The 144,179-nt window shown below is 43.3% G+C and overlaps 2 protein-coding genes and 1 long non-coding RNA gene across 50 annotated transcripts in view; 1 reads left to right on the top strand and 2 right to left on the bottom strand.

The window, feature by feature from the left end:
• Nucleotides 1-7,833: 7,833 nt before the first annotated feature.
• LOC149984499 (uncharacterized) lies at nucleotides 7,834-72,193 on the bottom strand. Its single transcript, XR_016493521.1, has 4 exons — nucleotides 71,810-72,193; nucleotides 38,429-38,559; nucleotides 10,914-11,004; nucleotides 7,834-10,421 (listed from the first exon to the last, which is right to left on the bottom strand). It is a non-coding gene; the product is annotated as an uncharacterized LOC149984499 (long non-coding RNA).
• dpys (dihydropyrimidinase) lies at nucleotides 59,276-109,269 on the top strand. Of its 2 annotated transcripts, none has more exons than XM_036971061.2 (9): nucleotides 59,276-60,014; nucleotides 65,303-65,461; nucleotides 66,407-66,586; nucleotides 89,594-89,783; nucleotides 89,941-90,097; nucleotides 90,517-90,658; nucleotides 91,379-91,521; nucleotides 105,340-105,547; nucleotides 105,745-109,269. In XM_036971061.2, the coding sequence occupies exons 1-9, from the start codon at nucleotides 59,763-59,765 to the stop codon at nucleotides 105,802-105,804; spliced, it is 1,491 nt and encodes a 496-aa protein (XP_036826956.2). In that variant the 5' UTR covers nucleotides 59,276-59,762; the 3' UTR covers nucleotides 105,805-109,269. The 2 variants fall into 2 exon arrangements, with proteins under 2 accessions (XP_036826956.2, XP_090083753.1); XM_090227627.1 differs by having other exon boundaries at nucleotides 59,408-60,014; nucleotides 66,407-66,740.
• Nucleotides 109,270-116,782: 7,513 nt separating this feature from the next.
• The window catches only part of rims2a (regulating synaptic membrane exocytosis 2a), a 247,315-nt gene continuing 219,918 nt past the window's right edge, over nucleotides 116,783-144,179 (bottom strand). For 27 of the 47 annotated variants that reach the window (XM_090227695.1, XM_090227790.1, XM_090227688.1 and 24 more), the window contains 5 exons: nucleotides 120,415-120,556; nucleotides 120,026-120,138; nucleotides 119,793-119,894; nucleotides 119,406-119,545; nucleotides 116,783-119,312 (listed from right to left, as the gene is read on the bottom strand). In XM_090227695.1, the coding sequence (XP_090083821.1) occupies nucleotides 119,115-119,312; nucleotides 119,406-119,545; nucleotides 119,793-119,894; nucleotides 120,026-120,138; nucleotides 120,415-120,556 (695 nt within the window). In that variant the 3' untranslated portion in view covers nucleotides 116,783-119,114. The remainder of the gene's footprint in view (nucleotides 119,313-119,405; nucleotides 119,546-119,792; nucleotides 119,895-120,025; nucleotides 120,139-120,414; nucleotides 120,557-144,179) is intronic. The other 20 variants (XM_090227805.1, XM_090227752.1, XM_090227800.1 and 17 more) reach the window with 2 other exon arrangements.

A 144,179-nucleotide genomic window follows, 5' to 3' on the forward strand; every position in this document is an offset into this window, starting at 1 on the left:
ACTATTTTGGTGAAAATATTTGGTACGGTACCAATGTTCAGGAGGGTGTAGATGTTTTAAATTAATGTTTTTTCACTAATCCAAATGCCCTCTGAAATAAGAGCTTATCTACGTGGCCAGTTGTGGTACCAACATTTTCTTCATCTTGTCATAGGGCATATATCTTGGACACTGCATTCTGCTCTCAACAACAAGCACTGTTGTCATGTAAAACCACACAATGAGGTATATGCCCTATCAATATGTCAATTTCTGCAAAAGTCCATTTTCAACCGAAGGTAGGGTAGGTGATGGTGGTGGTTGTTGTGCCGGTTGAGTGCTCCCCCCAGCCAGCAGTCCCAGCAGCAGTGTGCAAACAGATGTCTGAGAGTGTGCCCACTCCACTGTCCCCACTGCCAACAGCACCTCGGGCCCTGGAGAAGTACACAACACAGCAGCCAGATCTGTCTCTCTCTCCCCAGAGATGCACCACTTCTTCCTTCCTCTGCTCTGCACCCACATCCAGATACTGTCTGTTTACTAGGGAAGACACTCAATGACGGGGTCTTGTGGTTATCATTGGGTTTGTGACAACAAAACACAACAACAGCATAAAAAATATGGACGAGAAAAATCTAAATGCCACACATTTTAAGATTAGGCTAAAATGGGGTTTAGGGAAGTGCTGAAAGAAAAGAGAGGGGGGCAGATGAACACACTATGCCTCTCCCATCGGGAGTGATGTGTAAACCTGCAAATAAATCCTTGTTGTTGTTAGAAAGGAGGAAGAGAGCAACATGGGACACTGTTGTCCCTTAGCATATTCTTATTGGTAATCTGGATGTCTTTTTAAATGGTCAAAGGTTGGAGATTGTGACATCATTTGGGATTTACATGACTTACATTCTTTTTAAGACTTTAATGTTTAAATGTAGAAATAATCATTAATGTCTCTTGTAGACCTAATGTATCTTTGCTTTGCAATAGTGATATTTTGGAGTAAAGAGAAGGTAATGTCATATATTGTGTGGGGGAAATTGCAGGATGTAAAATACATCATCAAAAGGGTTGAAATAACTAGTGCCTATGATCTCCTGTCATTAGTACCTTGTGACAGACTGGAAATGTTAATCGTAGTTGCTAGCTAAACTGTGATTTAGTCCTAGGCTATGAGATTATCCTGATTTTACCCTCTGGTACAATTCAACATGAGTTTACCTTGGTCAGTGTTATCACAATTACAGTGATTTCCCCCTTTTCATTTACAGTGCCTTCAGAAAGTATTCACACCCCTTGACTTTTTCCACATTTTGTTGTGTTACAGCCTGCAATTAAATTGGATTAAATAGAGATTTTTTTTTGTCACCGGCCTACACACGATATCCCTTAATGTCAAACTGGAATTATGTTTTTGGACATTTTTACCAATTAATTAAAAATGAAAAGCTGAACTGTCTCAAGTCAATAAGCATTCAACCCCTTTGTTACGGCAAGCCTAGCGGTTTCCTTCCTCTCCGGCGTCCTTCCTAACTCAGTTGCCGGAGAGGAAGGAAACCGCTCAGGGATTTCACCACGAGGCTAAGTGTGACTTTAAAACAGTTACAGAGTGTAATGGTGGTGATAGGAGAAAACTGAGGATGGATCAACATCATTGTAGTTACTCCACAATACTAACCTAAATTAAAGAGTGAAAAGAAGGAAGCCTGTACAGAATACAAATATTCCAAAACATGCATCCTGTTTGCAACTAGGCACTAAAGTAATATTGCAAAAAAATGTGGCAACCAATTCACTTTTTGTCCTGAAAGTGTTATGTTTGGGACAAATTCAAGTACCACTGTCCATATATTCAAGCATAGTGGTACAGTAGCTGTATCATGTTATGGTTATGTTTGTAATCGATAAGGACTGGGGAGTTTTTCAGGACAAATATATTTATGGAATGGAGCTAAGCACAGGCACAATCCTAGAGGAAAACCTGATTCGGTCTGCTTTCCACCAGACACTGGGAGATGAATTCACCTTTCAGCAGCACAATAGCCTAAAACACAAGGTCAAATATACACTGGAGTTGCTTACCAAGGAAACCGTGAATGTTTTTCCAGTTTTGACTTAATCTACTTGAAAATCTATGGCAATACCTTAAAACGGCTGTCTAGCAATGATCAACTACCAACTTGACAGAGCTTGAAGAATTTTAAAAAGTATAATGTGCAAATATTGTTCAATCCAGGTGTGCAAAGCTCTTAGAGACTTTCCCATAAAGACTCACAGCTGTAGTCACTGCCAAATGTGATTATATAATGTACAGTATTGACTCAGGGGTGTGAATAGTTATGTAAATTAGATATTTATATATTTCACTTTCAATATATTTGCAAGAATTTCTAAAAACATGTTTTCACTTTTTCATGATGGGGCATTGTGTGTAGATGGTGATACTATTTATTTATTAAATACATTTTGAGTTCAGGCTGTAACACAACAACAATGTGGAGTAAGTCAAGGTGTATGAATACTTTCTGAAGGCACTTTATTTCTTAACATATTTCTTAAGTACAAAAAGTATATACTTGTCTTCGTAGGAATCCTATATGATCAGCATCATAGGGAAATACCATGCCAGGCTGCAATAGGCAAAACTATTGGCATAACATTTGGATGCTAAATGCATAGCTAATGTAGTGTCCCTACTCTCTATAATGTGGTGTCCCTACTCTCTATAATGTGGTGTCCCTACTCTCTATAATGTGGTGTCCCTACTCTCTATGATGTAGCGTCCCTACTCTCTATAATGTGGTGTCCCTACTCTCTATAATGTGGTGTCCCTACTCTCTATGATGTAGTGTCCCTACTCTCTATAATGTGGTATCCCTACTCTCCCTACTCTCTATTCTATTCTGTAATTCCCCAGAATTACAGCTGTATTCAATTGGGGCAACATCTTAACTGGAACTACTGCCAAGAAAATATACTGAATATTGAGTGATTAATCTATGAGTATTACATTACAAAGTCAATGCTAAAGTTGGTTTTAGTCTATATTTTCAATAAGTACTGTAACTCCTACACATATTCAATTATAAAATGTATTTATGTGCTTAATTTAGTTTTTGAAATCTGTGCAATGGCAATAACAGAGCTGCTTGTAAAAAGCAGTATGATACCGCTGTCAGTTGGTTGATTTTATAACAGTGTGTGTGCTAGTTTATTACATATGCAGAGGCACCAGTGCACAGCAAAATGGGAAAATGCATCAATATATTCAGGGAAAGGCAGAGCGTAGACAGCTCAGAAAATAAATCTACATCTGCCAGGCTCCATGCAAAATAGCCGAGCCATCCTTAATGGTGAAACCATCGATGAAAACAGATAAAAATATTAAATATTCAGACATTCCTTTCAGCCAGTATCAAAAGCGTCCAGATGTGTGGAAGCTGAAGTTGTTATCATCCAACCAAACGACAGGCATTGAAAGAAATTCCTCTGAATTTTCAACCATTTAAAAGTATTTTATAGGATGCAAATGAATGGTAATTTTTGACTATGGAGAAAAAAACAAGCCAATAAACCCTATCATTTTAGGACTAAAACTCCACAAACAGGAGACACTTTCAATTTGTTTTGCCTGTCTTCATGCGTTAGATGCCTCCGATTGCCGCGAAATTAATCCATTTAACAATCTGTGGCTTAAATTTGAAGGATTTCCAGTTTTTTTTATTGTTGAATATCAATAAGTTCCAATTGAAGAGAGGATTCTTTTGCAATTCAGGCATGTGCAGGCGATAACGGCAGAGTTGGCATGAAGAGAGGCAAAGATGGATTAATTATGCAGAGAACATGGAAATTCTGCTTATCATCGCTTAGCAAAGGAGCCCAGCTCACATAATCAGAATACCAGGATGAAAAAAAATAACAATGCAATGGCACCTTCCAGCCCATCATCTTACAAGTTAGATTTTTCCTGTAATTAAAAAGTAACATATGCAGACTATGAGTGGGTGTATATTAAATCATTGCATTGGGATATAAGGCTGGAGCTAAATAAAATACTAAATAAAGAAGGAAAAAAAGTATAAAAATCTGGTTTCACTGGGGTTTACAGTAGTTCCCCAGGGTTGGATTCAACTACTTAGCAGCCAAAAAAACTTAAATGATCTCTTCACAGCAAACAAAGACAAGGCTCAGGAGAGAATACAGAAACTATATTTACTTGTAGTATAAACCGTTTTTTGCAATATGCTTGTGCACATTTAACAAATTAGAGTAGTATTGTCCATGGGCAGCCTTAGTATAGCCCCTGGGAGAATATATGATACTGCCAGATATACAGTACAGCATTTTGTTTCCTCACTGAATTTAGCTTCAAATGTAACCATCAGAAAGACTAAAGGATATTTGAGTATATAGTACAGTCGTTGCATTTGAACTGCCAGTTTTGTGAACCTTGCAACAGCTACTATTGCTTTGTTAATTCCCATTTTGCCTCCTTATGACATGTATGAAAAGTATATTCTGGAATAGTAATTTGCTTCAAAGGCCTCTTGAAGGGAGAAGATGTTGTTTTCCAGTTACTTTTTCCATGGTCCAAGTTATAACAAGAAATGACTCAATTAAATCAACTCAAACAGTAAAGTAAGTTATTTTGGGGACATTGTCTATGAGCCACTGTGCACAATGCATCACAGGTACATTTCTTACGCAGAATGGCACACACACAGAGCCCTATAACCCTATCATAGAGCCCTACAGCTGTAGCCTTCAACAGTTCAATAGGCCCTTTCCAATCCATCAGATCAACTGTGCAGTACATTTTTATTAGTAAGTAATGCATAGAAAACATCTAGAAAATAAATCCAATCATCATCAACAGTCTTCTTCTTAACAGAAATCACAATATTCTACACAACACAGAGATCACTTCCCTACATGCAACCGTACTGTCCACATTCATAACAACATACCCCTCACTGCTTTCACTGATCAAAGAAACAATACGACGAACAACAATAAGCCAGCGGTTAACCTACTGTAAAATAACCTTACATTAGCACAAACACATAGATGTCAAAGAACAGCTAAATAAACAGGGAGGTCGTCATTCCTGGCTCATCTCAACCTAACGCCTGCCTGAGTTTCTACAGTCACACACAGAAGAAGCAGCCTACAACCTTTGAAGAATGGTAGATTGTGTTATATTGTACTTTATTTCACCTCCCTGACCTGACCTTGATACTTCCTGTTGACCCTATGGCTGTTAATCCTCCCCTTTCTCCTGCAACATCTCAGATCTGCTTTCTCTCACCTGAAAAGCTTGCAGGTCCACTTGCAGATTCCAGCAGCAGCTTTTCAGAGACTGCACCTGTTGCTTGGCCTTGGTCTTGATTTCGTTTTTTGATCAGGAGGCCCCTTTTCTTTGACAAAGAAGAAAAAGAAGAAGAGGACGAAGAAGAGGGAGAGAGAGAGAGGCGAGAAGAAAAGATCCTTATCGAAATGCTCTCCACCGGACAATGAATTTTCTCCAACCATTTAAATGTATCTTGCAGAATGCTTGAGTGATTCATTACAGCAGATTCTGAAGTGTGACAAAGGGCCTCAGAAATGAGTGATGGTATCTTCTTCCTGATGTCATTTCCCTGATCCTCCTTATCCCCTGGCCTGTGTACCTCTATTAATTAGAAAGCAGGGATTTCCACTCATCAACTGATGGGTTTCATACTCTGCTCTGTCACAAATCTCCTGCCCGCACTATCTCCCTTACAAACCCATGGTCGCCTCAGCTCAGCCCCTGGAATGTATTTAGGTGGAGCTTCCATACTAGCTGCTGCAAGACGGTGGGTGGGGGTAGCTTTGGCGATTCATAAATATTTATAAACCGATTAAGAAAGAATAATAATAGTTATAAGACAGTGGTTGGTTAACCTTGAACAATGCCGAAGGATCAGGTCCTCAGGAGGGGAAAGTTTTTAAATAAATCAGCTACCTCTCTACCACATTTGGCTGTTCATCGTATATGCACCTGTTATATAAACGTTCTCCTCTCATTATGGAAGAGGTGAGAGAGAGAAACATGTTATTATGGACAGATATTTACTCATGTTAAAACATGCAGCAGAGAGGAGCCACGCTTGGTTCCTTTGTTAGCTAGGTTGTTTTATTTTATAATGTAGTCTTATACTGTAAACATCTTGTAGCATTACCTTTTATGTAAGATATTGTTGACTAGCCAAACACATTTGCACATCAGGCTTTAAATACAAGGAAAATCGTAATTTGAAAGGAAAGGACAGTGTGCCGAGTTCTCAACATGTCTGGGAATGGGTTTTGGGAGTTCTCCAAAAAACGTCTGTTTTAAAAGTGTCGTTATTTATTAACGCCACATCACTAAAACGACCAATTTCACTTGTTGTCTTTATGACTGGGAGTGTGCTGGAGGGCCAAGACCTGCAATTAGCAGTTTTATGTGGGCGGCCATTCTAGACAACATCAAGCCTTGTTAGTGCCATGACTGTACTAAGAGTGGAGACGGGAACCACTAGCCTAATTATGCCACCCTGATTCACTAAATATGAAGACATTAACGTTGATTAGTCTTTCTAATTAAGTTATGCTTTTTGATACCATTTATGGTTTTGCTTACGGCATTTATGGACGTATATTGGGTTTTCTCTCTACTTCTTTTTACACGTGTTCAAAATGCTAAGTGTTTTCCTACACATCTACACCAACAACATGTCTTTTGTGACAATCTTGAAAATAAGTTTCATTTTCAATGGAAGTGATTTAGTAAATAATCATGGATAACTGTGAGAGATTTTGTCTTGACATACATAAGTAGCTACTACTGTACATGTACAGTGCCTTCAGAAAGTATTAACACCCTTTGACTTTCTCCACATTTTGTTGCAGAGGTGCGACTTGACCTTGAGCCTTATGACTCGACCTGACTTGATACCCTCCCAAAGCCCAAATATTAAAAATGATGCTGTTTAAAAAAGTGCAGCGCATCAACTCTTCATTTAACAGATTACAGTTAGAATCGGACAGCAGCCAATCAAATTGTGCCAGGTGAGAAAAAGTTGTGCGTGGCAGTGCAGAGGAACGTCAGCAAGTGAATTCACAACAATTTCCAACTTTGTTCGATATTTGAAGTAGCACAAGAAACGGTAAGTCGTGGCTAATATAGCCAACAGCTATATATTTATTACTTTGCTGGTGTATCATGTAGGCTAACGTAACGTTAAATCAATGAGCCTCCACACAGTCAGTCAGAGCGGGAACGTGATCATTGCACCCAAGATGGAGCTACAACTGGCTAGGCAGTTAGTAGCCTAAATCCTGCCTGATGTTACTGTTGTTCCTAAAACCATTGACATACGTTAGCCTACTGTAACCACACAGAGAGAGTGTGTGTGTGTGTGTGTTAAGGTTGGGCGAGTGTGTACAAGCCTACATCGCCCGATTGCGCCCCATAGCGATCATCGATAGTCGATCACCATCGGGGGGGTGGGGGTTCTCATGGCTGCCCATGAAATTCCATGGAAATACAACGTTTATTTGAAAGTAATAAATATATAGATATTTTTAAAAGCATTCATGATTTGCGTAAATTTAGTATACTAACTAATACTCTTGTTAAATATATGAAATGGTATTACATTTGATGAAGAGCACACTTGTTTAGGACTAAGACTTGAGACTTACTTGTGACTTGTAAAACAATGACTTGGGCCCACCTCTGTTTTGTTGTGTTACAGCCTGAATTTATTGGCCTACACACAATAACCCATAATGTCAAAGTGGAATTATGTTTTTAGAAATGTGTACAAATTATTTACAAATGAAAAGCTTGAGTCTGTCACACCCTGATCTGTTTCACCTGTCTTTGTGCTTGTCATCACACTTCCAGGTGGTGCCCATCTTCCCAATGATCCCCTGTATATTTATACCTGTCTTCTCTGTTTGTTGCCATTTTGTTTTGTCTGTGAAACCTACCAGTGTTTGTTCCCCTGCTCCTGTCTGTTCTTGCTCCTGTTTTCTAGTCCTTCCCGGCTTTGACCGTTCTGCCTGTCCTGATCCTGAGCCTGCCTGCCATTCTATACCTTGCCCCACCTCACTGGATTACTGACCGCTGCCTGCCCTGACCCTGAGCCTGCCTGCCCTGACCCTGAGACTGCCTGCCCTGACCCTGAGCCTGCATATCCTGACCCTGAGACTGCCTGCCCTGACCCTGAGCCTGCCTGCCGTTCTGGACCTTTTGCATCCTCTCTGGATTACAGACCTCTGCCTGACTTTGATCTGTCGTTTGCCTGCCCCTCTATTAGAAGTACACTTTTGTTTCTTCGACACTGTCTGCATCTGGGTCGTACCTGAAACCTGATAGAGTCAATAAGTATTCAACCACTTTGTTATGTCAAGCCTAAATAAGTTCAGGAATAAAAACGTGCTAAACAAGTCACATAATAAGTTACATGGATTCACTCTGTGTGCAATAATAGTGTTTAACATGAGTTTTGAAAGACTACCTCATCTCTGTACCCCACATATACAACTATCTGTAAGGCGCCTCAGTTGAGCAGTGCATTTCAAACACAGATTTAAGCACAGAGACCAGAGATGTTTTCCAATGCCTCGCAAAGAAGGGTACCTATTGTTAGATGGGTACAAATAAAATAAAAAGCAGACAATGAATATCCCGTTGAGCATGGTGAAGTTATTAATTATACTTTGGATGGTGTATCAATACACCCAATCACTACAAAGATACATGCGTCCTTCCCAACTCAGTTGCCGGAGAGGAAGGAACCCGCTCAGGGATTTCACCATGAGTTACAGAGTTTAATGGATGTGATAGGAGAAAACTGAGGATGGATCAACAACATTGTAGTTACTCCACAATACTAACCTAATTGACAGAGTGAAAATAAGAAAGCCTGTACAGAAAAAAATATATTGCAAAACATGCATCATGTTTGCAACAAGGCACTAAAGTACTACTGCAAAATAATGTATCAAAGCAATTTACTTTTTGTTCTGTGTACAACATGTTATGTTTGGGGCAAATCCAATACAACACATCACTGAATACCAATATTCATATTTTCAAGCATAGTGGTGGCTGCATCATGGTATGGGTGTACTTGTAATTGTTAAGGACTGGGGAGTTTTTCAGGATAAAAAAGAAACTAAATTAATCTAAGCACAGGCAAAAACCAGGAGAACCTGGTTCAGTCTGCTTTCCACCAGACACCTTGAGATGAATTCTCCTTTCATCAGGACAATAACCTGAAACACAAGGCCTAATCTACACTGGAGTTGCTTACCAAAAAGACAGGGAATGTTCCTGAGGGGCTGTGTTGCCGTTTTAACTTTAATCTACTTGGAAATCTATGGCAAGACCTGAAAATGGTTGTCTTGCAATGATCAACAACCAATTTAACAGAGCTTGAATTATTTTTTTAAAGAATAATGGTTAAATGTTGCACAATCCAGGTGTGGAAAGCTCTTACAGATTTACCCAGAAATCGCTGGGTGTAGTCACTGCCAAAGGTGCTTCTACAAAGTATTGACTTAGGGGTGTGAATAGTTACGTAAATGAGAGATTTCTGTATTTCATTTTCAATAAATGTGCAACATTTTTTGAAAACATGTTTTCACTTTGTCATTATGGGGTATTGTGTGTAGATGGGTAAGACATTTTCATTTAATCCATTTTGAATTCAGGCTGTAACACAACAACATGTGGAATTAGTCAAGAAGTATGAATACTTTCTGAAGGCACTGTACATCCCCTCCACTGTCCTTGAACAACTACATGAAATTCTTGGAGTACTTCAAATACCTCAGCATGTGAAATAGTATTGTATTACCCTGAAACAAAACGAACAGTAAGTTGAGTTGTTCATGTATTCAATTTAAACAGGAATGAAACCACAGGACCCACTTAACCCAAGATGCTGTTTCTAATAACAGCCAGATCTGATATCTCATCCCCTCCTTTGCAAATGCACACAAGGACATGACTGGGCAGAAAAAGGCCTCCTCATCTGAAAGATTAGGTTTGGCAACTCAATCCCTTCTCTCCTCTCTCCACTCCCCGGCCGGCATGGTTGTCAGATCGGTTGGACTGAATTATATTGAGATCCTCTCAGAGATGACAGATGAAATCTGTCTCTTTGGGCTTGACGTTGAACTGCAGGTGATACATGATACGCGATAAAGCAGGCGGGGGCCCACGGAGCCTTTGGGCCTGGCCTCTACAGCGGTGATGTCACGGGCGCAGGTGGCTTCCCTCCACCACATCCCTCCCTGCTCCTGCTACTTGTATAGAAACATGGCAGGCTGTGTGAGAGAGGCTCACAGAGAGACAACTGTTATCTCTCCTCATCTGTGTGGTCTCGGGCATGATGATCTTGGACTCCAGCCATCTCAACCTTCATGCCCTTTAAAGAAAAAAAAGGAGGGGAGAGAGAAAGAGAGAGAATGAGAGAGGGAGAGAGAGAAAGAGGGAGAGAGAAAGAGGGAGAGAGAAAGCGAGAGAATGAGAGAGGGAGAGAGAGAAAGAGGGAGAGAGAAAGAGAGAGAATGAGAGAGGGAGAGAGAGAAAGAGGGAGAGAGAAAGAGAGAGGGAGAGACAGAGAGGGAGAGAGAGAAAGAGGGAGAGAGAAATAGAGAGAGAGAGAGAGAGAGAGAGAAAGAGAGGGCGAGAGAGAGAGAATTTGAGCTGTCTGTCTATATCCCTGCTTTAAAGTTTTATGCAAGCATCTGTTTTGTCATGGCTGAGCAGTCCTTATGCTTTTTGTTTTTAAACAAAAGAAGTACCACAGCTTTGTCAAGCACAGAAAGCTCAACTAAAATGACTATTTCGATAACTATATGAGGAACAAACATGGAGACAGAAGAAATCCCTGTTACATATCTTTACTATGGTTTACCTATTCAGCCACGAGTTCCAGAAACAGGGTTCGCTAGATAGGACCATCTTCACATAGCTGACATTGAGTGGCGCATGAGGGACATATCACTCTGAAACAAGAGAGAGAGTATATGTTGGTTGTCAATAATTATGGAATAGCCTTGCTATTGTAACCATGCAACCATGTGCCGTTTCAGACTGGGCTGTGCTTCAGAGATAGAGGCTGTCTGCAGTGTCTTGTGATATTTCAGCACAGTGCTCTTCTTTCATGTTATAAACAACAGCATTCAATACATCAAATCACAGGTAGCCTAATGTGTGCTTGGAAATGCTACCTTTAATGTGCCACTCTTCTGCCTCTAATGGAGTGGTAGTCTAAATTGATGCAATTCAATGAATTGTTTGACTGGTTCAGTAAAAAGAGCCAGCAGCAGAGCCATGCAATGTTAGGACAAAACATTGAAATAGCTTTGATCTACATAGAGTATTCATTAATTGAATTTGATTGAAAGTTGTTTTAATCCATTTCAGAATCCAAACAGTGAGAATCAGCTTCTGTAGGTTAATGTTTAAAAAAAAAAGAAGGAAATACTGTGTGTGTGTGTGTGCTGCTGTTTGCAATGCTACTGGTCTAGCTAGCCCTCTAATTAACCTCACCGTTGATAATGTGCTTAATTACTTTATGCTGTGATTGACTTCTTTTCTAGAGGTTACACTTCTTCAGATGGAGGAAATAATCTCACATGCCTCAAAGGTGTTCAGTGAACAGTGTGATGCAGTGGTGAGACTAACGGGTCGGTGCAGAAACTAGCTAGTCGGCATCTGTGGAATGGATTGACTTTGTGATTACTTCTGCATTGACATCAATAGAAAACATTTGACATCTGGCCCAGGGAGAAGGCATCAGACTGGAGCAACTTTGATTAAATGAAAAAAGAAAACTTCATCTAATTTTGCCCGGTCACCTTGTTGGCCCGGTCTCCTCTTCTATCAGACAGGGGAGCTCTCTCAACACCTGTACATTTCTCTGGGCTGAAAATGAAAAGATGAGACACGCGGTTGATAAAAACTGGTGCAACAACTGCGGTGAAACTCTGATCCTTTGGCTTTGATATAGAGAGTCAATGAGCAACAATTTGCTCGCAGGACAATTTTCTGCTCTTTTAATTTGAATGCTGTGCATGGCATGACACACAGGGAGATAGAGGGTCGTGTCCACAGAAGTGCAGAAAAGATGGGAGTACACTGAACTACGCTGTTTCTGATGATGGCTGAAACGTCATGATTTTGAACAGTGAGTGAGAGGCATGCCTTTTCTACCCTAATGTAAGCTGAACCAACAATTGTTTTTATGTATGTTGGGGGGAGAATAAATTGGTACAACCATTCAGTCAAGTCACACCCATCTTTCAATATATTAATGTATGTTTATGTGTGGAACAATAGACAACAAATCACCACAAAACTGAAAAGCTATATTTGCAATACGCCTCTCAACCCCAACAGGCACAACACACACACACACACACACACACGCAAACACCCCCCCCCCCCCCCCCCCGTCTTACATTTAGTGCATTTGTTTTGTTTTTTGGTCACAGTGAGGAAAACACCTGACTCTTCCCAGTTAATGGGCTTTTTAATCCATGGCTCAAACCCATTTATAGAGCCAACCCTTTCACAATTTACCTTAATTTCTGATGTAATTTCCCCACTATAATTACTGTTCTCTTCCTCATAGTTATCTGTCCAATGTACCTGCCATGAAAATATAAGACCTTGACTCCACTTTCGCGGTATCAGAACACTATTTCATTTCATGTCTTTGGCTGTCCAACAACATTGTTCGAGAGACATAATTAGGAGAAATGTATCATTTTTATTTGGGGGATATTGCTAGGACATGTGGGACCTTTATGATAAGCAGGGTGGGGGGAACGTTTGAACGCTGCTGCCCAGTATCTTGTGGTTATGTGAATGGGTTTCAATAAAATGAATGGCATAGGGAGATTGCAGTGTTGCCATGTTAAAACAGGAAACAGATGTGGTTCTAGGCATCCAGGTAAGGAAGCAGTTGTTTCCTAAACATAGCACACACACACACACACACACACACACACACACACACACACACACACACACACACACACACACACACACACACACACACACACACACACACACACACACACACACACCAAAATAGAAATATGAATCTATTTAACATTTTACTTACTGTGAGCTCTCTCCTTTTCTCTCTCTCCCCTTAACCTACTCTTTTCTTTCCCAGAAATGGTCAAGAGTGCTTGACCTTACAGTACTTTACATTGGAGTGGGTCTTGTTTGTTTTTGAAAGTACACAGTTGATTAAATATTGCGGTATCTGTGTTGTTACCATGTAGAAAAGTATTCAATTCCATAACGGATTACAAAACATTCACTTGAACTGTCTGTATTGACAATAGTTTGAAATCGTTACAATGGTGTGTCCATCATGTGAAATGTAGGCTAGACAACAGCTCCCCATTGGAGTGAGAAATGACTCTTTGAGAAAAACAGATTTTTGTAGGTTGTTGTTCTTGTTCCGAGCAGTGACAGATTTTCTGTACACAACGTGCTATATGTTATGTTGTCAAAACTGAAGGTATCCCCGCAAAGAGAAATTAATTGCAGTGAGGCCAGATAATTTTTTCATGTTTCAGTCAGTATTGTGTGCCAGAACGCAGGGGGACAGCTGTAGGGGATGGCTGGTCAACCCACAGCCTTCTGCCTCTACCATGCCTAGCTGCACAGAGCTTCACACAACCACTGACTGATTACACACACAGCCCTCAGGAAGACTGGTCAAATACACATAAACAGTCTCCCAACAGAATAGAAATTACTTTCAGAGAGCACCAAAGACAAAACAGTAACACAGGTGACACTTTAGAATAACTTACATGAATATGCATTAATAAGCACATTAATAAATACATATTTCAGGATTTATAAACATGTATAAGCATTTATAATGGCTGAAGTTCTGATAAAGAGTCACCAAAAATCGTCTTTATTCAATGTATGACAGATGAATTATACAGTACTGTAGTATCAAAGTACATACATTACAAATGTGAAATTTGAGATTCACACAGCAGGGAGAGTCTGAACTCATAATAAACAAACATGTTCCTTTAGATGTTTTAACAACTTGCTACAAGAAATAAGGTCAAGCCTGTCGTAAGTGATTCCTCCTCTTCTCAATCTGCTCCAGTATGTGCTCTCACTGTACAAGGAAGCAGACGAGGTTCAGTCAGGAGAGATGGAGTTAGATAGGGCAGTCGAGGTAGGAAGTATTTTCACACTGCCACAATTACAGAAATCGTCATTACATTGCTCACTCTAACTCAAATACCGATAGAAGCCCAAAAATTATGCGAAGGCTAGGAGGAGAAAGTGGCTCACTTCTGTTTGCTAAATTAATCGCTTCCTAAATGGCTCCGGGCCAGGCAAACCTTTGCAGTTTCAAAGGTTTTCAGCGCTTGCAATGAGCCATGAAATTACTGCATGCCGTCGAAAATGGCAGCTGATGAAAAGCCCAAGGACAGCAGCGGGTCCCACCGGCAGCGAGAGAGAGAGAGAGAGAGAGAGAGAGAGAGAGAGAGAGAGAGAGAGAGGCTTGGAAGGGAAATCTCAAACACAAAGTCTCAGTCCTTTCTGATGTGCATCGTGGATTATGAAATTTACAACCAAAAACTTTAGAAAATGCCCCAACATGTAATGAGAAATCTAGTGAGACAGGCAGTGACAAGACAAGACAGATGACGAACAGCTGTTCCTGCTTCTCTCACCAGCTCCTCTGGCAACCAGCGTCCATTGTGGTTCTGGTAGGGGACAGAGGTGGGGCTTTAAGGACCATAATAATGATGTTGAGATGTTCACCTGGAGCCAAAATGGCTGACCCAAATGAGGTTTGTTTGATTACAAGGCAGGGGTGACACTGCATGTCTCAGATGTCGTTAACAACAAAGTGATTATGGTAGGAAGACATTTTGGCTCAGCGCTGAGCAGTCAAACAGAGCATGTGTTGTGGTAATTCCCACTTCTGTCTTCATCCTTTTGAAGATATATACATCCTTATCAAATCAACATTGTTCTATCTTGTTATTTTTACACCTAAATTGTTGTCTCTGAATTACATCAAATTCATCAGTCAATACTGCAAGTGGCTAGAATATTAAAGTGGCAGAAAACAGACCCTGTTTGACATGAAGCTATGTGGATGTGATATGGACATGTACAGTATGGATACAGAATATGGTTTAACCTCCAGAGAAACATGTCTTTGATAGGTTAAAGCCAAACTGGAAAGGACCAAATCTAGCCAATATTCTGTTATCCCCCAGTAAAGGCCTGGTACTCTTAAAACTGGAACATCATCATAGAGAATGTCTTATCAAAATGTTAACATTGTGTATTTTGTAAATCATTTCCAGTAAAACCCTGAAATATTCTCCAGTACGTTGGGTCGTTTGATTTGCCATTCCTCTGAACATGGCTAACGCACCTTGGCGATTACACTTTCTCTAAAACTCCCACTGTGCTTTTGGCTGTCTGCTATTGCTCCTGTCTGGGTAACTCTGATAATTAACCATTACCCCCTAGATCAATCTGAGACTAATGTGGACTCTGGACTGCAAAGATGCTGACCCTCTTGAAAATGTTTAGAATGTTATGGAGTGGACCAGTATTGTGTGGTTTCTAACCTGGCTCTATGAAAATCATACCTTAAGTTTATAGGATGTCCCACACTTGTTTGAGAGTTGTACATGATTGCCTTTCTAAGTCATTCTCAAATGAAGAAGTTCATGGCTAAAATGTGAAATGTTCTCTTTGATATACAAGCACTTCTGCACCAATTTAACTCAAATGTTACCATGACCATGCCGACCAAAATGTTAAATTAATGTGCAATTATTATTTGGTCTAAAATGGGGGAACCCTCTTTTTTTTATATACTGCTAATAGAATTTTAAAAAATATGTTTATCTTGGTGTCCATGTATTAATGACATTTAAATATGTTACGCCTCTAACATAAAACATGAATACTCTATTGTTAGGTCACATTTGGAGTGAGTGGGAAGTGTTGGATGTTTATAAATGAGAGCTTAATTAATTAAAGAATGCATTACATTTTAATGTGAATTGTTAGCACGTCTGTGTAGACTCATTAATATGCGCCCCATGGGGATTCCAACGCTATAATTTCACCAGTAACCTGCAGGCAGCTCACTCAGTGGCTCTGTGGCTATTTCATGGTCCCACAGATTGATGGATGACAAAGTAATTAATCCTATGGAGAAATTAACCATCTCTTTAGCCTGTGTGTGTAAGGAGGAAATGAAGAGTCAATACCGGCCTTTTGAGTGTGTTAGATGAAGGGATCATAATATATCATTAATTTAGTTGAGAGGGGAGTGTATTGTGCCCTCAAGACTATCAATGGTCATTCCTTCTGCTTCAGTCTTTAGGTCAGGGCATACAGTCTGTGTGTTCTTTATACAATGTTGTTTCTTCAGAGGGATATGCTTTTATTGAGATACCCTTGCACCCAAGCTCTAACTTGTCTGTTTCAGTGCTGTTATGTTACATAATAACAGTTATTTGTCACATACAAAAGAGAATATATGTTAGGATATTTTTTCCCCAAAAGTAGGGGAAAATACATGTAATGTGAAAACACTCTAGCAGAGTGTAACAGTGGCATGTTGAGTGGCCAAAGGGCAACACAAGCGCCCGTACCACTCGGGTAGTGTTGTTTAAGACTTCACTTAACTCAGTGGCTCTGAAGCTGCCGTTCTCTCTCCTTTCTCCCCCTAATTACCATCGCCCCTCCACAACGTCCTGTCGCTCCATCTGTTGTCCCCTCAGACACAGACATAGATAGTCTAATCACCTCTCATAACGTGTCTAGTACCATGGGAGATGGTTACACAGCCACAGCCATAGACACCACTGTGGCTCAGTAGCAGTAGTACAGCATGCCAAGCCTCACAGGAGGGTATCCACTTCCTTACCCTACTCTACAAACACTGTCCATGGGGCTGGGATAAGATATGATGTGTTGAAATAGAGCCATGTTTTAACGTTACAGATCTCTCACACTGAGCGACAACATTAATGTTAACGCCAAACGTGTGTTTGTGAACTGCATGGCACATGTATAGAGGCCAGGCCGTCTATCTGAAGTCCACTTCAATCCTTCACTGAGACCTTTAGACATAACAGCCCACTACATATATGAAGCCACCAATGTCAGGGCATAAAACCCCCAAAAAATGAAGATGCCTTTCCTTGCATCACCAATAAATGTCGATGGCTGTCTACTAAGGAATTAGGGACCTTTGAATGAAGCATTGGGCCACACATGCTTTTCTGCAATTAAAATCTCCATTCAAACGTTCTGACTGGAGATATGTGTAACTTGAACATTAGCACATAATCATTCAATATGTTTATTTTGCATAAAGGACTTTGCAATTAAAAAATAAATGTCATACTCGAGACTTTTGCCAGAAATGTCCAAAAGGCTTGTAGCATAGGACATTTCCCCATGTATTCTAATCAAATATTTCACTCTCATATCTCTTTCAGAAACATTGATTTCTTTGCCTTCGATGTAGGTATTTGATTCCATGATTTTCACCTATAGGATATGGTACCTCCAGACTTCTTCATTTGGCTCATTCGTTCAAACAACTGTTATAGGTTCTGTGGCGGATCGCTGGGACAAAAGTTTTGCAAGACAACTTTTTTCCAGAAGTGCAACTTTTTGAGGCCGAAAGGCAGAACAGAAAGCTTGTCATCTTGGCTGCGAGGCGCGAGGCGGCTGGGCTGAGGGGAACTCTCAGATGATGACAGTAGTCGTGAAAGGGCAGATAAACCCGTGTGGCTCTGAATGTAATGTTCATCTCATTCTGATCCGGCAGTCGATTCTAATCCCCTGTCTGTCTCACAGTCTTCCCTCTCCAAACAGTTGATCTTCTGCACGTTGAAATCGCCTTATAGATGATCCAGGAGACGACGAGGGGAACGTGGCTGTTTGTCACAACACGTTGGTCTGTTCTTGGCATAGAGAATGATGATTGTTTTGCACAGTATAACTGTAGATTCAGTGTGATATGACCAGCGCTCATTACTTATATGTAGCTTTTGAGTTTATAAAGGAAAACACTAAAGTCAGAAGAAAGTGTATTAGCATACAGTATAATTAGGTTGAGAATCAACCAAAGGCGCATTATAGACAAACACACTGCACCTGACTTCTTAAGGTAATTTCCACTTGAGCTGACACAACTCTTTGAACCATACGATGGCCAAAGTTATCCATATTGCATGTGTTAGCATTAAGACGTGTAGCACGAAATGATGAAATCTTTACATTCATTATTTTAGCCGCTCCAAATTGTTATTGAATAAAAGTTAACTATGCCTCTCCTGTATCTCTATCTGATCAATGACATTCAGTATTAGCAGACCATTTCCCTTTGAAACATAATGGCCTATAGGAAAAATGACAGGACAAGCGTCGTAGTAGCATCACTCATACACACACCACAGGGACACTCACCACCATGCTTATTAGAGTGTGTTCAGGGCCTATAGGCCATACATTCCCCTTCAGATAGCTTGACATTTCCAATAGCACTGTCTCTGTGGCAGAGAGACGTTCAGCTCAGAGCAGGGCTCTGTGTGGTGTCACGTCTATAGCCGCGTGGCAGGGTACTGTATGCCGAGCTGAATGCTCCCTGTGCTAAATGAGATGCCAAAGGGAGAAGACGGGACCTGAGGGGGCATTATCTCCACTAGCTAATGAACAATTGTATAATTTCTATCAAAAGGCAGTCATAAGGCCTGCTCAGTCTTACCATATCTTCTCTAAATACTGTCATGATAAAGGAAGCGGTAAAAGAAGAAGAGGGTGGTGGTGGGGGGTGAAAGCTGTCAAGAGGGGTGCTACGGTCAGGAGTGTGGGGAAAGGAGAGTATTTCCTCTTTATCTGCCATTTCCTGCTCTCCTTCCTGGCTACATTAAGTACAGACAATCATGCACGGCCGTAAGAGATAAAACACGGATGACAAAATATCAACTTCCTGGCTACAAAACTCAAAGCCCTGTTATTAGAATATCAGCAAAGACAGTAATTAATTTTAACTTTAATTACTTGTACTGTTCGTGTAGATTAGATCACAGGTCTGAGATTGGTTATTAAAACAACTGGGAAATGTTCAATGTAAAAAAGAAAAATGAATATGTTAATTTCTCCAGCCCTCCATCTTAACCTGCTTGTTGAGTGATGCAATTACATTTCTGCAGTACAGACGGGGTGATATGGTGCAGATGAGAAAGACAGCGTATCGTTTTGTTGGAAGTGGAAAGGTTTCCCTGCATGCAGAAAGCGGGACTGAGACAGGAATCTCATTGATGATATCGTCGGCTCATTGGGATACATTCCTTTTCCATTCCTTGTAATAATCCATGATACAGTATTAACATTCATTGTTTTTAATTTGATTTAACCAGGTAAATTGACCGAGAACACATTCTCATTACAGCAACAGCCTGGGGAATAGTTACAGGGGAGAGGAGGAGGGATGAATGAGTATATTGGAAGCTGGGGATAATTAGGTGGCCATGACGATATGAGGACCAGATTGGAAATATAGTCAAGACATCGGGGTTAACACCCCTACCCTTACAATAAGTGCCATGGGAACTTTAGTGACAACAGAGAGTCAGGAGACCTGTTTAACGTCTCAACCGACAGATGGCACCTTACACAGGGCAATGTCCCCTGGGGCATTGGTATATTTTTGGGGGACCAGGGGAAAGAGTGACTCCTAGTGGCCCTCCAACACCACTTCCAGCAGCATCTGGTTTCCCATCCAGGGACTGACCAGGACCAACCCTGCTTAGCTTCAGAGGCAGTAAGATGTCAATACACACTCAATACACACTCAATATGTGCTTTCTGCAGTATTCCACTGGCCAAGGCTGTATGGTGAGAAGACACTACAGCTTACTGATCACCATGTGCATGCAGAAACAAATAAGACAATTAGACTAATCTAAAACAAATTGTCAGAGTACTAGGCCTACAGCTGACATCTTATTGCTTCAGATGATACTTAATTCACATGCAGACTGATTCTGGGTATTAAAACGTAACATTCAGTAACCAATCCCCATCTTTCACACTATGAAGTATGTGTACAGTATGAGGATGAGGAGGCCTTGATTTCTTGGCAGTAAATATACTCTAGCTGCATTCATTCAGCCATGTGCCTTAAAGCCCATGCAGCACACAGCACACACTGGGCCTAATAGGGCTAACAGGGATAACAGGGATAATAGTCCTAATAGGGCTAACAGGGCATAACATGCCTAACAGGGATAATAGTCCTAATAGGGCTAACAGGGCTAACAGGACTAACAGGGATAATAGACCTAATAGGGCTAACAGGGCTAAGAGGGATAATAGTCCTAATACGGCTAACAGGGCTAACAAGCCTAACAGGGATACTGGTCCTAATAGGACTAACAGGGCTAAGCGGGATAATAGTCCTAACAGGGCTAACAGGGCTAACAGGCCTAACAGGGATACTGGTCCTAATAGGGCTAACAGGGTTAACAGGGATAATAGTCCTAATAGGGCTAACAGAGCTAAGAGGGATAATAGTCCTAATAGGGCTAACAGGGCTAAGAGGCCTAACAGGGATACTGGTCCTAATAGGGCTAACAGGGCTAACAGGCCTAACAGGAATACTGGTCCTAATAGGGCTAACAGGCCTAACAGGGATAATAGTCCTAATAGGGCTAACAGGCCTAACAGGGATAATAGTCCTAATAGGGCTAACAGGGCTAAGAGGGATAATAGTCCTAATAGGGCTAACAGGGCTAACAGGCCTAACAGGGATACTGGTCCTAATAGGGCTAACAGGCCTAACAGGGATAATAGTCCTAATAGGGCTAACAGGCATAACAGGGATAATAGTCCTAATAGGGCTAACAGGCCTAACAGGGATAATAGTCCTAACAGGGCTAACAGGGCAAAGAGGGATAATAGTCCTAATAGGGCTAACAGGGCTAAGAGGGATAATAGTCCTAACAGGGCTAACAGGCCTAACAGGGATACTGGTCTTAATAGGGCAAACAGGGTTAATAGGGCTAACAGGGTTAATAGGGCTAACAGGGTTAATAGGACTAATAGGGCTAACAGGGTTAATAGTCCTAACAGGGTTAATAGGGCTAACAGGGTTAATAGGACTAATAGGGCTAACAGGGTTAATGGGACTAATAGGGCTAACAGGGCTAACATGGTTAATAGTCCTAAAAGGGTTAATAGGGCTAACAGGGTTAATAGGACTAATAGGGCTAACAGGGCTAACAGGGTTAATAGTCCTAACAGGGTTAATAGGACTAACAGGGCTAATAGGGCTAACAGGGATAATAGTCCTAATAGGGCTAACAGGGCTAACAGGGATAACAGTCCTAATAGGGCTAACAGGGCTAACATGGTTAATAGGGCTAACAGGGATAATAGTCCTAATAGGGCTAACAGGGCTAACAGGGATAATAGTCCTAATAGGGCTAACAGGGCTAACAGGAATAATAGTCCCAATAGGGCTAACAGGGCTAACAGGCCTAACAGGGATGATAGTCCTAATAGGGTTAACAGGGTTAACAGGGCTAATAGGCCTAACAGGGAAAATAGGGCTAACAGGGATAATAGTCCTAATAGGGCTAACAGGGCTAACAGGCCTAACAGGGATAATAGTGCTAATAGGGCTAACAGGGCTAACAGGAATAATAGTACCAATAGGGCTAACAGGGCTAACAGGAATAATAGTCCCAATAGGGCTAACAGGGCTAATAGGCCTAACAGGGATAATAGTCCTAATAGGGCTAACAGGGTTAACAGGACTAATAGGGCTAACATGGCTAACAGGGTTAATAGTCCTAACAGGGTTAATAGGACTAACAGGGCTAATAGGGCTAACAGGGATAATAGTCCTAATAGGGCTAACAGGGCTAACATGGTTAATAGGGCTAACATGGATAATAGTCCTAATAGGGATAACAGGGCTAACAGGGATAATAGTCCTAATAGGGCTAACAGGGCTAACATGGTTAATAGGGCTAACAGGGAAAATAGGGCTAACAGGGATAATAGTCCTAATAGGGCTAACAGGGCTAACAGGCCTAACAGGGATAATAGTGCTAATAGGGCTAACAGGGCTAACAGGAATAATAGTCCCAATAGGGCTAACAGGGCTAACAGGCATAACAGGGATGATAGTCCTAATAGGGTTAACAGGGTTAACAGGGATAATAGGCCTAACATGGATAATAGTCCTAATAGGGCTAATAGGGTTAACAGGGATAATAGTCCAAACAGGGCTAACAGGGTTAATAGGACTAATAGGGCTAACAGGGCTAACAGGGTTAATAGTCCTAACAGGGTTAATAGGACTAACAGGGCTAATAGGGCTAACAGGGATAATAGTCCTAATAGGGCTAACAGGGCTAACAGGAATAATAGTCCCAATAGGGCTAACAGGGCTAACAGGCCTAACAGGGATGATAGTCCTAATAGGGTTAACAGGGTTAACAGGGATAATAGTCCTAATAAGGCTAACAGGGTTAACAGGGATAATAGTCCTAACAGGGCTAACAGGGTTAATAGGGCTAACAGGGCTAACAGGGCTAACATGGTTAATAGTCCTAACAGGGTTAATAGGGATAACAGGGTTAATAGGACTAATAGGGCTAACAGGGTTAATGGGACTAATAGGGCTAACAGGGCTAACATGGTTAATAGTCCTAACAGGGTTAATAGGGCTAACAGGGTTAATAGTCCTAACAGGGTTAATAGGACTAACAGGGCTAATAGGGCTAACAGGGATAATAGTCCTAATAGGGCTAACAGGGCTAACAGGGTTAATAGTCCTAACAGGGTTAATAGGACTAACAGGGCTAATAGGGCTAACATGGATAATAGTCCTAAGAGGGCTAACAGGGATAACAGGGTTAATAGTCCTAACAGGGTTAATAGGACTAACAGGGCTAATAGGGATAGGGATACAGCCCTAGCCCTAACAGGGATAATAGCCCTAATAGGGGCTAACATGGTTAATAGTCCTAACAGGGTTAATAGGGCTAACAGGGTTAATAGGACTAATAGGGCTAACAGAGCTAACATGGTTAATAGTCCTAACAGGGTTAATAGGGCTAACAGGGTTAATAGTCCTAACAGGGTTAATAGGACTAACAGGGCTAATAGGGCTAACAGGGATAATAGTCCTAACAGGGTTAATAGGGCTAACAGGGCTAACATGGGTAATAGTCCTAACAGGGTTAATAGGGCTAACAGGGTTAATAGGACTAATAGGGCTAACAGGGCTAACAGGGTTAATAGTCCTAACAGGGTTAATAGGACTAACAGGGCTAATAGGGCTAACAGGGATAATAGTCCTAAGAGGGCTAACAGGGCTAACAGGGTTAATAGTCCTAACAGGGTTAATAGGACTAACAGGGCTAATAGGGCTAACAGGGTTAATAGTCCTAACAGGGTTAATAGGGCTAACAGGGTTAATAGGACTAATAGGGCTAACAGGGTTAATGGGACTAATAGGGCTAACATGGCTAACATGGTTAATAGTCCTAACATGGTTAATAGGGCTAACAGGGTTAATAGGACTAATAGGGCTACCAGGGCTAACAGGGTTAATAGTCCTAACAGGGTTAATAGGACCAACAGGGCTAATAGGGCTAACAGTAATAATAGTCCTAAGAGGGCTAACAGGGATAACAGGGTTAATAGTCCTAACAGGGTTAATATGACTAACAGGGCTAATAGGGCTAACAGGGATAATAGCCCTAATAGGGCTAACATGGTTAATAGGGCTAACAGGGATAATAGGGCTAACAGGGATAATAGTCCTAATAGGGCTAACAGGGCTAACAGGCCTAACATGGATAATAGTCCTAATAGGGCTAACAGTGCTAACAGGAATAATAGTCCCAATAGGGCTAACAGGGCTAACAGGCCTAACAGTGATGATAGTCCTAATAGGGTTAACAGGGTTAGCAGGGATAATAGGCCTAACAGGGATAATAGTCCTAATAGGGCTAACATGGTTAATAGGGCTAACAGGGATAATAGGGCTAACATGGATAATAGTCCTAATAGGGCTAACAGGGCTAACAGGCCTAACAGGGATAATAGTCCTAATAGGGCAAACAGGGCTAACAGGAATAATAGTCCCAATAGGGCTCACATGGCTAACAGGCCTAACAGGGATGATAGGACTAATAGGGTGAACAGGGCTAACAGGGTTAATAGTCCTAACAGGGTTAATAGGACTAACAGGGCTAATAGGGCTAACAGGGATAATAGTCCTAATAGGGCTAACAGGGCTAACAGGGATAATAGTCCTAATAGGGCTAACAGGGCTAACATGGTTAATAGGGCTAACAGGGATAATAGGGCTAGAAGGAATACTAGTCCTAATAGGAGTAACAGGGCTAACAGGAATAATAGTCCCAATAGGGCTAACAAGGCTAACAGGCCTAACAGGGATGATAGTCCTAATAGGGTTAACAGGGTTAACAGGGATAATAGGCCTAACAGGGATAATAGTCCTAATAGGGCTAACAGGGTTAACAGGGATAATAGTCCTAACAGGGCTAACAGGGTTAATAGGGCTAACAGGGCTAACAGGGTTAATAGGGCTAACAGGGATAATAGGGCTAACAGGGCTAACAGGGATAATAGTCCTAATTGGGCTAACAGGGTTAATAGGGCTAACAGGGCTAATAGAGCTAACAGGGCTAACGGGGTTAATAGGCCTAACAGGGCTAATAGGCTAACAGGGCTAACAGAGCTAACAGGGTTAATAGGGCTAACAGGGCTAATAGGCTAATAGGGTTAATAGGCTAATAGGCCTAACAGGGCTAACATGGATAATATGCTTAATATGCTAATAGACCTAATAGGGCTAACATGGCTAATATGGTTAATAGGCTAATATGCCTAATAGGGCTAACAGGGCTAACAGGGATAATAGGATTAATAGGCTAATAGGCCCAACAGGGCTAATAAGGCTAATATGGCTAATAGCCTTTTAAGGCTAATGGGCCAAATAGGGCTACTCTCAGTTGATTCAAGGCACACTTTTCTTTATCAATCAAATACTATCAGACACCTACAGCGCATTCGGAAAGTATTCAGAGCCCTTGACTTTTCCGAAATTCTGTTGCAGCCTTATTCTAAAATGGATTCAATTGTTTTTTTCCCTCATCAAACTACACACAATGCCCCGTAATGACAAAGCAAAAACAGGTTTACATTTTTTTAATAATAATAAATAATTAAATATCAAATGTACATAAGTATTCAGACCCTTTACTCAGTACTTTGTTGAAGCACCTTTGGCAGCTATTACAGCATTGATTCTTCTTGGGTATGACGCTATAAGCTTGGCACACCTCTATTTGGGGAGTTTCTCCCATTCTTCTCTGCATATCCTCAGAAGCTCTGTCAGGTTGGATGAGGAGCGTCACAGCACAGCTATTTTCAGGTCTCTCCAGAGATGTTCGATCGGGTTCATGTCCAGGCTCTGGCTGGGCCACTCAAGGACATTCAGAGGCTTCCCGAAGCCGCTCCTGCGTTATCTTGGCTGTGTGCTTAGGGTCCTTGTCCTATTGGAAGGTGAAGCTTTACCTCTACCTTTACCTTTACCTCTACCTCTTTACCTCTCTCTGTACTTTGCTCCGTTCATCTTTCCCTCGATCCTGACTAGTCTCCAAGCCCCTGTCGTTGAAAAACATCCCCACAGCATGATGCTGCCACCACCATGCTTCACGGTAGGGATAGTGCCAGGTTTCCTCCAGACGTGACGCTTGGCTTTCAGGCCAAAGAGTTCAATCTTGGTTTCATCAGACTAAAGAATGTTGTTTCACATGGTCTGAGAGTCCTTTAGGTGCCTTTTGGCAAACTCCAAGCGGCCTGTCATGTGCCTTTTACTGAGGAGTGGCTTTCGTCTGGCCACTCTACCAGAAAGGCCTGATTGGTGGAGTGCTGCAGAGATGATTGTCCTTCTGGAAGGTTCTCCCATCGCCACAGAGGAACTCTGGAGCTCCCAGAGTCACCTCCCTGACCATGGTCCTTCTGCTCCGATTGCTCATTTAGGCCGGGCAGCCAGCTCTAAGAAGAATCTTGGTGGTTCCAAATGTCTTCCATTTAAGACTGATGGAGGCCATTGTGTTCTTGTGGACCTTCAATACTGCAGACATTTTTTAGTACCCTTCCCCAGATCTGTGCCTCGACACAATCCTGTCTTGGAGCTCTATGGACAATTCCTTCGACCTCATGGCTTGATTTTTGCTCTGACGTGCACTGTCATCTGTGGGACCTTATGTAGACAAGTGTGTGCCTTTTCAAATCATGTCCAATCAATTGAATTTACCACAGGTTGACTCCAATCAAATTGTCAAAACATCTCAAGGATGATCAATGCAAACAGGATACACCTGAGCTCAATTTCGAGTCTCATAGGAAAGGGTCTGAATACTTATGTAAATAAGGTATTTCTGTTTTTTATCTTTAATAAATTAACAAACATTTCTAAAAACCTGTTTTCGCTTTGTCATTATGGGGTATTGTGTGTAGATTGATGAGGAAAAACAATTATTTTATACATTTAAGAATACGGCTGTAAGGTCACAAAATGTGGAAAAAGGGCTGTGGGGGGGGGGGGGGGGGGGGGGTCTGAATAAAACATCTGCTGGGATGATATACTATTATATGGGCAGCACACATGGTATTTTCCATGGGATTAGCTATTAAATGAAAAATGCCAGATTAAATGCACCTCTTTTCGGGTCCATCTTTCCACAGATAGCCTAATTAATTTACCTCAACTATAGATACATCTTTAGTTCCTTCCTAGCACTGCAGTGGCCTGCACACTGCAGTGGCCTGCACACTGCAGTGCACCGGCGTGCAATGCAGCTGGACGGGAGCTAGCCTTCATTATAAAAGGGTGTTAGGAGTATGTGGGAACAGCTAATCTTCGAACCCCTGCCACACAATAAACAGAGTGACAGAGAGGAAGGATGTATGAGATAAGTCCAGTAATGAAAGTGGATGCCAAAAGAAGAGGCCAGTATGTAATGAAGAGAGAGCAGAGGGGAATGTTTAAAATAAGTTCAAGAACAGAGATAAAGCCAAAGATGATGTTATCGTCAGGATTGCACAGAGCATTTCAGTAACAGAATGCTCCCAATCACTTAATCAGTACTACTCCACCCAGCCCAGACTCTGTCTTCCATCATATGTTTTTTCACCCGCTCTAAACAGTCCATTTTCAGTGTGTGTTCGTGTTCGTGTGTTTGTGTGTGCGCATGTGTATGTGGATGTTTGCGTGAAAGCCAAAGATCATACAGATAATAGTTGAATTTGATGGCACTAAGTTACTGAATCAAAAGACCTCTGAAGTCACTTTCGCATTGGTTAATACAGAACTGTAGCTTTCCACCACAGCAGCAGCCTATTCCATCTAAATACATCTCTGCTACTCCTAACAGTATCAACTGTCTAGAAACAGACAGAGGTTCAGTTTAATCTCAGTCTCCATCCATTACGCCCGAGCAACATCTCCATCACCCACAAGCTTATTTTCAAAAGCTGCAAATGCTGTGTTCAAAGACTTTCTATCCCGTCCCCACTGGCCCCAAAGGCAGCCAAACAGAATGAGGCCCCAGATCCACAGACAAAGACTGGCCTGCTGCTCTGTTGCCTTGGAAGGCCCCCATATCCGCGCTCAGCAAACACCATCTCTGTGCTCATTTGTGAGGCCTTTAGTCGCTCATGAGTTTGTGATTAACAGTGTTTTGGTTCGATGGCAGCTCACCAGTTGTAGAAGTCGGAGCGGACAGCGGACACCCTCTGAGAGAGGGGGAAGAATGGGGCACTAATGCATCGACCTCACATGTACCAAGAACCTGACTCTGGGCCCAATGCTGGTGTATGGAGAGAGAGATAGTGAGAGAGAGGAGGGGAGAGAGATGGAAAGAGGGGGAGAGATAATGGGAGAGAGATAGAGAGGGAAGGGAGAGAGGGAGATAAAAAGAAAGAAAAAGGTAAGAGAGAGACTGGGGAAAGGTGGGAGAGACTGGTAGATATATACCTAGATAGGACTGGCAGAGAGAGAGAGAGGCAGATACAGACAGAGACACACAGCAAGCCTGTGGACTGTTGGCTGTACATGGCTGATGGGGTTAGTGGCAGGCAGAGGCAGCCTGCTGAAAAACAGTGTGAGGGAGACCAGAGCAGGGTATGGTGTGGTGTGCTGTTGGACTACTCCATAGAGCACTGAGCTCCTGGCACAACTTGGCAGGCTTGGAAGAAGCCTGGGAGAAGCCTAGAATAAGCCTGGAAGAAGCCTAGAAGAAGCCTAGAAGAAGCCTGGGAGAAGCCTAGGAGAAGCCTGGAAGAAGCCCAGGAGACGCCTGGAAGAAGCCTGGGAGAACCTGGAAGAAGCCTGGGAGAAGCCTAGGAGAAGCCTGGAAGAAGCCTGGGAGAAGCCTAGAAGAAGCCTGGAAGAAGCCTGGGAGACGCCTGGGAGAAGCCTGGAAGAAGACTAGGAGAAGCCTGGGAGAAGCCTAGAAGAAGCCTGGGAGAAGCCTAGGAGAAGCCTGGGAGAAGCCTAGAAGAAGCCTGGGAGAAGCATAGAAGAAGCCTGGAAAAGCCTGGGAGAAGCCTGGGAGAAGCCTGGAAGAAGACTAGGAGAAGCCTGGGAGAAGCCTAGAAGAAGCCTGGGAGAAGCCTAGGAGAAGCCTGGAAAAGCCTGGGAGAAGACTAGGAGAAGCCTGGAAGAAGTCTGGGAGAAGCCTAGGAGAAGCCTGGGAGAAGCCTGGGAGAAGCCTGGGAGAAGCCTGGGGAAGCCTAGGAGAAGCCTGGAGAAGCCTGGGAGAAGCCTGGGAGAAGCCTGGGGAAGCCTAGGAGAAGCCTGGAGAAGCCTGGGAGAAGCCTGGGAGAAGCCTGGAGAAGCCTAGGAGAAGCCTGGAGAAGCCTGGGAGAAGCCTGGGAGAAGCCTAGGACAAGCCTGGAGAAGCCTGGGAGAAGGGGCACATGGAGACAACCACCAACCAGCCTGACTTTACTTTTGTCTATCTGTTCGTCTGTCTGTTCGTCCAGCCGTCAGTCCTACTTTATATACAAAATATTGTGCTTGTTATACATATTGCAAGCACAAATTGCACCTCAATCCCTTCATTTCCTTGTAATGTTGAAACAATATCCTTGCAGAAATACAACAGAATGGAGCCTCAATGTGTTCATGGGCTGGCAAAGTGGAATGTCTTTGCTCCTCTGTCTAAACAAAGGGTGAGATAAGATTTAAAGGAAATACTTAAGGTGAAGCCGGCTGGCTGCCCTCTACCAAGCTGCAGCAGCCATACAGCACCCAGAGAGGGGACCAACCTCCAAAACCATCCAGTATCCTGGTTTTACATAGGAATAAAGATTTCTCTGGGCTGGCAAACAGTTCACATTCCCTCCCAGTTTATTATCCTGAGATAAAGTCCCTAACCAAGGAAGCCTTAGAGAATATGGGACGTCTCTTTTTTGGTGTTTTGCACCTGTCTATTGTTTTCTGCATGGGCGTCTGCATGTACTGTACTGTACTGTGTATTGTGCTGTACTGTGTATTGGACTGTACTGTATTGTACTGTACTGTGTATTGGACTGTACTGTACTGTGTATTGGGCTGTACTGTGTATTGTACTGTACTGTATTGTACTGTGTATTGGACTGTACTGTGTATTGTCCTGTACTGTGTATTGTACTGTACTGTGTGTTGTACTGTACTGTATTGTTCCTTATACCTACACTAAAACCACTGGAATCACAGGTGCATTGTGTGTAACACGGAGGGTCAATATATCTGCCATTGTCCCTTTCATTGACTATTTATGATGTACATTTATATTAGCTTAAAGAATTAACTATTGACTTGAATTATTTACAGTGTGTCTGTCTCAATACTGATGACATGTCTGGTTTATCTGAATTATTCTGTTGTCTTTATTTATTTATTTCCCCCCTCTGTGCCATTTTAATTCCACGCAAAACGAACGGCGAATAAAGATCTGTGAACTGTCAGAAAGCATTAAGAAAACAGAGCATGCTGCATATTAATGCATGATTACGTTACATCAAAAGAATGTTTAACATTTTGTCACATCAACATTGTAATTAATGCAAAACATTTTTGCACGAACAACTTTTTACAACGAAAATCATTATTCATATCACTTATACATGCAGAGTGGGACAATCCAGAGTAGTTCAGAGAGGGGAAAAAATTATTAGCAGGAAGAAACAGATTGGACTAATGAGCCGACCATTTGACTAGGATCCTTTACTTGACCTGCAGTGTTTCCTCGACTCGGCCGTCCAGGAGAAAATACACATTTATGATTATACTCTGCAATGCACCATGAAATTGTTATTGTGGAACACCTTTTTCAAAAACGCTATCAAACAATTACTTAAAATTTCCCCTGCGGAGACTGTTGCATATGTATAGTAAATGAAATGGGAAGTTGGAGCTGTCTGTGAATGTAGCCTGTCGCCTGGCCTGCCTGTCGACACTGCTGCTCCTTCAAATGGTGCTGTTCTCTTCATGCAGATGAGCTCTGTCTGTTCAGAGGGGGGATGCTGTGGCAAATAAAATAATACTCGGATAAAACTGAAACATTTTATGACACAGTGATAATCATTGCAGGCATACGTGCCACTGATATGAGCTGTTGCAGTTGGGGGAAGAGAGAAAATAATCCTTTTTGTTGGGCTTTAAAAAATGAATCTCAGTTGAATCACATCAAAAAATAAAAAAACTCAAAAGACAGTTGCAAGATGAGCCAACTCCACGAAAAAATGACCTCCTCGTTTTGGTGATAAAGTTCTAGCCAAAATGATATCAGGCTGGGACGTGACTCATTAGAAATGTGTGTATTGCGTGGAGGCAGCTCTCCCTATCTGGCTGTGCCTGGCTTGCCGACTGATAAGAGGCAAATGCAAATGTCCTGATAAGAACTGAATGCAAATATTCATGATATGATATTCCCTGGGAATTATGTGTGGATAAAACAAAGTGTATTATTTCCCTGTATTCCCTTTCAGGTTTGCCAAAATGGCTTCTTTTTTTTTGCTTTTGGAATTTGCATTTCTTCAAAATTGATTGGGCCTGCATATTATGTTAAGCTATTTGTTTGCCTAGGATGGTAATTAGTTACTGTAATTACAGCGATGACAGTTGCTAAATTGTTTTTAAAGCATTACAGTACGTCTGTGCCAGAAGATTGCAGTACTTATTTTAGGATTTAAGCATTTGCTGGAAAAACTCCCACTCCAAGGCCAAAGTGGAATTTGTTTGAACTACAAAGCAGCCATTTTCTAAGCAAATAATTTCTTAAAAATGTCTGTTAATTTGCACTAATTGCTGGGTTGACTGTGTTTCGTAGTTTCTTCACCGATCAGAGACATGTTACTGATAGGATGTCTTGAGGGATCAAAACGGGCTTGAAATAGTTTGAAATACATATTTTTGTTAGCTTTGTGCTCATTTTAAGACCAACTTTTTATGTTTTCTGTCAACCAAGAAACAAATTGCTGTTGAAGGCATATTTGTAATTATGGTTCTCAGTGTAGCCTATGCACTTTCAAGTTTAGTAAACATTAATTAGTGTGGATGCTGACAGTTGGGTAATTTAGAAAGTGCTTCATGTACTCCGACTAAAGTCAAATCACATTGATCAGGAGTTGGAGAGCTGCTATGCTTATTTGTAATGCACAGAAACAGAACATATCCATGTGCAATATCACTTAAACAACAGTCTGCCAAGTATTAGTGACTCATAATGATTGCATTTGCACTGCTATTGAGGTTAGTTGTCAAATACAATGCCATACAGATAGTTTCGGGCAGGTCATTGAAAACAGGTAAGTGTAAAAGGTGTGCCAATAACAATCCTTGATCATCCCTGAACATCCAATCTACTGATTGTAGTGTACTATTTGTGAGTCTACCACTCCACAGTGGTAGACCCCATTGGCACTGGTCCTTGTTAGGTTCTCAGACATTACACTATAGCTAAATGCATAATTGGATTTACTATTAACATAACCAGACAATGTCCATGTTGACTATCATATTCCCTTCTGAAATGCATTTCTCTTACAAAATGTTTAGGATGGGACCAAAGGTGCCACCGAGGTCCCAAGAGCTCCTCTTGTATCTGTCAAATGAAGGCTTGAATGAACAGGAACAATATTACTCTGGGTGGATGATTATGTGCATGCATATGCATTTGATTGTCTACAAAATAGTTTGAAGGAAACAGTTGCTTTCAATGTTTGGTGGAATTAAGAGGGTGAGCAGTGGACAGTAATCTAGGGGACCAAGAATTTTAAGATCCCACTTTCCTATTGTGAGATGTTTACTTGTAACTGCTGTCCATTGTATTACACACCTACACGTCTTAACATGATTGATAAAGACATGTTTTGGTCTTGAAAATCTCAAATACAGCTATAAAAGAAAACATTAGTGAGTAATGAGGAATGTGGTCTTGGTGTGCAGGGTAATTTCCCAGCCCACCTCTTCCTTCGCAAGCTTGCTCCGCTCCCCGATCAGCCCATAGTCCCCAGCCCCCTCCCCACTAACTGCTCCAACCCCTCTCCCCACTAGATGTTCCAACCCCTCCCCACTAGATGTTCCAACCCCTCCCCACTAGATATTCCAACCATCTCCTCACTAGATGTTCCAACCCCTCTCCACTAAATATTCCAACCCCTCTCCCCACTAGATGTTCCAACCCCTCCCCACTAGATATTCCAACCCTTCCCCACTAGATAATCCAACCCCTCCCCACTAGATATTCCAACCCCTCTCCACTAGATATTCCAACCCCTCTCCCCACTAGATATTCCAACCCCTCCCCACTAGATATTCCAACCCCTCTCCCCACTAGATGCTCCAACCCCTCCCTACTAGATATTTCAACCATCTCCCCATTAGATATTCCAACCCCTTCCCACTAGATGTTCCAGCCCCCTCCCCAATAAATGTTCCAGCCCCCTCCCCGCTAGAACCTCCAGCCCCCTCCCGACTAGATGTTCCAGCCCCCTCACCACTAGATCTCCAGCCCCCTCCCCACTAGAAACTCAAGCCCCCTCCCCACTAGATGTTCCAGCCCCCTCCCCACTAGATCCTCCAGCCCCCTCCCCACTAGATTAAAACAGTCCTCTCCCCACTAGATGTTCCAGCCCCCTCCCCACTAGAAATCTCCTGCCGCCCTCCCCACTAGATTCTCCAGCCCCTTCCCCACTAGATTCTCCAGCCCCCTCCCCACTAGAAACTCCAGCCCCCTCCCCACTAGAAACTCCAGCCCCCTCCCCACTAGATTCTCCAGCCCCCTCCCCACTAGATGTTCCAGCCCCCTCCCCACTAGATTCTCCAGGCCCCTCCCCACTAGATTCTCCAGCCCCCTCCCCACTAGATTCTCCAGACCCCTCCCCACTAGATTCTCCAGCTCCCACCCACTAGATTCTCCATCCCCCTCCCCACTAGATTCTCCAGCCCCCTCCCCACTAGATTCTCCAGCCCCCTCCCCACTAGATTCTCCAGCCCCCTCCCCACTAGATGCTTCATCCAGCCGGCCCTTACCCTCCTTGTTAGATGCTCCCTCTAGTTACTGTCTTAATTAACACCTATAGTAGCTACTAAGGCTATAATAATAGAATCACTTTTCCTGTTTCTGGAAATCCCTTTGAAATTACACAGGATTAAGGAAAGTTGGTTGCCAAATTAGTATGTACATCAGTAATTTAATTGCATCTAAGGCTATTAATTAATAAGGTGCCTTCTTAATAGTTAATGTATAATTGCTATTAATTAACCAGCGGTCCCGATAAAGTGTCACCAAAATCAAACAAAAACAATTAGCATCCGGAGGTAAGTGTCTTTTAAAAGGCTCATTATAAAGACTAGAGGTAGTATACAGTAGTAGTTAGAAAGATAACAAACCCAGTGTAGAGAAATAATAAACAGTTGACATCCATAAGGGAATTAACATTCATTAATTAGGGGGCTAAGCCCATTGTAACATAATAAATATTGTTGAAGATCTGTCCCCTCCAGCAAAGTTGTTCCAGTTCTATTAGAAGTGGATTTCTAGCTGGATATAGAATTTCAACAGTTGAAACTTTTGATTATATCATTGTTGTGTTTGATTGTATTACAGATGATATCCATCGAATTGGATCCTATGATATTCTATTGGATTCTGGATAATTCCTACTATGAAGAAATAACATCACCCCATAAGTCATATCGTTTATTAATGAATTATAAATAAGAACACTTAACTGACTATAAACCATTTACCCTTAGGGTTGAAAAGGGTACCTTAATGTAAAGTGTTGCGAGATCTTGTATAATGTTAAGGAATGAAGTGTATAAGGGTACCTTATTGTAAAGTGGTATGGAATCTAAGGAGTGTTTTTGTCAGACATGGTTGCCTGGGCAGGCTCCCTGGGAAGGCTCCCTGGGCAGGCTCCCTGGGAAGGCTCCCTGGGCAGGCTCCCTGGGCAGGCTTACAGGCTTGCTCTTCTCTTCCCCTCGTGTAGTAGACTACATTCCTAGACAAATGTAATCATCTCTAAAGCTCATGTTTGAGGAGTCTCCATTTGCAGTGTCACATGGTATAAATACAACAGGTAATAACTTAGACCTCAGTGAACAGCCATGACTAATATTTAAATACACTGTGAGGAAACTAGCAGCTTTCATGTTTGAGTGAATGCCTCCCTAAAGCCTATTCAAGGGAAATAACACCAACACTATTTAGTTGTTAATCTTATCTGGTATAAATCTGTGAGCTAGTTGGGTTTTGCTCTACAGTTCTACGCATGAAGCCGTGTTCATAAAAAATGAACGAGGTGGAAGGTTGAGAAACTACACGCATCTTGAACATGAAACTTTAAACAAGCCAGACTATTATTTACAGAGCAATTTTACCGTGAATACAAATGACACCACAACCTCAATTTTGTGCTCTGTGAGAGGAGTGGTGCAAACCGGCAGTTAAGTGTTATTCTACCGCAAGTGCTTGTTTGTTCTCAGTTTCAGTCGTATCACAATGTCAACAGTCATGCTGTTTAGTGTTGGATGGGGTAAAATAATATTTGGTCTACCATCCAGGGCAAGAATTATGCAGAGAAAAACCTTTATTCCATGAATGATGTTTTAGAAATGTTCACCCCAAGCAGCTGTTGCCTTACTTTACATTATGTACATCAGGAACAATAGTGTAGGCTACAGTACAGTACAGTAAGCAGACACTTGCTCCCTATCAACCCTCTAATAAAACTAGACTGGTACGCCAGACTGAATGCCAAGTGGAACAATGGTGAGCATAGCATTCAGTCAGGTTTAACGAGGCTGAAATTAAACATCCCACTGAAAACTATTAAAGTGTACCATTCATTCAGCACAGCCTTTCAGGTAAAAATAACCACTCCATTCAGTCTTAATTCCCTCTGTTTCCCCTGTAGCCTCCTACCTTCTTTCCACAGAGAGACAGGAAGGAAGGGATGTGTTATGTTATGGGACCTCGGGGAGCACTGGGGTATTTTACTCAGGCAGTGACTGAGGCGGCCCGTTGGGAATACAGTAGAATCTGTGTGAGTATGTAACTCATTAGTTCAGTTATGTAATTTGGTAGCAGTGATAATCCTTGAGGACCGGCAAGTTAACGCACCTCAGCAACAAGAGACAAAGTCATCAACAAGCAGCCAAGTAGCTACAGTACAGCACAAGCTGTTAATTGCTCAGCCCCATATACTGTATGTTAATGCCATGGCTGTTCCTCTATGGCATTTAGAGAGAGGATGTCACGCCCTGGTCTTAGTTATCTTTGTTTTCTTTATTATTTTGGTTAGGCCAGGGTGTGATATGGGTGATTTATGTGTTTTGTCTTGTCTAGGGGCATTTGTAGATTTATGGGGTTGTGTTCAGTTTAGGTGTCTAGGTAAGTCTATGGTTGCCTAGATTGGTTCTCAATCAGAGGCAGGTGTTTATTGTTGTCTCTGATTGGGAACCATATTTAGGCAGCCATATTCTTTGGGTATTTTGTGGGTGATTGTTTCCTGCCTTTGTGTTTTATGCACCTGTTAGGACTGTTTCGGATTTCACGTTTATTGTTTTGTATCCTGTTCATGTTTGAGTTACCTTATTAAATTAACATGAATTCTAACCACGCTGCGTTTTGGTCCGCCACTCCTTCACAGGAAGAAATCCGTGACAGAATCACCCACCACAACAGGACCAAGCGGCGTGGTGATAGGCAGCGCCAGCAGGAGCAGCGCAATCAGGACTTCTGGACTTGGGAAGAAATCCTCGACGGGAGAGGAACCTGGGCAAAGGCAGGGGAGTGTCGCCGCCCCAAGGTGCAGCAGGAGAAGCGGCAGCAGGAGCAGCGCAATGAGGAATGGACATGGGAGGATGAATTGGACGGTAAAGGACCCTTGGCACAGCCAGGAGATTATCGCCACCCCAAGGAAGAGCTGGAGGCAGCGAAGACGGAGAGGCGCTGGTATGAGGAGGCAGCACAGCGGCGTGGATGGAAGCCCGAGAGTCAGCCCCAAAAATTTCTCGGGGAGGCACACAGGAAGTGTGGCGAAGCCAGGTAGGAGACCTGCGCCAACTTCCTGTGCTTACCGGAGGGCGAGAGAGACCGGGCAGGCACCGTGTTATGCTGTGGAGCGCACGGTGTCCCCAGTGCGGGTGTATAGCCCGGTGCGGTACATACCAGCTCCTCGTATCGTCCGGGCTCGAGTGGGCATCGAGCCAGGTGCCATGAAGCCGGCTCTACGCATCTGGTCTCCAGTGCGTCTACTTGGGCCGGCGTACATGGCACCAGCCTTACGCATGGTGTCCCCGGTTCGCCTGCACAGCCCAGTGCGGGCTATTCCACCTCGCCGCACTGGCAGGGCGACCGGGAGCATTCAACCAGGTAAGGTTGGGCAGGCTCGGTCTATCCAGTACCACCTCCACGCATCAGCCCTCCGGTGGCAGCTCCCCGCACTCGCCCTGAGGTGCGTGTCCTCGGCCCAGTACCACCAGTGCCGGTACCACACACCAGGCCTACAGTGCGCCTCGCCTGTCCAGCGCTGCCAGAGCCTTCCTCCTCTCCAGCGCAGCCGGAGTCTCCCGCCTGTCCGGCGCTGCCAGAGCTTCCGCCCCTCAGTCCAGAGGCGACAGAGCCCCTCAGTCAAGCGCTGCCAGAGCCTTCCTCCTCTCCAGCGTTGCCGGAGCTGCCCGTCTGTCCAGAGCCGCTAGAGTCTCCTGTCTGTCCAGAGCCGCCAGTCTCCCGTCTGTCCAGAGCCGGCAGAGTCTCCCGTCTGTCCAGAGCCGCCAGAGTCTCCCGTCTGTCCAGAGCCGCCAGAGTCTCCCGTCTGTCCAGAGCCGCCAGAGTCTCCCGTCTGTCCAGAGCCGCCAGAGTCTCCCGTCTGTCCAGAGCCGCCAGAGTCTCCCGTCTGTCCAGAGCCGCCAGAGTCGCCAGTCAGCATGGAGCCGCCAGTCAGCATGGAGCTGCCAGAGCCGCCAGTCAGCCAGGATCCGCCAGAGCCGCCAGTCAGCCAGGATCCGCCAGAGCCGCCAGTCTGCCAGGATCTGCCAGAGCCGCCAGTCTGCCAGGATCCGCCAGAGCCGCCAGTCAGCCAGGATCCGCCAGAGCCGCCAGTCAGCCAGGATCCGCCAGAGCCGCCAGTCAGCCAGGATCCGCCAGAGCCGCCAGTCTGCCAGGATCTGCCAGAGCCGCCAGTCTGCCAGGATCCGCCAGAGCCGCCAGTCAGCCAGGATCCGCCAGAGCCGCCAGTCAGCCAGGTTCTGCCAGAGCCGCCATTCAGCCAGGATCAGCCAGAGCCGCCATTCAGCCAGGATCCGCCAGAGCCGCCAGTCAGCCAGGATCCGCCAGAGCCGCCAGTCAGCCAGGATCCGCCAGAGCCGCCATTCAGCCAGGATCTGCCAGAGCCGTCAACCTGCCAGAGCTACCTCTTAGTCCTGAGCTACCCCTCGGTCCTGAGCTACCCCTCGGTCCTGAGCTTCCTCAGTAATGAGGCACCCCTCAGTTTTATGCACCAGTTAGGACTGTTTCGGTTTTCACGTTTATTGTTTTGTATCCTGTTCATGTTTGAGTTACCTTATTAAATTAACATAAACTCTAACCACGCTGCGTTTTGGTCCGCCTTTCCTTCACAGGAAGAAATCCGTGACAGAGGAGCGTACTATATTTCACAAAATACTGTAGCATCCCCTTTGGTCAGCGGCAATAGATGTTGATGATGTAATTAATAGCTTGATTGATATTTTAGTTAAACAATAAAGACAAGGATACATTCCACTGTAGCCCTACCAACCTGAATTCATGAGCTGAAGCTATGAGGAATCACATTAGGGTCTCGGGGATGGATGACTGGCTCAGAAGGTGACAGGTTCAACCCTTCCACACTTGACCCTCGTCTATGGCCCTCCTCCACTTCAGCCCAACCTGCAGCAGTGAACAGGAAGAGGAGAAAGGGTGTCAGTATCATTCACCGTGACGCACGTAGTCCAATAACAACGTACAACATAACAGCAGTTAACCTTTACAACACACTTATTGATCTGTCCTGTGGTTATCAGGCTGCGATCAGAGCTCGTGGCTCAGCTTAGCTCTGCTTCAGGCTCTTTGAATTCACTCAGCAGCAATATCTCAGAGACAATGACATCCAGACGCTCGACCAGTTACTCGTTTTCCACGTACGTTCTCCCAAGCTTTCAGTGGAACAATGGAATGATATCTATATCTCTTTCTGGGTTCCATGAGACGGCTAGATGTACAATGAGATATCATCTGAACACAAGAGAGCGAATTGATTAAGAAAAAACTCCTGAACCCCCTGTATGATTTTCACTGATGAGATGAAAGAGTCTCTCAACACATTGAAAACATGTAGAAAGGATTCACTGATGTATTAAAGAAAAACAGTAAGATATCATTTAACAATTAACTGAATTAGATTTAGTTTTGTCTCTGTTAACCTATTCCCTAAATAAATACAGTAGAGCATGTTAATGACTGTGTTCGTGTGCGTGTGTGCGTGGGTGCGTGTGTGCGTGTGTGCGTGCGTGCGTGTGCGCATGTGCGCGTGGGTGCGCGTTGGTGCGTGGGTGCGTGCGTGGGTGCGTGGGTGCGTGCGTGCGTGTGTGTGTGTGTGTGTTGAAAAGCCCTGTTATGTAACAGTTATGTGTAATGTGGAGGTTGGAGTTGTCCCTCCCTGAAACCACACAGGAAGTGTAGGATACTCAGTGGACGTGGAACTTGACATTGTAGCTCAGGCTCACATACAGTATGACATATAGTCAACCTCTCAGGCCAGTTTAGACAGTAAGATGACAATAATGATGATGGTGATGATGACTATGATGATGAAGAGGAGGATTGGGTTTGGGGGATGGTGGGGGGCAGAGGGGAAACAGTCTTCATATTTTTTTCTTGCGAGTATACATTTTTTATATCAATATCAAATTATTTCTGGGTAACAATTAAGTGCCTTACTGTAATAGATTTCCATTCAAATGGGCAAAAATGGCTTTTTAAAGAAAAAAAAACTGTGTCACCATGGAAAGCCAAAACTTCCACCCATTCAAACCTGCTGATTAGAAAGTCCTGTGTAGATTGTATTTTCAACCAGCAACTATCAAGAAAATACATTATTACAGTGTTAGCGTCATCATCTGCTGTACAATATGATACAAAACACGCAATTTTGACTGCACTGGGCCTTTAAGAAATCAAATCTATTCCTCCTTTCCTTCTGGTCGGCATGGCCCTTCCCTCGTGCTCCTTGGCTGAGTGACTCATTGCAAGCTTACAGAACAGGGCTGATTACAGAACAGGGCTGCTTACAGAACAGGGCTGATTACAGAACAGGGCTGATTACAGAACAGGGCTGATTACAGAACAGGGCTGCTTACAGAACAGGGCTGATTACAGAACAGGGCTGATTACAGAACAGGGCTGTTTACAGAACAGGGCTGCTTACAGAACAGGGCTGATTACAGAACAGGGCTGCTAACAGAACAGGGCTGATTATAGAACAGGGCTGCTTACAGAACAGGGCTGCATACAGAACAGGGATGATTACAGAACAGGGCTGATTACAAAACAGGGCTGCTTACAGAACAGGACTACTTACAGTACAGGGCTGATAACACGGCTGATTACAGAACAGTGCTGATTACAGAACAGGGCTGCTTACAGAACAGGGCTGATTACAGAACAGGGCTGATTACAGAACAGGGCTGAGGGCAACTAAAATTCTGGAGGTTCTATCATCCTTCCAGTCCCTCCTCTCTACCTTCTCTTCCTCTGTATCTGCTGCTAAAGCCACTTCTATCACTCTACATTTCAAGCTTCTGCCTCTAACCCTAGGAAACTATTTTCCAGCTCTCTACCCTCCTTAATCCTCCACCCCCTCCCCCTTTAGCCTCCCTCTCTGAGGACGACTTTGTCAACCCCTTTGAAAAGAACGTTGACGACATCCGCTCGTCATTCACTCAGCCTATTGAGCCCACTGGTCTTCACTCACACCGACCTACCCTACGCCTTGACCTCTTTCTTCCATGTCTCTCCAGATGAAATCCTGTGACTAGAGAGGTCCAGACAATCTTCCCGCTCGACCCCATCCCCTCCTCCCTGACCACTGGCTGTGTCCCTTTTGACTTATAAATGGCCCGAGTCGCTCCCCACCTTAAGAAACCAACACTCGACCCCAGCTCTCAGAATGATCTTCTTGACCCTAACCAGACAGGCTTCAAGACACGTCACTCAACCGAGACTGCTCTTCTCGCTGTCACGGGGCTCTCCGCACAGCCAAAGCTGACTCTCTATTCTCTGCTATCATCCTCCTAGATCTATCCAGTGCCTTCAACACTTGAATCAAATCAAATCAAATGTTATTTGTCACATGCGCCGAATACAACAGGTGAAAAGCTTACTATAACAAGCCCTTAATCCATGTGAGATCCTCCTCTCCACAGGGCTGGGCGTCTCAGGCTCTGCACACTCTTGGATTGCATCCTACCTGGCAGTTGACGTGGAGAGGATCTGTGTCTGCACTACATACTCTCACTACTGGTGTCCTCCAGGGCTCGGTTCTAGGCCCTCTCCTCTTCTCTCTATACACCAAGTCACTCGGCTCCGTCATATCCTCACATGGTCTTTCCTATCGTTGCTATGTGGATGACACTCAACTACTTCTCTCTTTACCCCCTTCTGACACCCAGGAGGTGACACACATCTCTGGGTGTCTGGCAGATATCTCAACTTGGATGTCGGCCCACCATCTAAAGCTCAACCTCGACAAGACGGAGCTGCTCTTCCTCCTGGGAAAAGCCTGCCCGCTCCAAGACCTTTCCATCACGGTTGACAACTCCACGATGTCGCCAAGTGCAGATTGCAAAGAACCTTGGCGAGATCCTGGACAACACCCTGTCGTTCGCTGCAAACATCAAAGCAGTGACTCGCTCCTGCAGGTTCATGCTCTACAACATCTGTAGAGTACGACCCAACCTCACACAGGAAGCGGCGCAGGTGCTATTCCAGACAATTTTCATCTCCCATCTACTGCAACTCTCTGTTGGCTGGGCTCCCTCCTTGTGCCATCAAACACTTGTAACATATCCAGAATGCTGCAGCCCGCCTGGTGTTTAACTTTCCCAAGTTCTCCCATGTCACCCTGCTCCTCAGCACACTCCACTGGCTTCCAGTCGAAGCTCAAATCCACTACCAGACTATGGTACTTGTCTACGAAGCAGCAAGAGGAACTGCCCCTCACTACATTCAGGCTATGCTCAAACCCTACACCCAACCTGAGCACTCCGTTCTGCCACCTCTGGTCTCTTGGCCCTCCCACCCCTATGGGAGGTGAGCTCCCACTCAGCCCAGTCCAAGCTTCCCCCTGAAGCTAGGACAGCAGAGTCCCTGTCACATCTGGTTCCCCGTCACAAACATCTGAAACCCTACCTCTTCAAAGAGTATCTTAAATAATCCCCCCACACCCCCCTTTGTGAACTACTGTAACACTCGGACTTGACATTTTCCCCTTTACTAGCTCCGACTTTGCTACTTTAGGACAAACGTACCTACTATGACTGTATGTGGTTGTCCCACCTAGCTATCTTAAGGTGAATGCACTAACAAAGTAGCTCTGGATAGGAGTGTCTGCTAAATGACAAAAATGTAAATGTAAATTATAGTAAAAGGGGGAATGAAACCCAGGATGGCTCATTACAGTGTAACAATGATAGAAGCAAAAACCAGAGTTATCAAATGTGCTGTGGCCTACATGTTGATAATAGATATGTGTGTAGTGTCTAGGGAAATACCATTTCAATATAACTTTTAACTGGATATCTCAAAGCTGAAATTAAACATCCATTCTAATTGAATGCCTGGTCCAAATTGCACTCACACCCACACCATTATAAATCATCAGGAATCACTTGTACAATACTGCCTCTCTCCTAACCTGCATTACAAACACAGTGGAAGGCTTTTTAAACCTTTGATAAACGTTAATAAATGACCTGGATTTCTAAATGAATGGCCGGCCGCCTGCCTGACGGAGATATCATTGTGTTTCATGAATATTTTGATTTTGTGATTAGATCAAAATGCTGTGAATTCCTAAACAGCGCCATGCCCAAGCTCTCACTGATCATAAACTCTTCTCTTTAAAAAAATATAAACACATTCTATTTCTTGCAAATCTGCTGATATGGAATAATTAGAAATGCGTTTGCCAGTATTTTTCCCTCCTGTAACATTTGCATGACTTTAGATCTCAACCCAGTGATCTCCAAGCAGACGGAAAATAAAATGTATGTTTTGTGCAACGACGACTCCCCAAAATGTACCTTGCTGAGTGAGATAATGGATTATATTGTGATGTTAAAGAGGCTTGTATTTACAAAAAGAAACAAAGGCGAGCGGCTCGGTCTCCAGTCCTGGGAGACATTGATTAGACACTTCCTGTCAGTCTTATTCAGCTGCTGTGTCGCTGGCATCCCAGCTCATCTGCTTCTAGACATGATAGGGATCAAATAGTTGCTGCTATGCTCATTGTCATAGCATTAAGTTGTGTGAAATATTAGTGAGGGGAAAGACTACAATAGACAAACTTTGACTTAATAACACATTCTTGCCATGGCTACATTCCTTCACACGTTACAATGAATTTCTCTCTCTCACACAAAAATAGGCCTACGAAACACACACGTGGAAACACATGCAGACACATAAACACAGGTGCACACCAATATACACAAACACAGAAGGTATGTTAAATCATTTACAGTTTTTTTTCGATTGCTAAACGACAGTGGGCACAACTGGAGTCACATGTGCAAAACTCTAACTACAGTCTGCACTACCAACAGTCACCTGAGCTAAACAGTTCACATCACCTGCAAAACTCATTCCAAGCAACACAACTCTTAACACATGGCTCAAAACACGCTCAGTGCAGCCAAACACTATGCACAACCCTCACTGAGATAACACACACTGTCACTCAGAACACACTGAGAGTAAAAACACTAGCATCAAACACCAATACAGAAAATACAAACTTTTCATCTTTACAGTTTGAACAATTTCAGTGACTTCATACAAAGTAATATTTTCTTCAAAGAAAAGAGTGACATTCTTTCACATGATTTATAATTTTTTTTAGAACATAACAATTCTTTAAGGTAAATGAAAATTAGCAGTTTGCTTCAATAGTATGTAGTAATTTACGGAATTACAGTAATGTGAAGAAAAAGGTAGAAACTAAAAGTACATACTGTAATTCGAACAAATAATTGAGGGGCTAATCCTGCCTCTCTCTAGCATCAGGCCACAGGTTTTCTTCAACATCACATCTAATGTTTTCTCTTGCCATGCACCTGGGGAAGAACCTTCTGGAGTGCCTTATCCATCCCTGGCAGTCCTCTGGACTCGTGTCCTCACATCCGGCACGCATGGCTTCCAAAAGAGACATTTGGTCATGTGGGTGGTGGCCAAACACTTTCCACCTCCAGGCAGAGAAAAACTCCTCTATTGGGTTGAGGAAGGGTGAATATGCAGGATGATACAAAACCATAAATCTGTTGTGGAGTGGTGAAAAGCAACGTTATCGCAAACTATGACAAAAACTTGGGGGTTTCTTACTGGCTCCCCCTGTTCTGCTGGCACTAGCTGAGCATAGAGCAGTTCTAGGAAAGCTATAAGCCTTTCTGTGTTGTATGGGCCAATGAGTGGTGTGTTGAGAAGCAAACCATCATTGGCCATTGCAGCACACATGGTGATACCCCCTTTGGCCTGGAACCTCCACTGTGGCCCTTTGACCTATAACATTCCTTCCTCTGCGCCGTGTTTTGGCAAGGTTAAATCCAGCTTCATCGATAAATACAAATGAATGTGGTCTTTCCAGTGCTTCCACCTCCATTACTCTCTGAAAAACAGTAACTGCAGTTTTACTGTAGAAATGCTAGTGTTTTTTTTTTACTGTAAATATTTTGTATAGCTGTGTACGTAACCTCAGACATCTTACCTGGACATATTGGTATCTTTGCTCTTTTACCCGTTCACTGTTTCTCTCGAACGGTACAGTGTATAATTGTTTCATTGTAATTTGGTGTTTCTTTAGGACTCGAGCAATAGTTGTTGTGCTGACAGAATTAACATTTTCAAATATATCATTATCAGCCAGCACTCTATCTTGAATCTCCCGCAGTTTTATTGCATTGTTGACAACAACCATGTCAACAATAGCATTTTCCTGCGCATCTGAAAATATTTTACCTCTTCCCCCTGTTGGGGACAGCCTTTGGGTCCTGTTGTAAAAATTCACATTACTTTCTGAGCTCTACCTATATATACTGTAATATGTGTGTGTGTTCACTAACAAGTCTAAAACAAGACACCTGCTTAGCCTTTCAGCTGAAATTGCAATCAGCAGTGTTTGAAAGGCACAAGGCTGAAATCTATTCCGTTTTGAATGTGTGGTTCACAGTTTTGACAACAAGTGTGTTAGCATTTGAACAAAGTGCTGTAAATCCACAGTGTTGTGCAGGTTGTGGTTAAAGTCATGGGATAAGTGTGTAGAGTTTTGAAAACTGTGTTCAAGCAATGAAAAACGAACTAGAGTTTGGTCCACATGAACTGCTGCTGTGCAGGCTGTAGTTAGAGTTTTGCACATGTGACTCCAGTTGTGTCCACTGTCATTTAGCAATCGAAAAAAACTGTAAGTCTCAGTGGAACTCTCACAACATTTTGTGCCATCCTTTACACCGCCATGGGGTTTTGTGCAATGCATTCACTTTTAGTTTAGATTCATGTGTGACCTCAAATATAAGTTAGCTATAGTACACTTTCAAACACGGCAGGAAACTCATATTGTCGGTGTATGTTCGTGCATATGTGTGTGTGTGCGTGTGTCTGAAAGCATGCATTTGTGTATGTGTGCGCCTGTGTGTGTGTGTGTGTGTGTGTGCGTGCGTGTGTGTGTGTGTGTGTGTGCGTGTGCGTGTGCGTGTGTGTGTGTGTGAGTGTGTTCCCAGCAGCTGCACTGGGCCCATGGGACAGGCCTGTGTAGATTGGGTCTCTTCAACCAGTAGCTCATTAGTGGGAGTGAAAAGAATCCACACAGATGGCTGTCAACATTCTAAACAGTCAGCTGTATGAGACATGTCAATTCAGGTTTAACTTCTATCTGCTTGTTCTTATGACATTGCAGTATTCAAGCAGTATTTGTTTATTCCCCACCAAAACTACAAAAACATGGGAGCTCTGTAACTTCTGAAAATGTGTTGTCTAATGAGCGCTCAGAGTACTGAGCAGGAGTCTGTACTTGGTACTTGTCATTCAGCACCACAAATTACTCGCTCTAACTTGACATGTTTTCAGTGGTACAGATGATGTGCTTGTCTGTTCTGGAAACACTGGGAATAGGACCGCATTTAACTGGAAATAATGACTACCAGTCCAGCAAGGCACCAGTGGGAATCAATTAGATTGTTTACCTGTCCGAGTTGAGATGGAGGCCGTGGTACTTTAACAGTGGCTCATCACACAATTACACTAACCTGTACTCTCCATTATTTAATGAACACGTCTACATCTGTTACAGTAATTATATCATGAACATTTGCTCAACCTCTTGAGTCTCTGACCAGTAAAAGGTTTGTGTGCTCAGTGGTAACAAACAGTCATGATGATCTGTGATTTGACTATAATATGACTGCACAAATATACATTATTTTCAAGAGCAACCCTAGTAACGCAGGATAGAGGGAGGTTGTAATTTCCTAACAAAATGAGGTGGTTAGGGGATAGCAATAATGTATACTGAATGTGCTTTGGTTAATGTACATCAATGTTGATCGGTTTAATGTTGTACATCTCCTTTTCATCAGTAACTATAGTAGTCCTGACCTAGTGGTATTGTACTTGACACAGTAAAAGGCTGGGGAGTGTACAGTACTGTAGGGTACGGTAAGGCTTTCCAACCCTGTTCGTGGATAGCTACCTCTTCTGTAGGTTTTCGTTCCAGCCCCAGCTGTAACTGACCTGATTCAGCTTATCAACCAGCTAATAATTAGACCAGGTGTGCTAGATTAGGGTTGGAGTGAAAACCTACAGAACAGTAGCTCTGTAGGACAGAGTCTGGGTGAAGAGTTGGACAAGTCAGAGATGCTGTGATACTAGCACACCGACTCATCGACACGTAGACCATTATAGCTGACCTAGTTGTGAAGCTGGCAACTTTTCTCTCCTCCAGCCAAGTCTAAAAACACCGGCCAGTTTTAGACCTGTCTCCACTGCAGCTCTGTCACTTAGAGAGACAATGACAAGACCCTGTTGAAGTCTGTCCTCCATAAACACTGTGTACTGTAAGCACCGTTGGTTCCCCGGCCCAGTGCTGCCGTTTCAATCATCCGGTCCCTAAAATTACTAACTAATCGTCCCTCAACTGTTAATATTCCTTTTTTTATACGTCTAATTTAACAAACAAAGTATATTCTGTTAGCTATAACAGCAAAAGTATCCCAGATGTTTTGTTGTTGACAAAACTAGCACGGTCTTGTATAAGAAAAGAACAGCTAGCTAGTATCAGCATGTAAACCAATAGCTCTCAAAAACCTTATTATCCATAGGGTTTTCAATCCTGATGCTGTGTTTTAATGTTTAGAAAAGTAAATTATCATTGCTTGCAAATTTTCTCCAGGGCTACTCTGGCTGACCTTGTAAAACAACACATTTCACTGCACCTATCCCGTGTATGTGACAATAATGTTTATTTATGTATTTTTTTAAATTTATTCCAAAGGTACTGTATGCAGAATCAAACATGATCATCTTCCAAGAGAGAAACTTCCTGTTTACTGAGGTCACATGACAGGTCAAGCTCACAAAAGAAAGAAACTGCATATAGAAAATGCCAGCAGGGGTATGGTAAATGAATACTGGTAAATGAATACTGGTAAATGAATACTGGTAAATGAATACTGGTAAATGAATACTGGTAAATGAATACTGGGAAATGAATACTGGGAAATGAATACTGGTAAATGAATACTGGGAAATGAATACTGGGAAATGAATACTGGGAAATGAATACTGGGAAATGAATACTGGTAAATTAATACTGGGAAATGAATACTGGGAAATGAATACTGGGAAATGAATACTGGGAAATGAATACTGGGAAATGAATACTGGTTAATGAATACTGGTAAATGAATACTGGTAAATGAATACTCATGTAACAGAACATCACTGTTTTGCCATTTTGAAGTGGACACAATATACTGTACAACTGCTTAGTTTCACAATAAACAAAAATATACTATAGCCTATGATGCACTATAAATAAACAATGTACCAAGCTTACCAACTTCCACTGATCTCACTCTCTATGAGCAAATGAAGGAGGTGTCCTACAATGTTAAGAAGAAGCACGATCTCACTGTATGTTTCCTCTTCTGGTTCCACTGAGTTAGTAAGCTGTGCACAGAAAATCTGTGTGAAGTAGCTCTCGTATAATCAATTACAGCAAATGACAGTCAATGATTGTGTTGAAACACACTGGGATTCATGTCCAGGCAAAACAGAAATCATATGGGGTTTTTGTGTTCTCGTTTTTCTTTTTAGTCGCATGGCTCTTTCTTTTGCTGCACACATCGCTCCTTAAGATGATTTGGAATTAGTGGGCTTTTCATTGGGCTGTATATTATGTAGCTTGGTGGGGCTCCGTTAGCTTGTATCAAAGGGGACTGCAGCCTGCGTGGAGCAGTACAACACTGGGTTACAGGCTGTGTTTCAGCAAATTAACACCAAATCCTCCCGCCTGCCCGGCCACTTCCAGAACCAGCAGCCAATGCAAACCAACTAATTAAAAGATGAATGGAGGATATCCTCCTAGCCTAGTGGTTTGTGTTGACGGTTTGTGAATTGTAAGTAAGTGGCATTCGAGGGGGAAATAAATACATTTTGTTTAGATGAGCCTCGTCTGTTGACCATCACCTCACACAGTATTGATTTGACTTGAAGATGTCGTACAGGGCAGAGGGGATACCCAAACATGATCTAGTGTGGGGGAGTGGAAAGGGGTTACACTGTTGTCCCATGGAAGAGGAACCGAGGGCCCTCCCCTTCCCCCATCTACCACCAGTAGTCCAGCTCTTCTCCCAGAGAGCATCATGGGAGTATGGAGCTCAGACTCTAGGATTAGTCAAGGATCCATTTTGAGATGCAGATAATGTTCTGTTACCTAGACCCCCCCCCCCCCCCCCCCTGTAATGTTCTGTACTAGAACTCCCCCAACCCTATCCTCCATAGGCTTCAGTCTCTATGCACTCGCTCCACCACTTCATTATAAAAAGAGAGCTACCAAAAATGTATATTTTGTATTTCATCAAACTGTTGTTGTTGTTGTTTGTGGTGGTTAGATTTCTTCTACTCTATCCGTTGAGGATAACTAGGTCAAGACAAATCTGCAGCTGCTCCTACTGTCTGACTGTCTGTGGCTCGCTGCTCTGCGGTCGGTCTGACAGTAACATGGAACCGCCACAGGGCTGTTTGAATATGCCCCCTGGCCATTCCCTCTCACGCTGTTTAAATGACTTAAGTGGGTGGTAGTGCCACGGGTTCCCCTGGTCTACTCAAAACTGCACATGCTTCTGGCCTTGTACTGCAATCGTGTGAAATTGCTGTGCAGTATTTTGTTATTCTGAAATAAGTGAAGTTGCAATGAATTTGAATTTTGTTTCACCTGAATAACTTTCTCTCTGTAATAATCAAAGGGGAAATAAGCTTGCTCCTCCTTGGCATGCTGCATATATCTTGTTCTGATCGTGGTGTGTGTGTGTGTGTGTGTGTGTGTGTGTGTGTGTGTGTGTGTGTGTGTGTGTGTGTGTGTGTGTGTGTGTGTGTGTGTGTGTGCCTCACCTGCCTGTCATTTTGACTGACAGAACAGAGGAAAACATGTGCAGAAGTCTAGCAGCTGGATTTGCACCTGCAGGCTCCAACACTTCACAGCTCCACGTTTCTGTCCCTCAATACTTCCACAAGTTAACACACAATAGAGTTATTCATTAGTGGGTACCATTTATAACAGTATTTTTTCTATTGTTAGCACATTATTTGCGACCTACATTTATAGATTACCATCAACACAAATAGTGAGATAAAACCAATGACAAATCAATATAATTTCACTATTACATTGACTCCAGTCCTTGTAGTGTTGTAGGATTCTAGCCTGTTCATACTCCACTTAGTAACCTCACTATTTGCTCTTACAACACTGTCATTTACAGATACTCGTCCAATTTGATTGGCTATAATTCTTCATGAAACAATGAAATGTCTCTGCATGATGGTCAAGTTGGGTTGCATAGGGCTCCAGCTACACCCAAGCAAAACAAGGCCTGAGCAAATTTCATTTGGAGACTTTTTCTAATTTCTTCCATATACTGGATATTTAAGACACTGAAGTAACTGTTCTGCTCCTAGCGTGTAAAAGCACCCATTATCAAAGCATTAAGATATGATTCAACTGACATTTTCTTAAAACCCCCAAAAGTGGAAGAAAATAAAAGAAGCTCTCTGAAAGTCAAAAACGACATACTCCAGATGTTATCAGTACATACTGATGTTTGAAGCAGCTTATTACAGGGTGAGCTAAGAAGACACGTCCGCTGGTGTAGCTACAGATCAGAGGAATGCAAGTCAAATACACCTGCTAGATCTCACTATCGGTCTCCGTGTGTCAGTCAGTCAGCGTTCGCCAAGGCCCTGTCTGTCGGTGCAGGGGACAACAACCTGCTGATTCTAATAGCCTGCAGGCCAGGCAGAAAAGCACCTTTTACTTGGATGTCTCTCATCGTCTATATGGACACGATAAAGCCTAAGAAATAGTCTTGTTGTTGTGCTTGTGAATGGAGAGGTTTTTTGACGGTCCTTCCTGTTGAATTTGACATACTAAGTGGACACTTGTAGAGGCATTTCCCTCTGTGTCTGTGACCAACCAGTTCATGAGCTTTGATGCGCTCAGGTTTCAATAGGACTTTTGCATTTCTAATTGAGTGTTGAACTCTTGCTATGTACTATTACAGTCATTGACTTCATGTCACCTCAAATCAACCTGTCTGAGGGGTTCTGAATGAATAAAGTTCAATAACAACAAGTTGGCCAAAGTAGTTTGATGTGTTGCACATCTAGACATCTAGAAGTCAGCGAGGGGAAATATGGCTAAATTACATTTGGATTTATTTATCTGGTCGACGTGAGGCAGACTGCCATAATGCAATGAGAAAACAAACTATAGGTTGTCAAAAGATCTGAACTGCGATTGTTTAAGTGACTAGTGATACATTTATTACATCAATTTTTGTATTATTAAAATGACTAGAGATTTGAGTCAGTATGTTGGCAGCAGCCACTCAATGTTAGTAATGGCCTTGAGACAGAAGCTGTTTTTCAGTCTCTTGGTCCCAGCTTTGATGCACCTGTACTGACCTCGCCTTCTGGATGATAACGGGGTGAACAGGCAGTGGCTCGGGTGATTGTTGTCCTTGATGATCTTTTTGGCCTTCTTGTGACATCGGGTGGTGTAGGTGTCCTGGAGGGCAGGTAGTTTGTCCCCAGTGATGCGTTGTGCAGACCTCACTCAGACCTCTGGAGAGCCTTAAGATTGTGGGCGGAGCAGTTGCCATAACAGGCGGTGATACAGCCTGACAGGATGCTCTCAATTGTGCATCTGTAAAAGTTTGTGTGTTTTTGGTGACAAGCCAAATTTCTTCAGCCTCCTGAGGTTGAAGAGGTCGTGGTTGCGCCTTCTTCACCACGCTGTCTGCGTGGGTGGACCATTTCAGTTTGACCGTGATGTGTACGCCGAGGAACTTAAAACTTTCCACCTTCTCCACTACTGTCCCGTCGATGTTGATAGGTGGCTGCTCCCTCTGCTGTTTCCTGAAGTCCACAATCATCTCCTTTGTTTTGTTGACGTTGAGTGTGAGGTTATTTTCCTGACACCACACTCCGAGGGCCCTCACCTCATCCCTGTAGGCCGTCTTATCGCTGTTGGTTATCAAGCCAACCACTATAGTGTTGATGAGCGTCATATCATTGTCCTGGTTAGAGGAGGGGGAAACTAGGGGGGAGCAGCATCAAATTACTAATCAAAAATAATCAGTGAGCAGCAAAAACATGAAACAAAACTCCCCCCTCGCCAGCCACCATACCACCCCAAAGATTCTTCCATTACATCAACTGTGAATCAGGGGGGTAGAAATGAGAAATGTGCGTGGCAGAGATGTGGTACAATGCAGAGTTGTTGCTGGTTTCCACCGCTTCACTCCACACTCTCCTGCTGAGTTAATACATCTGACCTCTGCTTGATTAAAATAACAGACTCTCCTCCACTGAGAGAAAAGAGACAATTTGAATTATTCCAACTAATCGCTAATTAACATTCAGGAAAACAACAAGAAACCCATCATGAAAGATATATCTATTTTTAGTCATGCAAAGAGGGAGGGAGAGAGGGAGGAACCGTCAGATAGTTATTCTGGCTAACCTAATAATGAACAAATATACAGCAAAGCTCATGAAGGTCAAATATGTTCTTGCTCTTGTGATGAGATGTTATCAAACACATAAGAAAGAGCTTGTAATGGATTCTAAACCAACTGACAATCATAAGGAGCTAATTTAGTAATATGCATAGGAGCTAGAAGCAGAGCTGCCATGTCTGTCGACGCCATTTTACAAACATATTACTTAAATACAGTTTAACATTCAACAGTATTTCATCATGAAAAATGATCCTCTGTAAGGTTTTAGTTAATTATTGTTGTCACAATGTTCATTATAATGTTACTATTCTTGAGAAAACAACTGAAGGTGAATTGGGAGGGAGAGAACAATTGTCTCACAGCTCTAATTGTTGTTGTTGTTTTCTGCCATCTTGAATGCTGGCTGCCGCTGCCATGAGGGCTGTAATACACCAGTGTTCATGGCGCGTTAAGAGGATATCATTATCGTGTGTTTTAGGGAGTAAGCCGCAGATTTGGTTAAATATGGTAGTTTTCTTTGTTTCCTCTTCTCTTCATGGGTGTGTTTAAGCTGGGTCAAGCTGAAACCTCCCATGACAGTTCTCTCACATCAAGCCGCCAAAGCGCCTCCTCTTGCCACAAACACAGCCAATATCGATGCTCGAAAACTGATTGAAAAGAGACTTACATGTTTCAAAGCATGCTGGGAATTGGGGGCCAGGCGACAACCCAAAGTATTAAAGCTTAGATACTTACCAGTATGCTATAAAAAGACACCATATGCCCACTTTGTACAGACTGATTGGTAGCCTACACACAAACCACTACATGTCAACTTTCATTCCAAACAACACATCCAGAAAGTATTTACAGAAAAATACACTGACACTATAGTCCAGAGAACATTTTTTAGCTTCTGTCCTGTACTATGTCAAAATAACAACAGACAGACAGATCTCTACACTCTACTCTGCACTAATAAAATAAATGCTAAATAAATGAAGCTCCAAAATTGTCATAATTGAACTATTTAACTGTATCACAATTTTTAAAAACAGTCTCTCAGCTGCACTGCATTACACTGTAAATGTGGAGTATGTGATGCAATGTATTCTTCAACACCTCTCTTTACAACACACCATAAACATTTTCTAAATCCTGTATTTACATTCCCTCTTCACAGGTTAAAAAAAAAATACCTTACAGTGCTCTCCAGAAATGAGGGAAGACAGCATTGCATCCACTTGTTATGTGGAAAGTCATGTGATGTACTTGTTGAAATGCTGTGATTCTATAGGGCTGCCTTTTTAAAACAGGACAGGGAAGACAGGGAGGACAGAAGGACAGGGAGGACAGGGAGGACAGAGAGGACAGAAGGACAGAATGACAGAAGGACAGGGAGGACATCGAGGACAGAAGGACAGGGAGGACAGGGAGGACAGGGAGGACAGGGAGGACAGAAGGACAGGGAGGACAGAAGGACAGGGAGGACAGAAGGACAGAAGAACAGGGAGGACAGGAGGACAGAAGGACAGGGAGGACAGGGAGGACAGGGAGGACAGGGAGGACAGAAGGACAGGGAGGACAGGGAGGACAGGGAGGACAGAAGCACAGAAGGACAGGGAGGACAGAATGACAGAAGGACAGAAGGACAAAATGACAGAAGGACAGAAGGACAGAAGGACAGGGAGGACAGAAGGACAGAAGGACGGGGAGGACAGAAGGACAGGGAGGACAGAAGCACAGAAGGACAGGGAGGACAGGGAGGACAGAAGGACAGAAGGACAGGGAGGACAGATGGACAGGAGGACAGAAGGACAGTGAGGACAGAAGCACATAAGGACAGGGAGGACAGAAGAACAGAAGGACAGGGAGGACAGAAGGACAGGAAGGACAGAAGGACAGAAGGACAGGGAGGACAGAAGGACAGAAGGACAGGGAGTACAGGGAGGACAGGGAGGACAGAAGGACAGAAGGACATGGAGGACAGAAGGACAGGGAGTATAGGGAGGACAGAGGGACAGGGAGGACAGAAAGACAGGAAGGACAGAAGGACAGGGAGGACATGGAGGACAGAAGGACAGGGAGGACATGGAGGACAGAAGGACAGGGAGGACAGGGAGGACAGAGGGACAGGGAGGACAGAAGGACAGGGAGGACAGAAGGACAGGGGGACAGGGAGGACAGAAGGACAGGGAGGATGCGGAGGACAGAGGGACAGGGAGGACAGAAGGACAGGGAGGACAGAAGGACAGGGAGGACAGGGAGGACAGAGGGACAGGGAGGACAGAAGGACAGAGAGGACAGAGGGACAGGGAGGACAGAAGGACAGGGAGGACAGAAGAATAGGGAAAAGCCAGCAGACATGACAGGAAGTGGAGATCTGATGTTTAACACCAGAAGGTATACATATGGTATACATATGAATAATTGTGAATAGCTAACTATTTAGTAACCAACACACCCAAATAACTATAACAGAAATATATTTAAGACACTGAATTATAATCTGTGTTTTTTTTAAAGTTATATATATTTCATGTGATATCTCCAGATATTCTAACTGTGATCCCAAAATACTTCTCTTTTCAGTCAGAGTATCTCCGAGGGAATCTGTGGTGCAGAGTGTATTAGTGGAGCAGTGCAGTAATACGATAGCATATGTATTCATCACATCCATCTGTGCAGATCTTCAGTAATGATCAACTAAAAGGAGCAGAGAATTATCATTGGGGTTTTTTTCACTGAGGGTGTGAAACGATTCAAGTATATTCCTGAAATGCCTGAAAATATATAAACATTGGTAAACAAAAGTATTACGTTTTGTCAGAAGTCATTGAATTCTTAACACAAAATGTATGTGCTGTTGGAAATGTGGATATGACTGAGCACTATACCTCAATACAAATTAGGTCAACAAAACACAAGAGTAAATTAAATCATTTTAAAAAGCTATTTAAAAATGTGAAATCACTTTTAATGGTGTAAGTATATAGTCATTGTTGGACAACTTTAACTTGTCCTTCCTTGACATATACACTGAGTGTACAATACATTAGGAACACCTTTTAGGAACACCAGCCTCAACTTGTTGGGGCATGGACTCTACAAGGTGCTGAAAGTGTTCCACAGGGATGCTGGCCCATGTTGACTCCAATGCTTCCCACAGTTGCGTCAAGTTGTCTGGATGTCTTTTGTTTGGTGGACCTTTCTTGATACACACAAAAAACGGTTGAGCGTGAAAAACCCAGCAGCGTTGCAGTTCTTGAGACACTCAAACTGGTGCGCTTGGCACCTACTACCATACCCCCGTTTGAATGACAAATATACACAATCCATGTGTCAATTGTCTAAAGGCTTAAAAACCCATCTGTAACCTGTCTCCTCCCCTTCATCTACACTGATTGAAGTGGATTTAATAGGTGACATCAATACGGGATCATAGTTTTTACCTGGATTCACCTGGTCAGTTTATGTCATGGAAAGAGTTGTTCCTAATGTTTTGTACACTCAGTGTATATAGAATCAATATGTTGGGAATTCACATTTGTGGGAATTTTACTCTGAAGTATGTAATACTGCATGGACGAAATCAAATAGAGTGCCCTGCTCAGCACTACCAATCCTTTGTGAATATTTTCCTGGAGAGAACACAAACCCTGTGACATTTAGAGGAAATGTGAGCTCATGTTTCGCACCTCACAGAGAAAGCAGATGAAATATTATGTCAACTTAAAGGCACTGGGAAATGTCCTCTTTGATTTCCACATGATAAACATGTAAATGTCAGGCTTTCTTTTTTAAACAGGGTGTTATTGCTCTTGACACTGTCTGGTTGAGAAGTCCATTGACCTCCACTTCATCATTACTTTGGTTGCCCATCAATGTAAAGACACGTAGACATGTATCTGTAACTGCAGATGTCATAAAGGTCCCCGTATATCTTACATCAGCCTATACATATGTAAACGAAACAAACTCAGTAAGGACACTAGGACTGCAAATTGTGTGGATATTCAAGTTGTGACAGACAGAGGACGAACCAGTTGAACTGTCACTCAATTGTGCCATCTAGTGGTTGGAAAAACACCCTGTTTGAGACAGACGAAGATCCAAACCCTCTGGTAACATATAAGTTTGAACAACAATCATCGGTTATATTTGCTGCATTAATTTGATTGCTTTGTCTACGGATTCATCTGCCTTGCAATTATAAGTGTAGCATTAAAACACTAATTAATTAACTCAATTGTGGGTAGATTGATTCATTCTAAATAAACATGAGATTGCTGCAGCAGCGCGGAGACTTCTGGGACTGAGAGGAGAAGACATTTTGATTATCTTCAGACACGTGTAGCTGCAAATCTTTTAATTAACATGAGTAGATAGTGAGGTTGTTGAACATCTACAGTAGCTGTCTGTTATGTGTTCTCATGTTTGGTCACTTTATCAATGAGAAATGAGGCAGTGGATTTAAAATGCAATGGTACTAGTGAAGGGGATCGATCTATACTGGGGGCATATCCATCATCACCTTTCAAGAGTATTATTTTTTTGAATGGGGCCTGTATATGCAAATTCAGCTACCAAAAAAATGTAATTAAATTAAGACCAAACAAAGCAGATGGTCACATAAATCATCTTTTCACATGTTGGAATGTTGCCCTGATTACAGAACAATGACTCACATGATGTTTTGGAATAGTTTGGCCATTCTGCTCTTTATCAAATCTGACTATCAATAAATGTGTTGAAATAGAATTGGTTTGAAAATACAACAATTATTATAAAAATAGGGTGGTTAATAAGGTTATATTGAAGCTGAAGAAAACACATCATATCATATAATATCATGCTAGAATATTGTGCTTTTTTCCCTTGACTTCTACCTACAGTACAGTGCAGTATCACATGCATCATTTCTCATGCCACAGAGTAGACTAACTAAGCTTGGTTCAGAACAGGGGTTCAGTGGAGGGGTTTGTACACTGTATCAATACAATCCAAGCCCTGGAATAGAGAGAGCAGTCAGTCAAAAAGCTCTCCTTTCTGAGGCTCTGTCAGCATCTGCACATACAGAAAAGCCTCATCAGAGAGATACTGCTAAAGTGCATGTCATACTTTAGAGATTTAATGCAGGTTTTAATTGGATAGAGGCCCATTATTTTTCAATACAGAAGGGGCAGTGAGGCACATAAAGCTCTTGAATATTTTTGCAAATCGTGTTCAACAGCATAATGATTAACCGCGGCACTAAATTTGCCTCACAAAATGAAAAGTAAACTTCATGCAAGGCGTAATTTAATTGTTTCCCTTCACATTTTCTGCCTCTCCATTGTTGGAAGCTTAACATTTTTAGAGTCTGCTTAACAGCTGCCTGCCTTGTGATGCTTGAGCTGCAACAATGTGATTGACAAATGTTTTGAAGTACTGTTGTCGCGGTGCGTTTTCACCTCCAAACAGTCCCATTTTTTTCCACTTAGTTCTATTGATTACAGATCATCTACAGATAATTGATAGATCATTATGTATGGAGGACTGATCATTTGAAATCTCTATTTCAGTATCTGTGTGTTTCTAGGATTATGAAAGAATGAGACAAATGTATATTAATCCTTTCAATGTCTTTGCAATCTGAAGAGAACACTGCCATCTGGGCAACAATTAGTGGAAATGCAATCTATGGATGTCTGCGTTTCCTTAACACTTCTGAAACCTTATGGGGCAAAGAACATACAACAAAAGATGAATCAGATTGAGCATGCACATATGCTTTCCCTGTAATGTGCATTCTTTCAAAATAATTTTTTGTAGACATCTGTTAGCATAAAAAAAGATGCTAAAGAAGTAGAAAAGATACTGCAGTACCAGGAAGAAGCAGGATCTCCCTTTATTAGAGCGCACAGAGGTAATGAAGGGGATCAATAGGATTAGGAAATAGTTTAAAGCATTTTCTGTTTTGCCACAACATTTTAAATTGAAATGGGAAAAGTGTAACTGTTATACCGGTAAATAATAAGTAAGTATTACAAAGATTGGAAAAATTAGGACATTCGGAGCTAAAACCAAACATAATCAAATCACTTTGACGAACAATGGCCATTTTGGCACTTTTTCATTCATATCACCTTCTGCTCAGTTTCCCAGGATATATATTTTTTACAGTTACACCTGACCTGTGTAGTACAGGGAAGAACAACAAGGCTCAACAGCAGCTTTCTAAATCCACCCAGAATCGGAACTTTCTTCATGCCGCAACGAGAGTTTCTGTTAGTAACAAGATGCCACTGCTGCTTCATTGGTTTGTCTCCTACTGATTAGGGCTCTCATCTTATGTAAATCCTCTTAAGTCACATGTTATTGTGTATTGAAGTACTGTGAAGGTTAGGTGTTTCCTAAGCCCTGTGCACTGCCTTATCTCCCAGCCACATGCATCTTTGTCCCTCCAATGTCTCTGTTTTTTTATTCTATTTTTAATACACTAATGGATGAAAAAAGTTGTGGGAACTGAACTGATGTGATGTTCTTGTTGACAACCAATCCACTGCACTGAAATGCTAATCTCTCCCAGTGGCTAACAACAAAAACAGTTCAGGAGACACAGAGATGTGACGTGTTGAGTGCTCCAGGAACATCACAATGTTATCTGAAAGTCTGTGGTTTTAGTTTACCTACTGAATGCAAGTTTTCTGTCATTCTAAACATTTTGCCATGGGGTGGAGAGACATTTTTGCCATTTTAAAGCTAATTTCCTGAAATTCTACAACTTTTGCCATGACTTATGTTAATTTGATATCCGAGTGAGAATAACTAACAATACCAATGTGGTCCTTCTGGAGATCAGGGTCCCATCATGCCTGGTCGGTAATTCAGCCATGATTACTACAGGTTTAGATAGCTGCTGGGTAACTAATTTAACAATCTATAAAATGTTAGCTGACGTGCTAATTGCGTGACAGTCGATGACTGACATAACAAGAGGGAAACTGCTGATGCACAACCAAATTTCCACCTTGTCTATTCTACTATTCTAACTCTCAACAGTAAGTTGAGACCCCAGCTGAGTTCCTAGCAGCCGGCATGAGGCCCTAGGCAACTGCCTACGTTGCTTAAGCACAGGGCTGACTCTGGCTGTAACCTCAGACTAACCTCATGTCCTGGGAATGTTGGAAAGCAAGAAGTCAGCAATCCATTAATCATTTGCCTATTTGTGGGAAGGGCCGACCGCCCAACATAAAATGAGTGGTCCCTGGAGCTTCATGGAAACAAACACACTTTAGGCCTACTGCAAGTTCATTTCTTTGTCACTTTCTACCAGACAATTTTAACTTGCTCATCTGTGATCTGGATAAATTGAGTGATTTTTTTAATAGTAGTAATATCCTTGGGGACCACGGCCCTGCAAGTCTGGTCAAGTTTTCTAAATAGTGCGAAATCTAGGCTACTTCCTGGGAATGTTTTTTTGTAAGAGGTGTGTCTACTTGTGAAATATTTGTTTGTTGTGTAACCCATACCTAAGTGACATTCTAGACCTACGCCCAATGTGTCCCATACCTAAGTGACATTATAGACCTATGCCCAGCGCTTCTAAAAGGGAAAGAAACAATGTTAAACCAAAGCAGGATCCTTATAAAAGGAGGGAAAATTGTGAACGAGGATTGCTCCATTATCAGCGATGTCTACATTGAAGACGGAAGAATTAAAGAAGTCGGATTAAACCTCCAAATCCCTGCTGGAGTTACCGTTATAGATGCCACAGATAAACTGGTGATACCGGGTGGTATCGATACCCATACCCACATGGAGTTGGCATTTATGGGCACCAAAGCAGTAGATGATTTCCATATTGGAACTAAGGTGAGAATACTTTTGTGTTGCACTGTGTGTAGGCTCTGGGTTAATGGAGTTTGCTTGATTTCACTGCATAAGGACAATTCACAAGTAAAATCTGACAAAAATAATTACAGTTCCTTCAGAAAGTATCCATACATACCCCTTGACTTATTCCACATTTTGTTGCCTGAATTCTACATTTATTAAATTGATTTATTTCTCTCCCATCCCATCTACACACCAGCAACTCATAATGACAAAGTGAAAAGATGTTCACAAATAAATGTATATAAGTATTAACACCCCTGAGTCAATACTTTGTAGAAGAACAGTGATTACACCTGTGAGTCTTTCTGGGTAAGTCTCGAAGAGCTTTCCACACCTGGATTGTGCAACATTTGCACATTCGTCTTTTCAAAATTCTTCAAGCTCTGTCAAATTTGTTGTTAATCATTGATAGACAACCATTTATAGGTATTGCTATAGATCTTCAAGTAGATTTAAGTCAAAACTGCAACTCAGGAATGTTCACTGACTGCTTGGTAAGCAACTCCAGTGTAAATTTGGCCTTGTGTTTTAGGTTATTGTCATGCTGAAAGGTGAATTCATCTCCCAGTGTCTGGTAGAAAGCAGACTGAACCAGGTTTTCCTCTAGGATCTTGCCTGTGCTTAGCTCCATTCAGTTGGTTCTTTATCCTAGCATACTCATAACATGATGCAGCCACCACTATGCTTGAAAATGTTGTATTGGATTTGCTCCAAACATAACACTTTGTATTGAGGGCAAAACGTGAATTGCTTTGCCACAAGTTTAACAGTATTACTTTAGTGCCTTGTTTCAAACAGGATGCATGTTTTGGAATGTTTTTATCCAGTATAAGCTACCTTATTTTCACTCTGTCAATTAGGTTACTATTGTGGAGTAACTACAATGTTGTTGATCCATCCTCAGTTTTCTTCTATCTCAGCCTTTAAACTCTGTAACTGTTCATGGTGAAATCCCTGAACAGTTTCCTTCCTCTCCGGCAACTGAGTTAGGAAGGACGCCTGTATCTTTGTAGTGATTGGGTGTATTGATACACTATCCAAAGTGTAATTAATAACTTTACCATGCTCAAAATGATATTCAATGTCTGCATTTTTTTACACATCTACTAATAGGTGCCCTTCTTTGCGAGGCATTGGAAAACCTCCCTAATCTTTGTGGTTGAATCTGTGTTTGAAATTCAGTGTTCGACTGAGGGACCTTACATATAATTGTGTATGTGGGGTACAGAGATGAGGTATTCATTCAAAAATCATGTTAAACACTATTATTGCACACAGAGTGAATCCATGCAACTTATTATGTGACTTGTTTAGCACGTTTTTATTCCTGAACTCATTTAGGCTTGACATAACAAAGTGGTTGAATACTTATTGACTCTATCAGGTTTCAGGTACGACCCAGATGCAGACAGTGTCGAAGAAACAAAATAGTAGAGGGGCAGACAAACGACAGATCAAAGTCAGGCAGAGGTCTGTAATCCAGAGAGGATGCAAAAGGTCCAGAACGGCAGGCAGTCTCAGGGTCAGGGCAGGCAGTCTCAGGGTCAGGACAGGCAGTCTCAGGGTCAGGACAGGCAGTCTCAGGGTCAGGACAGGCAGTCTCAGGGTCAGGACAGGCAGTCTCAGGGTCAGGGCAGGCAGGCTCAGGGTCAGGGCAGGCAGGGGTCAGTAATCCAGTGAGGTGGGGCAAGGTATAGAATGGCAGGCAGTCTCGGGGTCAGGGCAGGCAGAGGTCAGTAATCTAGTGAGGTGGGGCAAGGTATAGAATGGCAGGCAGGCTCAGGGTCAGGGCAGGCAGAGGTCAGTAATCTGGTGAGGTGGGGCAAGGTATAGAATGGCAGGCAGGCTCAGGGTCAGGGCAGGCAGTCTCAGGGTCAGGGTCAGGGTCAGTGTCAGGGTCAGGGTCAGGGCAGGCAGAGGTCAGTAATCTAGTGAGGTGGGGCAAGGTATAGAATGGCAGGCAGGCTCAGGGTCAGGGCAGGCAGTGGTCAGTAATCTAGTGAGGTGGGGCAAGGTATAGAATGGCAGGCAGGCTCAGGGTCAGGGCAGACAGTCTCAGGGTCAGGGTCAGGGTCAGGGTCAGGGCAGGCAGTGGTCAGTAATCTAGTGAGGTGGGGCAAGGTATAGAATGGCAGGCAGGCTCAGGGTCAGGGCAGGCAGTCTCAGGGTCAGGGTCAGGGTCAAGGTCAGGGCAGGCAGTCTCAGTCTCAGGGTCAGGGTCAGGGCAGGCAGTCTCAGTCTCAGGGTCAGGGTCAGGGCAGGCAGTCTCAGGGTCAGGGCAGGCAGTCTCAGGGTCAGGGTCAGGGCAGGCAGTCTCAGTCTCAGGGTCAGGGCAGGCAGTCTCAGGGTCAGGGTCAGGGTCAGGGCAGGCAGTCTCAGTCTCAGGGTCAGGGTCAGGGCAGGCAGTCTCAGTCTCAGGGTCAGGGTCAGGGCAGGCAGTCTCAGGGTCAGGGCAGGCAGTCTCAGGGTCAGGGTCAGGGTCAGGGCAGGCAGTCTCAGGGTCAGGGTCAGGGTCAGGGCAGGCAGTCTCAGTCTCAGGGTCAGGGTCACGGCAGGCAGTCTCAGGGTCAGGGTCAGGGTCAGGGCAGGCAGTCTCAGGGTCAGGGCAGGCAGTCTCAGGGTCAGGGTCAGGGTCAGGGCAGGCAGTCTCAGTCTCAGGGTCAGGGTCAGGGCAGGCAGTCTCAGGGTCAGGGTCAGGGTCAGGGCAGGCAGTCTCAGGGTCAGGGTCAGTGTCAGGGCAGGCAGTCTCAGGGTCAGGGTCAGGGTCGGGGCAGGCAGAGGTCAGTAATCCAGAGAGGGTGCAAAAGGTCCAGGCAAATTTTTAAGCACATTTTTACTCCTGAACTTATGTAGGCTTGCCATAACAAGACATTTCAGCTGTTCATTTTTAATTCATATGTAAACATTTTGAAAAACATAATTCCACTTTTATATTATGGGGTATTGTGTGTAGAAATGTAATCCATTTTAAATTTCGGCTGTAACACAACAACATGTGGGTGTGAATACTGGGTGTGAATACTTTTCTGTATTACAGGTGGGCTGCATAAAACCCCATTTAATGAAGTTTAAAACATACTGTACCTTTACATATTTAAAAACATGTAGGATATTAAACAAAAAAAGCATTGTAAGGTGCAGTAGATGCTGCAGATACTGTAAATAAAGTTGTACCTGTGGATGTATTTCAAGGCATATCTTCAAACTCAGTGCCACTTTGCTTGACATCATGGGAAAATCAAAAGAAATCAGCCAAGACCTCAGAAACGCCTAAAGGTACCACGTTCATCTTTATAAACACCATGGGACCACGCTGCTGTCATACCGCTCAGGAAGGAGACGTGTTCTGTCTCCTAGAGATTAACATACTTTGGTGAGAAAAGTGCAAATCAATCCCAGAACAACAGCAAAGGACCTTGTGAAGATGCTGGAGGAAACAGGTACAAAAGTATCTATATCCACAGTAAAACGAGTCCTCTATCGACATAACCTGAAAGGCTGCTCAGCAAGGAAGAAGCCACTGCTCCAAAACCGCCATAAAAAAATCCAGATAAAACAAAAATAGAACTGTTTGGCCATAATGACCATCGTTATCTTTGGAGGAGAAAGGTGGAGGCTTGCAAGCCAAAGCACACCATCCCAACCGTGAAGCACAGGGATGGCAGCATCATGTTGTGGGGTGCGTTGCTGCAGGAGGGACTGGTGCACTTCACAAAATAGATGGCAACATGAGGGAGGAAACTAATGTGGATATATTGAAGCAACATCTCAAGACATCAGTCAGGAAGTTAAATCTTGGTCGCAAATGGGTCTTCCAAATGGACAATGACCCAAGCATACTTCCAAAGTTGTAGCAAAATGGCTTAAGGACAACAAAGTCAAGGTATTGGAGTGGCCATCACAAAGCCCTGACCTCAATCCTATAGAAAATATGTGGGCAGAACTGAAACAGCATGTGCGAACAAGGAGGCCTACAAACCTGACTCAGTTACACCAGCTCTGTCAGGAGGAATGGGCCAAAATTCACCAAAAGAAGAAGGAGCTTGTAGAAGGCTACCTGAAATGTTTGACCCAAGTTAAACAATTTAAAGGCAATGCTACCAAATACTAATTGAGTGTATGTATAAACTTCTGACCCACTGGGAATGTGATGAAAGAAATAAAAGCTGAAACGAATCATTCTCTCTACTATTATTCTGACATTTCACATTCTTAAAATAAAGTGGTGATCCTAACTGACCTAAAACAGGGACTTTTTACTAGGATTAAATGTCAGAAATTGTGAAAAACTGAGTTTAAATGTATTTGGCTAAGGTGTATGTACACTTCCGACTTCAACTGTATCTTGATCCATGGAACCTAAACCCTGTTCTGTGTATCGTTATCCATGGAACCTGAGCCCTGTTCTGCGTATCTTTATCCATGGAACCTAAACCCTGTTCTGTGTATCTTTATCCATGGAAACTGAACCCTGTTCTGTGTATCTTTATCCATGGAACCTGAACCCTGTTCTGTGTATCCTGGAAAGTGGCAGGAGGCACTATCATGATCCTGGACTACACTCTAACCCCCCCCCCCCCCCCCCCCCTCCATATCCACCCCTCTCTAAACCCTAACCTATCTACAGTATACCCTAACCCTGCTCTCTGTACCCAGGCTGCCCTGGTAGGAGGGACCACTCTACTGGATATATCCCATACAACCCCCTAAACCCTAACCCCCTCTCTAAACCCTAACCCTGCTCTCTGTTCCCAGGCTGCCCTAGTAGTAGCGACCACCCTACTGGATATACCCCATAAAACCCCCTAAACCCTAACCCCCTCTCTAAACCCTAACCCTGCTCTCTGTTCCCAGGCTGCCCTGGTAGTAGCGACCACCCTACTGGATATACCCCATACCCCATGCCACCCCCTAAACCCTAACCCCCTCTCTAAACCCGAACTCTGCTCTCTGTTCCCAGGCTGCCCTGGCAGGAGGGACCACCCTACTGGATATACCCCATACCACCCCCTAAACCCTAACCCCCACTCTAAACCCTAACCCTGCTCTCTGTTCCCAGGCTGCCCTGGTAGTAGCGACCACCCTATTGGATATACCCCATACCCCATACCACCCCCTAAACCCTAACCCCCTCTCTAAACCCAAACTCTGCTCTCTGTTCCCAGGCTGCCCTGGCAGGAGGGACCACCCTACTGGATATACCCCATACCACCCCCTAAACCCTAACCCCCTCTCTAAACCCGAACCCTGCGCTCTGTTCCCAGGCTGCCCTGGCAGGAGGGACCACCATGATCCTAGACTTTGTGATCCCCCAGAGAGGCACGTCTCTGCTGGAGGCCTATGATAGGTGGAGGGTCACTGCTGACGCCAAGGTCTGCTGCGACTACTCCCTCCATGTGGCAGTCACATGGTGGAGCGACAAGGTAGTGCCCCCTGTTATATCTATAATCTATTTTCTATCCTGAAAAAAAGTACACATCAGACTCATGCTCATGTGTGACGAGGTACAGTAGCTTTCCCCGCACCCTGTATTGCTTTACCAAGCAAGAGACTGGGGTTCAGATCCCACGGGTTACATTTGTACAGATATTTACAAAAATTATGAAACATTCCTGTCTCAGACTGAAATGTTTCATTTATTTGTCTTGATCTGTGAATGCTTTGTGAGATTGGGCAGGGTTTAGAACTTTGTTTGTTCTGGCCTGATGCCATCAAATTTTCTGGGATTTTATAAAAGAGCAGACTTGTTTTAAAAATGAGGGACACTGTTACTGTAGATTCAATCCGATCAGCGTTATAGCACAGTTGACATTTAAAGGTAATTTCCGTTTGAGACAAAAAATGTGTTTATGGTGAATGCTGCCTCCTTCAAAGTTGGAATGTTGCCTTTAAAAGGTGCATATCCGACAAATCCCAGCCTTAACCTCTGCAAAATCTACTTTAATTAAAAACTGGGTGGTTCGAGCCCTGAATGCTGATTGGCTGACAGCTGTGGTATATCAGACCATATACCACGGGTATTACAAAACTATTATTTTTACTGCTCTAATTACGTTGGTATACAGTTCATAATAGCAATAAGGCACCTCAGGGGGCTAAGGGCTGTGTCCAGGCACTTCGCGTTGCATTGTGCGTAAGAACAGCCCTTAGCCGTGGTACAGTATATTGGCTATATACCACACCTCATCAGGCCTTATTGCTTAAATAACATCCCAACAGGAAATAGCATGTGGTAATAGACTCCATGGAGACCTGGGATGGACAGTATGTCAATACATGTTTTTTACAGAAATGTTAACAGTCTTATCTCTCAGCATTTAAAAGAAAAGCACGCTAAACTAATTGGCTTTTTGCTAAACCCATTCTAGGTCAAAAAGGAAATGGAGACTTTGGCCAAGGAGAAAGGTGTCAACTCCTTCAAGATGTTCATGGCATACAAGGATGTGTTCATGCTTCAAGACCATGAGCTGTATGCTGCGTTTTCCCAATGCAAAGAGATTGGAGCCATAGCCCAGGTGCACGCAGAGAATGGAGACCTTATTGCAGAGGTATTCCAAAACATTTCTGACCACAACACAGTCAATATGGCTCAAACCAGGGGTTTGTTCAGTCTACTTCAACTTCTGCGACGTTGTGTAACGGTTTGTATTGAACCACACATTGCCTCAAAATGGTACACACCATTCATCAACAGCATTTGAGGTAAGTTTGCTACCGTTAAGTAAGTGTGGTGAGGTGTGCCCTGATCAATTTAAGTGTGACCATTTGAAATCGTAAAAATCGTGCAGCAAACAATACGGTAATTGCCATCTAGGTCACCATAATCACAATAGTCTTCTACTGGACGTTAAGTACATTACCGCTTCTGTTGAAGTTCTGTTCTGTCGCACCCGAGAAAAGACTATGGGTGTGTTAAAAAGGAACCATGGAACCTTGTGGGTAACAAGGTACCAATCCAATATCCCATGAACCAGGACAGAACAAAGGTTAACTAAACAACTGTTGGTGAATACATTATTTTTAAAGGGTCAGTCACGAGTTCCTATTAACTGTCCGCTTAGGTTTAGGTTAATATTTAACCCTGATGTAGCCTAATAGAAGACTAGACTAAAGATACAAGCCATGTAAAACTAACCCTCTCCAAGCCATGTAAAACTAACCCTATCAAAGCCATGTAAAACTAACCCTATCCAAGCCATGTAAAACTAACCCTATCCAAGCCATGTAAAACTAATCTTATCCAAGCCATGTAAAACTAACCTTATCCAAGCCATGTAAAACTAACCCTATCCAAGCCATGTAAAACTAACCCTATGAAAGCCATGCAAATCTAACCTTATCCAGGCCATGCAAAACATACACAACTCAAGCCATGCAAAACTAACCCTATCCAAGCAATGTAAAACTAACCCTATTCAAGTCATGTAAAACTAACTCTGTCCAAGCCATGCAAATATAACCCTATCCAAGCAATGTAAAACTAACCCTATTCAAGTCATGTAAAACTAACTCTGTCCAAGCCATGCAAATCTAACCTTATCCAGGCCATGCAAAACATACACAACTCAAGCCATGCAAAACTAACCCTATTCAAGTCATGTAAAACTAACTCTGTCCAAGCCATGCAAATATAACCCTATCCAAGCAATGTAAAACTAACCCTATTCAAGTCATGTAAAACTAACTCTGTCCAAGCCATGCAAATATAACACTATCCAAGCCATGTAAAACTAACCCCAATCAAGCCATGCAAACCTAACCCTATCCAAGCAATGTTAAACTAACCCTATCCAAACCATGCATAACTAACCCTATCCAAACCATACATAACTAACCCTATCCAAGCATTGTAAAACTAACCCTATCCAAGTCATATAAAACTAACACTATCCAAGCCATGTAAAACATACACTATCCAAGCCATGTAAAACTAACCCTATCCAAGCCATTTAAAACTAACCCTATTCAAGCCATGCAAAACTAACTCTGTCCAAGCCATGCAAATATAACCCTATCCAAGCCATGTAAAACATACACTATCCAAGCCATGTAAAACTAACCCTATCCAAGCCATTTAAAACTAACCCTATCCAAGCCATGCAAATATAACCCTATCCAAGCCATGTAAAACATACACTATCCAAGCCTTGTAAAACAAACCCTATCCAATCCATGTAAAACTAACCCTATGCAAGCCATGTAAAACAAACCCTATCCAATCCATGTAAAACTAACCCCAACCAAGCCATGCAAAACTTACCCTATCCAAACCATGCAAAACTAACCATATCCATGCCATACATGAAAGGCACTTTTATGTATTTGCTGTATGATCGATGAGAAACTCCATATTGCAAATGTACGGCCCCTTACTAGACATCCGCAAATGTTTCTAAAATTCGCAGACGGCGGTGGGCTGTGCACCGGGGCCAGATCTTCCGGGAAGTCATCGAACGAAGTCTCTTGGACATTCCGTTTTATAAATTTTTCAAATTTTGGCCATTTTTCCGCTGTCCCGGTAAATTCCACCAGATGGCGAATGTAATCTTATTGCAAATGTACAAAACATCACCAATCACGACATGGCCATTTCTCCTAAACGGAAAAGACTTCAAAGACGAAACTTGGTGAGCATAGGTTTGGCATAATGGGTAGTTAGCCCAGAAACAAGATGGTGTCGAGGCCTCAACGCTTTTTGAGTTAAGGCCATTTTCCTGGGATTAAAGGTCAAAAACAAAAATAGAGCTCTAATTTGATCACTTCACTTCAAAGAACATGAACCTACAGTGTCAGGAAAAAAAGGACCAGCCATTTATCTATCGGAATTTAAGAGAAATTGTACAATGTACAATTGGTGATGCTCAAAGAAATGTGTTTTTTTCCCCAAAAAAGTTACAGATCCAGTTGCGGCGTGTTCAGATGAATCCGTTAAGGTGGGATTCAGAGCTCTGTGAGATTTCTGTGATTTTCTGAATTCACACACACTCATTCAACCCTCTGTAAATCAGTAAATTCTTAACGTAAAGACTTAAAACTCAAAATTCTGTAAGAGCCTACCCCAAGGAGGATATGTTTTTCACTTTCAGCTTCCTGTGTCAACTGGAAGTGCCTTAAATTGGGATCATAGAGGCAGTTTCGAAGGGTTAAAAAGGTCAGATCTTACCAAAACATCATATGTGTGATTAGGGAACCCTCATGAACTGTAAATCAGTCATGTCTTCCATCAGATTTCCAAGAAAAACTCACACACATACACACACACACACACAGCAAGGATGAAGTGACACAGTGTGGGACTTGCAGACACACAGAGCCTGCAATAGTTACCTTCATTCTAACTATCAAATAACCGTCAGACCTAGAGTTCTGAAACTTTAGAAACCTGTTCTTGAGCTCAAGTCAATAGTGTGTGGTGAGTTATGTGGCTCTAGAAGGTTCTCAGACCAAGAAACAGCCTCATACATTTGCAATAACTTCAATTCATTTTGACCATCACGAAAATGACGACATTTAGAAAAGTTCCAGAGTCACAAGATTAGGTGCATTGAAACTGCCTCGGCCCATAGAAATGGACCCCAACGTTTCTGTCTGATAGCTCATTCAAGGACCCCGTAGCAACACCCGGAAAAAAAATATTTTCAGCACCAATTAAGGTAATTGATCGGGCACCGAATGACCTATCGAGCCAAAACTCGGATCCAGGGTTGCCTCACATAGGCCTACACATAATGTCAGAACTGGACCCGCAGCTAGAACATGTGTTTAACATTTTTATTATGGTTTAAAATGGCGCTGTGAGTTATGGGCCTGCTCTGAAATATGTGATAGTTGGTTTCTATTCGAGTTGGAAAACGTGGGTTTGGTATCAGATGGTATCAGTTTGGTGTCAGAATGATATCTAATTGACTGATGGATGCTGACTTGCTGGCTGACTTTTGTACATTTGCAATATGTTTAAACAGTGATGAACCATCACCAAAATGACAGACTGAAATCAACACTAAAAATGGCATCACCATAGTCTCTAGGCCGTGCCGAGTTCAACGAGATGCCCCGCTTGACCGTAGCTCACCCTGAGTGCTGCGACCGTGAAAAAAAGTAGGCCCATAATGAAGCCTGGTCCTAAATTTCAGGTGCTTTTGGGGGACAGCGGTGGAACCGTTAGGGTTAGAAGGACAATTCAACCACAGGAATGTTCCAAGATGGCGTAGCAGTCAGACGTCTTTGTCCTGTCGTGTCCCTTGTATATATTGTTTTTTACATATTTTTCTTCGCATATCTTTTAAAATATTTTGCTAAACCTCAACATCTAAAAACTCTCCTGCAACCCGCCTCACCCAATGTAGCGTGGATCTGCATTTTTTTCTTCTAAAGTATCTATATTTACTTTGGATCTGGAATCCCTCAACTGAAGCTAGCCAGCTAACTACCAGCTATCAGTCAGCAAACCATTGCCAGCGGTGTTCAGCTAACCTTCAGCTCGAATAGCTCTCGCCAATTCGAACAACGTGACTCTAACCAGAGCGTAACGGACCTATTATTTTTATCCAAGGATTCCCACCGCAAACTGAACATTTTCATCTGGATCTTCACAACTAGCTAACTGCAAGCCCGGATGACCTCTCCTGGCTAGCGTTTCCATCCACTTAGCTTGAAGCTAGCCCGGCCAGAGCTCCTGTGCTACCAACGAAGCATACTCCTGGGCTACAATATCCAGACCCCTTCTACAGCCGGTACAGGGCATGGAACCCCGCAGATCCCCTACGACTGGAATACCGACATAATCTGCCCGAGGACTCCAACAGGCCCCGCTGAAGGCCCATTATGCTAACCAGCTAGGCCTGCTAGCTACCTAGAGCTACTTGGAACCCTACTAATTCCACGACCGGTCTATCGACGTCACCACATGAAGAGGCAAAAACAGACTTAACCCCATCGCGACGTCCCCCAAAGGCTAACTTTCTAGCCCCTGCTATCTGCTTGCTTGCTAACCCGGCCTGCTAACTGCTAGCCTGCCCCGGTCTACTAACTGCTAGCTTGTTTAGCCCCGGCCTACTAACTGTTAGCTTGTTAGCACAGGCCTGCTAACTGTCTGAATCGCCGTGTCCCCAGCCAGCCCAACCACTCACTGGACCCATATTTATTTTCAATCTCTTTTCGATTTTTAATTTGATTATACCTTCCGGTAACCTGCCTCACCCAATGTGATACGGAATCGCTATTATTTTTAATTTTAGAACACATTCAAGAACCTCCAGAAGCTAACCAGCTAATTAGCTACAAGCTGTTCAGTCATTGTTAGCAACTGCTAGCGGCTTTTACCTTCGGCATAGCCAGCCCTGTTTTTAGCCTGGATAATACTCGCCATTCTACCAGTATCGAACTGTCTCTCCACAACAATGCCGGATTCCTGCCGTAATCCCTGGACCACTACTTCTGATCTTCACAGCTAGCTTGCACCCAGTACCGAAGCTATCCCTGAGGCCCACCTCCCCACCTCCCGGCCTACTCAGCTGTTCACCCGAACCCCACTCATACACGGCTAGAGCCCAATACTCTGGAGCCCAATACTGGATCCTTGCTGTAAACTCTGGACCTTGGCTAACGCCACTGCCACGAAGCTAGCACCAGTTAGCCGTGAGCCAGGCACATCTGCCTGCTAGCAAACTAAATTATACAATACCTCTTTTGCCATCTGGCTTGGATTCTCTGTCGACACGGCCCCCCCGCCGCACCACCCCAGACCCCCCTACCACCCCCAGGCTACTTACTTTAAACGCTGTGTCGCCCGCGTGCTAGCGTAGTGGCGGCTTCCCTGTTCCATCTACTGCTGCCCCCTGGACACTATGACACTATGATCACTTGGCTACATAGCTGATGCCTGCTGGACTGTCCATTAATCACGGTACTCCATTCTGTTTATTTCTGTTTTATCTGTCAGCGCCAGCCGCGAACTCAGGCTCTGTGTGTAGTTAATCCGACCCTCCGAGCATAGTCATCGCCATTTTACCTGCTGTTGTTGTGTTAGCTGACTAGCTGTTGTAGTCTCACCTATTGTTTTAGCAAGCTCTCCCAATCAAGACCTGCGATTACTTTATGCCTTGCTGTATGTCTCTCTCAATTATCAATATGCCTTGTATACTATTGTTCAGGTTAGTTATCATTGTTTTAGTTTACAATGGAGCCCCTAGTTCCACTCCTCACACCTCTGATACCTCCTTTGTCCCACCTCCCACACATGCGGTGACCTCACCCATTATAACCAGCATGTCCAGAGATACAACCTCTCTTATCATCACCCAGTGCCTGGGCTTACCTCCGCTGTACCCGCACCCCACCATACCCCTGTCTGCACATTATGCCCTGAATATATTCTACCACACCCATAAATCTGCTCCTTTAATTCCTTGTCCCCAACGCTCTAGGCGACCAGTTTTGATAGCCTTTAGCCGCACCCTCATCCTACTCCTCCTCTGTTCCTCGGGTGATGTGGAGGTAAACTCAGGCCCTGCATGTCCCCAGGCACCCTCATTTGTTGACCTCTGTGATCGAAAAAGCCTTGGTTTCATGAATGTTAACATCAGAAGCCTCCTCCCTAAGTTTGTTTTACTCACTGCTTTAGCACACTCTGCCAACACTGATGTCCTTGCCAACCCTGATGTCCTGAATCCTGGCTTAGGAAGGCCACCAAAAAATCTGAGATTTCCATACCCAACTATAACACTTTCCGTCAAGATAGAACTGCCAAAGGGGGAGGAGTTGCAATCTACTGCAGAGATAGCCTGCAAAGTTCTGTTATACTTTCCAGGTCTATGCCCAAACAGTTCGAACTTCTAATTTTAAAATGAATCTCTCCAGAAATAAGTCTCTCACTGTTGCCGCCTGCTACCGACCCCCCTCAGCTCCCAGCTGTGCCTTGGACACCATCTGTGAATTGATCGCCCCCCATCTAGCTTCAGAGTTTGTTCTGTTAGGTGACCTAAACTGGGATATGCTTAACACCCCGGCAGTCCTACAATCTAAGCTAGATGCCCTCAATCTCACACAAATCATCAAGGAACCCACCAGGTACAACCCTAAATCCGTAAACTCCAACAACTACAAGATCGCATAGCAGTTCAGACGTCTTTTGTCCTCGTCTTGTCCTGTATATATATATATATTTACAACTTTTTTCACATACATTTTATTTTTATTTTCCATCAACTCATCTTCAAAACACTCTCCTGCAACCCGCCTCACCAATTTATATTTATAAAAAAGTATTATTTACCTCAGATCTGTAATCCTCCAAGAAGTTAGCCAGAAATTCCAAGAAACTAGCCAGAAACTAGCCAGAAGCTAGCCAGGAGATAGCCCAGAAGCTAATCCAGAAGCTAATCAGAAGCTAGTTAGCTTCTTTACTGGCAAATCGTTAGTATTCAGCTAACCACGGTTTGTGGTCATCAGCTATCCTTTCAGCTCGAAAATCTATCGAAAATCTATCGCCAGTTTTGTATGGCGCAGAGCGGCTCGGAACGGAACATACCGGACCAATTTTTCTCTCCATGTCCCTGGATTTCAACTGCTCTCTGGACATTCATACCCGGATCTCACAGCTAGCTAGCTGCTATCCGTGTGACAATCGGCTTTCGTCGATTCCGGAGCAAACATCAATTATTCCGGTGCTAGCCAGCTCCGTCAATCACTCCTGAGTTCCATCATTCACTCCTGGGCTGCAGTCACCTATCCAAACCCGTTTTACTGCCTACGCGGAGCCCCACCGGGCCTTCATAACTGGACTGCCGACGTTATCTACCTCAAGGAGATCCGGCTGGCTCCTCCGTCGCGACGTTACCTGAACGCCCATCTGCGGCCCGCTAACCGTTAGCTGTCTTACCGGCTGCTATCTGAATAGACAATCGGACAATTTATTTATTTTTATTATTATTATGTTTTCTTCTCAGGCCTCTATAACTATATCTATTGTTCTTATTTTTGTTGTTGTTGTGTGATTTGGATTAATCCCCTCTACCACACGGAACCCCACTAATCTACTGACCGAACGCAAGAGGTGGCTAACAACATACCTCCATCCTATGCTAGCTTGCTACCGATGGCCTGGCTAGCTGTCTAAATCGCCGTGACCCTCAACCAACCTCTCCACTCACTGGACCCTTTTGATCACTCGACTAAGCATGCCTCTCCTTAATGTCAATATGTCTTGTCCATTGATGTTCTGGTTAGTGTTTATTGGCTTATTTCACTGTAGAGCCTCTAGTCCTGCTCACTATGCCTTATCCAACCTATTAGTTCCACCACCCACACATGCAATGACATCTCCTGGTTTCAATGATGTGTCTAGAGACAATATCTCTCTCTTCATCACTCAATACCTAGGTTTACCTCCACTGTATTCACATCCTACCTTACCTTTGTCTGTACATTATACCTTGATGCTATTTTATCACCCCCAGAAACCTCCTTTTACTCTCTGTTCCAGACGTTCTAGACGACCAATTCTTATTGCTTTTAGCCGCACCCTTATTCTACTCCTCCTATGTTCCTCTGGCGATGTAGAGGTGAATCCAGGACCTGCAGTGCCTAGCTCCACTCCTATTCCCCAGGCGCTCTCTTTTGACGACTTCTGTAACCGTAATAGCCTTGGTTTCATGCATGTTAACATTAGAAGCCTCCTCCCTAAGTTTGTTCTATTCACTGCTTTAGCACACTCTGCCAACCCGGATGTTCTAGCTGTGTCTGAATCCTGGCTTAGGAAGACCACCAAAAATTCAGACATTTTAATTCCAAACTACAACATTTTCAGACAAGATAGAACTGCCAAAGGGGGCGGTGTTGCAATCTACTGCAAAGATAGCCTGCAGAGTTCTGTCCTACTATCCAGGTCTGTACCCAAACAATTTGAACTTCTACTTTTAAAAATCCACCTCTCTAAAAACAAGTCTCTCACCGTTGCCGCCTGCTTTAGACCACCCTCTGCCCCCAGCTGTGCTCTGGACACCATATGTGAACTGATTGCCCCCCATCTATCTTCAGAGCTCGTGCTGCTAGGCGACCTAAACTGGAACATGCTTAACACCCCAGCCATCCTATAATCTAAACTTGATGCCCTCAATCTCACACAAATTATCAATGAACCTACCAGGTACCTCCCCAAAGCCTTAAACACGGGCACCCTCATAGATATCATCCTAACCAACTTCCCCTCTAAATACACCTCTGCTGTCTTCAACCAAGATCTCAGCGATCACTGCCTCATTGCCTGCATCCGTAATGGGTCAGCGGTCAAACGACCTCCTCTCATCACTGTAAAACGCTCCCTGAAACACTTCAGCGAGCAGGCCTTTCTAATCGACCTGGCCGGGGTATCCTGGAAGGATATTGACCTCATCACGTCAGTAGAGGATGCCTGGATATTTTTTTTAAATGCCTTCTTAACCATCTTAAATAAACATGCCCCATTCAAGAAATTTAGAACCAGGAACAGATATAGCCCTTGGTTCTCCCCAGACCTGACTGCCCTTAACCAACACAAAAACATCCTATGGCGTTCTGCATTAGCATCGAACAGCCCCCGTGATATGCAGCTGTTCAGGGAAGCTAGAAACCATTATACACAGGCAGTTAGAAAAGCCAAGGCTAGCTTTTTCAAGCAGAAATTTGCTTCTTGCAACACTAACTCAAAAAGTTCTGGGACACTGTAAAGTCCATGGAGAATAAGAACACCTCCTCCCAGCTGCCCACTGCACTGAAGATAGGAAACACTGTCACCACTGATAAATCCACCATAATTGAACATTTCAATAAGCATTTTTCTACTGCTGGCCATGCTTTCCACCTGGCTACTCCTACCCCTGTCAACAGCACTGCACCCCCAACAGCAACTCGCCCAAGCCTTCCCCATTTCTCCTTCTCCCAAATCCATTCAGCTGATGTTCTGAAAGAGCTGCAAAATCTGGACCCCTACAAATCAGCCGGGCTAGACAATCTGGACCCTTTCTTTCTAAAATTATCTGCCGAAATTGTTGCCACCCCTATTACTAGCCTGTTCAACCTCTCTTTCGTGTCGTCTGAGATTCCCAAAGATTGGAAAGCAGCTGCGGTCATCCCCCTCTTCAAAGGGGGGGACACTCTTGACCCAAACTGCTACAGACCTATATCTATCCTACCATGCCTTTCTAAGGTCTTCGAAAGCCAAGTCAACAAACAGATTACCGACCATTTCAAATCTCACCATACCTTCTCTGCTATGCAATCTGGTTTCAGAGCTGGTCATGGGTGGACCTCAGCCACGCTCAGGGTCCTAAACGATATCTTAACCGCCATCGATAAGAAACATTACTGTGCAGCCGTATTCATTGATCTGGCCAAGGCTTTCGACTCTGTCAATCACCACATCCTCATCGGCAGACTCAACAGCCTTGGTTTCTCAAATGATTGCCTCGCCTGGTTCACCAACTACTTCTCTGATAGAGTTCAGTGAGTCAAATCGGAGGGTCTGTTGTCCGGACCTCTGGCAGTCTCTATGGGGGTGCCACAGGGTTCAATTCTTGGACCGACTCTCTTCTCTGTATACATCAATGAGGTCGCTCTTGCTGCTGGTGAGTCTCTGATCCACCTCTACGCAGACGACACCATTCTGTATACTTCCGGCCCTTCTTTGGACACTGTGTTAACAAACCTCCAGGCAAGCTTCAATGCCATACAACTCTCCTTCCGTGGCCTCAAATTGCTCTTAAATACAAGTAAAACTAAATGCATGCTCTTCAACCGATCGCTACCTGCACCTACCCGCCTGTCCAACATCACTACTCTGGACGGCTCTGACTTAGAATACGTGGACAACTACAAATACTTAGGTGTCTGGTTAGACTGTAAACTCTCCTTCCAGACCCATATCAAACATCTCCAATCCAAAGTTAAATCTAGAATTGGCTTCCTATTTTGCAACAAAGCACCCTTCACTCATGCTGCCAAACATACCCTTGTAAAACTGACCATCCTACCAATCCTCGACTTTGGCGATGTCATTTACAAAATAGCCTCCAATACCCTACTCAAGAAATTGGATGCAGTCTATCACAGTGCAATCCGTTTTGTCACCAAAGCCCCATATACTACCCACCATTGCGACCTGTACGCTCTCGTTGGCTGGCCCTCGCTTCATACTCGTCGCCAAACCCACTGGCTCCATGTCATCTACAAGACCCTAATGGGTAACGTCCCCCCTTATCTCAGCTCGCTGGTCACCATAGCATCTCCCACCTGTAGCACACGCTCCAGCAGGTATATCTCTCTAGTCACCCCCAAAACCAATTCTTTCTTTGGCCGCCTCTCTTTCCAGTTCTCTGCTGCCAATGACTGGAACGAACTACAAAAATCTCTGAAACTGGAAACACTTATCTCCCTCACTAGCTTTAAGCACCAACTGTCAGAGCAGCTCACAGATTACTGCACCTGTACATAGCCCACCTATAATTTAGCCCAAACAACTACCTCTTTCCCAACTGTATTTAATTTATTTATTTATTTTGCTCCTTTGCACCCCATTATTTTTATTTCTACTTTGCACATTCTTCCATTGCAAAACTACCATTCCAGTGTTTTACTTGCTATATTGTATTTACCTTGCCACCATGGCCTTTTTTGCCTTTACCTCCCTTCTCACCTCATTTGCTCACATTGTATATAGACTTGTTTATACTGTATTATTGACTGTATGTTTGTTTTACTCCATGTGTAACTCTGTGTCGTTGTATCTGTCGAACTGCTTTGCTTTATCTTGGCCAGGTCGCAATTGTAAATGAGAACTTGTTCTCAACTTGCCTACCTGGTTAAATAAAGATAAAATAAATAAATAAAAACATGGGCACCCTAATTGACATTATCCTGACCAACTTGCCCTCTAAATACACCTCTGCTGTCTTCAATCAGGATCTCAGCGATCACTGCCTCATTGCCTGAATCCGATACAGGTCCGCGGTCCCTAAAACACTTCTGCGAGCAGGCCTTTCTAATCGACCTGGCCCGGGTATCCTGGAAGGATATTGACCTCATCCCGTCAGTTGAGGATGCCTGGTCATTCTTTAAAAGTAACTTCCTCACCATCTTAGACAAGCATGCTCCGTTCAAAAAATGCAGAACTAAGAACAGATATAGCCCTTGGTTCACTCCAAACCTGACTGCCCTCGACCAGCACAAAAACATCCTGTGGCGGACTGCAATAGCATCGAATAGTCCCCGCGATATGCAACTGTTCAGGGAAGTCAGGAGCCAATATACACAGTCAGGCTAGGTACTGAGGCTAGGTAACACGGTCACCACGATAAATCCGTGATAATCGAAAACTTCAACAAGCATTTCTCAACGACTGGCCATGCCTTCCTCCCGGCTGCTCCAACCTCGGCCAACAGCTCCGCCCCCCCTTCAGCTACTCTCCCACGCCTCCCCAGCTTCTCTTTCACCCAAATCCAGATAGCAGATGTTCTGAAAGAGCTGCAAAACCTGGACCCGTACAAATCAGCTGGGCTTGACAATCTGGACCCTCTATTTCTGAAACTGTCTGCCGCTATTGTCGCAACCCCTATTACCAGCCTGTTCAACCTCTACTTCGTATCATCTGAGATCCCCAAGGATTGGAAAGCTGCCATGGTCATCCCCCTCTTCATAGGGGGAGACACCCTGGACCCAAACTGTTACAGACCTATATCCATCCTGCCCTGCCTATCTAAGGTCTTTGAAAGCCAAGTCAACAAACAGATCACTGACCATCTTGAATCCCACCGTACCTTCTCCGCTGTGCAATCCGGTTTCCGAGCCGGTCACTGGTGCACCTCAGCCACACTCACGGTACTAAATGATATCATAACTGCCATCGATAAAAGACAGTACTGTGCAGCCGTCTTCATCGACCTGGCCAAGGCTTTCGACTCTGTTAATCACCATATTCTTATCGGCAGACTCAGTAGCCTCGGTTTTTCTAATGACTGCCTTGCCTGGTTCACCAACTACTTTGCAGACAGAGTTCAGTGTGTCAAATCGGAGGGCATGTTGTCCGGTCCTCTGGCAGTCTCTATGGGGGTGCCACAGGGTTAAATTCTCGGGCCGACTCTTTTCTCGTGTATATATCAATGATGTTGCTCTTGCTGTGGGCGATTCCCTGATCCACCTCTACGCAGATGACACCATTCTGTATACTTCTGGCCCTTCCTTGGACCCTGTGCTATCTAACCTCCGAACCAAATCAAATCAAATCAAATCAAATTTATTTATATAGCCCTTCGTACATCAGCTGATATCTCAAAGTGCTGTACAGAAACCCAGCCTAAAACCCCAAACAGCAAGCAATGCAGGTGTAGAAACACGGTGGCTAGGAAAAACTCCCTAGAAAGGACAAAACCTAGGAAGAAACCTAGAGAGGAACCAGGCTATGTGGGGTGGCCAGTCCTCTTCTGGCTGTGCCGGGTGGAGATTATAACAAAACATGGTCAAGATGTTCAAATGTTCATAAATGACCAGCATGGTCGAATAATAATAAGGCAGAACAGTTGAAACTGGAGCAGCAGCACAGCCAGGTGGACTGGGGACAGCAAGGAGTCATCATGTCAGGTAGTCCTGGGGCATGGTCCTAGGGCTCAGGTCCTCCGAGAGAGAGAAAGAAAGAGAGAATTAGAGAGAGCATATGTGGGATGGCCAGTCCTCTTCTGGCTGTGCCGGGTGGAGATTATAACAGAACATGGCCAAGATGTTAAAATGTTCATAAATGACCAGCATGGTCGAATAATAATAAGGCAGAACAGTTGAAACTGGAGCAGCAGCACAGCCAGGTGGACTGGGGACAGCAAGGAGTCATCATGTCAGGTAGTCCTGGGGCATGGTCCTAGGGCTCAGGTCCTCCGAGAGAGAGAAAGAGAGAAGGAGAGAATTAGAGAACGCACACTTAGATTCACACAGGACACCAAATAGGACAGGAGAAGTACTCCAGATATAACAAACTGACCCTAGCCCCCCGACACATAAACTACTGCAGCATAAATACTGGAGGCTGAGACAGGAGGGGTCAGGAGACACTGTGGCCCACTCCGAGGACACCCCCGGACAGGGCCAAACAGGAAGGATATAACCCCACCCACTTTGCCAAAGCACAGCCCCCACACCACTAGAGGGATATCTTCAACCACCAACTTACCATCCTGAGACAAGGCTGAGTATAGCCCACAAAGACCTCCGCCACGGCACAACCCAAGGGGGGGGAGGGGGGGGCGCCAACCCAGACAGGATGACCACATCAGTGACTCAACCCACTCAGGTGACGCACCCCCTCCAGGGACGGCATGAGAGAGCCCCAGTAAAGCCAGTGACTCAGCCCCTGTAATAGGGTTAGAGGCAGAGAATCCCAGTGGAAAGAGGGGAACCGGCCAGGCAAAGACAGCAAGGGCGGTTCGTTGCTCCAGAGCCTTTCCGTTCACCCTCCCACTCCTGGGCCAGACTACACTCAATCATATGACCCACTGAAGAGATGAGTCTTCAGTAGAGACTTAAAGGTTGAGACCGAGTTTGCGTCTCTGACATGGGTAGGCAGACCGTTCCATAAAAATGGAGCTCTATAGGAGAAAGCCCTGCCTCCAGCTGTTTGCTTAAAAATTCTAGGGACAATTAGGAGGCCTGAGTCTTGTGACCGTAGCGTACGTGTAGGTATGTACGTATGTAGCAGTAAAACCTTGAAATCAGCCCTTGCTTTGACAGGAAGCCAGTGTAGAGAGGCTAGCACTGGAGTAATATGATCAAATTTTTTGGTTCTAGTCAGGATTCTAGCAGCCGTATTTAGCACTAACTGAAGTTTATTTAGTGCTTTATCCGGGTAGCCGGAAAGTAGAGCATTGCAGTAGTCTAACCTAGAAGTGACAAAAGCATGGATTAATTTTTCTGCATCATTTTTGGACAGAAAGTTTCTGATTTTTGCAATGTTACGTAGATGGAAAAAAGCTGTCCTTGAAATGGTCTTGATATGTTCTTCAAAAGAGAGATCAGGGTCCAGAGTAACGCCGAGGTCCTTCACAGTTTTATTTAAGACGACTGTACAACCATTAAGATTAATTGTCAGATTCAACAGAAGATCTCTTTGTTTCTTGGGACCTAGAACAAGCATCTCTGTTTTGTCCGAGTTTAAAAGTAGAAAGTTTGCAGCCATCCACTTCCTTATGTCTGAAACACATTCTTCTAGCAAGGGCAATTTTGGGGCTTCACCATGTTTAATTGAGATGTACAGCTGTGTGTCATCCGCATAGCAGTGAAAGTTAACATTATGTTTTCGAATAACATCCCCAAGAGGTAAAATATATAGTGAAAACAATAGTGGTCCTAAAATGGAACCTTGAGGAACACCGAAATTTACAGTTGATTTGTCAGAGGACAAACCATTCACAGAGACAAACTGATATCTTTCCGACAGATAAGATCTAAACCAGGCCAGAACTTGTCCGTGTAGACCAATTTGGGTTTCCAATCTCTCCAAAAGAATGTGGTGATCGATGGTATCAAAAGCAGCACTAAGGTCTAGGAGCACAAGGACAGATGCAGAGCCTCGGTCCGATGCCATTAAAATGTAATTTACCACCTTCACAAGTGCCGTCTCAGTGCTATGATGGGGTCTAAAACCAGACTGAAGCATTTCGTATACATTGTTTGTCTTCAGGAAGGCAGTGAGTTGTTGCGCAACAGCCTTTTCTAAAATTTTTGAGAGGAATGGAAGATTCGATATAGGCCGATAGTTTTTTATATTTTCTGGGTCAAGGTTTGGCTTTTTCAAGAGAGGCTTTATTACTGCCACTTTTAGTGAGTTTGGTACACATCCGGTGGATAGAGAGCCGTTTATTATGTTCAACATAGGAGGGCCAAGCACAGGAAGCAGCTCTTTCAGTAGTTTAGTTGGAATAGGGTCCAGTATGCAGCTTGAAGGTTTAGAGGCCATGATTATTTTCATCATTGTGTCAAGAGATATAGTACTAAAACACTTGAGCGTCTCTCTTGATCCTAGGTCCTGGCAGAGTTGTGCAGACTCAGGACAACTGAGCTTTGAAGGAATACGCAGATTTAAGGAGGAGTCCGTAATTTGCTTTCTAATAATCATAATCTTTTCCTCAAAGAAGTTCATGAATTTATCACTGCTAAAGTGAAAGTCATCCTCTCTTGGGGAATGCTGCTTTTTAGTTAGCTTTGCGACAGTATCAAAAAGGAATTTCGGATTGTTCTTATTTTCCTCAATTAAGTTAGAAAAATAGGATGATCGAGCAGCAGTAAGGGCTCTTCGGTACTGCGCAGTACTGTCTTTCCAAGCTAGTCGGAAGACTTCCAGTTTGGTGTGGCGCCATTTCCGTTCCAATTTTCTGGAAGCTTGCTTCAGAGCTCGGGTATTTTCTGTGTACCAGGGAGCTAGTTTCTTATGAGAAATGTTTTTAGTTTTTAGGGGTGCAACTGCATCTAGGGTATTGCGCAAGGTTAAGTTGAGTTCCTCAGTTAGGTGGTTAACTGATTTTTGTCCTCTGGCGTCCTTGGGTAGACAGAGGGAATCTGGAAGGACATCAAGGAATCTTTGTGTTGTCTGTGAATTTATAGCACGACTTTTGATGATCCTTGGTTGGGGTCTGAGCAGATTATTTGTTGCAATTGCAAACGTAATAAAATGGTGGTCCGATAGTCCAGGATTATGAGGAAAAACATTAAGATCCACAACATTTATTCCATGGGACAAAACAAGGTCCAGCGTATGACTGTGACAGTGAGTGGGTCCAGAGACATGTTGGACAAAACCCACTGAGTCGATGATGGCTCCGAAAGCCTTTTGGAGTGGGTCTGTGGACTTTTCCATGTGAATATTAAAGTCACCAAAGATTAGAATATTATCCGCTATGACTACAAGGTCCGATAGGAATTCAGGGAACTCAGTGAGGAACGCTGTATATGGCCCAGGAGGCCTGTAAACAGTAGCTATAAAAAGTGATTGAGTAGGCTGCATAGATTTCATGACTAGAAGCTCAAAAGACGAAAACGTCATTTTTTTTTTTGTAAATTGAAATTTGCTATCGTAAATGTTAGCAACACCTCCGCCTTTGCGGGATGCACGGGGGATATGGTCACTAGTGTAGCCAGGAGGTGAGGCCTCATTTAACACAGTAAATTCATCAGGCTTAAGCCATGTTTCAGTCAGGCCAATCACATCAAGATTATGATCAGTGATTAGTTCATTGACTATAATTGCCTTTGAAGTAAGGGATCTAACATTAAGTAGCCCTATTTTGAGATGTGAGGTATCATGATCTCTTTCAATAATGACAGGAATGGAGGTGGTCTTTATCCTAGTGAGATTGCTAAGGCGAACACCGCCATGTTTAGTTTTGCCCAACCTAGGTCGAGGCACAGACACGGTCTCAAACGAGCTTCAATGCCATACAACACTCCTTCCGTGGCCTCCAACTGCTCTTAAACGCTAGTAAAACCAAATGCATGCTTTTCAACCGTTCGCTGCCTGTACCCGCACGCCCGACTAGCATCACCACCCTGGATGGTTCCGACCTAGAATATGTGGACATCTATAAGTACCTAGGTGTCTGGCTAGACTGCAAACTCTCCTTCCAGACTCATATCAAACATCTCCAATCTAAAATCAAATCTAGAGTCGGCTTTCTATTTCGCAACGAAGCCTCCTTCACTTACGTCGCAAAACTTACCCTAGTAAAACTGACTATCCTACCGATCCTCGACTTCGGCGATGTCATCTACAAAATAGCTTTCAATACTCTACTCAGCAAACTGGATGCAGTTTATCACAGTGCCATCCGTTTTGTTACTAAAGCACCTTATACCACCCACCACTGCGACCTGTATGCTCTAGTCGGCTGGCACTCGCTACATGTTCGTCGCCAGACCCACTGGCCCCAGGTCATCTACAAGTCTATGCTAGGTAAAGCTCCGCCTTATCTCAGTTCACTGGTCACGATGGCAACACCCACCCGTAGCACGCGCTCCAGCAGGTGTATCTCACTGATAATCCCTAAAGCCAAAACCTCATTTGGCCGCCTTTCCTTCCAGTTCTCTGCTGCCAATGATTGGAACGACTTGCAAAAATCTCTGAAGTTGGAGACTTTTATCTCCCTCACCAACTTTAAACATCTGCTATCTGAGCAGCTGCCCAATCACTGCAGCTGTACATAGTTCATCGGTATATAGCCCACCCAATTTACCTACCTCATCCCCATACTGTTTTTATTTTATTTACTTTTCTGCTCTTTTGCACACCAGTATCTCTACCTGCACATGTTCATCTGATCATTTATCACTCCAGTGTTAATCTGCTCAATTGTAATGGCCTATTTATTGCCTACCTCCTCATGCCTTTTGCACACAATGTACATAGATTATTTTTTTCTACTATGTTATTGACTTGTTTATTGTTTATTTTTTACTCCATGTGTAACTCTGTGTTGTTTTCTGTTCACACTGCTTTGCTTTATCTTGGCCAGGTCGCAGTTGCAAATGAGAACTTGTTCTCAACTAGCCTACCTGGTTAAATAAAGGTGAAACAAAAATAACAATTTAAAAAAGCTCCTCCCGATCTGTGCAAGCCTAACCTTGACCGTGTGGCATTAACCCTTAACAGTGAAAACAGGGTTTTTTCATCTCACCCATAGGAATACATTGTCTGCTCCCCTAAATTTAACCTGTAGCCTATGTGGGTTGTGAATACCTTATGAACCTGTCTTCGATGACAATCCATCAGGACAATATGAGGTCTACCTGTGTCAATTCTAAGCTTCCTGGAGCAACCGGAAGTGATTAAATTCACCCGAAAGGTGTTTTGATATACCAAACCTGCAGTTTGTGAAACTCACTGCATTCAACCCTATGTAGATCAGTCAATTCTTAACGTAAAGGCTTTAAACTCTGTATTCTGTAAGAGCATACCCCAATCAGTATATTCCTTTACTTTTAGCTTCTGTGCCAACCGGAAGTGCCTTAAATTGGGGTCATAGGGGCTGTTTCGAAGGGTTAAAAAGGTCAAATGTTTCCAAAACTTCATATGTGTGATTAGGTAACCCTCATGAACTGTAAATCAGTCATTTCTCCCATCAGACTTCCAAGAAAAGCTCACACACACACACAGCAAGGTCGGTGTGACATACAGAGCCTGCAATAGTTACTTTTGTTCAAACTATCAAAGAACAGTCAGACCTAGAGCTCTGAAACTTTAGAAACCTGTTCTAGAGCTCAAGTCAATAGTGCACGGTGAGTTATGTGGCTCTAGAAGGTTCCTTGTACAGCCTTGTACATTTGCATTAACTTCAATTCATTTTCAAAATCACGAAAATGACAAGTCCCTGAGTCCGTTAGCTCATTCAAGGACCCCATAGAACCGCACGGAAAATGTGGATTTTCAGTACCAATTAAGGTCGCAGCTTGTGCTCCAAATGACCTATCGAACCGAAACCGAAACTTGGGATTCAGGGTCACCTCAGCTAGGCCTACACTTTAAACAATGCCACTTAATATAATGTTTAAATACCCTACATTACTCATCTCATATGTATATGTATATACTGTACACTGTATCATCTACTGCATCTTGCCATCTTTATGTAATACATGTATCACTAGCCACTTTAAACTATGCCACTTTTATGTTAACATACCCTACATTACTCATCTCATATGGATATACTGTACTCGATACCATCTACTGCATCTTGCCTATGCCGTTCTGTACCATCACTCATTCATATATCTTCATGTACATATTCTTTATCCCTTTACACTTTTGTGTATAAGGTAGTAGTTGTGGAATTGTTAGGTTAGATTACTCGTTGGTTATTACTGCATTGTCGGAACTAGAAGCACAAGCATTTCGCTACACTCACATTGACATCTGCTAGCCATGTGTATGTGACAAATAAAATTTGATTTTGATTTTGATATTTTGATATTTTTTTTCATTTTACACACAATGTCAGAACTGGACCCGCAGCTAGAACGTGTTTTATGTTTTTATTATGTGAAGGGCCTGCTCTGAAATATGTGATAGTTGGCTTCTAAACGAGTAGGAAAAAGTGTGGTGTCAGAATGCTATCTAGTTGACCGATGGGTGGTGACTTGCTGAGTGAATTTTTTCCATTTGCAATATGTTTAAACAGTGATAGACCATCACCAAATGGATACTCTTAAATCAACACCAATGAGCAATGGAGAGGAACCAGAATCACTGCCCGGCCATCCTGAGTTCATCGGGCCAGTCAATATCGCATTCCTGCAGTATTTATGAGCATGTCAAATTCGTGATGGTAAATGCCCATTGAAACATATTGCAAATGGACAACCGTGCGCCTGGTGATTGGAACGGGTTACCAGGAGCACTTTAAAAAAAAGTTTTTTAATGCCTTTAAGGGGGTGCAAGTGGTTCACGGTTGGGTAGGGAGCACCCCCCACCTGTGCCCCCCACCCGTGCCCATCAAAGAATCGTTAAAAAACAAGAGTCCCACTTCTCTCTCATCATACATGACAAATAGACCATCTAGGTTAATTCATGGCTTAAAAATATGGCAATAAAATATGACAAAAGTATGTTCATACAGTTGTTAAATAAGTATAATTGACAAAAGAAATCGAAAGAATTTCAAAAAAAGGGAGCACTTTTTAAGGGGGTGATAAGAATTTGATTTTCAAAATTTGACCCTAGGGTCTTGACTTGATGTGCATTTGCAATATGAAAATTTACAGTGGAGCGCGCTCGCCATCTATTGGATTTTTGCTGTGTGACACTTGGCATTTGCCATATGACATTTGCAACATCGTGTATATGTTTCATACGGTGCAAATAAGTTCCCATTCATTTTTGTCCATTTCAGAGGGGTATTCCCTTACACGCAAAACCAACCCTATCCAAGCCATGTAAAACAAACCCTATTCAAGCCATGTAAAACTAACCCTATGCAAGCCATGTAAAACTAACCCTATTCAAGCCATGTAAAACGAACCCTATGCAAGCCATGCAAAACTAACTCTGTCCAAGCCAGGCAAAACAAACTCAACCCAAACCATGTAAAACTAATTCTGTCCAAGCCATGTGAAACTAACCCTGTCCAAGCAATGAAAAACTAACTGTCCAAGCCAAGTAAAACTAATCCTATCCAAGCCATGCAAAACTAACCCTATCCAAGCCATTTTAAACTAACCCTATCCAAGCCATTTTAAACTAACCCTATCCAAGCCATGTAAAATTAACCCTATCCAAGCCATGCAAAACTAACCATATCCATGCCATGTAAAATTAACCCTATCCAAGCCAGGTAAAACTAACCCTATCCAAGCCATGTAAAACTAACCCTATCCAAGCCATGTAAAACTAACCCTATCCAAGCCATTTTAAACTAACCCTATCCAAGCCATGCAAAACTAACCCTATCCAAGCCATGTAAAACTAACCCTATCCAAGCCATGTAAAACTAACCCTATCCAATCCATGTAAAACTAACCCTATCCAAGCCATGTAAAACTAACCCTATCCAATCCATGTAAAACTAACCCAATCCAAGCCATGTAAAACTAACCCTATGAAAGCCATTTTAAACTAACCCTATCCAAGCCATGTAAAACTAACCCTATCCAAGCCATTTTAAACTAACCCTATCCAAGCCATGTAAAACTAACCCTATCCAAGCCATGTAAAACTAACTCTATCCAAGCCATGTAAAACTAACTCTATCCAATCCATGTAAAACTAACCCTATCCAAGCCATGTAAAACTAACCCTATGAAAGCCATTTCAAACTAACCCTATCCAAGCCATGTAAAACTAACCCTATCCAAGCCATGTAAAACTAACCCCATGAAAGCCATTTTAAACTAACCCTATCCAAGCCATGTAAAACTAACCCTATCCAAGCCATTTTAAACTAACCCTATCCAAGCCATGTAAAACTAACCCTATCCAAGCCATGTAAAACTAACCCTATCCAAGCCATGTAAAACTAACTCTATCCAATCCATGTAAAACTAACTCTATCCAATCCTAGTCTAGATGATGAAGTTTTACTCTTGGTGATGTAAGATTTGACCGTTGGTTATAAAAATACTTTGTCCCATGAGTGTGTGAAATACCTAATGTGGGCTAAGGTACTGGTAAGAAATGTTTCCTCTGAGATTAGTAAAGTACCTATATTTTCATCTATCTATGCAGCACAGTATGTGCTTGAACTAGTTAACATTGTTTTCAAATCTTCACAGATGTGGATAGCTATCGATGTCTAGTTGTGTTGTCTTTGAGACTCTTTGCCCATGTTGGTAAATAAGGAGCCCACACATTGATTCTATTGCAGCACCAACATAACTATGGAATGTCAAATCACATAATGTCTGACAGTAACATATCACACATGAAGATGTTTTACCATACATGCTAGTATTAATAAACCCACAGCAAACAGACACACAGTCTTCTTCATCTTTATCTATCCTGTTTTCTCCATTCATCTCATGTACCTTATCATGTGTGTCATCAAGGTGCTTCCTAGAACACAGCCAACATACCCTTATCATTGGCGGTCATTTGGTCATGTCATTCATATGAGTATAAGAGTACCATTTACGTGTCATGGCCTACATAATGGCACATGAACAGTAGCTCATTTCATTCCTCCATATGAGGTACGCAAACCAAACTTGTTTTGCAGTGTCATGTTTTGCAATCTCATGACACTGGAATTACAGTTCATAGCTTTCATTGTTGATCATTTTATAATTGATCATTTTACCCCTCTATGGCATTCATTCTTTCGCACATTTGAGAATGAAGTTATGTTGCTGAGAATGTTTTCATGTTGCTGCAATGTGGAAGCAAAGAGCACAATAAATGATTAACTACGGGGGAACTATTTGACTTATTACTTAACTTATTTTGTTTGTTCCTTGTCAATGTCTGAAGGGGCAAGGTTCATTACAGTAACTGTCCTCTGTTTTAGCTGAACAGGTGGGTCGGTGTTAACCTGAAATTACACTAAAAGCAGTGTTCACTCAATACAATATCAGTTACACAAAAAGTCCAAGGATCAACACCTAGTTCCGTTTGATTCAGGTTGAAATGTTCCTGCTCTGGATTGTTAACTTTCTGTTCCAAGGTGAGGTCTGCAGAATAACCACTAGAGGGCAGCAGATGACCAATCTGTAGTCTGTTGTTGGTGACAAAATAATCAGGAGATACATTTATTGTGAGCATGTTTAGAGTGAGTTTACAGATTACTTTTATGTAAACGATTAGCAACTAAACTTCCATAGAGTAGTATTCCTAATAAAACCATTGTCTGTTTGCAAAAAGCATGTAACATGTCAGCTTCCTCCCTCAACACTAGCTGAGGAAAACCTGTTTGCGTCATGGTGTAATATTATATGCTAATCTGCTCATGCTTGTATAACCTTTTGTAACAAAAGTGTATCTGAGTCACACAGGCAGTTTTTATTTTATCTGACATTTAGGGGGCATTTTTTAAAACTGACCTTCTCTCACTTGGCAGGGGGCTAAGAAGATGCTGTCCCTGGGCATTACAGGTCCGGAGGGTCATGAGTTGTGTCGTCCTGAGGAGGTGGAGGCTGAAGCCACCCAGAGAGCCATCACCATCGCCCACGCTGTCAACTGCCCGCTCTATGTTGTCCACGTCATGAGCAAGTCTGCCGCTAAGGTGGTGTCCAACGCACGCAGAAATGGTGAGGGGGGCCTGACAATGCCTGCTGGGAGGAACTGTAGGTGGGAAAGAATGACAGAGACAGAGAGAGTGAGAGAGAATGAGAGAGAGGCTCAACATGACATGGATGGTGTTCTGTGTTATGTGTGCATGTTTTTGGGATGTTTTTGCCACAACAGGCCGTGTGGTGTTTGGAGAGCCCATAGCAGCAGGACTAGGTACAGATGGCACCCACTGCTGGCACAAAGACTGGGCCCACGCTGCCAAGTTCGTCATGGGCCCACCTCTGAGGCCCGACCCCAGCACCCCGGGATACCTTATGGACCTACTGGCAAAGTATGTGGAGCCTTAAACAATATCAACCTGCTCTCACTGTCCCTCTCCTGCCCTTTTCACTGAGCAAAGCATATTAGGTTACACCTTCCATGCACCCTCTGTCACATAAGTGCTCCATAACACTGTCATAACAATGACATAACAGATGTTATAAGCAGTCGTGACTAGTGCTATCAGCATATGATCCCAACAGTCATGACTGTTTATAACATATATCACATAATATATGTAAAATTGGAGTGTATGTAACACACCAACCAGCCAGGAACACAGGAACTGGGAAGGTGAACAACAGTGGAAAACACAGTGGAAAGTGAGGTGAAACTGCATATTGTCGGTGCAATAGAAATGAATGACAGGCAGTAAAGATGGCTGCCTTACCGTTTAGTGATGTAGATGCTTCTGTTTCATTCTTCCAGTGATGACCTCAGCGTGACTGGGACAGACAACTGCACATTCTCTGTGTGTCAGAAAGCCCTGGGCAAAGACGACTTTACAAAGATCCCCAATGGAGTCAACGGAGTGGAGGACAGGATGTCTGTCATTTGGGAGAAGGGCGTTGTCAGTTAGGCCTCTCATTCTGCATATCACATCATTCTTTATTATACACACTATAGGCCAGTTTCCCGGACAGATGAAGCCTATAGCCCTACACCAAAAAGCATACTCGTGGAGATTCTCCACTGAAAGTGATGTTTTTGTTGTTGTCCAGGACAAGGGTACAGGTCCTACAAAAATGAGTGGTACTATTTTTAAACGGTTGAGTAAGTTCTATAGTAGGACTTAAAAGGTGACAAGTGACATTTCTGCTGTGAGAAGAGAAGATAACAATTTATATTATGCTATTTATTATGTGCATCAAGGAAGTTTTTATCAGTCAGAATCAAACTGTCATAGTGGATGAAGCAGCAGGCGAGCTTTCTTTCTGTCCTTCTCTTTCCATTTATTTCTTCCTCCCTTACTTCTTTCTGTCCTTCTCTTTCCATTTATTTCTTCCTCCCTTACTTCTTTCTGTCCTTCTCTTTCCATTTATTTCTTCCCCCCTTACTTCTTTCTGCCCTTCTCTCAGGATCGGTTGACCCGGAGGCTATTGCAAAAATTAACATTGTAAAACGCTGGCAAAAAAATGACACGTTTTGATATTTGGAGTGAAACTTTGAATCGCTTACTGCACCGTTAAGCATTGACCTTTGGTCAGGTTAATTATGTCAGTAAATATGGAGTTTGTCATTCATATCCAGAATATTGAAACTCAGTATTTTGTGTAATTACTTTCCGCAGCATAGCGGAAAAATGGACGAGAATCGATTTGTAGCTGTCACCAGCAGCAATGCAGCGAAAATCTTCAACTTCTACCCCCAGAAGGGAAAGATCGCTAAGGGATGTGATGCTGATGTGGTCATATGGGACCCTGAGGCAACCAGGTGAGACAAGGATAAAGACCGTCCAAGACGTTTCTCATTAAACACATAGTGAAATACTGATGTTTAGCTAAATAATGAACTGTTTCGACGATGCTACATTTGAAATCTTTGTGTATGCATATTATCCAACTAGTAGCATTCCATCACTACTATTAACGACGTCTTACACTGCAGATTGTGCAGACAAATCGAGCTTCCCACAAAGCCTGTTTTCAGGGTGAAAAACATTTGGCTAAATATGAAAATAGTTTCATGTTAACTAGCTATGGTACAGCCTGAATACAACTAGCTATGGTAGTACTACAGCCTGGATATAACTAACTATGGTAGTACTACAGCCTGGATATAACTACCTATGGTAGTACTACAGCCTGGATATAACTAACTATGGTAGTACTACAGCCTGGATATAACTAACTATGGTAGTACTACAGCCTGGATATAACTACCTATGGTAGTACTACAGCCTGGATATAATTAACTATGGTAGTACTACAGCCTGGATATAACTACCTATGGAGGTACTACAGCCTGGTACAGCCTGGATATATCTATGGTACAGCCTGGATATAACTATGGTACAGCATGGATATATCTATGCGACAGCCTGGATATAACTATGGGACAGCCTGGATATAACTAACTATGGTACAGCCTGGATATAACTATGGTACAGCCTGGATATAACTATGGTACGGCCTGGATATAACTAACTATGGTAGTACTACAGCCTGGATATAACTACCTATGGAGGTACTACAGCCTGGTACAGCCTGGATATATCTATGGTACAGCCTGGATATAACTATGGTACAGCCTGGATATAACTATGGTACAGCCTGGATATAACTATGGTACAGCCTGGATATAACTATGGTACAGCCTGGATATAACTAACTATGGTACAGCCTGGATATAACTATGGTACAGCCTGGATATAACTATGGTACAGCCTGGATATACTTATGGTACAGCCTGGATATAACTAACTATGGTACAGCCTGGATATAACTATGGTACAGCCTGGATATAACTATGGTACAGCCTGGATATAACTATGGTACAGCCTGGATATAACTATGGTACAGCCTGGATATAACTATGGTACAGCCTGGATATAACTAACTATGGTACAGCCTGGATATAACTATGGTACAGCCTGGATATAACTAACTATGGTACAGCCTGGATATAACTATGGTACAGCCTGGATATAACTATGGTACAGCCTGGATATAACTATGGTACAGCCTGGATATAACTATGGTACAGCCTGGATATAACTATGGTACAGCCTGGATATAACTAACTATGGTACAGCCTGGATATAACTATGGTACAGCCTGGATATAACTATGGTACAGCCTGGATATAACTATGGGACAGCCTGGATATAACTAACTATGGTACAGCCTGGATATAACTATGCGACAGCCTGGATATAACTATGGGACAGCCTGGATATAACTAACTATGGTACAGCCTGGATATAACTATGGTACAGCCTGGATATAACTATGGTACAGCCTGGATATAACTAACTATGGTAGTACTACAGCCTGGATATAACTACCTATGGAGGTACTACAGCCTGGTACAGCCTGGATATATCTATGGTACAGCCTGGATATAACTATGGTACAGCCTGGATATAACTATGGTACAGCCTGGATATAACTATGGTACAGCCTGGATATAACTATGGTACAGCCTGGATATAACTAACTATGGTACAGCCTGGATATAACTATGGTACAGCCTGGATATAACTATGGTACAGCCTGGATATACTTATGGTACAGCCTGGCTATAACTAACTATGGTACAGCCTGGATATAACTATGGTACAGCCTGGATATAACTATGGTACAGCCTGGATATAACTATGGTACAGCCTGGATATAACTATGGTACAGCCTGGATATAACTAACTATGGTACAGCCTGGATATAACTATGGTACAGCCTGGATATAACTAACTATGGTACAGCCTGGATATAACTATGGTACAGCCTGGATATAACTATGGTACAGCCTGGATATAACTATGGGACAGCCTGGATATAACTAACTATGGTACAGCCTGGATATAACTATGCGACAGCCTGGATATAACTATGGGACAGCCTGGATATAACTAACTATGGTACAGCCTGGATATAACTATGGTACAGCCTGGATATAACTATGGTACAGCCTGGATATAACTAACTATGGTAGTACTACAGCCTGGATATAACTACCTATGGAGGTACTACAGCCTGGTACAGCCTGGATATATCTATGGTACAGCCTGGATATAACTATGGTACAGCCTGGATATAACTATGGTACAGCCTGGATATAACTATGGTACAGCCTGGATATAACTATGGTACAGCCTGGATATAACTAACTATGGTACAGCCTGGATATAACTATGGTACAGCCTGGATATAACTATGGTACAGCCTGGATATACTTATGGTACAGCCTGGATATAACTAACTATGGTACAGCCTGGATATAACTATGGTACAGCCTGGATATAACTATGGTACAGCCTGGATATAACTATGGTACAGCCTGGATATAACTATGGTACAGCCTGGATATAACTATGGTACAGCCTGGACATAACTAACTATGGTACAGCCTGGATATAACTATGGTACAGCCTGGATATAACTAACTATGGTACAGCCTGGATATAACTAACTATGGTACAGCCTGGATATAACTATGGTACAGCCTGGATATAACTATGGTACAGCCTGGATATAACTATGGTACAGCCTGGATATAACTAACTATGGTACAGCCTGGATATAACTATGGTACAGCCTGGATATAACTATGGTACAGCCTGGATATAACTATGGTACAGCATGGATATATCTATGGTACAGCCTGGATATAACTATGGGACAGCCTGGATATAACTAACTATGGTACAGCCTGGATATAACTATGGTACAGCCTGGATATAACTATGGTACAGCCTGGATATAACTATGGTACAGCCTGGATATAACTATGGGACAGCCCAGATACATCTATGGTACAGCCTGGATATATCTATGGTACAGCCTGGATATAACTATGGGACAGCTTGGATATATCTATGGGACAGCCTGGATATAACTATGGTACAGCCTGGATATAACTATGGTACAGCCTGGATATAACAAACTATGGTACAGCCTGGATACATCTATGGGACAGCCTGGATATAACTAACTATGGTACAGCCTGGATATAACTATGGTACAGCCTGGATATAACTATGGTACAGCCTGGATATAACTAACTATGGTACAGCCTGGATATAACTATGGTACAGCCTGGATATAATTAACTATGGTACAGCCTGGATATAACTATGGTACAGCCTGGATATAACTATGGTACAGCCTGGATATAACTAACTATGGTACAGCCTGGATATAACTATGGTACAGCCTGGATATAACTATGGAACAGCCTGGATATACTTATGGTACAGCCTGGATATAATTAACTACTGTACAGCCTGGATATAACTATGGTACAGCCTGGATATATCTATGGTACAGCCTGGATATAACTATGGTACAGCCTGGATATATCTATGGTACAGCCTGGATATAACTATGGTACAGCCTGGATATAACTATGGTACAGCCTGGATATAACTATGGGACAGCCTGGATATATCTATGGTACAGCCTGGATATAACTATGGTACAGCCTGGATATAACTATGGTACAGCCTGGATATAACTATGGTACAGCCTGGATATACTTATGGTACAGCCTGGATATAATTAACTATGGTACAGCCTGGATATATATATATGGTACAGCCTGGATATATCTATGGGACAGCCTGGATATAACTAACTATGGTACAGCCTGGATATAACTATGGTACAGCCTGGATATATCTATGGGACAGCCTGGATATAACTAACTATGGTACAGCCTGGATATATCTATGGTACAGCCTGGATATATCTATGGGACAGCCTGGATATAACTAACTATGGTACAGCCTGGATATATCTATTGTACAGCCTGGATATATCTATGGGACAGCCTGGATATATCTATGGGACAGCCTGGATATAACTAACTATGGTACAGCCTGGATATATATATGGTACAGCCTGGATATAACTTACTATGGTACAGCCTGGATATAACTATGGTACAGCCTGGATATAATTAACTATGGTGCAGCCTGGATATAACTATGGTACAGCCTGGATATAACTATGGTACAGCCTGGATATAACTAACTATGGTACAGCCTGGATATATCTATGGTACAGCCTGGATATAACTAACTATGGTACAGCCTGGATATAACTAACTATGGTACAGCCTGGATATAACTATGGTACTGCCTGGATATAACTAACTATGGTACAGCCCAGATATAACTATGGTACAGCCCAGATATAACTATGGTACAGCCCAGATATAACTATGGTACAGCCCAGATATAACTATGGTACAGCCTGGATATAACTAGCTATGGTACAGCCCAGATATAACTATGGTACAGCCTGGATATAACTATGGTACAGCCTGGATATAACTATGGGACAGCCTGGATATAACTATGGTACAGCCTGGATATAACTATGGTACAGCCTGGATATAACTATGGTACAGCCTGGATATATCTATGGTACAGCCTGGATATAACTATGGTACAGCCTGGATATAACTATGGTACAGCCTGGATATATCTATGGTACAGCCTGGATATAACTATGGTACAGCCTGGATATAACTATGGTACAGCCTGGATATAACTATGGGACAGCCTGGATATATCTATGGTACAGCCTGGATATAACTAACTATGGTACAGCCTGGATATATCTATGGTACAGCCTGGATATAACTAACTATTGTACAGCCTGGATATAACTAACTATGGTACAGCCTGGATATAACTATGGTACTGCCTGGATATAACTAACTATGGTACAGCCCAGATATAACTATGGTACAGCCCAGATATAACTATGGTACAGCCCAGATATAACTATGGTACAGCCCAGATATAACTATGGTACAGCCTGGATATAACTAGCTATGGTACAGCCTGGATATAACTAGCTATGGTACAGCCCAGATATAACTATGGTACAGCCTGGATATAACTATGGTACAGCCTGGATATAACTATGGGACAGCCTGGATATAACTATGGTACAGCCTGGATATAACTATGGTACAGCCTGGATATAACTATGGTACAGCCTGGATATATCTATGGTACAGCCTGGATATAACTATGGTACAGCCTGGATATAACTATGGTACAGCCTGGATATATCTATGGTACAGCCTGGATATAACTATGGTACAGCCTGGATATAACTATGGTACAGCCTGGATATAACTATGGGACAGCCTGGATATATCTATGGTACAGCCTGGATATAACTATGGTACAGCCTGGATATAACTATGGTACAGCCTGGATATAACTATGGTACAGCCTGGATATACTTATGGTACAGCCTGGATATAATTAACTATGGTACAGCCTGGATATATATATATGGTACAGCCTGGTTATATCTATGGGACAGCCTGGATATAACTAACTATGGTACAGCCTGGATATAACTATGGTACAGCCTGGATATATCTATGGGACAGCCTGGATATAACTAACTATGGTACAGCCTGGATATATCTATGGTACAGCCTGGATATATCTATGGGACAGCCTGGATATAACTAACTATGGTACAGCCTGGATATATCTATTGTACAGCCTGGATATATCTATGGGACAGCCTGGATATATCTATGGGACAGCCTGGATATAACTAACTATGGTACAGCCTGGATATATATATGGTACAGCCTGGATATAACTTACTATGGTACAGCCTGGATATAACTATGGTACAGCCTGGATATAATTAACTATGGTGCAGCCTGGATATAACTATGGTACAGCCTGGATATAACTATGGTACAGCCTGGATATAACTAACTATGGTACAGCCTGGATATATCTATGGTACAGCCTGGATATAACTAACTATGGTACAGCCTGGATATAACTAACTATGGTACAGCCTGGATATAACTATGGTACTGCCTGGATATAACTAACTATGGTACAGCCCAGATATAACTATGGTACAGCCCAGATATAACTATGGTACAGCCCAGATATAACTATGGTACAGCCCAGATATAACTATGGTACAGCCTGGATATAACTAGCTATGGTACAGCCTGGATATAACTAGCTATGGTACAGCCCAGATATAACTATGGGACAGCCTGGATATAACTATGGTACAGCCTGGATATAACTATGGTACAGCCTGGATATAACTATGGTACAGCCTGGATATATCTATGGTACAGCCTGGATATAACTATGGTACAGCCTGGATATAACTATGGTACAGCCTGGATATATCTATGGTACAGCCTGGATATAACTATGGTACAGCATGGATATATCTATGCGACAGCCTGGACATAACTATGGTACAGCCTGGATATAACTATGGTACAGCCTGGATATATCAAATCCAAATCCAAATCAAATCAAATCAAATTTTATTTGTCACATACACATGGTTAGCAGATGTTAATGCGAGTGTAGCGAAATGCTTGTGCTTCTAGTTCCGACAATGCAGTAATAACAAGTAATCTAACTAACAATTCCAAAACTACTGTCTTGTACACAGTGTAAGGGGATAAAGAATATGTACATAAGGATATATGAATGAGTGATGGTACAGAGCAGCATAGGCAAGATACAGTAGATGGTATCGAGTACAGTATGTACAAATGAGATGAGTATGTAAACAAAGTGGCATAGTTTAAAGTGGCTAGTGATACATGTATTACATAAGGATACAGTCGATGATATAGAGTACAGTATAACGTATGCATATGAGATGAATAATGTAGGGTAAGTAACATTATATAAGGTAGCATTGTTTAAAGTGGCTAGTGATATATTTACATAATTTCCCATCAATTCCCATTATTAAAGTGGCTGGAGTTGAGTCAGTGTCAGTGTGTTGGCAGCAGCCACTCAGTGTTAGTGGTGGCTGTTTAACAGTCTGATGGCCTTGAGATAGAAGCTGTTTTTTAGTCTCTCGGTCCCAGCTTTGATGCACCTGTACTGACCTCGCCTTCTGGATGATAGCGGGGTGAACAGGCAGTGGCTCGGGTGGTTGATGTCCTTGATGATCTTTATGGCCTTCCTGTGACATCGGGTGGTGTAGGTGTCCTGGAGTAGTTTGCCCCCGGTGATGCGTTGTGCAGACCTCACTACCCTCTGGAGAGCCTTACGGTTGAGGGCGGTGCAGTTGCCATACCAGGCGGTGATACAGCCCGCCAGGATGCTCTCGATTGTGCATCTGTAGAAGTTTGTGAGTGCTTTTGGTGACAAGCCGAATTTCTTCAGCCTCCTGGGGTTGAAGAGGCGTTGCTGCGCCTTCTTCACGATGCTGTCTGTGTGAGTGGACCAATTCAGTTTGTCTGTGATGTGTATGCCGAGGAACTTAAAACTTGCTACCCTCTCCACTACTGTTCCATCGATGTGGATAGGGGGGTGTTCCCTCAGCTGTTTCCTGAAGTCCACAATCATCTCCTTAGTTTTGTTGACGTTGAGTGTGAGGTTATTTTCCTGACACCACACTCCGAGGGCCCTCACCTCCTCCCTGTAGGCCGTCTCGTCGTTGTTGGTAATCTCTATGGTACAGCCTGGATATAACTATGGTACAGCATGGATATATCTATGCGACAGCCTGGACATAACTATGGTACAGCCTGGATATAACTAACAAAGGTACAGCCTGGATATAACTATGGTACAGCCTGGATATAACTATGGTACAGCCTGGATATAACTATGGTACAGCCTGGATATATCTATGGTACAGCCTGGATATAACTATGGTACAGCCTGGATATATCTATGGTACAGCCTGGATATAACTAACAAAGGTACAGCCTGGACATAACTATGCTATAGCCTGGATATAACTATGGTACAGCCTGGATATAACTAACTATGGTACAGCCTGGATATATCTAACTATTGGACAGCCTGGATATAACTAGCTATGGTACAGCCTGGATATAACTAGCTATGGTACAGCCTGGATATAACTAACTATGGTACAGCCTGGATATAACTAACTATGGTACAGCCTGGATATAACTAACTATGGGATAGCCTGGATATATCTAGCTGTGGTACATTCTGGATATAACTAACTATGGTACATCCTGGACATAACTAGCTATGGTACATCCTGGACATAACTAGCTAATGGGTCAGCCTGGACATAACTAGCTAATGGGTCAGCCTGGACATAACTAGCTAATGGGTCAACCTGGACATAACTAGCTAATGGGTCAGCCTGGACATAACTAGCTAATGGGTCAGCCTGGACATAACTAGCTATGGTACATCCTGGATATAACTAGCTATGGTACATCCTGGATATAACTAGCTAATGGGACAGCCTGGATATAACTAACTATGGGACAGCCTGTATATAACTATTGGACAGCCTGGATATAACTATGGGACAGCCTGGATTTAACTATGGTACAGCCTGGACACAATAGAAGGTGAAGGAAGTGGCTCTTTCATTCAGTAGGTCCAACATATTCAAGTCCTTTATTTTCTATGGTGGAGTAGGTCAGGGCGTGACTGGGGGGTGTTCTAGTTTATTATTTTTATGTGTAGTCTAGTTTTTTTTATTTCTGTGTCGGTCTGGTATGGTTCCCAATCAGAGGCAGCTGTCTATTGTTGTCTCACATTGGGGATCATATTTAGGTAGCCTTATCCCACCTGTTGTTTGTGGGATCTTGTTTTTGTATTGTTGCTTTTGAGCCCTACAAGGCTGTACGTTCGTTTGTTTGTTTCTCTTCATTGTTTTTTTGCTGGTTCACATTTAAATAAAACATGATGAACCTAAATCATGCTGCACCTTGGTCTACCCATTTCGACGAGCATTACAGAAGATCCCACCACAAACGGACCAAGCAGCGTGGCCAGGAGGAGCAGACATCATGGACATGGGAGGATATTTTGGACAGTAAAGGATCCTGGACGTGGGAAGAAATCATGTTCGGAAAGGATCACCTTCCATGGGAGCAGACGGAAGCAGCAAGGGAGCATCAACGACGACTCTGGGGTTCGCAACCACGACGCAAGTACAAGAGGCAGCCCCAAAACATGTTTTTTTGGGGTGGCACACGGGGTGGTTGGCGGAGCTAGGGTCCAGCCCAGAGCCAATTACCCGCACTCGCTTTGAGGAGCGTGTGACCATTCAGGCACCATGTTATCCGGTGATACGCACTGTGTCTCCAGTGCGCATTCACAGCCTGGTGCGCTCGGTGCCAGCTCTCCGCACTTACCGTGCAAAAATGAGCATCCAGCCAGGACGGGATGTGCCGGCTCAGCCTTCCTGGTCTCCAGTGCGCCTCCTCGGTCCAGGATATCCTGCGCCGGTCCTACGCACTGTGTCGCCAGTGCGCCTTCACAGCCCAGTGCGTCCTGTGCCAGCGCCCCACATTTGCCGGGCTAAAGTGAGCATCCAGCCAGGATGGGTCGTGCCAGCTCTACGCTCTAGACCTCCAGTGCACCTCCACAGTCCAGTATGTCCTGTGCCTCCTCCCCGCACTCGCCCTGAGGTGCGTGTCATCAGCCCGGTGCCACCTGTACCGGTCCCACGCATCAGGACTCCAGTGCGCATCCACAGTCCAGTACGTCCTGTGCCTCCTACCCGCACTCGCCCTGAGGTGCATGTCATCAGCCCGGTGCCTCCCATGCATCAGGCCTCCAGTGCGCCTCAACAGTCCAGAGCTTGCGGCGACAGTTCCCCGTCCAGAGCTTCCGGCGACAGTTCCCAGTCCAGAGCTTCCGGCGACAGTTCCCAGTCTAGAGCTTCTGGCGACAGTTCCCATTCCGGAACCTCCAACGACAGTCCACAGTCCGGAACCTACAACAACGGTCCACAGTCCAGAACCTCCTGAGACGGTCCACAGTCCGAAACCTCCAACAACGGTCCACAGTCCGGAACCTCCTGAGACGGTCCACAGTCCGGAACCTCCTGAGACGGTCCACAGTCCGGAACCTCCTGAGACGGTCCACCAGCTCCATGGCCAGAGCCTTCTCCTGCGCCGATTCCCAGTCTAAGCATGGCGTCCAGTCCAGCTCCTAGGTCAGAGTATTCTTCTGCGTTGGTGCCCAGTCCAGGCACAGTGTCCAGCCCGGGTCCATGGCTGGATTCACGGGATGAGCGGGTTCTTCGTCCCGCACCTGAGCCGCCTCCGATGCTGGAGGATCCGCGTGATGAGAAGGTTCTTCGTCCCGCACCTGAGCCGCCTCCGATGCTGGAGGATCCGAGGGATGAGAGGGTTCTTTGTCCCGCACCAGAGCCGCCACCGCACTAGACACCCCCCCTAACCCTCCCTTTTGGTTTCAGGTTTTGCGGCCCCCTTTGGGGGGGTACTGTTACGTCCTGACCATAGAAAGCCTTTATTTTCTATGGTGGAGTAGGTCAGGGTGTGACTGGGGGGTGTTCTAGTTTTTGTATAGTAATATATTGATAGTAATATCCGGATGGGACGTAGTCATTTTTTTATGTTGAGGTTGACACATTTTTTCATTGTCTTCAAAACAATACAAAATACCTGAATGTTTAGATTTAAATAGTTATTTTAAGTCAAATATATGGTGTTGTTTAGGCCAAAGGGAAGGGTTGCATAAGTGTCATTCCTAGAGTAAGAAAAAAACGAACATTTGTAATCTATATGAGGCCGCAGATGTCGAACTACACTCCCCAATCTCAGCAGACAGAGATACAATATGTCCCTGTTGTGCATGTGTTTACCCCTCCCCCCAAACACACACACACACACACACGCGCGCGCGCACACACACATCTGTACCGTACATATCCCTACTAAGCAATAAACTAGGCTAGTGTATGTGTGCATGCAAGGCAAGGAGCTAGCAACAGTCATAACAGGCTTACATAACCCAGCAGTAACAGGACTGCTCTCTTTCCTATGGAATCTGGGCTAGGTCCCTCAAGGCAAATCACAAAGTGTTGATGTGAGCTGAAGAAGGGATAGGAAGGGGGATGAACCCCAGTGCCATTTTCCTGTAAATGAATTTCATGATAATGTGAGATGAGGCTCTTGTAAGTGTTGCTCAGCTCAGCTCAGCTCAGCTCAGACAGACCTTGTGAATATTACTAATGCATGCAGCTCTGGAATAAGGAAGATATCTAGTCTCTACCTCCCCTCTTAGCCTTGATGACGATATCATGTCCAATTCTATTTCAGATCAATTTTAGTGTCCCAGGCTTGTGAGGTTGTCAAGTCTCAGCACCCAGAACTAAAATCAGCTACTGGATTATGTCTTTTAACATTTTATTGTTAAGGCTGTGATGAGAGACTAGCGGTTGTATAGTAATCCTATAGTATACAATTACATATTGCTGTACAGTATAGTGGCATTGTTTGTTGTACAGTATGTGTGCTACCACTGTGTTCTAGTCCTATAGTGGGATTGAGGCTTTGTTGCGCTTCGTGTTACATTTTTGTAACTATGAATTCATCTGTGAAACTGCGTAATTATTTGGCCTAAATACGGCTTAAAAACACCAGAGTCCAGAGGCAAGACTCAGTTTTGGAATGCATCGAAGATACAGTAGGTCTGCATCCCAAATAGCATCATATTCCCTACATAGTGCACTACTTTTGACCAGAGCCCTATGTGAAATAGGGTGCCAATACAGACATATCCTTTGGGTTTGTGTCATTAGGGTACCGGAGGGATGGAGAAAGTAACTCTCTCTATACGTCTTAATTATTTAGTCTTTTAGCCTAGTGTCCTTCTCCTTCCCCTTTTTTAAGAGCAAGATGACAAGTACATTAATTTATACTTATAAAATTGCTCAGAGAAAGAGGTTTTGTTTAACAAGTAAAATGGTAGGGGTCAAAATTATTGACACCCCTAAATATTATTTTAAGCATACAACATAGCTCAGTATTTTAATTATTTCTTTTGTACAGTCATTATTGCTCATCTTTATCAAGCGTGTCAATCATTTTGGACCCCACTGTACATATAAATAGTCCGGAAAATAAATATACAGGACACTGAGTGTACAAAACCTTAGGAACACTTTCCTAATATTGAGATGCACCCCCCTATTGCCCTCAATTCGTCGGGCATGTACTCTACAAGGTGTTGAAAGCATTCCACAAGGATGCTGCCCCATGTTGACTCCAATGCTTCCACTTGTGTCAAGTTAGTTGGATGTCATTTGGGTGGTGGACCATTCTTGATAAACACAGGAAACTGTTGAGTGTGACAACCCAGCAGCTTTGCAGTTCTTGACACATTCAAACCGGTGCGCCTGGCACCTACCATACCCCGTTCGAAGGCAGTTAAATACTTTGTCTTGCTCATTCACCCTCTGAATGACACACATACACAATCCATGTCTCAATTGTCTCAAGGCATAAAAATGCTTCTTTAATCTGTCTCCTCCCCTTCATCTACACCGATTGAAGTGGATTTAACAAGTGACATCAATAACAGATCATAGCTTTCACCAGGTCAGTCAAAAGCTATAGGAAGGCCTATATATATATATATATATATATATATATATATATATATATATATACAGTTTAAGTCGGAAGTTTACATACACTTAGGTTGGAGTCATTAAAACTCGTTTTTCAACCACTCCACAAATCTCTTGTTAACAAACTATAGATTTGGCAAGTCGGATAGGACATATACTGTGTGCATGACACAAGTAATTTTTCCAGCAATTGTTTACAGACAGATTATTTAATTTATAATTCACTGTATCACAATTCCAGTGGGTCAGAAGTTTACATACACTAAATTGACTGTGCCTTTAAACAGCTTGGATAATTCCAGAAAATGATGTCATGGCTTTAGAAGTTTCAGATAGGCTAATTGACATAATTTGAGTCAGTTGGAGGTGTACCTGTGGATGTATTTCAAGGCCTACCTTCAAACCCAGTGCCTCTTTGCTTGACATTATGGGAAAATCAAAAGAAATCAGCCAAGACCTCAGAAAACAAATGGTAGACCTCTACAAGTCCGGTTCATCCTTGGGTGCAATTTCCAAATGCCTGAAGGTACCATGTTCATCTGTACAAACAATAGTACGCAAGTATAAACACCATGGGACCACGCAGCCGTCATACCGCTCAGGAAGGAGACGCGTTCTGTCTTCTAGAGATGAACGTGCTTTGGTGCAAAAAGTGCAAATCAATCCCAGAACAACAGCAAAGGACCTTGTGAAGATGTTGGAGGAAACAGGTACAAAAGTGTCTATATCCACAGTAAAACGAGTCCTATATCGACATGACCTGAAAGGCTGCTCAGCAAGGAAGAAGGGGGAGGCTTGCAAGCCAAAGAACACCCTCCCAACTGTGAAAATAGTTTGACCCAAGTTAAACAATTTAAAGGCAATGCTACCAAATACTAATTGAGTGTATGTAACTTGCCACTGGGAATGTGATGAAAGAAATCAAGCTGAAATAAATCATTCTCTCTACTATTATTCTGATATTTCACATTCTTAAAATAAAGTGGTGATCCTAACTGACCTAAAACAGGGAATTATTACTAGGATTAAATGTCAGGAAATGTGGAAACTGCATTTAAATGTATTTGGCATATGTAAACGTACGACTTAAACTGTATATACATATTATAACTTGTAATGTCCTCATTCAACACAGTATCTGACCAAGTAGGTTTGCATCTGCGTGTTTGTGTGTGTGTAGGAAGATCTCTGCAGCTACGCACCACCAGGCTGTGGATTACAACATCTTTGAGGGCATGGAATGCCACGGTGTTCCCGTGGTGACCATCTCCAGAGGGAAGGTGGTCTATGAGAGAGGTCAGCTGAAGACCCAGCCAGGACAGGGCCGCTTTGTCCCCAGACAGCCCTACGCAGAGTTCATCTACAAACGAGTCAACCAGAGGGAACAGGTCTGTCTCGATATTATGGCGTCTTGTGACATATTGCTTTATTATAAGGTTTCATAATGTTCCGTGACTACATCTATAATGTGCTATTCATGTATTTATAAGGCCCAATAACACGTAAGAAGAAGTTTCTTCAAGTGTTGTAGTTATACCTGTGTTATTAACTGTGGTTTTTAAAAAGCTGTTTGTTTGTTTTCCAGGTGGGACAGCCTAGTCCTGTAATCAGGAAGCCCTATGATGGTGAAATCATCGCCATATAAAGGAATGGATCTCATCATGAAAGAGACTGTTTAGCTCAGGATCTACATGCAAAACGTTCGGTGAATTGTGTTATGCTGGACCATGATAAAATGCATGTTTGTTTGAATGCAGATGTCAGTCAATGTTTTGATGCTGATGGTATTACGTTGCCAAACTATTTTGTCTACCCTTACTTCCGTGTTAAAGTATGAAGCGCACAGTGTTTCACATTGAAAGCTCATATCCACTTGAGCTGACATCCACAGCGTTTACCATGAACATGAGCTTCACAAACTCTGGGGAAAATTGTGTGTAGTTCAGCGCGCAGTGCTGCAATGTGCTTGGCCTTTGTAAAAAAGGCCCAGTGCTGTTGTCACACAGCATCACATTACACATTGGGATTGTCTCCTACTGGGCATTCTGGCATGCTGGCGTGGTACTGAGCCACTGGGGCTCTGCAGACATAATGTGAGTTTATCAGAGGGAACGCTAGGGGTCAGTGGCAGCAGTGTGTGAGTCACAGTCGGCCCACTCATCTCTGTGCTTTCTCCTTCACTCTGTCTTCTCTTTCACTGTGCCTTCTCCTTCACTGTGCCTTCTCTGTCACTCTGCCTTCTCCTTCACTCTGCCTTCTCTTTCACTGTGCCTTCTCCTTCACTCTGCCTTCTCTTTCACTGTGCCTTCTCCTTCACTCTGCCTTCTCCTTCACTCTGCCTTCTCTTTCACTGTGCCTTCTCCTTCACTCTGCCTTCTCTTTCACTGTGCCTTCTCCTTCACTCTGCCTTCTCTTTCACTGTGCCTTCTCCTTCACTCTGCCTTCTCTTTCACTGTGCCTTCTCCTTCACTCTGCCTTCTCTTTCACTGTGCCTTCTCCATCATTCTGCCTTCTCTTTCACTGTGCCTTCTCCTTCACTCTGCCTTCTCCTTCACTCTGCCTTCTCTTTCACTGTGCCTTCTCCTTCACTCTGCCTTCTACTTCACTCTGCGTTCTCTTTCACTGTGCCTTCTCCTTCACTCTGCCTCCTCCTTCACTCTGCCTTCTCCTTCACTCTGCCTTTTCTTTCACTGTGCCTTCTCTCAGTAACAGACCTGGGTTAAAATAGTATACATTTTCTTTCAAACACTTACACTGCACTTTACTGAGTTGACCTGCCTGGCACAATTGAGCAATGACATGTACAATTGTGCTATTAGGCAACATTTTTCACATGATCCTTTATCTTCATATACAGTGGGGTCTGACATTATTGAAGCCCTTGATAAAGATGAGCAAAAATAATTAAATCATTCATATACTGTGCTCCCCATTTTTTTTTTTTTTCTATTATTTTATACTAATACACTTGCTGAAGAGAAAATGTAAGGGTAAAAATGATTGACACCCCGGTTTTCAATACCTTTCAATATCTCACCTTGCCAGGATAACGGCACTGAGCTTTTTTCTAAAATATTTAATGAGTTGGAGAACACATTGGGAGCAATCTTAGACACTTCCTGCATACAGAATCCTTTCAGATCCTTGATATCCTTAGTCTGCGTGTCACGTTCTGACCTTAGTTCTTATATTATGTCTTTGTTTTAGTATGGTCAGGGCGTGAGTTGGGTGGGTTGTCTATGTTCTTTTTTCTATTGATTTAGGATTGCTGTGTTCGGCCTGGTATGGTTCTCAATCAGAGGCAGCTGTCAATCATTGTCCCAGATTGAGAGTCATACTTAGGGAGCTTGGTTACACTTTTTCCGTGTTAGTGTTGGTGCCACACGGGACTGTTTCGGTTTGATAACTTCACGTTTATTGTTTTGTTCAGTGTTCGTTACTTTATTAAAAAACATGAACACTTACCACGCTGCGCTTTGGTCCTCACCTTCTTCCACCGACGACGACCGTTACACTGCGCTTATGAACTGCCCTCTTCAATTCAAACCACGTTTTCAAATGGGGTTCATGTCTGAGATTGCCATTGCAAAATGTAGATTTTTGTAGACAATTAACTATTTCTTTGTGGATTTTGATGAGTGCTTTGGGTTATTGTCTTGCTAAATGATCCACTTGAGGTCAAGTTTCAGCCTCCTGTCAGAGGCAACAAGGTTTTAGGCTAAAATGTCCTTGTACTGGGTAAGGATCATGATGGCATTGACCTTAACAAGGGCCCCAGGACCAGTTGAGGCAAAATAGCCCGATAACATCAAAGATCTATCACCATATTTTACAGTGGGTATGGGGTGCTTTTCTGCTTATGCATTCTCATTTATTAGCTCTATTTTCATGTCATCCAACAAATGTAAATGCCTGGAGTTTGCTAAAATGGCATTGGCAATTGGATTGGAACCAGTGCTTTGGTCAGATGACAAAAAAAATAGAGCTCCTTGGCCGGGCAGTTGTGGGTTTCGCGTCGAAAGAAGAATTTGCCACAAAAATCAACATTTTGCAATTGCCAACTCAGTTTCCGGACTTGAAACCCATTGAAAACATGTGGTTTGAAATTATTAGTGCAGTCCATAGGAGCAGACTTAGGATATCAAGTATCTGGAAGTATTCTGTATTGAGAAATGGTTTAAGATCCCTCTCGATGTGTTCTCCAACTCATAAAACAATTTGGAAAAAGGCTCAGTGCCATTATTCTTGTAACGCTCGTCGGAAGAAGTGGACCAAGGTGCAGCGTGGTACGTGTTGATGATTCTTTAATTCATCCGAACACCAACAAAAACAACAACGACCGTCACGTTCTGAAGGCTACACAGAGCTAACAAAAACCAACATCACACAACCTAAGGTGGCAAAACAGGCTGCCTAAGTATGATTCCCAATCAGAGATAACCATGATTGATAACCATACCCGGCCAAAACATAGAAACACAAAAACGAGAAATAAGGAACATAGAATGCCCACCCAAATCACACCCTGACCAAACCAAATAGAGACATAAAAAGGCTCTCTAAGGTCAGGGCGTGACAATTCTTGCAAGGTGAGATATTGAAAGGTATTGTTAACAGGGGTGTCAATATTTTTTACCCCTAACTCTTTGAGAAAAAAATTATATTACTTGTTAAACACAATTGTTCTCTCAGCAATTGTATTAGTATAAATAATATAATTTCCCAATTTTTTGGAGTATAGAATGTAGCTCAGTATTTTAATGATTTATTTTATGCAGTCATAATTTTGAACCCCACTGTAAATACCTTGAGACAAAATAATCTGGTAAATGTCATATTTCAACGTTACGGAAGCTTAGAGGGGTACGTCTCCTGACTGACTGTCAGCATTCTGTGAAGGAGGATGTGTCACTGTCAGGACCCACTACAATCACCGTGGTAGATGCGCATTGTGGCGTCTGGATATAATGCTAATGGGGTGTGACTAAACACCAAGTGCATGATGGGAACTGAATAGTGGCGTGCACATTTAGGGAAGGTCTGGTTTGCGTGATGATGTCAACAAAACTGTCCCTGTCGTTTTTGATCGACATTAAACAACTGAAACAGATATCATGTTTTGCAGAGCTTCGTGTTCTCATTGCAGACAATTACCCTGTGCACTTATGATCATCCAAACTCCATGGGCATGGTAACAATGAAGAAAATGCAGAAGTTAAAGACATGACATAGAGATACAAGAAGTTTATATTTAAGTTACTGGGATTGATGGCTGTTTTTATGGTGTTTTTATTCTTTAAAATTAAGTGTAATTTCGTACCAATTATTAATTGTTTGAACTATTTACATCTCACATTAGATTGCTTCAAAAAGTTGCTTGGAAACCTTGGTAACCTTCATTTAACTTTTATTTGTATTATTAAAAATGTGTTTTTTTTACCTTTATTTATACAGGTACGTGAATTAACAAACCAAAATACTGTATGTATTTACAATGACAACATGTCATTAGTCTAGATTAGAGTTGTCATATAATGTAACGTGTTACATAATTCACATTTCACAATTCAAATTTTCAACAAAAAAAGGGTGTCTCACTTCTTCCTGTGGCAGCAGAAAGTCTAGCTTGCTTACTGAGTGGGGTCATCCTCCTGTGGTCTGTAGAGTATTGGACACCAGAAATCTGGCTGATGAAGAAAGTATGGATTCATCAAACAGTACAATACATGTATATATTGTTTTACTGAGAAATTAATCTGCATTTCCCTGGGACAAATTATGACCATGTGCAGCACATAAGAACATCTATGTAATATACGGTATTATACCAATTTAAGATCTCCATCAGTGTTTATCAATGATCTCTGGATTATACAGACCTTCTGAATGAGGGATCTCAGACTGCTTTCCTCAGCTTTCCTGTTCCCTTCCATTCTTGATCTCTTCTTCAGGATCTTAGCATGCAGAAACTCCACACTGTTCTCAGCGTTAGTGGAGAAGAACTGCTCAAACACCATGAGCCTGATCTGAGTGAGCTTGGCAGACATCAGGGCCATGCTGAGAAGGGCAGCTAGTAACACAACCAGAGGCAGGATGGAGTCAGAGTAGTAGTCTGGGTTTAGGAAGGCAACTCCTCTCAAAGATGGACACCTGGTAGGAGAAATCCCTCCTGTTGATCTCCTCTGAAATGGGGACACCAATAACAGTCATGTCTTCCTGAAACAACAATGGTTCAGTAGAGCAACAGGGTTATAGCCTAGTGGCTAGATTGTATTGAATGAATTAATGCAATAACTCATTGACTAAGACTGTATCTTGTTGTGTGTTTTACTAACATAGCTACTTACATTTATGTTCATAATCAAAGGAACATGAAATGGTTCTAGCCCATGAAGCTGATGACCTCAACTAACCAGAACATGAGTACATCAACACCTATGAACAAGACCCAGGCTAGACAATGGGTGAACACTGGGAAACTGAATTTCAGCATGGCTTTCCCTTCCGTGGCACTGAGTCGAGGGGAAGGGATGGTAATGTAGTCTGGCCTCCTTCAATGTGAGGAGGAGCACTTCCTTCTGCCTTCTGCTTCTCATCAAAATGAATGAACATCCGGGTTATGTACACGTTTTCACATTTCTTATTGTGGCGGTATCTCCTCAAGTGCAGCACTGTGAAGCCCATCAGTAGGAGGAAAATGAAGGCAGAGAAAAGTCTGAATTTATTATGGATAAATGAATAAACAATATCCCCATTTTAAATAGAATTGTAACTAAGTAAACTTATGCTCTGTTTTATAAGTGATTGACAATATGAGTTCATAAGAAGGGATTGTGTGACACGGACAAGGAGTAATAAAAAGTTAATGAACACCATTCCAACTAGGCAGAAACAAATGGGTTGTGGACTGTGTAAACACATAAGGTCGTTAGCCTATGGTTGACCCTACTGAAACTTAGCTCTGGGGTTTTTAGATAAGGCAGTGAGTGTATTCCTAGGTTTTCTGTTAATTAAAGTGGTCAGTGGTGATCGATAATGTTGAGGGGTCAAAAGTTATCTGGGAGTGTGTTAGTAAGTTAGAATGAACTTTTCACCTTACTTTGTCCCGGTGGAGAGGAGGGGATTCTGTTAAAGCAGTGAAATAACGTCATGATCTGTATATAAACTGCTGCACGTGTTTAAGTGGTAGCGCGCTCCGAGAATAAATTCTATGACCTATTATTGAAAGACTGGTCTGCGTCAATTTTATGCAAACAAGAAATCTTACAAATTCTCATAAAATAGACTAAGGGCTTTCAATTGATGAAAGCACATTGGCATAATTAAATTACAGTAACACCTACAGAGGACAGCATGTCCAATGCGGCCAAGATGCTCTTTGCAGTTCCATTCAGAGTCCTCTCAGCTCCAACCAGCTTCTCCATCAACTTCTCAGAGTCTCCTCTGGATGTGACCTCCAGATCGGAAACCAACTCCGCCACCCTGAAGTCTGTGAATGCTCTGAGATCGTTGCCGACCCATCTCAACATCCTGACGTAGTTACAGAGCGGCGTGGTGTCGATGGACACCCTCTTGGCCTGCAGGTTGCTATTCCACCTTGCAGCACTGGCAGGGCGACCGCGAGCATTCAACCAGGTAAGGTTGGGCAGGCTCGGTGCTCAAGAGCTCCAGTGCGCCTGCACGGTCCGGTCTATACAGTACCACCTCCACGCATCAGCCCTCCGGTGGCAGTCTCCCGTCTGTCATGAGCCGCCAGAGTCTCCCGTATGTCATGAGCCGCCAGAGCCGGCAGTTAGCCAGGATCTTCCAGAGCCGCCAATCAGCCAGGATCTTCCAGAGCCGCCAGTCATCCAGGATCTTCCAGAGCCGCCAGTCAGCCAGGATCTTCCAGAGCCGCCAGTCAGCCAGGATCTTCCAGAGCCACCAGTCAGCCAGGATCTTCCAGAGCCCCCAGTCAGCCAGGATATTCCAGAGCCGCCAGTCAGCCAGGATCCGCCAGACCCGCCAGTCAGCCAGGATCCGCCAGAGCCGCCAGTCAGCCAGGATCCGCCAGAGCCACCAATCAGCCAGGATACGCCAGAGCCGCCATTCAGCCAGAAGCTGCCAGAGCCGTCAACCAGCCTGAGCTACCTCTTAGTCCTGAGCTACCTCTCAGTCCTGAGCTACCCCTCAGTCCTGAGCTACCCCTCAGTCCTGAGCTACCTCAGTCCCGAGCTGACCCTCAGTCCGGAGCTGCCCCTCAGTCCAGTGGGGTCCTCTGTTAGGATTCTTAGGCTAAGGTCGGTGGCGAGGGTCACCACTCAAAGGACGCTGAGAAAGCGGACTAAGACTATGTTGGAGTGGGGTCCACGTCCCGCGCCAGAACCGCCACCGTGGATAGACGCCCACTCAGACCCTTCCCTATGGGTTTAGGTGTGCGGCCGGGAGTCCGCACCTTTGGGGGGGGGGGGTGTACTGTCACGCCCTGGCCTAAGTTATCGGTGTTTTCTTTATTATTTTGGTTAGGCCAGGGTGTGACATGGGTGATTTATTGTGTTTCGTCTTGTCTAGGGGTTTATTCGATTTATGGGGTTGGGTTCAGTGTAGTGGTCTAGGTAAGTGTATGGTTGCCTGGAGTGGTTCTTAATCAGAGGTAGGTGTTTATCGTTGTCTCTGATTGGGAACCATATTTAGGCAGCCATATTCTTTGGGTATTTTGTGGGTGGTTGTCTCCTGTGTCACACGGGACTGTTTTCGGGTTTTCACGTTTCTTGTTTTGTATTCTGTTCATGTATAATTTCTCTTATTAAAGAACCATGAACTTTAACCACGCTGCATTTTGGTCCTCCGATCCTTCTCGCCTCTCCTCTTCGGTAGAAGAGGAGGAAATCCCTTACACAGAAGACCTAAGATTAATAATTATTGACTTGCATAACGCTGGAAAGGGTTACAAAAGTATCTCTAAAAGCCTTGATGTGTGGAGAAAAAAAGGCACAGCAGACTGTTTGTCTACTGTTGTGACCTCAAATTTTATAACCAATTTTTGCAGAAATCCAAGTTTTTCCAGTGTTCACATACTTTTTCTTGCCACTGTAATTCATTAGGTTAAAACTGTGTAATTTCCATTTAACCATTTCATTTCTTTGTAAATATCTGGTAATTTATCTACATAAAAGAAAGTGCTACCCAAGCACACTGAAGAAAAATATTAAAACAACCAACCAGGCATTCAGAAAGAATAATCAAATAATCTACAAATATCAAGAGGACTGAGATATGCCTGAAATCCAAGAGGATAAATACATATGATTTCATGTCATGAAGCCGGCTCTACGCATCTGGTCTCCGGTGCGTCTCCTTGGGCCGGTTTACATGGCACCAGCCTTGCGCACGGTGTCCCCGGTTCGCCTGCATAGCCCAGGGCTATTCCACCTCGCCGCACTGGCAGGGCAACCGGGAGCATTCAACCAGGTAAGGTTGGGCAGGCTCGGTGCTCAAGAGCTCCAGTGCGCCTGCACGGCCCGGTCTATCCGTCACCACCTCCACGCATCAGCCCTCCGGTGGCAGCTCCCCGCACCAGGCTTCCTGTGCGTGTCCTCGGCCCAGTACCACCAGTGCCAGCACTACGCACCAGGCCTACAGTGCGCTTTGCCTGTCCAGCGCTGCCAGAGCCTTCCTCCTCTCCGGTGCTGCCGGAGTCTACCGCCTGTTCAGCGCTGCCGGAGTCTCCCGCCTGTCCAGCGCTGCCAGTCTGCAAGGAGCCGCCAGTCTGCAAGGAGCTGCCAGAGCTGCCAGTCTGCAAGGAGCTGCCAGAGCCGCCAGTCAGCATGGAGCAGCCAGAGCCGCCAGTCAGCATGGAGCAGCCAGAGCCGCCAGTCAGCATGAAGCAGCCAGATCCGCCAGTCTGCCAGGATCCGCCATTCAGCCAGGATCCGCCATTCAGCCAGGATCCGCCAGTCAGCCAGGATCTGCCAGAGCCGACAGTCAGTCAGGATCTGCCGGAACCGCCAGTCAGCCAGGATCTGCCAGAACCACCAGCCAGCCAGGATCTTCCAGAGCCATCAACCTGCCTGAGCTTCCTCTCAGTCCTGAGCTTCCTCTCAGTCCTGAGCCTCCTCTCAGTCCTGAGTTTCCTCTCAGTCCCGAGCTACCCCTCAGTCCCGAGCTACCCCTCAGTCCCGAGCTACCCCTCAGTCCAGAGCTACCCCTCAGTCCAGAGCTACCCCGCAGTTCAGAGCTACCCCTCAGTCCAGAGCTACCCCTCAGTCCCGAGCTATCCCTCAGTCCCGAGCTACCTCAGTCCCGAGCTGTCCCTCAGTCCGGAGCTGCCCCTCAGTCCAGTGGGGCCCTTTGTTAGGGTTACTAGGCCAAGGTCGGCGGCGAGGGTCGCCAATCTAAGGACGCGATGTAAGCGGACTAAGACTATGTTGGAGTGGGGTCCACGTCCCGCGCCGGAGCCGCCACCGTGGACAGATGCCCATCCGGACCCTCCCCTATGGGTTTAGGTGTGCGGCCGGGAGTCCGCACCTTGGGGGGGGGGGGGGGGGGGGGGTTTGGGGGGGGGGGGGTTCTGTCACGCTCTGGTCTTAGTATTTTGTGTTTTCTTTATTATTTTGGTCAGGCCAGGGTGTGACATGGGTTAATTATGTGGTGTGTTTTGTCTAGGGTTTTTTTGTAGGTTATGGGATTGTGGTGTAGTATAGTTGTCTTGAAAAGTCTATGGTGGCCTGGAGTGGTTCTCAATCAGAGGCAGGTGTTTATCGTTGTCTCTGATTGGGAACCATATTTAGGCAGCCATATTCTTTGAGTGTTTCGTGGGTAATTGTTCCTGTCTCTGTGTATGTTTGCACCAGATAGGGCTGTTTCGTTTTTTTTCACGTTACGTTTATTTTTTTGTATTGTTCGTTATTATCTTTATTAAAGATATATCGAAAAAAACACGCTGCGTTTTGGTCCTCCTCTCCTTCGACGGAAGAAAACCTTAACAACGCTGTTAATATAAAAGCCCCAGATATAAGGTTTACATCTAATTGTTGTATAAGATGAATGAGTGAGTATGATACTGTTTACACAATTTTACAATATGATTGTGGACTGTTTAATGAAGGAAAACTCAAAAAGGGAATTGGATTTGAACTAAATCAGAGGAACGCCCCTGAGCCCAGTTAGGGTCAGACATCCTGGGACATCCCTTTTCTGCCATTCCGAATAAAACCCAACTTTGAGAAATTATCAGCAGATGTTTTTCTCCATTAGGAGGGGGACAAAGGTTGCAGACCATTGCTGAATCTTTTAACCATACCACGTGGTTAAAGTCTTAGACTATCGATACCGACAGAATGAGAACAAGTCTTTGATATTAATTACTAGTCTGCAGCTAGGAATTCGGTATCATTGAACGCGAAGAACGACAACCACCGAAACCTCCAATCTATAACGAATGTCACTTTGAACTATCCCCTCTAACCAGGACAGACAGAGAGAGAGGGAGAGAGACGGACAATTCTACGAAAGACACAAACTTTTCACCAGCGATCAAGACGACACACTGAGCGTAAATATATATATATATTGATTGCAATTGTTTCCGAATGAGTGAGCGTTCATGTGTAAAGGATTAGCATTTTAATTGTTATAATTATCACTCTGTAGTGACTTCTTGGTCGACCCCCCCCCCCCATTTCCCCTTTTGTCTAACAAGCCGCCATGCCGGTTCAGCCCACTAGGGCACATTTTCCTATCATTTCATGTAACCACATTTACCTTGTTTGTTTATGCATTTCTGTGAATTACTTAGTTAGAAATAAATAAATGATTTAAGACAATTGATGTATGGATGACTCATAGTGAAGACTGGGTTCGTGCAGATAACCAACAATTTACGACGTTTGGAATGAGACTAACGTGAGGTAAAATAAATAAATCATTAATCAGAAGACTATTGATCAGATATGAAAATATCTGAAAGGTTATATTGGGAAATTATAACTTTGTAATCTGAATACTTTCCTTGGTGCCCCGACTTCCTAGTTAATTAGTTACATGATTAATCAGTTGATCACGTAATACTAATTACAGAGAATCTTTGATAAAAACTATAAGTCTTCATTTAATGATAGTAAAGACACGACACCACTCTACACAGTTGAATAATGTGTGTTAAAAACAGTAAAAGAGGAACTTTCTTTTTAGTTCTGTAGTAAAATGTATTCCTGGCTCTCTCCAAAAGTATAGGTTGTTCTTTCATCTGTAGTGTTGCCAAAGAATTTAGTGGAAGCACAACTTTGCATTCATATGAGGGGAAGTGGAACTGACTGCTACTTCTTGTCTCTTAACTTCCCCCAGCTTGACCTAAGTCTTGATTTGTGCACATGCTGTATACAGTTCTGAAAGACAAAACAAATGATATGTAGCGTAGACTGTAGTATAGGTAGGAACCATTAGTGGGCCACAAAAGGTTGTGACCTCCTTTTTACTCCCAACCTACCTGGAGGAATAAAGATAGTAATTTGTGGATGTCGTGGAACAACCTACCTGGAGAAATAAAGATAGTCATTTGTGGATGTTTTGGAACAGGAAATAGTCATGCCCAGGTAGATAAAAATGCTCTTGTATGTTGATATTGTTCGCTGGTACTCAGTGTCAGTGTAATATCCATTTTTTATTTGAAAAATAACTTACATAAATCTCTGTACTCAACCATACTTCACCAAGACATAGCCTTGGCATAAACACATTGCACCAAAACAAAAGAAAGAAAAGGCATTCAAAAGGGTAAATAACATATGTCTTTGTCATCATGTGAGACATTATTCCTATTCCAAAATATTGTCATCTATTTGTGTTTGCTTGTTTTATTCAAATTTCTAATATGTACAATGTAAATCAAAAACGAAAGTATATAGCTTGTTATAGCGACAAGATATTGGATGGACATTAGAATGTATTGGTTTAACATGGAAAAGGAATAACGTCTCAGTTTATTTTCATTCAGACATAACTGTAAGGTTCATATACCTCCCATACACAAGAAGCATTTACAATTACTAAAAATAAAAAATAAACTGGTCTTGGCTTATAAATAAACTAATAAAAATATATGAAATTAATTATATTTTCACAAAAACAAAAAAAACTAAATTCATATTGTGTGGCAATATCCCATGTTGTTTGACCTTGTGTTTTGCTCATCCTCACAAACAGTGCCTGAACTACACAGCAATATACAGTACATCAGTTGTATGTTTGCCGCTTCTTGCTTGGATATAAATATCTTTCTTGCTGTACCAATACAGATTATTTTTGCATGTTAGTTAACAATACTGAAATAAAATACACTCGCAACCATAACTTTTTTTGTCAACCTCCAACGAATATAAAATATTTTTCCTTGTCATTCTTTTTGAAAAAATGGAAATAAAATATGATCTAAGGGTTAGTGGAATGTTTTGTTAAAACGTTTTAATAGTTTGGCCATGAAAGTAACTAATGAATTTTCTGTAGAATTCAATTGAAGGTGAGGGGGGGGAAGTAACGAAGTTGACATGCACTGTACAAGAAACTGCAAAACTCCCAAACATCCTCTTTATCAAAACATGCTGAGTTACTTTAAGGTGTGCCCAAGCCATGTTGCAGAAAATCCTTTTCAACATGCTTGTTAAACAAATCGCCAAAAAAGACATATTGAAACGATACAGAGCTGTAAAAGAACCAACAGTCCTGAAACTCTGGACAATATCAGGGGGACGCCCTGGGACAAGGGAGAGAAAGAGACGTGTACAATTTGCACATAATGTTTATCTTTATAAGGCTTGTAAACCTTTGCAATGAAATAAATAATTTACATTTATTTTCATCATCACTTTGTCACATAAACAGTTTTTTTGTTGTTAAATAACTCCAAAAGTTTTTATTTTAGTTTCTCTTACTGTATGTCTGCCAAACACAGACTTATGTTATGGATGGTCTAAAGAATGATAAACAATGTGTCTTTTTTTATCACGCTGTTGCATTCACTCCCCTTTGAAAACCATGCACTAGTGAAATTTATATTTAAAAATAATATAAATTGTTGAAAATGGCTGATGTGTTTTATTTGTTTTTCTTCATCTTTTTTTGCAAGTCGCAGCCTCAAGAAAATAATGGTCATTTTTTTTTTCAGCTAAATTTTTGTCCATGCAAAAATGTTTTTTTTAATTTTTTTAAATCTTCATTTAAATGTCATACAATATATCAACAGATAAATAATAATGTTAGGTCATAAAAGTTAGTCTTGTTGTGGGTTCTGATCAATAGATTCTGGAGTGTCGATAGTACAGTAGCCACTTCTGTATTGCCTTTAGTAACTTTAGTATTGTCTCTCTGGTGTGATCTACTACTATTTTGACTAGGGCCTCATATTCGAAGTTTGAGCTTTAGTTGGGACACCCCACCTCTCCAATTGCAATGAACCTCATAGTTCCATTTACACATCTAGCTAGGTCTGTTGGCTTGGCGTGACCAAGCTTCTGGACAGGACAACACTGTCAGTCACCCCTTCAGGTATACAAGTACATCGACAATAAAACAAACAAAAAACAAAAAAAAATCATTATAAACAAAAACATGTATTTTTCATTCGAAAAGGGCTTCTGTAGAACTCATCGAGCGGGTTCCCAGTTCTGACCCCCATGGCTTAGATTGGATGAAAACCTGGAATCGCTCGATTTAGAGACAATTCCTGGTGCTAAGGAGTCCGTTACGGCCTTCTAATCCGAGCTGGTGCTCAGACCCGGCCGAGGGAGCGACGCTCGCTACGCACAATGTGTGCGACATTTTTCTCAAAACACAGGATCACATTTGCACCCCTAGAAACAGGCTCAGAAGACACAACATCAAGCATGCAGTGTAACCGGGGGGCGTGACCTGTCTGTCGCAGCATGTTTAACCTCAACACTGGGTGCTGCTGCTACAACAATGCTATCAGTCCACACACTGCTATGACCGGCTATCCAATGACGTTTGGGAAGCTTTTCTTGTCAAGGGGGCCAGGGTAGGGTCCACCAATGAGGAAGGAGGAAAGAGCTTGAACCAGCCAATCACCATGTTAGACAGGTCCAGCTCATCTAAAAGTATCTGAACTGCTCCCATAAAGGATTTATGGTCCATGCGTCCGTAGTCTCCCCATACGATGATCTGTGGAGAAGAGGGTTTATTAGACATGTTATTATAATATGATGATGTGTGAACTGTGAAGTATTTATCAAGGCCTTGTAGAACATAGTTTACCTGTAGAACTTTCCCTCCAGGAGCCTCTTCGAAAGGCAGTTGCTGCTGGTAAAGGGGATCCAAGGTTTTTCTTGCTACTTTTGTTTTCTTTTTGGCTATGCAGGCTCCGTTTTCCAAAAGATACACTTTTACATATGGTGCTATGAAGAGAGAGAGAGAGACAGAATAGTTACAATACTATTGGCAGCATTATCAGTTGGTTCAAGCTCTGGTTACCGTAGTGACCAGTTGGTATTAGCATGAAGTTCAGGGCTGTGGGTTCTATCCTATTCTACTCACATACAGGATACAAAAAATGTATGTACTCACGGTACTGTAAGTAGCTTTGGATATATGTGTCTGCTAAATAGCATATATTAATATATTATACATCACGTAGTAAATTACCTGGCAGTGCCTTGGAACCTGGTTTTCCCACAAGGCCACGGGCTCGGATCACTTCCACCTCCAGCGCTCCTTTCTTGTCCACGATTCCAATCTGGATGTCACCTGAACAACACACACCACAGCCAACACAATGTTAACACTCCATTCACACAATACAGATATCCTTTCCGTGTGGGATGGGGTCGCTAAAGGCGTCTTGACACAACATTGTTCCAGAAATCTGATCCACCCACCCATGGGTGGTGTAGCTAGCGTCTGCCGTCCAACCAGCTGGGCTGGGCCTAGTCCATCCAGGAAGTCAGAGAACTGGGCGTCGGAGGACAGTCTCACACCAGGGAAGATCAGGCTGGAACGGAAGGGAGAGATGACACAGGTAACTATGGAGACTAAAGAAAAAGGCCTCAAGGCTTGAACTTGCTTATTTAGAGTTGGCAAGATAAAAAAAAAGACAGGAAATTCAAATGAGCACCCCAAACCTACATTTGACCTATTGATGACTTGAATGAGACTTCACGTAATAAGTGAGAATGCTATGTCAACAATTAACCTACGCATACCAATGTGATAATGTATATTGGAGGGATGTACATTATCACATTGGTATGCGTTAGACTTCACTTACTTTCCCTCGGAGCTGTAGCTGTTCATGCTGCCGTCGGTGGACTCTCTGCTGGCCTGCCGAGTCATCCTGCTCCTCATCTCTACGGCCAAGCCCGTCTCTGTGCTCCTCTGCACGGTGCTGCGAAGCTTCTTCCCACCGGCTTCTGGACAGAACAGAGGGACAGAGTGGGAGAAAGAGATAGAGCGAGGGAAAGGGAGAGAGGGGGAAAGAGAGAGGGAAAGAGAGAGCAGGGGGGAGAAATAGTTAATACATTGCTCTCAAGTGTGTGCTTTGCTTTCGAATTACATGCAGTAGGTTATTGTAGACATAGCATTTTCACTTATTACGAGAAGTCTCATTGAAGTCCTCAACAGGAAGATCACACTTCCACTCTATGGCAATTCTACCATGCACTCTCTTCTCAGAGCACTGCAACTTCCATGTGATCATTTAGCAAAGACATTTATTAAACATCAAGTGCCATATTACATTATCTACAGAAATATTTTTTAAAAACAGTTGTGTGCGCGTACGTGTGTGAGTGTGTGTGTGTGTATGTGTGTTCGTGTATGAATGGGCTAAACAGAAGAAGACCATGTACATCCCTCTTCCTGCTAAGCAAGAGCACCGGTTGCCTGCTCTGCAGGGTTCTTGCTCTTGCTTAGAGTCTCTCTCTCTCTCCCCCCTCCATCCCTCTGTTCCACCTAGGGCCGTTCAGTGTCTGGCCTCCTACAACTGATACAAGGTGACAGCTGACCGCCCCCATTAGACCCACTGAACATCTCCTCCAATCTATGTGACAGCACATGGCCAGGACGTGGCTGGAGCTGCGTGTGGCCTGAATGGCATTCTTTGTAAATCACCAAGGAGGGCCAGGAGAGGGATATACTGGAGGTAACTGTAGGAGCAGGTACTGGTACAGGTCAGCCACTGCAGAGCTCTACACAAGTCACATGACAGGGCTTTCAGCAGAGAACTAAAGAAACAAAATGGCCGTTCCTTCAAATATAAAAATGCATACGGGGTACACCGGACAAATTAAAAGTGTCAAATGGTAAAAGACGAACTAATGGGTCTGTCTTGTCTCTCAGTAAGGAATGCAGGAAGCAGAGGTATTGAGTTCTAGCAGTGTTATTAACTCTGAGAATAACCAGGGTAAAGAGAACAAATTTAAAGAGAGCTAATTTATGTGTCAGACATGACCACTGGACACACTGTCAGGGAATGCACGTCAACATAGAGAGTGAATGTTCCTCACTCAGTGTTTACATACGTAAGAGTGGTTCTGCTTTATCACAGGAACAACCTTAATGAGGGCAACACACAGAGGGGGTAATAAAGCCCTCTATAACCAAGACCTCTTACAGTTTGAAGACCTCTCAATAATTCCCCATACTCTGTGTTCAAATAAACTGCAAGTAATCTGGCAGATATTCATATTGTCCTTAATGAAATTTCCATCTCTGTAACTTAAAATGTGTGTGTGTGATTTCAAAAAGCCTTAATTATACTCTGGTTACTGTCCCTGCCACCAGCTTCTCTCACTTCCTGTCTGCCTGCCCGCCTGCCTGTCTCCCATCCACAGGAAGTACAGACTCTTAGAATCAGAGGAAGATAAGCCTTTATTACTCAGGCAGGCCCTCACTGCTGAGGCCAGAACCCTGGCATCTCAGCTATTCAATGACATCCGCCTCCTCATCCTCTCCTCAGCACTGACAAAGCAAACTGGATTCAGATACGCTGACAGTGACGTCTAAAGGCATCTAAAGAGCTGCCAGTGTGACAGTCAGGCTCCCGCCATGCAGCAACCACCTAAACACAATCAATGAGCGATGTGCTGAATGATCAGCTGAATGAATCAATGAACATTCATTCAGCTGAATCAAAGCTAAGGTCAACCTGACCACTGTATGTACTGCGGTTAGCATGCATATGGTTGTATCTGAGGTCATTATGGATGGCAATACTAATAAAGGAGGAGAAGCTAATCTATGAAATAGCTTTTTAATGGCCAGTCAACTGTTTTTAATAATGCAGTTTATACCTTATTGGAGTAATGCTGAATAAAGGTGTGTGATTATGATGAGACTGTAGGTGCCATGAGCCAGGCCACACACACTCATACACACACTCATACACACACTCATACACACACTCATACACACACACACACACACACACACACACTCATACACACACACACACACACACTCATACACACACACACACACACATACACACACACACACACACACACACACACACACACACACACACACACACACACACACACACACACACACACACACACACACGCTGTGCCGTTGTCATGGTTTGTTATTAAGGTAGAGTATTAAAAAGGTTACGGAGTGGATTTTTTAAAGCTCACCCAGACAGATATATTCAGTCAAATTAAGCTACTACCATTGAAAGTGCACATCATTAAACTCTATATCCCACTAAAAGGGAAAACTATCTAGAAAAATATGTATTCTGGAAAGAGATAAAGAGCTGTGAAAGAAAATGCTGCAGTGCATCCAGCCCCAGCTGTGAAACACTGCTCAATGAAAATGCGTCACTTTGGAGTGGTAGAGATATACGGGCTCTGGGAAAATCATACAACGTCATTTTCCCAGAGCCCATCTAGATGCTAGAACAAAACCTTCATTTGAAGAGCTATTTTCTGCTGGAGTCCTAAGATACTCTAAGATACTGTCTTCACGTAACATAAACTACACATCAAAGACTCACCTGCAGTGTCACTTCCATCCAATCAAATGACTGTTTACAAACATCATCAGTACAGTTTGTGTCATCTGGGAGAAATGTTTATGAACAACTTAATTGGACACACATTTTGGGTCGACTACTCTAATACCTTTAACTCCAGGTAAGGAAGCATTCAAGTCAGTGTCTACCCAGAAAGAGGATTGGGTCAACTACTCTAGTACCTTTAACTCCAGGTAAGGAAGCATTAAAGTCAGTGTCTACCCAGAAAGAGGATTGGGTCGACTACTCTAGTACCTTTAACTCCAGGTATGGAAGCATTAAAGTCAGTGTCTACCCAGAAAGAGGATTGAGATGAAGGGGGCTGGAGACATTTCTACTGTATTATCTCAACATTCCAGTGGATCATGTCTATTTCAGAAGAGTCTATTAAGTCTATTTATAGGAGGAGGGTTATACAATCCCCCTAACTCAGCTAATACAAGCACAGCTAATACAATCCCCCTAACCCAGCTAATACAAGCACAGCTAATACAATCCCCCTAGCCCAGCTAATACAAGCACAGCTAATACAATCCCCCTAGCACAGCTAATACAATCCCCCTAACCCAGCTAATACAAGCACAGCTAATACAATCCCGCTAACCCAGCTAATACAAGCACAGCTTATACAATCCCCCTAACCCAGCTAATACAAGCACAGCTAATACAATCCCCCTAACCCAGCTAATACAAGCACATCTAATATACAATCCCCCTAACCCAGCTAATACAAGCACAGCTAATACAATCCCCCTAACCCAGCTAATACAAGCACAGCTAATACAATCCCCCTAACCCAGCTAATACAAGCACATCTAATATACAATCGCCCTAACCCAGCTAATACAAGCACAGCTAATACAATCCCCCTAACCCAGCTAATACAAGCACATCTAATATACAATCGCCCTAACCCAGCTAATACAAGCACAGCTAATACAATCCCCCTAACCTAGTTTTATGAAAACATCCTATCTGAATTATCAAACATATTCTCAACACCCACTCAGAAATAAAACAGCTATAAACACACACACTAGACACTAGAGACGAGGTCAACACAATATCTAAATCTATTCTACCGCCCACACCAAAACAAATAGTGATTCATTCCAATCGGGACAAGACAAGCATGCTTGCCATTGGTAAGTGATGTCAATGAGGGAGCCAGACAGTGTTTCAAAATAGATCATCAGATCTAAAGCAGTAGCCAATGACACGAACAGGGAAGTAGCTACTCAAGTACGAGAAGCCTCTCCAAAAACACACTGAGCATGCCCATCCACCAGCAACACAGTACTGTACCACAGCTAATACTACAACAGCCTCCACCCTCCCCGTGCTCCCTCTCCCCGTCAGGTCATCAGTCAACCATTAGTCCATCCCTCCCTCTCCTCTATCCCCCGCTCCATCTCCATCTCTCTCCACCCCTCCAGCCCTTCGTCTGCTCCCTCTCTTCCCGCTGCCCCTCTCCATCCCCCCATCCCATCCCATCCCTTTGCTCCTTCTCCCATCCCTCAGCTCCTGCCTCTCTCCCCCTTCAGCTCCTGCCTCTCTCCCTCCAGCAGCAGCAGCAGCTGTGTGTGTCTGCCTCAGTGTCCCAGGTTTAGAGCCATCTCGTCTTACCTCCGTCATCCTCGTCGAAGGAGTTCATGCAGGGGAAGTAGTTGGCCAGCGCCTCGAACGACGCAGACAGGCTCATCTTGCTCTGGGAACGCTGCATGCGCATCCCGGACCCCGGGGCGCCAGCCGCTGCAGTGGCATCATGCCCCTGCCTACCCATGGTCACTGATCAACCACTGATCACCTGAGTCAAGTGGCCTTCTAGTGGAGGTTACAGGTCTCCAGACAGCTCTACCGTGCACCGAGAGGATAACTGAAGAACTAGTTGAACGCTAAAGCCCAAGAGAAGACTATGGTGCTATAGTAGCAGAATGACTCTCTGATGTAGCTCTTTGTGTTGTCTCCCTGTGCTGCGTAGTGTGAGACTGGGTTGAGAAAGAGCTTGCTTGCTTCTCTGCTCCGTGTTAGTGCTCTGTGCTATGTGCCTGCTACTCAGCTCCTCTCCCCCCTCTCCTCTTCTAACACAATTGGGAGAAGGAGAGGGGGGGGCAAACTGCATCCTCCTCAGCCAATCAGAGGGCTCACTGCTCAGGCGCACCTCGGCTGCCTCTCCAGGCAAAGGAGCTCTACCCAGAGATTCGACTCACTGAACCTCACTAGCTACTCTCTCTCTCGCACACATGCACGGATACACAAACACACACACACACACACACACACATGCATGCATGCACAAACACACACACACTCAAAAGCAAAGCCACAGAGGTCCCTGTGACAGCCAGCCATTAGGGGCATAAACAACCCTGAACAGCTATTCCACTCACAGTTCACGTGATAGATCTCCTTCCCCCTCCCACCCCCACCCCCACTCCCCAGCAGCGCAGTTCTCTTCAGTGTTTTTCCACCAAAGATTGCAGCAAACCCCATGTAGCCAGCTATCCAACTCTCTGTTTACATACCGATGAATAATCAGTACAGTGGCTCTGAAATGATTGCCATTATCGAAGGAGAATTCACTTGAGCTAGTTCAAATTTACCATCTGTTAAAAAATGGTCATTTGTGAGAGAATCTCATGAAATGGCTGTCAACTGAATTCTTGTCTTTGAGACATCACTTCTTTCAACATCATTTCAACCACCAACACCACAACATGGACTGTTTGAATTAGTGGCCATAAACCCTGCAGAGTTCATTATGGCCATCTCTGGCATCTCTCTCTTCAACATGAAGCAACAGACATCCTCTAAACAGCTCACTTCAGTACTGCGAGTGTGTGTGCTTGGACATGTTTGGACCAGCTTGGACCATCCATCCAGAACCACTTCTGTCCAGATCTCACAGGTGGTTCCTAAGATCCTTTACAAAGTTTCTGAGCACAGTAAAATTAGATTGTAATGGCATGTGGGAGAGATGCCCTCTATACTAATCTAGGACATCAGGCTTGGTGAAGAGAGAGCCAAAGTGCCGGTAGAGGCAGTTTAGCACTGAAACAACAGACAGCTAAATTGTGCTGTTTTAACTATCTTGTCAGAAAATCAACTGCTGTGCTTTTTCTCAGAGAAACTGGCAGAATAGACACAGTACTGGTCAATTACTGAACAAGCACTGAGCTGCTCTCCTTTAAATATAGCATACCTCTGGGCTACAGTCCCTCACTGGGAATAAAAGTCCTCACGAATAGAGACACTGCAACCTATTTCCACAAAATAAAATCGCCCAATTTCCCCTTTTGTACATTGAATGACATGTTCTCATCTAGGTCAGATGAACAAGTAAAGGAAATTAGACAGAAGAGAAGAACACCACCTGAACCAATTGGGTCATTTTAATGCGTCATCTGACTGTAGCAGTTTGGAATATGATAATGATTCGACCAGACTGAGAGTTAAATATGCGTACTAAACTCTTTTGACTTTCGTGTAAATCCTGAATTGTTCTTAATGGGAGACATGTACCTTTTTAAGTGCACTAAAGTCAGAATACAACTCATTGTGTATTAATGAGGATCCTGCTAACACCTCCTCCTACGTATCACAACCATCAGACACACCATTAACTTTGAGGTAGGTGATCCGGCTGTGAGAGCCAGAGGCTTAATGTTTTGGAGTGGCACCAATAATTATTGGATCATTATAATGAGTGAGGTCACACTAACAAGCCGAAAGTACGTGCATCTTTATATTGCTGGACTATTCATTATAGAGTGTGACACACTCTCCCACTACAGGAAGAAGACAGAAGATAGTGATAAGTGCAGTTTGTTAAATAGCCTTGTCACTTGACATGGCAAAGGGTGATGTGTTCTGTTGGTCTCAGAGCTCTAGTACTCTACTGAATGCTTGGCTGACCCCTGACCCCTGTTCCATTAGTTCTATAGAACTAAGAATACCCAACAACATTCTATATGTTTCAAAGAGTGAAGGACTTGCAGAGAGGTAGATTACTATAGCACGTCAGTGAAAGCATCAGAGGAAACTTGTTCTTCCCTGCAAAGATACACAGCTTTGATATGTCTTTACCTAGCAACGTACATGCAACATTGCCATAATAACCCAGAGCTACTGTAAAACAAGAGTGTGAAAGATTCAGAGGAATGGTCCAGACGTTCTGGGAAGTGGAATGGTACGTGTCTCACCGACCAGGTGACTGTGATTGACATTCAACGAAAACAACACGTTGTGCAAGTGCTGTGTGCCACAGCTTTTTCACCTTCGGTGTAGCCAACCCTACACCTTCCACCCAACCAAGGATCAGTCCCAAGAGATGACGTAAAGACCAATGACCAAGGTGTTGAATACAATGCACAGACTCGTCTGAAGAAAATGAGGTTGATTACGTAGCCAGCTGCTTTATTTCCCACATGTCTGTCTGTGTAGATCTGGTGTCCACAAATAGAGTCCACTTCTCACTCCTTTCAGAGGACTAAAAGTAAATAAATGAAAGCCAGGGGCTCAAATCTCATTCATTGTGAAATATACTGCACATGGGTAAGAAAAGGTCCCTCTGTATTGAATTAATTCATATTAATTAATGCAGCAAGATAAAAGTCTGGCATTAGAATAAAGCATAGAAGGTCAAAAGAAATATAAACTAACTGTGCTCTATATTATCTTCATTTCTGTATTCAGTTCTCTGTCCAACACTTCCTAAGGAAACAGAGCATTAAAGCCCCACTGATCAATTAGTCTACAGTAGAGGTCTACAGTAGAGGTCTATGGGCCTAAAGTAGATGCCTACAGACTGGGGTCAAATAAAGAACATATGTGAAATACTTTCAAATACTTGGTCTTTGTTTGATTTAGTTGCCCTGGTACAATGGAACCAATTATATATTGCACACTTCAAATGAAGCGCACTTGAATCACTTTCAATATGCATTCTGACCGTGGTCTGAAAGTCCATAGACCTTCTACCTTTATAAGATTGTACAGCAATGACTCAGCATCTTTGACTCTTTCCCAACAACATGTACAATTGTTTTTCAGATGTATTAGTCATTGCTTCACAGACAGAGATATGTGTTTTATTACGATCAAAACAGCAAAAAGACGACAGATAGTCGGGAAAATAATAGCACCTCACACAATGGAAATCCCAAGAATGCTACTCATCAGATGATAACAGCAAGTCCAGGGCAAAATAACCCAGAAGTGACGCGGGTGGTGAGCAGCAACATAAAGACATCAAAGACTGGTTGGTCTTTGGGGAAGAAAACGTGTGTGATTGATGGCGCAGGGTGAGGCCGAGCGTTAGACAGAGAAACAGAACCAGTCAGTCTGCAGAGTGTAAACACAGCCTAATGGAGCTGTCCTGTCCTTCCTGCCCCCTCTGTTTCCTCTCTCTCTAATGCCCAGTCCACCACCGTCATACAGACCAGCACAACAGCAGCCCTCAGACTATACAGCTAGGGCTATAATGGCAACTTATACAATACAGTCATACATACACACACACAAACACACACAGCCACCCTGGCAGTGGGGAAGTACAGCTTTCCTCCAGCTCCTGGCTCTGAGGGCTACCTGCCATCTGCCACACCAACACTACAGGACTGATTCAGGTCATCCTGGTGACCACAAACGGAAACCACAAAAAGCTTCACAAAGGAGAACGGATTTGAAGACTAATCATAATGATATCATGTCATATTGTATAATATCATATTGTATTGTTTTGTATTGTTTCAAATCACATCAGATTAGATCACATGACATTCATATAGAGTAGGGAGGAAGCCACGGTATGGAGTTTGATCCAACAGCTCATTCCATTTCACAGAGGTCAGTCAGTTAGTCAGGCAAACTTTACAGTAACAGTCAGAGGAACTACAGGATGGAAAGTCCACTGACGCAAAGGAAACCAAAAGAGGCAGATTTCTGGGAAGAAGAGAGTGTAAAAGAGAGTTCTGGTTTGGATACTTGTCAAAGCTACATTAACACTGACATTGAGCCCTAGTCATTAACACACATTAGCCCTACACGTTGTTTCCAGGAACCAATGCAATCCTTCAGGTCTCAGGCAAGGTCACACGCACGCACGCACGCTTCGCACACACACAGAGCTTACAGTATGTTGTTCACACTTTCATCAGTTTGTGAGGAAAGTGTGACGTGTGTGGAAGTGGACACACAAGGTAAGGTGAAGTAGGACACTGAGCTGTGTAAAGACAGCAGCAGCACAGTGACTACCTGTACTCAGTGGTGTGAATACACTGACAGACAGAGAGGGAGAGAGAAATCGAGAGATTGAGAGAGAAAACGAGAAAATGAGAGAGAAAACGAGAGAATGAGAGAGCGAGAGAATGAGAGATATTATGACAGCCGAGGGATGGCGTTCAGAGTCAGAGTCAAGATAATCATCTATATTTCAACTTGCAATCACGTTTCACATTCCACTCCCTCATACAGTATACATATGCATCACTAGTGTTATGATACAGAGTTTCATACCTCATACCAATGAAAACAAACTGTTTTTTTGAGTGACGTGGCCTGTGAAGGCAATATCATGGATATGTCATCATCAAACAAAATACTATTCCCAACAGTAATAGGACATTCAAAAACCCAACTGTTGGTGACTAAGAGGATATAGACATCCAATAATACATTTTGACAGACTGCTCATAGCTCTTCCTCATTGAAAAACAGTAGTATTACACATTGGAACAGAGTGGGAGGACAGAAACAGAACATCTTTAGCTGTGGTTAAAACCGAGGTGAGTGAGTGAGTGATATGTTTAGCACAGCTGTGTTGAATGTTTGTCTGTGGGCAGTCAGTCTGTCAGTCTGTGGTCGAGGGAAGAGCTGACTTGGTGACATGGGAGCCATATGCTAGGGGAAGGGGCATGGGGTGAGTCACGTTCCAAGCTGACAGACTAACGGGCTGTCAGTGGATGAGACGTTGACCAAAAAACAACAGTGTTATGTTACATAAGCTGATTGGCCAATGGAAAAGCTGCTTCATGGATGGATCATCCCTTTTCTATAATTCAATGGCACCCTATTCCCTATGTAGTGCAGTAGTTTTGACCAGAGCTATGGGCCCTGGTGAAAAGCAGTGCACTATAAAGGTAATAGGTTGCTATTTGGGATGAAGGCTAGGTCTTTCTGGGGAACCTGAATGTTGTAACGAGGTGACCTATTAACGAATGGCAACACAGTCAAAGCAGAAAGAAACTGAAAAAGACCACACAGCTTAGGGAGCGAGTGAGGCAACTGGGGAAAACCTTACTAGTCATTATTGTAATAGCATTTAGCAGACACCTTTCTCCACAGCATCTTCTAGTTAACAATAACACATACAGGTAACTGCCAGAATAAAGTCAACACTTGAGTAAATAAGGGATACATACAGTGCCTTCGGAAAGTATTCAGACCTCTGGACGTTACAGCCTTATTCTAAAATTGATTAAATAAATAAAAGTATTCTGCAATCTACACACAATACCCCATAATGACAAAGTAATCTCCTTTGTCTTGGTCACATTGAGGGAGAGGTTGTTGTCCTTGCACCACATGGTCAGGTCTCTGACCTCCTCCCTATAGGCTGTCTCACCATTGTTGGTCATCAGCCAATTTTATGATGGTGTTGGAGTCGTGCATGGCCGTGCAGTCATGAGTGAACAGGGAGTACAGGAGGGGACTGAGAACGTACGCCTGAGGGGCCCCTGTGTTGAGTGCGGTGGATGTGTTGTTACCTACTCCTACCACTTCAGGGGGGCCTGTCAGGAAGTCCAGGATCCAGTTGCAGAGGGAGGTGTTTAGTCCCTGGGTCCTTAGCTTATTGATGAGCTTTGAGGGCACTATGGTGTTGAATGCTGAACTGTAGTCAATGAATAGCATTCTCACATAGGTGTTCCTTTAGTCCAGGTGTGAAAGGACAGTGTGGAGTGCAATAGAGATTGCATCATCTGTGGATATGTTGGTGTGGAGTGGGTCTAGGGTTTCTGGGATAATGGTGTTCATGTGAGCCACGACCAGCCTTTCAAAGCATTTCATGGCTACGGATGTGAGTGCTACGGGTCTGTAGTCATTTAGACAGGTTAACATAGTGTTCTTGGGCACAGGGACTATGGTGATCTGCTTGAAACATGTTGATATTACATACTCAGAGAGGGAGAGGTTGAAAATGTCAGTGAAGACACTCGCCAGTTGGTCAGCACATGCTCGGAATGCACGTCCTGGTAATCCGTCTGGCCCTGCGGCCTTGTGAATGTTGACTTGTTTAAAGGTCTTACTCACATTGGCTGCGGAGAGCGTGATTACACAGTCGTCCGAAACAGCTGATGCTCTCATGCATGTTTTAGTGTTACTTGCCTCGAAGCGAGCGTAGAAATTATTTAGCTCATCTGGTAGGCTCGTGTCACTGGGCAGCTCTCGGCTGTGTTTCCCTTTGTAGTCTGTAATAGTTTGCAAGCCCTGCTACATCCGACGGGCATCGGAGCCGGTGTAGTACGATTCGACCGTAGTCCTGTATTTACGCTTTGCCTGTTTGATGGTTCATCGGTGGGCATAGCAGGATTTCTTATAAGCTTCCGGGTAAGAGCCCCGTTCCTTGAAAGCGGCAGTTCTACCCTTTAGCTCAGTGCGAATGTTGCCTGTAATCCACGGCTTCTGGTTTGGGTATGTGCGTACAGTCACTCTACACACATTCAAATCAAATCAAATCAAATTAATTGATATAGCCCTTCGTACATCAGCTGATATCTCAAAGTGCTGTACAGAAACCCAGCCTAAAACCCCAAACAGCAAGCAATGCAGGTGTAGAAGCACATTCCCTCTGGTTTTACATTTAACATGCTGATAGAAATGAGGTAAAACTGATTTAAGTTTCCCTGCATTAAAGTCCCTGGCCACTAGGAGCGCCGCCTCTGGATGAGCGTTTTCCTGTTTGCTTATGGCGGTATACAGCTCATTGAGTGCCGTTTTAGTGCCCACATCGGTCTGTGGTAGTATGTACACAGCTACGAAAAATACAGATGAAAACTCTCTAGGTACATGGTGTGGTCTACAGTTTATCATGAGATACTCTACCTCAGGCGAGCAAAACTTCGAGACTTCCTTAGATATCATGCACCAGCTGTTGTTTACATATATGCATAGGCCCCCACCCCGTGTCTTACCAGGCTGTTGTTCTATCCTGCCGATAGTGTATAAACCGCCAGCTGTATGTTCTTAATGTCGTTTTTCAGCCAAGACTCAGTGAAACATAAGATATTACAGTTTTTAATGTCCCGTTGGTAGGATATACATGCTTTCAGTTCGTCCAATTTATTTTCCAGTGACTTAACTTTAGCTAGCAGGACGGAAGGCAAAGGCAGATTAGCTACTCGTCACCTGATCATCACAAGGCACCCTGATATTTTTCCGCAAAATCTCAGTTTCCTTCTCCAGCGAATGACGGGGATCTGGGCCTGCTCGGGTGTCTGTAGTATATCCCTCCCCTCTAGCTCATTGAAGAAAAACTCTTTGTCTAATCTGAGGTGATTTACCTCGACTAACCTGTGCCCCTGTACAGGTACCCCCTGTATATAGCCTCGTTACCGTTATATTATTGTTGCTCTATATTTTTTTTTTTTTTTTAATATATATATATTATTTTTTAATATATATTTTTATTTATTTATTGTTTACTTCAGTTTATTTAGAAAATACTTAATTTTTTCTTAATTGTTGGTTAAGGGCTTGTAAGTAAGCACTTCACTGTAAGGTGAAATGCCTGCTGTATTTTGCACATTATTTGATTTTGATGGTCATCTCAGTGACCAGATCTCAACCCAATTGAATACTTATGGGATATTCTGGAGCGGCTCCTAAGACAGTGTTTTCCACCACCATCAACAAAACACCACATGAGTAGAACTTGTAGAATCAATGTCAAGGTGCATTGAATCTGTTCTGGCTTGTGGTGGCCCAATGCACTTTTAAGACACTTTATGTTGGCGTTTCCGTTTAACTTGGCAGTTACTTGTACATCAAGTATAAAATGTACCCGTGTCATAATTCCCACAAACACACCAGTCCAAAATGAAGAGGTACTGTCTGGCCAATATTGAGAACAGTTTGTTTTCATTTTGCAACGTTTTGCTAGAGTTCCCTACACGGTGAACATGACCTCTTGTGTTGCCAGCACCATAACTTCAATCAACGGAGTCATCATGACAACCACAAAGAGTGTTAAGTAGCACCACTTAACCAAGAAGAGAAGTACTGTAATGTACTGACGGAAGAACATGATAGAGACAAAAACACATAATAAAAGTGCCGACATGTTGGTTCGGTAGACATGGACGGGCACATGGGACAGAGCCAAAAGACAGGTGTCCCAGTCAGCTCACTCACACGTGTCCTGCTCTGCATGCTCAAAACAGCTTTTTTGGCCGTCTTATTTTTCTGTAACTATGGCTACATTATTGTATTTAACTTGGTTTTTATTCAATTCATGTATTTGTTACAAAAAAGTCAAAACAAAGACATTAGTTAACATCATGGACAATGCAAAGCACATGAAGCACCTGCTGTACCATGTGCCATTAGACAACATTAAGTTATTCATTCAAAAATAATATCAATGATAGAATCACTGCCTGGTGAATAATCACTCTGAAAGATGTTTGGTACATCAACATCTGATCCTAATACAAACCTTTCTTTGTAGAAACGCAAAACTGCATATTCAGAACGATGAGAATAACACAGAGTTAACATATAAACAAGCTAAACTAGATGCCCTCAATCTCACACAAACTATCAACGAACCTACCAGGTACAACCCTAAATCCGTAAACACGGGCACCCTCATAGATATCATCTTGACCAACCTGCCCTCTAAATACACCTCTGCTGTTTTCAAACAAAAATGTGCATCCTGTAGCACAAATTCCAAAAAGTTTTGTTACACTGTAAAGTCCATGGAGAATAAGAGCACCTCCTCCCAGCTGCCCACTGCCCTGAGGCTATCAAACACTGTCACCACCGATAAATCCACGATAATCGGGAATTTCAATAACCATTTTTCTACGGCTGGCCATGCTTTCCACCTGGCTACCCCTCCCCCGGGCCAACAGCTCTGCACCCCCCGCAGCAAGTTGCTCAAGCGGGGTGCTTCTCCTTCACCCAAATCCAGGTAGCTGATGTTCTGAAAGAGCTGCAAAATCTGGACCCCTACAAATCAGCTGGGCTAGACAATCTGGACCCTCTCTTTCTAAAAGTATCCGCCGCAATTGTTGCAACCCCTATTACTAGCCTGTTCAACCTCTCTTTCGTATCGTCTGAGATCCCCAAAGATTGGAAAGCTGCCGCGGTCATCCCCCTCTTCAAAAGGAGAGACACTCTAGTCCCAAACTGTTATAGACCTAAATCCATCCTGCCCTGCCATTCTAAACTTTTCGAAAGCCAAGTTAAGAAACAGATCACCGACCATTTTGAATCCAATTCAATCTGGTTTCGAGCTGTTCATCGGTGAACCTCAGCCACGCTCAAGGTCCTAAATGAAATCGATAAGAGATATTACTGTGCAGCCGTCTTCATCGACCTGGCCAAGGCTTTCGACTCTGTCAATCACAGCATTCTTATCAGCAGACTCAATAGCCTTGGTTTCTCAAATAATTGCCTCGCCTGGTTCACTAACTACTTCTCAGATGGAGATCAGTGTGTCAAATCGGAGGGCCTGTTGTCCGGACCTCTGGCAGTCTCTATGGGGGTACCACAGGGTTAAATTCTCGGGCCGACTATTTTCTCTGTATATATCAATGATGTTGCTCTTGCTGCTGGTGATTCTCTGATCCATCTCTACGCAGACGACACCGTTCTGTATACCTATGGCCCTTCTTTGGACACTGTGTTAACAAACCTCCAGACGAGCTTCAATGCCATACAACACTCCTTCCGTGGCCTCCAACTGCTCTTAAATGCTAGTAAAACTAAATGCATGCTCTTCAACCGATCGCTGCTATAGCAGCAGCCGTTATAGCAGCAGCCGTTATAGCAGCAGCCGTTATAGCAGCAGTCGTTATAGCAGCAGCCGTTAAAGCAGCAGTCGTTATAGCAGCAGTCGTTATAGCAGCAGCCGTTATAGCAGCAGTCATTATAGCAGCAGCCGTTTTAGCAGCAGTCGTTATAGCAGCAGTCGTTATAACAGCAGTCGTTATAGCAGCAGTCGTTATAACAGCAGCCGTTTTAGCAGCAGTCGTTATAGCAGCAGCCTTTATAGCAGAAGTCATTTTAGCAGCAGCGGTTATAGCAGCAGTCGTTATAGCAGCAGTCGTTATAGCAGCAGCCGTTTTAGCAGCAGCCTTTATAGCAGCAGTCGTTATAGCAGCAGTCATTAAAGCAGCAGTCGTTATAGCAGCAGTCGTTATAGTAGCAGTCATTATAGCAGCAGTCGTTATAGCAGCAGCCGTTATAGCAGCAGTCGTTATAGCAGCGTTATAGCAGAAGTCGTTTTAGCAGCAGTCGTTATAGCAGCAGTCGTTATAGCAGCAGCCGTTATAACAGCAGTCGTTATAGCAGCAGCCGTTTTAGCAGCAGCCGTTATAGCAGCAGCCTTTATAGCAGCAGTCGTTATAGCAGCAGTCGTTATAGCAGCAGTCGTTATAGCAGCAGCCGTTATAGCAGCTGCCTTTATAGCAGCAGCCGTTTTAGCAGCAGCCGTTATAGCAGCAGTCGTTATAGCAGCAGTCGTTATAGCAGCAGTAGTTATAACAGCAGCCATTTTAGCAGCAGTCGTTATAACAGCAGCCGTTTTAGCAGCAGTCGTTATAACAGCAGTCGTTATAGCAGCAGTCGTTATAGCAGCAGCCGTTTTAGCAGCAGCCGTTTTAGCAGCAGCCGTTATAGCAGCAGTCGTTATAGCAGCAGTCGTTATAGCAGCAGTCGTTATAGCAGCAGCCGTTTTAGCAGCAGCCGTTTTAGCAGCAGCCGTTATAGCAGCAGCCATTTGAGCAGCAGTCGTTATAGCAGCAGTCGTTATAGCAGCAGTCGTTACAGCAGCAGCTGTTTTAGCAGCAGCCGTTATAGCAGCAGTCGTTATAGCAGCAGTCGTTATAGCAGCAGTCGTTATAGCAGCAGTCGTTATAGCAGTAGTCGTTATAGCAGCAGCCGTTATAGCAGCAGTCGTTATAGCAGCAGTCATTAAAGCAGCAGTCTTTATAGCAGCAGCCGTTATAGCAGCAGTCATTAAAGCAGCAGTCATTAAAGCAGTAGTCGTTATAGCAGCAGTCATTAAAGCAGCAGTCATTAAAGCAGTAGTCGTTATAGCAGCAGTCATTATAGCAGCAGCCGTTATAGCAGCAGTCATTATAGCAGCAGTCGTTATAGCAGCGTTATAGCAGCAGTCATTAAAGCAGCAGTCATTAAAGCAGTAGTCGTTATAGTAGCAGCCGTTATAGCAGCAGTCGTTATAGCAGCAGTCATTAAAGCAGCAGTCATTAAAGCAGTAGTCGTTATAGCAGCAGCCGTTATAGCAGCAGTCGTTATAGCAGCAGTCATTAAAGCAGCAGTCATTAAAGCAGTAGTCGTTATAGCAGCAGTCATTAAAGCAGCAGTCGTTATAGCAGCAGCCGTTATAGCAGCAGTCATTATAGCAGCAGTCGTTATAGCAGCAGTCGTTATAGTAGCAGTCATTAAAGCAGCAGTCGTTATAGCAGCAGTCGTTATAGCAGCAGCCGTTATAGCAGCAGTCATTATAGCAGCAGTCGTTATAGCAGCAGTCGTTATAGCAGCAGTCGTTATAGCAGCAGTCATTATAGCAGCAGTCATTATAGCAGCAGTCGTTATAGCAGCAGCCGTTATAGCAGCAGTCGTTATAGCAGCAGTCATTAAAGCAGCAGTCGTTATAGCAGCAGTCGTTATAGCAGCAGTCATTATAGCAGCAGTCGTTATAGCAGCAGTCGTTATAGCAGCAGTCGTTATAGCAGCAGTCATTATAGCAGCAGTCATTATAGCAGCAGTCGTTATAGCAGCAGCCGTTATAGCAGCAGTCGTTATAGCAGCAGTCGTTATAGCAGCAGTCGTTATAGCAGCAGCCTTTATAGCAGCAGTCGTTATAGCAGCAGCCTTTATAGCAGCAGCCGTTATAGCAGCAGTCTTTATAGCAGCGTTATAGCAGCAGCCTTTATAGCAGCAGCCGCAGTGTAGTGTAGGCTACATGGGAGCAGAGATGCTCCATGCATCATCCAACACTATGTGTCTGGTCTCCTCTGAGATGAATTTGGAACCAGCTCTAAAAGGAGGTGGTGTTTGTGTGTGTGGTATTTGAGTGTGTGTGTCTGTGTCTGTGTCTCTCTGTGTGTGTGTGTGTGTGTGTGTGTGTGTGTGTGTGTGTGTGTGTGTGTGTGTGTGTGTGTGTGTGTGTGTGTGTGTGTGTGTGTGTGTAAAGACTGCAACCCAGATTAGGAGAAGATGAATTATCCTCCTCTGGACTCAATAAACTCAACGTTCAGCTATTTTACAGCCTAGAACAGACACTTAGTCAAGGGACAGTAGAACACCATATCTACGTTACAATCTATAAGTGGTGAGGCTGGTATGTAAACAATGCATTTTGGACTACATCTGTGTGTCTCTTTCTCTCTAATGCTTTTCCAAAAGAATGAGATATAACATCTCTGTCATGTCAACTCTACCTGAACACCAACTGAACCATCAGTAAATTCAGACTGGAGAAAGGCTCTGCTACTTCCCAGACAGACTTTATCAGGACTCAGAGTGTTAACAGAACAGCACAGAGAGACAACCCAGGGAGGGCTTGGGACAATACTACTATGTGTGCTGCAAGACAATAAGGACTAGTTCAATCATACATGTATAATAGATGTCTTACAATCTGACCTGTGTGGTGGAATTATTGTAATCAAAAGGAGAGATTTAGATTTCTTCAAAACAATCAAACTTTATTATTTAATTATTGCAGTAATGGAGCTGGTCCGTAATCAACCTTGCAGGTGATCACTGAGAACTCAACCAGCTGGTTGGAGCTGCTGTAACAACAGTCCTCATTATGTAGAGATCAGGGTCTGGCCCCCCAACTCCATACTGGAGCCATCTCCCCCTGGTACCCCAGTACAGAAACATTAACTCATGCTCTGGAATGCGGTATCACCCAAAGACATCTCCTGTCAGTGTTAAATCTCCCAGAGGCCCACTTTCAGTTCACACAGACACAATAGAGTTATAAGAACCCTCTATTCTGTTGCATAAAACAACCATTTGATGCAATTTCAGCATTATAACATTATAACATAATCTTGCAATGTTGCTCTCGCACATGACCTGAAGAAAGTATAAAATCAACATGCAGATGATTCTGAGCCAGAATGCATATTAATCATCTCCTGAAGCAGGTTAACTGAAGTGTCGTTGAGATCACAAGATTGCAACACAATTCTGTAACTGCCGACACTATCTTTATCAGCACAATGTTTGATGACAACTTGCCTAGAAAGATGCTGAGATAGTAAATATGGCAGATTGGGGAATTTTAGGACATCATGTTTATTACCCTGCCTGTCCTATTTGAACACATCACATTTTATTAGTTACAATATCGGTACGTTTGAAACATTGCATAAGGCAATAGACACAGCAACACATTTTCCAATGGCTTGCAGAATTTGAGGCACTAAAGTGTGTTTTTTTCTGCTGAGGCAGATTTGATAACAGCAGTATTGGGGGAGGAGGATGTATAGGGATTTAGAGTCTTCTCCACCGAGGCTAGAGTGTAATTACCAGACTGCTGAATGAAGTCTGAAACAATCAAACTTTACAGATCAACTCTGTGTTTCAGCTTGGTCATGAGTAACGCCACACTGACACATACACGCACACATGCCCACATGTGTACACACACACACAAGTGTACGCACACGCACACACACACACACAAGCGCACGCACACACATGCAGAAAAACCTCAGCCCTATGAAGCAGCTATCACAACAAGATTAATTACACCATTATGTTCAAGCTAACAAACTTCTAGAATCCACATTGATCCCTCAACCTTATGGTAACCTTGAATTAACACAGCAGAATAGCGAATAACAAGGTCAATACATTACATGCCTGGTACAGTAAGACAGTCCCTTCAGCAGAAATATCCAAACGTCAACACGAGAACTTCACATCTGTTACACGGTGCTATTTCAAGTAAGAACAAATACCATCGTCTTCGGATAAAAGGAACAAAGTGTGTGTGCGTGTGTGTGCATGTTTCTTTGCACATGACCTCTTGATGCACACTTGGGAACAACCCCTGTACGTGTCTGTCAGTCAGACTCTGTTTGGCCAACCTGCTCCAATCCCATCCACATGGCTACAGATAGAACATCTACAATAACCTCTTAAATCCATCCATCCTTTGAATACGGACTTAAGTCGGCGGTCAGGGCCTCTGGGTAAATCAACAACAAAGTAGGCCAAAGAGTGAGAGAGAGTACATTGCAGGGGGACAACATGGCAGAGTCTCCATCCATTGGTTGGTTCAGAACCAGGACAAAGATTTGAGAGACGGACACACAGACATACTCACGCTGATGCACCTAAAAGCATTGAGTGAAATATTGATATGCTCTTAAGATTCAAGCTGAAGGGGGATGTGTGTGTGTGTGTGTGTGTGTGTGTGTGTGTGTGTGTGTGTATGTGTGTATTTTGCTGCAAAATCTTGACATGGATAGGCCTGCCTGACTTGTACAAAAACATAACAATATTATATATATATATATATATATATATATATATATATATATATATATATATATATATACAGTGCCTTGCGAAAGTATTCGGCCCCCTTGAACTTTGCGACCTTTTGCCACATTTCAGGCTTCAAACATAAAGATATAAAACTGTATTTTTTTGTGAAGAATCAACAACAAGTGGGACACAATCATGAAGTGGAACGACATTTATTGGATATTTCAAACTTTTTTAACAAATCAAAAACTGAAAAATTGGGCGTGCAAAATTATTCAGCCCCCTTAAGTTAATACTTTAAGCTTCTTCACAACAGTATCTCGGACCTGCCTGGTGTGTTCCTTGTTCTTCATGATGCTCTCTGCGCTTTTAACGGACCTCTGAGACTATCACAGTGCAGGTGCATTTATACGGAGACTTGATTACACACAGGTGGATTGTATTTATCATCATTAGTCATTTTGGTCAACATTGGATCATTCAGAGATCCTCACTGAACTTCTGGAGAGAGTTTGCTGCACTGAAAGTAAAGGGGCTGAATAATTTTGCACGCCCAATTTTTCAGTTTTTGATTTGTTAAAAAAGTTTGAAATATCCAATAAATGTCATTCCACTTCATGATTGTGTCCCACTTGTTGTTGATTCTTCACAAACAAATACAGTTTTATATCTTTATGTTTGAAGCCTGAAATGTGGCAAAAGGTCGCAAAGTTCAAGGGGGCCGAATACTTTCGCAAGGCACTGTACATACACTTAGGTTGGACCCTGACAAATTTCTTGTTAACAAACTAGTTTTGGCAAGTCGGTTAGGACGTACTTTGTACATGACACAAGTCATTTTTCCAACAATTGTTTACAGACAGATTATTTCACTTATAATTCACAGCATCACAATTCCAGTGGGTCAGAGGTTTACATACACTAAATTGACTGTGCCTTTAAACAGCTTGGCAAATTCCAGAAAATGATGTCATGGTTTTAGAAGCTTCTGATAGGCTAATTGACATCATTTTAGTCAATTGGAGGTGTGCCTGTGGGTGCATTTCAAGGCCTACCTTCAAACTCAGTGCCTCGTTGCTTGACATCATAGGAAAGTCAAAAGAAATCAGCCAAGACCTCAGAAGAAAAATTGTAGACCTCCACAAGTCTGGTTCAACCTTGGGAGAAATTTCCAAATGCCTGAAGGTACCACATTCAACTGTACAAACAATAGTACGCAAGTATAAACACCATGGGACCATGCAGCCGTCATACCGCTCAAGAAGGAGACGTGTTCTGTCTCCTAGAGATGAACGTACTTTGGTGAGAAAAGTGCAAATCAATCCCAGAACAACAGCAAAAGACCTTGTGAAGATGCTGGAGGGATCCACAGTAAAACGAGTCCTATATCGACATAACCTGAAAGGCCGCTCAGCAAGGAAGAAACCACTGCTCCAAAACCTCCATAAAAAAGCCAGACTACGGTTTGCAACTGCACATAAGGGATAAAGATTGTACTTTTTGGAGAAATGTCCTCTGGTCTGATGAAACAACGACCATCATTATGTTTTGAGGAAAAAGGGGGAAGGCTTGCAAGCCGAAGAACACCATCCCAACCGTGAAGCATGGGGGTGTACGCATCATGTTGTGCGGGTGCTTTGCTGTAGGAGGGACTGGTGCACTTCACAAAATAGATGGCATCATAAGGATGGAAAAGTATGTGAATATATTGAAGCTAAACAGTTAAAGCTTGGTCACGAATGGGTCTTCCAAATGGACAATGACCCCAAGCATACTTCCAAAGTTGCGGCAAAATGGCTTAAGGACAACAAAGTCAAGGTATTGGAGTGGCTATCACAAAGTCCTGACCTCAATCCTATAGAAGATTTGTGGGAAGAACTGAAAAAGCGTGTGCGAGCAAGGAGGCCTACAAACCTGACTCAGTTGCATCAGCTCTGTCAGGAGAAATAGGACAAAATTCACCCAACTTATTGTGGGAAGCTTGTGGAAGGCTACCCAAAACTTTTGACCCAAGTTAAACAATTTAAAAGTAATGCTAACAAATACTAATTGAGTGTATGTAAACTTCTAACCCACTGGGAATTTGATGAAAGAAATAAAAGCTGAAATAAATCATTCTCTCTACTATTATTCTGACATTTCACATTCTTAACATAAAGTGGTGATCCTAACTAACCTAATACATTTTTACTATGATTAAATGTCAGAAATGGTGAAAAACTGAGTTTAAATGTATTTGGCTAAGGTGTATGTAAACTTCTGACTTCAACTGCGCATATATATATATATATATATATATATATATATATATATATATATATATATATATATATATACACACACACTCACACACACATACTGAACAAAAATATAAACACAACATGTAAAGTGTTGGTCCCATGTTTCATGAGATAAAATAAAAAATAGCAAAAGCTTATTTCTATCAAATGTTGAGCACAAATTTGTTTACAACCCTGTTAGTCAGTATGTCTCCTTTGCCTAGATAATCCATCCACCTGACAGGTGTGGCCTATGAAGAAGCTGATTAAACAGCACGATCATTATACAGGTGCCCCTTCTGCTGGGTACAATAAAAGGCACTCTAAAAATTTGCAGTTTTATCACACAACACAATGCCACAAATGTCTCAAGTTTTGAGGGAGCATAAGACGCCTCCAATGTCGTTTAGAGAATATGGCAGTACATCCACCCGGTCTCACAACCACAGACCTTGTGTAACCACGCCAGCCCAGGATCTCCACATCTGGCTTCTTTACCTACGGGATTGTCTGAGACCAGCCACTAGGACAGCTGATGAAACTGAGGAGTAAAGCCCTTTTGTGGGGAAAAAAAGCTAATTCTGAATGGCACGGCCTGGCTCCCAAGTGGGTGGGCCTATGCCCTTCCAGGACCACCCATGGCTGCGCCCCTGCCCAGTCATATGAAATCAATTGATTAGGGCCTAATGAATTTTTTCAATTGAGATTCCCTCATATGAACTTTAACTCAGTAAAATCAATTAAATTGTTGCATGTTGCTTTTATATTTTTATACATCTTTCCTTTTGATATAAACACAATCATAGCTTTTGCATTCTGTCATGGTTTCACCACAGCACATCATTCTGTCATGGTTTCACCACAGCACATCATTCTGTCATGGTTTCACCACAGCACATCATTCTGTCAGAGTGGCAACACAGCACATCATTCTGTCATGGTTTCACCACAGCACATCATTCTGTCATGGTTTCACCACAGCACATCATTCTGTCAGAGTGGCAACACAGCACATCATTCTGTCATGGTTTCACCACAGCACATCATTCTGTCTTGGTTTCACCACAGCACATCATTCTGTCAGAGTGGCACCACAGCACATCATTCTGTCATGGTTTCACCACAGCACATCATTCTGTCATGGTTTCACCACAGCACATCATTCTGTCAGAGTGGCAACACAGCACATCATTCTGTCATGGTTTCACCACAGCACATCATTCTGTCTTGGTTTCACCACAGCACATCATTCTGTCAGAGTGGCACCACAGCACATCATTCTGTCATGGTTTCACCACAGCACACCATTCTGTCATGGTTTCACCACAGCACCTCATTCTGTCATGGTTTCACCACAGCACATCATTCTGTCATGTGCTCATTCATTTCCAGAGAAGTTGTGTACTTGCCTTTTGTGAAATAACCATTGAGACTCATTTATTATACAACCACATCATGGATGGGGTTAGAAATGGGAAGAGACAAGTGTCTTACAGATAAAGACATGACGATGTGCTATGTAGAGACCCTATCAGGAATATTGTCCAATTCTTGACAAAATCAGTCACTCAAAGAACTTCAGAAGCTCACTTCAGTTACGAGTCACAAAGGGGCGAAGGAGGAGAGAGGTTTTACTGACAGGGCTGTGGTGCCACTCCGACAGAATTATGTGCTGTGGTGAAACCATGACAGAATGATGTGCTGTGGTGAAACCATTACAGAATGCTGTGCTGTGGTGAAATAAGAAGGAATGACTAAAACTACAAAGAGATAAGACTGTCATGTCATGTGCTTGTCAAATCATGGGTTGGAGGGGTAAGGCAGCGCCACGTGAGTAACGCACACACACACACACACACACACCCAATCATTACGCACCTCCCTTTACATTCAACCCTCAGTGGACACGACTGATGAAGAAGGGAGGAGTGATCATTGACCATAATCATCCAAGACCGGGACTGCGTCCCAAATGGC

This window comes from Oncorhynchus mykiss, chromosome 3 (genome assembly GCF_057628025.1).
Source record: "Oncorhynchus mykiss isolate SJ-2025 chromosome 3, ASM5762802v1, whole genome shotgun sequence".
Classification (NCBI taxonomy): domain Eukaryota; kingdom Metazoa; phylum Chordata; class Actinopteri; order Salmoniformes; family Salmonidae; genus Oncorhynchus; species Oncorhynchus mykiss.

Bases quoted from the DNA above. Each gene is read 5' to 3' on its own strand.
- dpys (XM_036971061.2), top strand. From the start codon at position 59,763: ATGTTAAACCAAAGCAGGATCCTTATAAAAGGAGGGAAAATTGTGAAC. The intron at 60,015-65,302 runs GTGAGAATACTT...CTCTGTTCCCAG, and splicing joins ATTTCCATATTGGAACTAAG to GCTGCCCTGGCAGGAGGGAC. The intron at 91,522-105,339 runs GTGAGACAAGGA...GTGTGTGTGTAG, and splicing joins TGGGACCCTGAGGCAACCAG to GAAGATCTCTGCAGCTACGC.